The sequence below is a fragment of the Podarcis filfolensis genome (genome assembly GCF_964270895.1).
Source record: "Podarcis filfolensis genome assembly, chromosome: 8".
NCBI classification, from domain to species: domain Eukaryota; kingdom Metazoa; phylum Chordata; class Lepidosauria; order Squamata; family Lacertidae; genus Podarcis; species Podarcis filfolensis.
In genome coordinates this window covers 29,434,249-29,578,427 of record NC_139611.1, presented here as the reverse complement: position 1 = coordinate 29,578,427, position 144,179 = coordinate 29,434,249, and the positions used below count along the sequence as shown (strand labels likewise).

The following is a 144,179-nucleotide window of genomic DNA, read 5'->3' as shown; positions in this document are numbered from 1 at the left end:
TTCGACAACTAAGGCGTTCAACTACCAAGGTACGACTGTAGCCTTGAAGTTCCTCCAATTTCCAAATGGCAATCATAGAATCGTGGAATCATAGAGTTGTCAGGGACCCCAAGATGTCCTGCAGGAATCATAACTAAAGAATCCCTGACAGGTGGCCATCCAAACCTCAAAGAGCATTCTGTTCAGGAGTGAAGCTCCCAGAGGCAATAAGGTCTGTATCCAATATTTACTCAGACTCAGAGCAAACCCATTGAAATGGATGGGTGTGACTAACTTAGGTCCATTCTTTTCAATGTGTCTACTCAGAGTAGAACTTAACCATGACTGCTGGAATTGCATTCAACTCATTGGTCACAAGTGGTGCAGACGAATAGCTGGCAACCCTTAAGGATCTTATCCAGGCGATTTGCTCCAAGGATGCTTCCAGGGTCCCTCACACTTCCCAGGCAGGAATCCATTTGCCCCAACTCTGAAGCCTCAGATCTCCTTTCCTGTTCCTAGCAGACACACACTATCACCACAACCACCAGCCTTGTTCTCTTTTTTTGCTCCTTTGTTTCCAACTGTAAAACTTGCTGTCAGAATTACATCTCGTGACTAATACTGCCCTTATCTCACAGGGAGATACCAATTATTTTGCAAAGCAAACATTCCAAAGGACAATCTTCATAAAGCTCTGATGTTCATGTTGCAATTAAAACTTTGCATTATTGATGAAACATACACACGCGGCTCGGCATCTTTTTCAATGATTCATGAAATCCCATTCGGCCAGGCCTGTTAAAGGGGCTGCTACCCCACAGGCAAGGATGAAATCTCAAGGCAGAAAGGGAGGGAGCTTCAAGCCACAGGAGGGGCTGTGTCAGCCTGTTACGTGGCTTCAAAATGACTCTTGGATTTTATGCATGTAGAGAGATACAGATTCCTAGAACAGTCTTCTCTAAGAAGCAGCCTTTCCATATTTCATAAGAAGAATTAAGTAACCAGAAGTATTGAAAAAATCACCAAATGTGTCTTTACTTCATTTTGTTACATAGTTAGAGAAAACAATTACAAACCTCTAGGAAGGACAAATAGAACAAGAAAAAGGATAATACAATAAAAAACACAAGAGAAAACAACACAGTGGAGCTATAAATACTTAGCTTCACACCTTTGGGGAGAGAGCACTTCAAAGCTAAAATTGTAAAATGCCATACAAATATTATATGAAGTATACAGACCCTTCAGGTGTCCCTATTTTCCAGGGACAGTCCCAGATTTACAGAAGTCATCCTGGTTTCTGATTTGATCCTGGAATGTCCCACTTTTCCTTTCGATGTCCCTATTTTCATCAGAGAAATGTTGGATGGTATGGAGTTAGGCAACCCCGGAGCCAGGGAGATAAGGAACTATATAACCTTTAGAGGATATCTGAAGGCAGCCTTGTATAGATACATTTTTTAATGTTTAATGTTTTATTGTGTTTTTATATATGTTGGAAGCTGTCTAGTGTGGGTGGGGCAACCCAGTCAGTTGGGCAGGGTATAAGTATTATTATTATTATTATTATTATTATTATTATTATTATTACTAAATAGGACGTCCCTATTTTCATCAGAAAAAATGTTGGAGGGTATGGATATATCAAGAATCATGGGCAATTGCTGTCCAAATGAAGAGTCTCCAGAAATTGAGCAGTGAGAGGGGAAGTTGAATGTGTCCTTTGATAGAGTAACAAACACCAGGAGGGGCCAGTAAATTCACTCAAACTCATCAGTCAGGGCTAGTTGCCACACTTTCGCCCAACATCCTTCAAGAGTGATGTGGGAATGGAAACACCACTGTTGGCTAGTTTCTAGCTTAGTGGCAGCTATTTTCTGGGGAAATAGACAATAGGAGAGTATTGACAAATTGGGAGATGTGCAGAGGAGGCAACCAACATGATAAAGGGTCTGGAACCCAAGCTTTAAGAGGAATGGTTGAGAGAGTTGGGTAGGTATAGCCTGGAGAAGAGAAGACTGAGAGGTGACACAATGGCCATCTTCAAATATCTGAATGGCTGTCACATGGAAGATGTACACAGCTCATTTTCTGCTGCTCCAGAGGTTGGGACCTCTGGATTCAAATTACAAGAAAGGAAATTCTGAGTCAACATTAGGAAGAACTTTCTGACGGTGAGAGCTGTCTGAACATGGAACGGACTCCCATGGTGGACTCTCCTTCACTGGAGGCTTTTAAGCAGAAGTTGGGTGGCCATCTGTTGGGGATTCTTCAGTTGTGATTCCTGCATTGCAGGGGGTTGGACTAGATGACTCTTGAGTCCCTTCCAACTCCATAGCGCTATGATTTTGTGAAGTGGTAGACACTAATGCCTCTGCAAATTGTCAGTTGCCTCCATGTCAAATGCCCCTTTCAGCAGGACTCTGGCTGATTTCCCTCCAGGAAATCAAAAGATGTGAAGATATATTGCTTTCCCTTCTTTTTCTCATTTATTCCCAGCCTGCCCGTGTGGAGGCATGACAGAACGTTCACCTTAATGTGTATTTAGTGGGAGAAAACGCAACCTTTGCGAGGACTTGACTTTACAAGATTTCTTGGTAATGACCACAGCCCTGCCAAAGCCTTCCTTACAAACTGATATATGCCACACCACAAGTAATGAGGTTTTTCCACTGTGGAATAGGTCTGCCACTGTTGTTTTTAAATGAGCGTCGAGCAGAGGGTCAACAACAGCACCAAAGGGAGTTGAGTTTTGACACACAGCAGGAGCATAATTTCCATGGATGTATTAATTAGAGCAAACATAGGTAGGGTGAACCTAACCTGCCCAGGAAGGCTAAGCGCAAAGCAGAGGACAATATTTGCTCTAAAAAAAAGCAGCTGAACTTTACCTTGCTGTGCTGAATGTCTTTGTTCCAACATATGTAGCCAATGCATAATCTTGGTTGACGTGCCTGTTAGGATTCAGAGGTGAGCTGTCCTTGACACCATTAAAAATATGAAAGGCTGTCAAGTGACCCTTTTAAAATGCATAATACTGTTTGTAACCCTCTCTTGATTTATGTGCAGTTTGCTGATGGAGAACAGGGCAAGTTCTCCCATGGCATCCTTGAGCATAGTGGGTATGGAGCAGCAACAGCATATCCTGTCTCTCTACCTACACCCCCTTCCAATACTGTCCTCCACTCTCACAAGGCTGAATGGCCGATTATCAGTGCTTGGAAACCAACTTCCAGAATGTATCCTCTACCTCTTTCTTTTGCACCAAAGAGTTGCTTGTGCATTTGTAAGATGAAGACACGGTGACTTTTTAAGGCCATTTGTTCAGTTCCATTTTCACTCCTCGGTGATGGGCTGCTAAAGCAAAGCAATATTAACATTTAAAGATAATGAATAATAAAACGATAGATGGAAGTCTTCGTTATATAAATGAATTCTCCCTTTTAAAAGCTGCCCCTCTTCCCTGCCAAAGGGTATCCTAAAATTCTGGCGTCCGCAAAGTCAAGCCCCACGTATCCCCATTGTTTCAAAATGAAAAGGACCCTCACAAAAAGCATTGCCATTTATTGTGTATACAATGAGGATTCCCAAATATATTAAATATTGAAGCCGAGTGATAATACATAGCAAATAATTTATTCAACAAACTCATCATCGTACTTCAATTCACAACTTGTCTCGGAGAAGCTTACAGTTGCATCGAATGTGCAAACCATGTGATTGTTTTCGACTAGGCTTCCAAGAATAACTCCCAAGCTCTATAAGGTACATGAGCTAACGACTGACAACAAGCGGAATGCCCATTCTTTTGATGGGAAAGAGGGCAAGTATAGTTCCACTGCGTTGGTTTAAACCAGTGTTTTCCAAACTTCGGTCTCCAGTTGGTTTTGGACTACAACTCCCATCATCCCTTGCTAGCAGGACCAGTGGTCAGGGAAGATGGGAATTGTGGTCCAAAAAACAGCTGGAGTCCCACTTTTGGGAAACACTGGTTTAAAGCAAGGGTGGCGGACCTTCTTGTTTTTTTTTTTCAGTCTGAGGGCCACATTTCTACCTGGGCCAAGTTGGAGGAGCTGAATGATTCCAAATACCAGTTGCTAGAAACTGCAAGAGGAAGAGTGCTCTTGCTCTTGGATCCTGCTTGTGGGCTGGCCACTGTGAGAATAGGACACTGGACTAGATGATCTGCATTTACCTTGCATGCCAAAGGTCCCATTCCTTCCTCCATTTTGATTCCTTGAATCTCCAGAGAGGGCAAGGAGAGACCCCTGCCATGAAATCCTAGAGAGACATTGCTGCCAGCCAGTGTAGACAATACTAAGCTAGATGGTCTGGCTCAATCTAAGGCAGTTTCCTGTGTTTCTATGCATTGTCTAGGAACAGCTTTAGTGTCTTCACATGGTTTTATATACATGGAGAACTAGGCTCCCGGGTCAACATTCTGACCTCGGAAGAGCTCATCGTTTTGAAAACAAATTGTCATGATACAGTAAGTAACAGCCTGAGCTGGCTCCACTGTTCGTGTTCATCCTCCCACCGCCATGACAAATGCCCCAGAAGCTGTAGCACTCGTGCACGCTCTGCTTTTGATGCCATGGAATGCTCTTGGGAGTAGGGGCAAAGGGGCACGCTTTGAATCTTCACATGCCAAGACGAGGGTGGAAAATCAATTTCAATGCCCAGAGGAAGAAATTACTGCTGGAGAAGGTCACTCACCACTACAAGTTTGCTCTATTATCATGTCACCTTGGAAAGGATCCTACAAAAAAAATAAAAAAATAGACAAGTCTGGGATATGATCTCGTAAGCTAAAAATAAACTGGGCTCATGCAAAAGACACCCAGATGGACTAAATCATCAATGAGGAACAAATGCATTTATCCGGATAGAGGTGCTTAAAAGGCAGTGTGGGTTTGTGTGCAGCACACCTATACTGGAACCGCAGCCAACGAACCACCTCTTGGGTCTCAATTGTTGCCATAAGCATTGCCTAACACTCTGCAGCGAGCTCTCCAATTCTCCAGGCACTGACCTTTTCTACACATCGCCTTCTGGTACATTATCACATTCTCAGCCAATGGCAAACAGTGGAACAAAAAGAAATTCACATGTGCAGGGGAGGAGGCTAGGGAAATAGTGAACCCAAAGCAAATGCCCAAGCCAACAATGTTTGGAGGCAGCATTGCTTCTGAGTATGAGTTGCTGGAAACGACAGAGGTGAGTGCTCTTGTGCTCAAATCCTTCTTCCTGGGTTCCCATAATGGGCATCCGGTTGGCCGCTGTGAGCACAAAATGCTGGACTAGATGGTCCACTGGCCTGACCCGTCAGGGCTCCTTTTATGTGCTTATGACACTGCATGCAAATTTATCATGAATCAACAGGATCCGTACGATGCAGACAGAAATTATCCATTGAATGGTGTTTTTTAGCAAGGCAGAGTCCAGTATTGACTACACTGATTTGGTACTGGTTCTCCAAGATGTCAGGCAAAGGGTCTTCCCACATCACCTCTTATCCGATCCCTTTAAGCAGAGATATCGAGGACACCAGCCTCCCTTAACATGAAAAGAGCCTGTGGTGCACCTAGTCTAGCATCTTCTTCTCACAGGGGCCAAGCAGATGCCTGTGGGAAACCAGCAAGCAAGACATGAGCAGAGGAGCATTCTCCCTTCCTGTGGCTTCCAGCAACTGGTATTCAGAAATGATCATAGCCATCATGGGTGGTAGCCACCCATAGCCCTCTCTTCCATGAAATTGGCCAATCCTCTTTTAAAGCCATCTAAGTTGGTGGCTGTCCCTGCCTCCTGTGGGTGCAAGTGCCACAGTAACTGTAACCTTGATGTGGTTACAGGGCTTCTTTATCCCTTATCAAATATTAGGTATTTCAGTCACTTTTTTAATGAAAAACAGAAATGATTCATAAACAGGCTACCTATATCTGTGTTTATCTCTGAGTTGGGGGGATGAGTGTTTTCTCATTTACAAGTCTTAAGGAAAGTAATATATATATATATATGTAACTCAATACAACAAAAATAATAAGTAAAGTACATTATAAACTGCAATTACTCCGTCCTGTTTGTTTCCCACTTAAAACGTCGAGCGCAAGGCAGGTATGTCTGTTTGTGTGGAGTGATGGATTCCATTCCTTTAAAGTATATGGAAATTGTATATCTCTGCTCAGTCTACCCTTTGTTTTATGTTCTCCAGGCAACGTGAATTTCTCCACCTGCTAGAAGATTTCAAAGGGGGAAAAGGGATCATGCTGTCTTCCTCCTTCCCTCTTTACACAACCGTGTTGAAACGGGAGAATACAAAAAGTCATAATCTCAGTATTAGCAGCCACTGGCAAAAACCCTCCATTAGTGTCAAAGCGTATGTTTTCCCACTGGGCTGTGACACTTGCTGGACTACGGGGCATAGCGAGGGACACTGATTTAGGGTGATTTATGAAACAAATGTACAGAATTCTAGAGAGCCAGTGGCGGTATAGAATATGGATTCTGTCGCAATGCATTCTGCGCGCGCACCCCATGCCGCTATTGGCAGCCAAAGGAAGTCAAACAGCAGATTCAAGTGGTTTCCAAACAGAAGGGGGTACTATAAGGATGCAGTTGCAAGAAAACAAATAGAGGAGCAGGGAAAGCAGATTGATAATAGGCCTTTCCTCCTCCCCACTGCCTTTAGGATAACTTGGGAATAGTTTCCATCCATGGGAAGCAATGGAGTAATGTGTTTAGTTTGGACCTTTTAGTTTAGAGAAAAGGCAAGTAAGAGGTGACAATGTAGAGCATGGGTAGGCAAACGAAGGCCCAGGGGCTGGATGTGGTCCAACCACCTTCTAAATCTGGCCCACGGACAGTCTGGGAATCAGTGTGTTTTTACATGAGTAGAATGTGTCTTTTTATTTAAAATGCATCTCTGGGTTATTTGTGGGGCATAAGAATTCATTCATTTCCCCCCCCAAAAAATATAGTCCAGCCCCCCACAAGGTCTGAGGGACAGTGGATCAGACTCCTGTTGAAAAAGTTTGCTGACCCCACCCCTGATGTAGAGGTTTACAAAATTATCCATGGTATGGAGAAAGTAGATGGAGGAAAGCTCCCCCCCCCCCTTTCTCATAACACTTGAATTCGTGGACATCAAATGAAGCTCAATGTTGGGATATTCAGGACGGATAAAAGAAAGCATGTTAAATAACTTGCATGGCTTTAATTGAGGATTAGGCACAATCATGGAGGAGAGGGCTATTGATGGCTTTTAGCCATGATGACTCTGCTCTGCCTTTACAGTCAGAGGCAGCAATGCTTCTGAATACCAGTTGCTGGAAACTGCTTGCTGGTTTCCCAGAGGCATCTGGTTGGCCATTGTGAGAACAGGATGTTGGACAAGATGGGCCATTGGTGTGATCCACTGGGCTGATCTTATGCAGACCAAGGTCCCAACTTCTGCTCTCCACAGTAGCTTCAGAAGACTCCTTTAGACAAAGGGCTGTCTTCTGATTGTCCTTCTAATGTCAGTCTGCCCTCTATTGTTTCTTAATTTATTTCCTAAAATCTGATTGTATTTTTTTGAAAAAAGTATCTCAAAAGAAAACGCCATACAATTATCAAAAAGATAAAATAATGACAACAATTTAAACCTTTCAAAAAGTTTAAATAACAATAGACAGAAAACCAGAAAACCATTAACTTTCTAAACATCTGGACAGCTTTGTCTAAACAAGAATGTTTTAAACAGGCGCCTATGAGTACCGTGATGGTAGTATTCAAAGAAGACATTTTGCCTAAATGCATTAGAGTCGTTGATTTGTATGCCGTCTTTCTACAGTTAAAAACCTGCTCAAGGAGGCTTACAAAAAGGAGAGAAAACTGCAAAAAAGTAACAAAAGTAGTCGTAAATAATCAATAAAAGCATACCAAAATGTACGGAGCAAAATTAAACAATTCCCACATAAATAATAAAAATCAAGATACAAAAAGTGAACATCAATCGCAGCAAAATTAACAGAATCAAATCTAAATCCATACTCCTTTTTATTAAAACATTGCACACTCGATCACCAGCTTGTGCTGAATTTCTGCTGCTGCTTCTGTTTCCATGACTCCCCCCCACCCTCCATCCTAGGACACGACGATGCACAATTCATCCTCTCTCCCAAATACAGTGAGCCTGTCAAGTTTTAAAGGCTTGTCCAATAAGGCCTCACAACTGTGTCCTTTTTTCTTTTGCTTTTTTGCCAGACCTTCTCTAATGTTATTTCCCGACTTAATCCTGCGCTTATTTTGATATTTCTCACACGGTGACATGTCAGCTGACACGCCGCGATCTCTGTGGTCTTTAAGTAACAAGCTGTAAAAGGAGCCAGGCTCCTGGATAACGCTGCCAAGTAGATAAACCAGTCATTTAATGCCTGTGTCATGTAATTCCCTCCTAATGCAGTCAAACCCAATTCAAGGAAGTTGAGATCCATAAACCCTCTGGAGACCTATGACACCACTCACTAAGAGCTCTTCACTGACAGTGGCCAAGCCAATCAGGCCCAGCTCTGCCGCTATCTCGGAGAAAATAATAAACAGCTTTGGGGCAGCGCTTAGATGTATACTGAAGGCTTTCTGGAAGGAGGTTGACAAGCACGGTCAGAGGAAAAAACAAGGTTGCTATTAGGCATGTAACAAAAGAGTTCGTAGAATCACAGAATTATAGAGTTGGAGGGATCTCCAAGGGTCATCTAGCCCAACCCACAGCAATGCAGGAATCTCAGCAGAAGCATTCGTGATGGATGGCCTCTGCTTAAAAACCTCCAGCGAAGAAATTCCACCACCTTCTGATCTAATCCGTTCCACTGTCAAGCTGCTCATACCATCAGAAGGTTCTCCCCAGTGCTTTGTCGCAATCTCCTTTATTGTATGTTGAAACCATCGATTTGGGGCCTCCCCTCTGGGGCAGCAGCAAAAAACAATTTGCTCCATCGTCCATGTGACAGCCCTTCAGATATTTGAAGATTGTTCCCCTGTCATCTCTCAGTCTCCTCTTCTCCACGTTTGGTGCTTTGTGTGCTGAGGACCCACATGGAGATAAGAAAGACACAAGGACACATGTATTTTGGGTTAATGGGCTAAATAAGGCCACAACTTTATTGGTTACAGCATGTGAGAGGTATTGGCTTAGGCACTGGATCAAACAAACTATACATGACTCCACCCCGCTCAGCGGGGGGTCAATCGAGGGTTAACAGCCAATGGGAGGAGCTTGTTGATGCAAATACAACTGAAAGCTTCCCCGAACACGCCCCCCTGCTGACACGGGAGCCGGATCCCACACACAACTCCTCCCCTCTGGGAGGAGGAGAGGTCTTATAAAGTTTAACCTATTAAGAAGGCGGCTTTCTTTTTTAAAAAAAACAACAAACAGCATTTTCTTTTTGTATATTATTTTATTAAGATTTCTGTTTTACAATTTAAAATACTCATTTTACATCCTTAAGATATCAATGACTTCCCTTCTTCTCTTTCCATGGTTCATTTTACATACCATAAATCCCTGAACATTTTACAAAAACTATGCCATTCAGTATTCCATTATTGCACCCGTCAAAACTTGTTTACACTGCAGAATTTATCTTAATGCTGCCAGCGTTTTCAGCTTTACACAATTATTTCCCATATATTCAATACACATTTCGCAATCTTATTTAAACTTATGTTCTTCTTGTTCTCTTTTTCTAGATGTTAAGTCTGCAAGCTGTGCATATTCTGTCAACTTAGGTTGCCATTCTTCTTTAGTTGGGACCTCGCTCATTTTCCATTTTGGGGCTAACAAAACACAGGCCGCAGTAGCAGCATACATCAATAACCTTTTTTGACACCTAGGAATTTCAGTCTAAATTATCCCCAACAGAAAGGACTCGGGGGGGGGGGGTTGGAGGAGAGTACTTAAAAAAAAAGTATTTTTTTTTTCAATTCATTATGTATCATTTCCCAATACTCTTCTACCCTTTTACAAATCCACCCAAAAATAAATCAATTTTCTCATTTTATATACAATTCTTAAAAAATGTATACAAAAGAAAACTATATTTCCATCAGCTTCCCTCCTCTCTTTCTGTGGTTATGTATTTTATATCTTTTATCTGCGTATCAAATTTAAGAAGGTGACTTTTTGCAGTAAGAGCTTTTTGATCCAGGAAAATTAGGGTTCTAAAGATGTAGGGAGCCTCCATAGAGGTGGTTGTGGCCTTGGTGATGATGATTTATTACCTGTCCTTCACCATCGCATCTCAAGGCAGGCATGGTGTAATGGTTAGAGCGTTGGACTATGACCTGGGAGACCAGGGTTCAAATCCCCACTCAGCCACGAAGCTCAGTGGGTATGACCTTAGGCCAGCTGCTAAAATTCAATGTTCAAAGCAAATGACAGCCACAAGAATAGGGTGAGTCCTGAACAGGGCAGGAAACAGTAGGCTCTCCACTGCAGCCAGCATGACTAATGGTTAGGGATGATGGGGGTTATAGTACCAACATCTGGAGGGCACCACATATGGCTAGTCCTGCTGTAGTTGCCCCCTGCATTGTAGTTCCTGTGTTTGGACCCAATGACTTTCCCAATGCCTTCCAGCTCTTTGATTCCTTAACTCTACGTGGCCTAATTTTAAGAGCGTTGCCGTCGAGGGGATGGAGGAGGAGGCAGGAGACGCTTTGCCTTCCTTCCAACCCAGCCATTCCACGGTGCTCAGGAAAAACAGAACAATTACAGCCTTGTCATTCATTTCCAACTTCCTGCATTTGGAGGTTTAGGGTTGTATTTATTGAGCTCCTTTCCACAATCACAATGAAATAATGCCCACTGCTGAGTCTCATACAAGGAATGTTGATGCGGCTGAAAATACTGCATCAAGTGTCATCCTTAAGGACTGCGCAAGCTGAAAAAATAAAATAAATCTCAGCCATTTGCTTGGGTCCCTCAGTGGCATCGCTTTTGATTGAAACATCCTTCCCAATGCAGCTATGCCATGAAGTGCTCACAATTGATCATCACCGTAGCGGTAACAAAAGTAGAGACCAGCAAAGCTTTGTTTGCTCAACATCTGTTCATTTCCTACAGACATAAACATGCTACCCTGGAGCCAAATTTCCTGCCTTTGTTGCAAGAAGAGATGGGTGAATTGTAGAGGAGCAAGAAAACACCAAAATGCACCGATCTTTTTAAAAAATAAATTGCAAAATAATATGTTTTTAATATTTTTTTTGTATTTTCTTGATTTTCGCAGAAAAACAAACACAAACAAAGCAAAGTAAAACTTGGAATACAATTCATCGAACACATACAGCAGCATCATACAGGCTACCGCAAAAACATCTCATCCACGAAGTAGAGTTCGCCATAGGAGAACATAGGTGGCTGCAGTAAATATACTCAAGAAACAAAGACCATATCCTCAGAAATTTGTCTTTCTTACTTTGCCCTTATCACTCAGCTGTGCTGAGTCAAACATTCAGATAATGCCATTTCCCATACTCGAGTGAACCGTGATTGCAAAGTAAGACCCACACAAAATAACACTTTTTTAAAAAGGGGGGGATATCCTTCATCAGGCCTCGCACATCCATCAAATGTATTGCACCCAGATATAATGCATACCCTCCAACATTTTGGCAGGGCAAAATGAGAGACACACACCTCTGAACCATCCAGCTGCCCCCATCACCAACCCACTTGCTCACTCGCCTGCCACTGCCACCTGCCACTGCCTCTGCCACTGCCCAATTTATGTTAGCTGCCTTCTCCCAGGGGCTGATGGGAATTGTAGTCCCGGAAGGGTGTCGTGATGCCACCCCAGAATGTTGATGCCACCCCAGAGAATGCTGATGCCACCCCAGGAGCTGCTTCAGCAGTCCCCACCCTGGGCACATCAGGATGAAGGCTGAGCCTGGGGTGTCTTCAAAGAAAGCAGGGCCGTCCCACTTAAAATGGGGCACTTGGCAGGTATGATAAATGGGTGAGACAGGGGCACAGAAGAAATGTGATTCAGTTCCCATTTAAAGGTGAACCTGCCAAATTCGCACTTCCCAAAACAATATGAGATGACAATCCTTGCAGATTTTCTGAATTCTGCAGTGCGGTGTCACTGGCCAACACATACAGACATCATTGATTCATGCTGGGGAGAGGGAATCTACAAGGCCCGCGTGGTGATTTTGCAAACAGAGGAATGAAAATAGGTTTCAAAGCAAAAAAGGGCAGCAGCAGAAGGCAGGGGGAGATTGGAGATGTGGTGGTGAAAAGAAAGTTGAGGAGGACGAGGGAAGTCAGAAGAGGGCAAAACTTGAGCTAAGGAAGAAAAGGAGCATCAGATAAAGAAACTGGAGGGGAGAATTGGGGAAATGAGTAAGATCGACAGTGGTTTTCTGCGGTGCTCAGGCTTCAAAACTGATGGTGTTCCAGAAACGAGCAAGGCAATGAGAGGTGGATTTAACTCTTAGTGAAAGGAACAAGAATACCTGGAGCTCTTGATTTCCCAGTTGCCAAAGAAAGAAAAAATCCCTCGGCTTCTTCCAGCAGCATGACTGCTGATTTGCGCCTCGGCGCTTCATGTCTCTACATGACCAAAAATATCTCCTGCATCTGTGGAATCAATGAGCTCTCCCTAAAGGAGAGGATGTTCAATAGCCATAGATGCAGGAGCTGGAGAAGTTGATGGCCAGTGATATTTCGATGTTGCCCCATGCATGGATTGGTGGAGAGGGGGAGAGGAAAGGAACGATTTCTGGACATGACACTCGCCAAATTGAACGCGAGCTTGAGAAGAAGGTAACCCACTTGCCTTCTGAATAATGAACTTCCTATTGAGAGGGAACGACATTCCTGCTGTAGCTTCATGCTATTCCACCCCCATTACATCACTCTGCCCAAGTAAGGACTACAACTACAACATCTAGTTCAACATTTATCACATCAACACTTTCCAGAGTTTAAGTAGGACATTAGCTGATATTACATCCCTCACAGAAGGAGTTTCAACCGGAAGGTGAAAGGTTTGTTTCTAATAATGGTGATTACAACCGAGGGGTGAACTCCACAACAAAGGAACACAGGGATATTCCTGCCATCATTCCTCTTGGGTTTAAAATAAAAATAAAAAGGAGAGTTAAAAAGCTTGGAAGCTAGAGTCTCATTCGCACATCACAACATCACTTAAAAAGGTAAATAAAACCACACAGAGGTTCCCATCAGTAAAGAAGGGAAAGTTATTTACTTACAGTTTCTGTATACAGTGGTACCTCAGGTTAAGTACTTAATTCATTCTGAAGGTCCGTTCTTCACCTGAAACTGTTCTTAACCTGAAGCACCACTTTAGCTAATGGGGCCTCCCGCTGCCGCCATGCCGCCACTGCACAACTTCTGTTCTCATCCTGAAGCAAAGTTCTTAACCTGAGGTACTATTTCTGGGTTAGCGGAGTCTGTAACCTGAAGCATATGTAACCTGAAGTGTCTGTAACCCGAGGTACCACTGTATATTAAAGGATAGCTTTGGATTGCAAGGCTGCTTATAGCCAGCAGTTCCATGCTGCTTTTTCCTGACCTTGCTATCCTGCTCTGTGTTGTTGCAAGGCCCAACCAGGGTGAAGAAGGTGAGGTCCAGGCTAAACACAAAGTATGAGGTTCAGGGTGAAGGCAGAACTGGCGGCAAGGCAGGGTGAAGGCTGTGCTCTGAGGAACACAGCACTCTGAACTTACTCCAGCAAGGAATGAGCTGGAACTGAGCCCTTTCGTAAGAACCTAAGAAAACCCTGCTGGGTCAGGCCAATGGCCCATCTAGTCCAGCAACCTGTTCTCGCAGTGGCCGACCAGAAGCCTGTGGGAAACTGCCAAGCAAGATTCAAGCTCAGGAGCACTCTCTTCTCCTGCGGGTTCCAGCAACTGATATTCAGAAGCATGCTGCCTCTGACTATGGGGCCATCAATGGTCCTCTCCTCCATGAATTTGTCTGATCCTCTTTCAAAGCCATGTAGATCCGTATCAAGTGCCTTCAGAATGTTTGCTATATGCAGGTCCTTTTGTAGCCTCAAATGCTGCTGATAAGTTTGCCATCCAGCTAAACATGCCCCTTTTCAGGATGCTCCATTACATTCCCCCTCCCACTGGTTTTCTGTGCTTTTGTTTCTCTCAGTCAGCATTCCATGGCCACTGAGCATGCTCAGTCTTTACTGAGTGCTTTTTGGGTTTCCCCGCCCCTTTGATTTTTTTTTCTCCCCTAAAGGCTTTTTGTGGTTCTGCAAACCTTTTGTGATTAGCCTGTGGGCAAAATACAGCCTGCCCACCCGGCCCCCACCTTAATGGAAAGTACCCAGTATATATAAAGTGTTTGTATTAACCAGTGATAAGGACAGTGATCATGAGCTCTCAACCGCAGTAAGAATATATTTTCTTCTTTTTTTAAAAAAAAAAAAGAGCCTCACTCAAATTTTCACTATTTAACACTCATCACTAAAGTTCCCTGAAAGAGACCGAGGGAATCACAGAATGCTTCTATCACAACACCCCATAATAATGCTTCAAGTCTGTGCTTTGCAGTTATGGGTGGGCGGAAAGAAAAGGATACGATCACTATATAAAGGACGCAACTCAAACAGGGTTAGCGGATGAAGGGCGGGATTCATTTTAGCAGAGGGTGGGGGGAACCTAGAAGGACTCACTGGGAAATAAGAGCAATGAGTACATTTTAAAGCAGCATTTCAGACCCACACGTCATGGAAATTAAACTGTCTTTGTTTATTGTGAGATAATGAATTTGAGTGGACAAGGGAGGGTTTGGTTGGGTTTTATTTAACGTGCGTGTTAAGATGGATACATGTAGAGCTGGTGGAAATAACACTGAATTATGTCCTGTCAAGTGAACATGATTCATTCAGCACTACAAATATTGATTTGACAGGTCACCTTCCCCTTCTGTACCTGCTCATTGCTGCTGGAGTATGATGAACTCGATGATATTCCTTTGTTTAAGCCTCCGACTTGAAAAGCGCCTAGTTATATTTAGTTGTCACATAGTTATACATAGTTGTAATTAGCGCACAGTGATTTGGAATTTCAATTTCAGCACGGCATTGTATTTCTAAATTTCCTCCACCTCCTCCCACACCAATTAGTGTCAATCGGGCACGCTAAAATACGAGAACTTGACAGGCCAACTTTGACATAATGCTTGCCCTCCTCTTCCAGACCAAGATATAGTGCCCCACTATTTGTTTTTGATAAATAGCTGCATTTAATAACGTTTGTTTGCATATTTGTTCATCATGCTAATGAGCATAATTACTTTTATTCACGTCATAAAGCTACTATTGCCTTTGATATATACGCACATTGCTTAAATATGTATCATTAGTATTTTGCATGCAGTGGTCAAGTTGAAGTGGCGAAGCTTTTGTAGACAGGCAGTGAAACTTCCTGCCTTCATTTTATCACACCCTTTTGCACTGAGCAATGGGATTAGTTTGCAATAGTATGGGTAGGTTCCCCCTGGTTCAGACTGGTTTGCTCGAATAAACCAAGCTATTGATTTGTTTTGTAAGGAAAATAGCTCAGCTTATTTTGGAGCCAATCCAGATTGATTTCCAAGCCCCACCACTACCCACTAACCAGTTTGCCCCTCTATGTAATGGCAAAGGACCCCTGAACAGTTAAGTCCAGTCAAAGGCGACTATGGGGTTGCAGCGCTCATCTTGCTTTCAGGCCAAGGGAACTAGCATTTGTCGCAGTGGTACCTATTTATCTACTTGCACTGGCGTGCTTTCGAACTGCTAGGTTGGCAGGAGCTGGGACAGAGCAACAGGAGCTCACCCCATCACAGGGATTCAAACTGCTGACCTTCTAATCAGCAAGCCCAAGAGGCTCAGTAGTTTAGACCACAGCACCACCCATGCTTGGCCCTCTGGCTCCCTTTATCCTCCCCTCTCATCCCACCGCCTATCTGTTGGTGGCCTTTCCCCATCCATTCCTGCTATGCAGGACACCAGGTGCAATTAGTCCCTAGGAAATGTAGCTTTCCTAAGATCTATGGCTGAAGAAGGCTCCAGAGATGATAAGGCATGCCTCATATTTGAGGGCAATGCCAGGAGCCCAGAGAGCACGTGTTCCTAAGCCTTTGAGTCCCCGTGACAATTCTGCTTTGCAAAACCTTATTGCATATGATCAAAGGTGTGTGGGACTCAAATGAGTTGGGGAGCCAATCCATTCTCCAGTCCACAGAGCAGATGCCCCTCAGTTGGATGAACAACCATTCACACAAAGTCCTCCTGGTGCAAACAAGTGTTTCACTTCCAGGAGGGGTGGAGAGAAATGTTATATAAACCACTATCAAAGTCCAATTTATCAGTGTGTACCTGCCTCAGCTTCCAAGTGTGGGGAACACTGACTTGCTGCAAGTCTTCCTCAAAGATATTGGGTGGTTTTAAATGGCATGTGAAAAGGTATGCCACCTACCCATTTGTTGCTTCTTGGCTGCTTCTACACAGTTGGTTAGAGCATGGTGTGGATAATGCCAATGTTGCAGGTTCCATCCCCTTATGGGACAGCTGCATATTCCTGCATTGCAGGAAGTTCTCCCCAGACGCTGAGGTCCAGCGCTGAGGGCCTTCTGGCAGTTCCCTCATTACAAGAAGCAAAGCTACAGGGAACCAGGCAGAGGGCCTTCTCGGTAGTGCCGCCCGCCCTGTGGAACGCCCTCCCATCAGATGTCAAAACGATAAACAACTACCTGACATTCAGAAGACATCTTAAGGCAGCCCTGTTCAAGGAAGTTTTTAATGTATGATATTTTAGTGTTTTTTGGTTTCTATGGAAGCCGCCCATAGTGGCTGGGGAAACCCAGCCAGATGGGCGGGGTACAAATAATAAATTATTATTATTATAGATGGTCCTCAGGGTCTCTTCCAACTCTACAACTCTATGATTCTGCTGTGGCTGCAACCCAGGAAGCAGAATAGCAAGGCAGGTAGTTTCAGCACCACCAACAGCTCCTAGAAAAAAAAACTGGCTCCAACAAAGGCTTGAGCAAAATTAGGATGGAGCCAAAACGACTCAGCTTCCTTTGCTTTGCATTAAGAAAGTCACCTTTTTGGAGATTCATCAGCATTCAAAAAATTCACCTATATATTTTATAAGTGCCCTTGCTTGCCCTCACTCTCCATTCCCCTTATTTGTTCTCCAGGACAGTACACACCTAAAACTGATCAACAAGCTATTTGATTGATTGACGTGGTATTGTGGCATCCCCAAGTTTGTTACATGATCACAAATTGGATGTGGTCATCCTCATGACTAACACAAGGAGAAGGAAGAGATGGGAAAATGTTGCCGAAGCACGAGAAACTCAGTGGAATCTTGCTGCTGAATATTTGACCCAGAAGAAGCGATAGTGCTGTGTGTGCTCCTTAAATATAGTTTGAAGGTGAAGAGATGCTGTTATTGCAACTACCACATGGTTAAAACTGTTCACTGAATATTTAAACTGTCTTTATCTCTTATTTATTTCAAATAATTGCAGTTGCACAAAGGGGAATTTTTGTCCAGTCTGGTTGTGTCACAGAGAAACACCAGGCTAGTGCAGGAGAATGCGCTGAAATGGTACCGAACAAATAGACCACCGTGTGTAATGTTATTGCACATTGTGCCTGACAGGTGAGATACGGACAATAATTGTGCCAAAGACCGGATTGGGCAGGGGGACAGCTTGTGTTTTCTGCACAATTATTCATTCCAACATCTTGCACATCACAGGCTGGGATTCAAAATCCCCAACTCAAACCATTGAACACAGGTCCTCATAATACATTGTTTGATGGGATGCCCTGGAAATTCACCCGTTTTGAGTTTGGGCTCACAAATCGTGGTTTCAGCAGGATACAAACCCTATCCCGGTGGTTTCCAAAGTGGGCATTACCACCACCACCACCCCAGGGTGGGGGATGGGATTACTTCGGGGAGGCTCTAAGGGTCACTGGAGTCACTGTAAGGGGCACTGGAGGTGTAAATGGCTACCAGGATTTGAAAATCTGGTGTCATTGGATCAAGTTCATCAGTTTGGTTAACCTAACGAATAGTTTAAATTGGATTTTGAATAAACATGCAACAAATTGTTACTGCTTTGAATTTTTTTTGGTGTTATCATCTTCTTTAGTGGGTCATACAAGCCACTACAGGTGTACCCTGGAACCCTTGTGAGTCGAACGTTTTGGCTCCCGAACGCCACAAACCAGGAAGTGAGTGTTCCAGTTTGTGAATGTCCTTTGGAAGCCAAATGTCCGATGCGGCTTCTGCGACTTCCAGTTGAGTGCAGGAAGCTCCTGCAGCCAATCAGAAGCCGCACCTTGGTTGTTGAACGTTTTTGGAAGTCGAACAGACTTCCAGAATGGATTCTGTTCGACAACCATGGTAAAAGTGTATTCTGAATTATGCTTCTTATAGGGTAGGGGGGCACTGGGGATGATATTGTGGAACCAAGTGGGTGGTGGCCCCCCCAAAAAAGTTTGGGAATCACTACCCTAACTCCTGTCCCTCATATACAGGGGTCACCTCTCCAGGACTCACATCACTCACATCACCAACATTTTTTAGACCTGTGAACACATTTGGATTTCCAAACAATTGCTGTGGGCTACTCCCCTCTGAGACACTTCTCCCTTCCTACTTCGAGATCAGCTGTCCCCTGCAAGAAGATAAAAAGGCAGGCACCTGGGAATGCATCGGCTTCCACTGCATCTTTACATCACAGCTATATTTTAAAATCCTAGATTTTTTTTAATTAAAAAAAACTGCTCAAAGTTCTGAAAGTGTTTTTAAACAAGAAAGGAGGGGGGGGAGAACAATGGGAGCCCAACACTGAATGCAAAGCTTCGCAGGGACAGAAGTTTGCTATCTTATTAAAATGGTGATGGTTCACATAAAGACTCAACCAGGTCACATATTAATAATTATCAGTGACAATCTTGAACATCAGACGAGGCCCACTAGTGAAGCAATATTACATCTCTCTCTCTCATTTATCTTTACTGCTTATGGCCCCTCTGTGGTCAGCATACTGTGAGCACCGCGGACATTTAATTATGAACACATCATAAATGTGGCTGACAAGGCAGAAGCTGGGCCCAGATGCTCCAGGGATCGAGAGCAACGTTGTTGAAACCACTTATACCTGCAGCGCTTCCGACTCCTGCAGGCCGTGCTCTGCGTAACGCCGGGTGCAGGCCTTCTTCTCCCTCCATCTTTCAGGGTTCTCCCTCAGGTAAGTCCCTGGGAAAAAGCAAGCGGACATGCTGCATTCCGTTTACATTAATTGAAAGTATTAATCTTCAGAGCATTATCCAAATCAGTAAGTTATAAATAGGGCTGCCTCTGAAGGAGGTTTGGAAACTCTTCAACTGGTGCAGAATTCAGCAACCAGGCCGAGATGGTTTGAGTGTATTGCAGCCGTCCTGGTATGATAGCACCGGCTGGGCCCAATTCAAAGTGCTGGTTTTGACCTATAAAGCCTTAAATGGCCCAGGACAGCAGTATCTCAAGGACCACCTGTTCCCTGATGAACCATCCCAGACCCTGCAATCATCACCTGAAGCCCTTCTCTGTGTGCCTCCTCTACATGTGGTCCTGAGGTTGGCATCATGATAATGGGCCTTTTCTGCAACGGCTCCCCATTTGTGGAATGCTCTCCTCAGGGAAGCTCATTTGGTGCCTTCATTGCATATATTTAGGTGCCAGGTGAATACATTTCTCTATAACCAGGCCTTTGGCTGATTCGCATTCTATGGCCTTTTCAACGTGTTTGTGGGAAGGGACTTATTGGTTCCTTCCTGTTTGCTCTGCTTTGTCTTGTATTTTTCGTGTTTCCATTTTGTATTTTCATGTTGTGAACCGCCCTGTGATCTTCAGATGATGGGTGGTATACTAATTTTAATAATAATAATAATAATAATAATAATAATAATAATAATAATAATAATAAATCCTTCCTTCTTTCAGTCTTGGATCTGCCAGCATTCATCTTCATTGGATGCCCATGAGTTCTAGTCTACACAGTGAAGCTGAACAGGCTCTCTAAGGCCCAGGAATAAGTTATTGCTTTCCCCCAGCCCTTCAATCCTTTTAAAAAGCAATCACCAGGGACTGAACCCTGGTCCCTTTACATACAAAGTAGGGGTGCTACCATCAAGCTATCATGACCCTTCCTCAATGACCCCATGACTCCACTGTTACTAACGGATTCCACTGAAGCTTCATGCCAGTGAAGAACTACTTAGATTATAGGTTTTAAACTAGCTCTTCAGATGGAAATTAGACAGTATTAATTTAATCCATCAGTGCCTTTTGCCCTTAACCAACCTGTCTGCTCCTGTACAGAAAGTGTGTTTTCGTTGTTGTTGTTGTTTCGGAGAATCCCAGAGGAGCCTCTCATACTCCTTAGGTCTGCTTTCAAAAAGAACGCACTGCTAGACTTTTTAACATATTCCAAACCACTTTATTTCAAAGCCTGTTTTATTTTTGGATGCCACTTTTTCAACATAATCCAGGTAGTGAGGCAAATGCCAAAAAAAAGGTCACTAAAAAGCTGACCTCTGTGATTTGTGTGTGTGTGTGTGTTTGCGCTCACATACATAATGAATATTCATGCCGTTAAAAAGTAATTAACTTATTTATGATGCCATCTATGTGATGCTAATGCCCAGTCGCTGCAGAAACAATGGGTTGGTGGGTGGGTGTGCAAGAGGCTGAATGAGTGCTGTGTTTCAAAACGGTTGTTGTGCTGAGGTACATATTTCTATACCTCCTCAGCTGACTAGCGGGGGGGGGGGGTGGATTGTTACAAGACAAAGCATATAATAAAGGCAAGTGCAATGAAAGAACTCTGAAGAGAGACCTGAAAAGTAGCTATCATGTTGGCAGATAAATTCTTACACACAATTATTCATTCCTAGCCTCTTGACATGTAGATTAATGAGTTTGATAACCCAGGTTTCTAAGAAGTAGATTCAACACTGTTTCAACGGCTTCTCCTTTATTCAACCCCCACCCCTCCCTCCCCCTCCCCCCTGTTAACTACAAACACCGCAGTCTATTGAGGAAAAAACAAATCGATCCATTTGTGCCGGCCATCAACATTTCTGCCGTCAAAGTCCCCATGTCAAAAATATGATCTCAAATATATGTCAGGCCAGGACTCTCTCTCTCTCTCTCAGCAGGGCCTGGCGTGAATTCACAGGGGATCATGTGATCACTGGAGGGAGGAGTCTTGCTTCGGCAAACATATTTTCATGCCAAGTTCAAAGCTAGCCAAGGAAGAAAAGGAGGCTGGAAGAATCCATCAGGCATCCTGCTTGTTCTAATGACCCTGGCCGCATGTTATGTATGTGGAACTCTCCATTTCTGCCCTGGAGGCAAATGACCTTTTTTGTCAACACTTTGCTTAATGCTCAATGATCAAAGTGTGTTTTGAAAAGTAAGTGTTCCATCAGATGCCAGCCACAGCAATTTAAAAGGGGCCAAGCCAGTCTCAAGCTGCTGCAACACCGACTGTTCCCTCCTAGGCTGGTAAACAGATTGATTTGGGTTTAAAGCCAGCATTGCATAGAAGGAACTCTGTCTCTCTCCAGAGTCAGCACTGTTTTGAATGAAAAGTGGGGGTGCCCTTTCAAATCTCTGCAAGCAGGGTGGGCAAAGTTGGTGAGAGAGTCTCTGCAGGTCATAAGGAGACATATTTTTCTGCCCCCCCAAAAAAATTAAGTGTCTTTTACTTAGTTAGTTATAAAAATATTTATGTATCACTATGCCATAATAGGGACGCAGGTGGCACTGTGGGTTAAACCACAGAGCCTAGGACTTGCCGATCAGAAGGTCGGCGGTTCGAATCTCCTGCCAACCTAGCAGTTCGAAAGCACATCGAAGTGCAAGTAGATAAATAGGTACCGCTCCAGTGGGAAGGTAAACAGCGTTTCCGTGTGCTGCTCTGGTTCGCCAGAAGCGGCTTAGTCATGCTGGCCACATGACCCGGAAGGTGTACGCCGGCTCCCTCAGCCAATAAAGCGAGATGAGCGCCGCAACCCCAGAGTCGGCCACGACTGGACCTAATGGTCAGGGGTCCCTTTACCTTTACCTTATGCCATAAAAATATGTATCAAAGCAGTTTACAACAATAAATCATAAAACTGTACAATACAAACCATTAAAAGCAAACATTGATTTTAACTATTGTGGAAGGACGGCTTCTGAATTGCCTGCATAGTCCTGGTGGAATAGAAAAGTTTTCAGCAGGTGTTTAAAAGATGAAACAGAAGGCGATGGCTGAATCTCTAGTGGCAGAGAGTTCCACAGGACTGAGCCGATGACACTAAAGGCTTGGTTTCTTCTTGTTGTCAAATGAGCCTCGCCAGCTTGTGGAACGATGTGATGCTTCTGCACATGATCTCAGTGATTTAGCTGGGATATAAGGGTTCAGGCAGTCCCTGAGGTACCCTGGACCTAAGTTGGGTCAGGGCTTTGTAAATTAATACATGGACCACGATCCTGGCTCATTAGTAGACAGACAACCAATTCAGCTGTTTTAAGAATGGTGTCATGCATCCTTAGGAAGCAGTCTGACCACCACATTCTGCACAAAAATTTGTCATGGTTACCTCAAAATACCCTGCAATAATCTTCTTGTTGTTGTTAATTGCCTTCCCTTCACCCTAGAGTCCCAGGCTGGGTTACAACTTAAAACACAATATTGAAATCCATTTAGAACAACAACTGATTGCAAATGTTATGAGTTCAAAATTTCCTAATCCCCCCATCCAACATGGCCAGTAGTAAGGGATGGCATATAGAGTGGTCACTTGCACACAGCTGTGCAACTAGTTCACTGCAATGCTCAAGAAGTTAGCAAGGGTGCAAGAGATTGTGGAGCCAAACTAAGATCCATCTGCTCTGGTTAGGGATGCTCCTAAAGTTCTCTTCATCCTCCTTTGGGAGTCCCATGTTACCCAGCCCTGGTTCTGAAGCCAAATGGATCCATCAGCAATTCTCCCTTATTGCATGGGTATAGTTGCTTTAATTTCCAAATGTTGCACAGAGCCGTGTGTGTGCGTGTGTGTGTGTGTGTGTTTGCCACAATTTCTTGAATTCATGTGGCTCATCTACCCTCTCTGCATTTCTTATGCACATGTCCACATTGATACTGTTGTTGTTGCTTAGTCATTTAGTCGTGTCTGACTCTTCGTGACACCCCATGGACCAGAGCACGCCAGGCACTCCTGTCTTCCACTGCCTCCCGCAGTTTGGTCAAACTCATGCTGGTAGCTTTGAGAACACTATCCAACCATCTCGTCCTCTGTTGTCCCCTTCTCCTTGTGCCCTCCATCTTTCCCAACATCAGGGTCTTTTCCGGGGAGTCTTCTCTTCTCATGAGGTGGCCAAAGTATTGGAGCCTCAGCTTCACAATCTGTCCTTCCAGTGAGCACTCAGGGCTGATTTCCTTAAGAATGGATAGGTTTTGATCTTCTTGCAGTCCACAGGACTCTCAAGAGTCTCCTCCAGCACCATAATTCGTACTGCAATGCAAAAAGAGAAAGAAATGAATCTACCTTACATCAAGTCAGAGCTTTGTTTCATTGGGCTCTGCACGTATTGGCACTGCAGGTCTTTCCCAGCCCTACCTGTAGATGGGAAAGCAGGAAGCAGTGATGGCCACCAACCTGGGCTTTAAAAGATGATTAGACAAATCCATGTTTGAGAAAGCTATCAACAGCTACTAGCCATGACAGCTATGCTGTTCCTCCACAGTTGGAGGCAGCAATGCTTCTGAATACCAGTTGCTGGGAACTGCAGGTGGAGAGAGTGTTGCTCTTGTACTTGAATCCTGCTTCCGGGTTTCCCACAGGCATCTGGTTGGCCACTGTGGCAACAGGATGCTGGACTAGATGGGCCATTGGCCTAACCCATCAAGCTCTTCTAATATTCTTAGGGGCCTGAAACCTTCTCCATGCAAAGTGATGTTCTTTCACCACCCTCCCCCTAAGCTAGAGATTCAATAATCAGAGAATGGGTAAAAGGAGCAGATTGAAGGATAGCCTCTCATCCTTAGGTCTACTTCCCTGATTTCAGTGACACTTGGAGATGTACAAGCAGAACATCAGGACAACAGGCTCTCGCTCTTGGTCCCACCAGCATCTGGAACTCATGAATAAAACCCCGGGAACCAATCCATTTTGACTGTAAAAACTGACAATTTTTGAAAAATGTGTCGTCTGATTCATATGAACTATTTAGCACTAATTCTGAGTACCCAGCAGAAAAAGTGGTCTAAAATATATGTATAAATAGTTTAGACGCTCTTCATCAGATCATCCTTTTCTATAATTTCTGTGTAGCACAAGAGTGAATCAGTATGATAAGCCTTGTTCGTCAGCATATCAATTTCAGACACTACACTTACCACTAGATGTTGTTGTTTAGTTGTTTAGTCGTGTCCGACTCTTCATGACCCCATGGACCAGAGCACGCAGGCACTCCTGTCTTCCACTGCCTCCCACAGTTTGGTCAGACTCATGCTGGTAGCTTCGAGAACACTGTCCAACCATCTCGTCCTCTGTCGTCCGCTTCTTCTTGTCCCTCCATCTTTCCCAACATCGGGGTCTTTTCCAGGGAGTCTTCTCTTCTCATGAGGTGGCCAAAGTATTGGAGCCTCAGCTTCACGATCTGTCCTTCCAGTGAGCACTCAGGGCTGATTTCCTTAAGAATGGATACGTTTGATCTTCTTGCAGTCCATGGGACTCTCAAGAGTCTCCTCCAGCACCATAATTCAAAAGCATCAATTCTTCAGCGATCAGCCTTCTTTATGGTCCAGCTCTCACTTCCATACATCACTACTGGGAAAACCTGGGAAACCACTTACCACTAGATGTTGGAAATAGAACCAATAGAGGTTAGGGGAAGGGGCAGATGTCTGGACCACAAATGCATCAGGGCTGGCTTACATGGTTTTGAAGTGAAGCAATGCTCAGTACCATCTAAATAGGGGAGAGGGCCATAAAACCATTTGGTCCAGATCATGCACACCTAGGGTTATTCTGTAGGATGCCACGCGCCATGTACTTACAAATGACGGTACAACCTTTCCAGTGTGCTGTGCAAACTGAGCCGATTCTCTGCAATGAGCAGGAATTCCATTGCAAAAGCTCAGGGCAGGGATCCTTTGTTGAACCCCAATTCCCATCAGCCCCGCTCAACATGGTCAACCGTCGGTTGTGATAGGAGCTGTAGTCCAACAACACCTGGAGAGCCACAAGTTCCCCCATCCTCAGTTTAAGGATTCCCTCTGCAAACAAGTCTGTTGAAGAAGCATTATGCGAAGGAAGCTGGTTTTCTTCCACTGTGATTAAGAATAAGCAGTTCTATAAGCAATGCAATGTTTGTTACTCCAAGTTTCAAACATCGAGGCTAATAGCCACACACGCACGCACACATGCTCAGCACCTCTACCATCAAATCTCAGGATTAATACCAAAGTGGCTGGAGGGTGTGTGTCGGGTTTTCTGTTTGATCAGTTCCTGCTTCCAAAACAAGTTCTGATTGGTTGATGCTGAAATTGGGATTCTGGGCAGTGTTTTATAAAAGGATAATGTATCTTTAAGCCTAGGTGCCCTTCAGGGAAATGTATTGGATAAATGTCTTCTGAAAAGCCGGTAAATATTCCATCGCCTCACTGTCATTACTGTCATGAAATGATAATGAAGCATGAAAGAAATATAATTCCATATTCAGATGACAGCATTAGCCTTCATAAGCAAACTGAAATATTTATTAGTAAAATGTTCGGTATCTACGCCTGTAATCTTAAAAAAAAAAAGGACCAAAATGTTTTATAATAAAAAAGAGATTGAATGCAGAGGTAAAATCTGGTTGGCTGATTTTATTGCTTATTATTAAATCCTGGCAAAACAATTATTTTTTTTTTCTTTTCATTAGTAAGGCACCCAAATTAAAACTATGCCCCCAGGCTGTGAGGTTTACAGTAGTGATTAAAAACAAGAAATTGTGATGCATGGGGCTTTTTTTGACAATGGCATAATCAAATTCATTCATAATGTTAAATCTTTCACTGACATATTTTTTTTTTGTACAGTGAAATATACCAGACAAAAGAACCACATGCCACAACTATCAAGACACAGAAATTAGGGGGACCTTGTTTAAACAGCAAACTTCTACAATGTTTTTATTATCTTCAATACAAACATTAAGAGTGTAGTTAATTAGGGTAATTATTGTCTAAATTGTGCCTAATTGTTTTATGCTGAATAGAATCCCATGAATGAAGTCTTCTGTGTTCCTGCAAGAGAGGGGAAGGAAGACAGATCCACTTTTTAGACAACCTTTAATAAGTTTTGATTATGTTTTATGTAAGTTATTGGCTGGGGGGGTGGCAAAGGAACAGTCCTGAAGGAAGGCAAGAGATAAAGATAGACACCAACCTCACATCTTGACCTCTGTTTCACCTTACTGAAGAGGAGGTGTAAAAAGAGTCATTTAGAACATGTGCATCTGCAAGCATCACGTCCTCCAAAGCACATCCGTTAAAGGGGGGGGGGAGAGAGAGAGAGAGGTCTTTGAAGTGGATGAAAAATTAGGAATTCAAGTGACCACAATCAATTCTGAAACACTGCACAAAATTAATTACAGTTTTGCATCAGAAGCAAGAATGTAGATTTCAGACAGTCAGTGTCATTTATCTCACGCCGCACAATATCCAAGGCGATTAAAAAGCCAAATCTATTCCCACCCCCAAGTCTAAGGCCTATCGGAGGCTGTGAAGTACAAATGATTAACTCCAAATTATTCAAGGGATTGTACAGATGCTTCAGCTTGAATGAAATTTGCGGCAAGTCACAGGCGCTGCGGAGGGACAGATTTGCAGTTCTTTATCAAAATCTCGCCTGACTATTGCTGGCAGGATCCAGATGAATTGAATCGCGGTGCAGGCTGGAGCTATGGAGGGCTCGCCACCGGAAGACGAGCCAAAGCTCTAATTTCTATCTATTTTTAATTGCCTTGCCTTAAATTTGCATTTTTATGCAATTGGATTAAAGGATCCAACTCATTTCTCCAGGCGACTCCTCCATTACATCTGATGCTCTGGAAACCTGTGCGAGTGACAGAACCAGCCTCCCCTGTACACATACAAAAGGTACAGAACCACTTACTAAAGAATTTGCCAGAGGGCATTGTTGAAGCATCTTTGAACGATGTCCTACCACCACCAACACCTCAAAAAAAGCACCCAAAAACCACCCAAAATCAGCATGTCAGGCAGAGGCAGTTTTAGGGCAGCATGTGTGATTCTCCTGCACTGGGTGCCAAATGGAGAGGGCAACCAGGAAACACTTGCCCGGCTACAGGAAGGAGGTGTGAGGGCTCATACAGGGTCCTAGAGTCCTCTTGCCTCCTTCCCAAAGCCTTGTTAGCACTTGCTCCTTTGAGAAGGTGGTGGGATGGCTCTGTTGTTGTTTAATTGTTTAGTCGTGTCCAACTCTTCGTGACCCCATGGACCAGAGCACCCCAGGCACTCCTGTCTTCTACTGCCTCCCGCAGTTTGGTCAAACTCATGCTGGTAGCTTTGAAAACACTGTCCAACCATCTCGTCCTCTATCGCCCCCTTCTCCTTGTGCCCTCCATCTTTCCCAACACTATGGTCTTTTCCAGGGAGTCTTCTCTTCTCATGAGGTGGCCAAAGTATTGGGAGGGCTCTAGAACCCTGCAGAAGGTCTTGTGCCTCCTTCCCAAAGCTCAGCACTGCATGAGGCTATGGGGAGGTGCCAAATTTTGGTCCAGCTCAGGGTACCATAGTACCAAAGTCCACCCATGTATCAGAAGATACTGGAAGCACTCTGGCTTCAGTCCAAAAGGTTCCAAAAAGATGGAGGAAATCTAAGCTACAAGAAGACATTTCACAGCGTCGCACTTTAGTGTATCAGGCATTGCCTCCCCAGCCGGAAGCAGCAATGCTTTTGAGTACCAGTTGCTGGAACCCACAGGAAGGGAGAGAGTTCTTCTGCTCAGGTCTTGCTTGTACATCATTAGGACATCTGGTTGGCCACTGTGAGAACAAGATGCTGGACTAGATGGGCCAGTGGCCTGATCCAGCAGGATCTTCTTGTGTTCTTATGTAATAGTAGGGGTGGGGGACATCTTTCAGCCCAAGGGCCACATATCCTTCCAGGGGCCACAGACCAGCAGCAAAAGTCAGACTCTGGAGTGGGTTGGGTTAGGACGGCAGCCTAACTAAGTCAAGATCCAGCCCAGCCTCTTTTTGCAGGCATTGATGCAATGATTTGTTGTTGCTGTTTTCATCATCAGCAGGGCTGGCAACTTGGGAGGTGAACTAGGCACTCACTGGGGCTTTCAGACAGCCCAAACACCACAGTGATAATATATAAGATCAAACTGAACCTGACCCTACTGGTCTTGGAAGCTGAAATGTGCCTTCTGGCCATCAGCAGCTGCTACGGGAGAGAGGACCAGAAATGAGGTTCAAAGGCTGCCCTAGTGATGCAGACAATAAGGTCTCTTCCCTCTCCTGACAACATACACACAAAGAGAACTGTATTCCAGAGTCCAGATTATTCAGGGAAGGGCCACAGGAGTTGCATGCCAGAAGTCTTATATTAAGTCCCTAGTATTTCCTGGGAGGGCTGGGAAACACTCTTCCCTGAAATCCTGGACAGCCATTTCCAGACAGAGGGTGCAATATGGATGAGATGGACCACTGCTGTGGCTTATCATAAGGTAGCTTCCCATGAAGTGGCCAACATTTATTCCATATCATTATTAATAATAACACAGCACCATCAGGACACATATTTCCATTTCTGAAGCATAATAGCTCCGTATCAGTACATCATTTCCAGATGGCTATTGTACATCAGTTGACTAGATTTACTAAGGCACGACTGTCCACGCAATTACATACCTTACGTTTAGAAATAACACTGAGGGGGCTGTAAGGTAAAGGTAAAGGGACCCCTGACCTTTAGGTCCAGTCATGACCAACTCTGGGGTTGCGGCGCTTATCTCACTTTACTGGCCAAGGGAGCCGGCGTACAGCTTCTGGGTCATGTGGCCAGCATGACTAAGTTGCTTCTGATGAACCAGAGCAGCGCACGGAAACGCCGTTTACCTTCCCACTGGAGCAGTACCTATTTATCTACTTGCACTTTGACGTGCTTTTGAACTGCTAGGTTGGCAGGAGCAGGGACCAAGCAATGGGAGCTCACCCCATCGTGGGATTTGAACCGCCGACCTTCTGATCGGCAGGTCCTAGGCTCTGTGGTTTAACCCACAGCACCACCTGCATCCCTGGGGGGGGGTTGTAGGGGTGTTGAATTCAGGATTCAAAGGGGCCATCGACATCTTTGCACACCAGAGCAACATTTGACACAACCCATGCACATCGAAACAGCCCTGGGTAGAAGCACTTTTGATTTTGCACAGAATGTTTAGTCTCTCGGCCTTAACATTTGGGGTTCCTCTCGATAGTCATTTGGTTGGAATGTCCTAAGACAGAGTCCCCAGAAACCTCCTCCTCAGCTTTGAACAATCCAAGAGTGACTGTTTCCAACAAATCCTCTGTGCCTCCCTCTCCCCACACCCCCCCCCCAAAAAAAGAAATCTTTTCAAAGTGCTGTGAGTAAATGTTTCAAAAGAGAAACACAGGCTGGAGAAAGGAAAGTGCATTAAAAACATGTTGTGATAAGGAACAGACAACTTCATTTAATATTTTAGCACACTTTTCTCATGAAACCGCTCTTTTAATATTTATAAACACAAATACAATGTTGATGTTTTGCAAGCTTTCTCTGTGTCATAGCATTGCACTTTCCATCCTGTCTTCAGACTCCAGTGTTTGTGATGTCGGATTCTCCAGCTAAAACTAGGATACCAATAAATGCGCCAGCACAGACTTTTTGACTCAAGTGGGAGGAAGTCAGTGGCTCCTATTTGCCCTAATGGAGCTCCAGATCTATACCACAGGTGCAAAACCCATTGCCGGTGCTGAAGTAAGATTTGGCAATCATGCAAGAAGCTAGGTTAAAAGGAGGCAGATCAATGGTCCACCTAGCTCAGTATTGTCTGCACTGACTGGTAGCTGCTCTTTGGGGTTGAACCTGGGGCCTTCTGCGTGCAAAGCATGTGCTCTAACACTAAGCTACAGCTCTCCCCTGATTGGCTTCTGCAGATCATGGAATGGGTAGATGCCATCTTGGTTTCTCCTAGCTCTCTGCTTGACTGCGGCCTATGGCTCAGCCCTACCTATTTAGGAATGATATGCTTTCACCTTGAAGTGCTATCACATCATGTTTTTGAGGGAACAACATGCAGCCTTTCCATCTACCCTAGAGAAGCAGAGTTGAGAACTCAAGTGGAAAATGAAGGACCCATCAAAAGGATGGACGTCCCTCATCCTAATGTGAATGACCCACAGAGTTCATTCCGTGCCACAACCATCAGCTTTTGAGGATGATTGGACAAATTAATAGAAGATAGATCTCTAGGCAGCTAGGCAACTGGGTCTCACACACACAGAAAGCAGGAATAGACATCCGATTACCAGACATTAGGAGAAAACAACTGGAGATAACCATTTCCAGCATGCCACATTTCGGAGTTGGATGTCCACTGCTGGAGGCAATAGTATACTGGATCAGGGAGCTATCAAAACTATGGCCTTGCCTTCCAAGCAGAAGGTCCCAGCTTGAATCCCAGCATCTCCAGGTAGGGATGGGAGAGCCTGGAGAGCCATTGTCATTGTGGATGATACTGAGCTAGGTGAACCGATGGTCTGACTCACTGTAAGGCAGCTCCCGTCAATCTCCTAATCCCCCTTAATGGCTCATCACCCATAAATTCTAACACTTGCTGGGTCCAAGGATTAGAGGTATCTGGCACGCAGGTTAGCACCCCAAACACATAACAATCTCTATTTATTTATTTATTGCATTTACATTCCAGCTTTTTTTTTAAGGAGCTCAAGGTGCAGCACATGGTTCTCCCCCTACTCATGCAATCACCGCAACGACCCTGGGAGGTAGGTTAGGCCAAGAGGCAGTGACTAGTCCTCAATGTCACCCTCAATGTCACTCTTGCAGGTTCTAGTCCACTGCACCACACCGGCTCTCTTTATAGCTCAGCCCAATTGATGTTGGTCTGATCCAACAAGGCAAATCTTACTTTATTGCCCCAAGGCACAAATGTGAGAGCACAGCTGTAAAAATATGGAAGCAGCATTTTTTTAAAGGGCTCGCGCAAGAAGTCTTAAGTTATTATTCACTGTTGAAATATAATGATCCGCCAAGCTGCTTAGCAATCAAATTTAGAGCACTGCCCACCTGTTTTTATAGATGAAATTAAACCCACTATTCTAAGGTGGAAAGAGGGAGAGCTCTTCCTCCATTAGTTGGAAAAGACACTTGAAACCCCCTTTGGTCTATAATTGGAAACTTCCTGTACATTAAAGATATGTTAACGCACAAGCGTTGGTGGCAAATAACCTAAGCAGGAATCATCCTAATTGGAATCAGGACAAATCTACCTAGGAATTCAAGCTTTCAAGCCTGTGTCGTCCCAGAGAGTGTGACACCTTCAGAGATTACTTATGCAGTACAGACATTTGGATGTGTGTATTTGCATGTTTCAAATGTATATGTTTGTGGTATGACATCAAATCTTAGGGAATGGTTATGAAAATGCAATGGTCTGACCAAAAATAGTCATCTTGAGTCTCCCATGTTGTCCCAATGAATAGATTTTTAAACCAATTACTCCTGTTGAAATTATCACACATTCATCATTTTATTTCCTACTTCTAAATCAGGCTTAAATATTTGCTACCTCCGAATTACAATTGTTGCCCCCAAACACAGCTAATTGGAAAAGCTCCTATTATCAGATTCACCTCTTCTGGAAGTTTCATACAGTGAAGATTAGACGATGCTTAACATACTCAAACATTCTGAAACATACTGAAAATACTTCAGTAAATAGTGAAATTAACAATATAAAATCTTTAGGGTTTGCTTAGAGGATTTGGCTGGGCATTGTTGTTTTTCTTAAAGCCACATAAATTAACACTGTGATTCCCTTATATATCCCACAATGCTCCACATCAAGAAGCAAACAGAAACTGAATGATTACCCCAAAGTGTGCTAGATGAACTGGAAAAAGTCTATTCAAACAAAGCTCATTAGTTTTGATACCTCCAGGGCTATGACAAATTAAGCGGCTGGTGAATATGCTTGCAGACAAAAGGATGATGCAAAAAACCCAGCGCTTGTGCTAGGCACCGTGTCAATAAATTCGCTGGGGGGGGGAGGTTAAAAAAATACTATGTGGTGGGGGCTAAAATGGAATCCATTTAAGGAGCATGGATAAAATAGATCATTCCTTCATTTCCGATAACATTTATGAATGAGGCCGGTTAGCTACTTTGGTGAGCTACTTTGACAGGTGCAGCTTGACCCCATGGAGGAAGCTGAGATCATTTTTAAAAGCCAAGAAGCTAATTGAACAAGAGGTAGTCAAGAGGGCAGCATGAATTAATGGAGGTGGGGGATTCTGCAGAGGGTGTGATGAGTAAGGTTCACTACTAACTTCTAGATAAGAAGTGGGGAACTTCAGGCTTGGAGGCCAAATGCAACCCTCCAAGACTTTCTACATGACCCTTGAGACTGTCCCTCAAGGCACACACTCTCCCCAGCCACACCCCTTGCTGGTTTGTACATTTGTACATTTTTGTCGTGCTAGAATACACCCTTGAACATGGGTATTGCTTCCTTGGATGAATGATAGCAAGATGTGTGTTGGTGCATGCAGAAACTAGCTTACTTTGCAAATGTGCATTCATGGCTCCACCCACTATTCCTCTGGTTCCACACAGGACTGGCATGTGCCCCTGGTGGGTTGCACAGAAGGGAACGTAGCCCTCATATGGAAAAAGTTTCACCGTTCCAGACCATTCTCAAAACTTGGGTCACCAGATATTATTAGACCACAACCTGCATCATCTCTGGTCTGCATGGTTAATGGTCATGAATGAAGGGGGTTGTCCTCCAACCTAAGGTTGCCAAAGGCCACTCTAGACACTGAGGTCCTTTTAACATTGCTTCTCTATGGTTTTTCCATATTGCTGCCATGGGGACATTTGAGATTACAAGCGCTAGAACTCATATGACAGCAATCCTTTTCTCCCCTATGCAACACTCCTGAAAATCATGCTTCAGGAATGTTTCCAATCCCATTTGCAAAGCACATCTAAGACCACCTCAAAAAGTGCCAAAAGTCAAATGACTTTCACTTTTTGTCACATTTCACCCACCTACCCACCATCTTCGTTTTTGTGTTTGTTTCTTTTTTGTTTGTTTTTTAAAGGTCCATTGGAAAGGAGTCTTGAGACAGCCCTAATACATTTTCTAAAATACAATCAAACAAAATATATACCAAGAAATGGCCCCTAGTCTTGCACGAAAGTGTTTAACAGCTGGGTCAAAGCAGTTTGACTCTGGTCAGAGCTTTTTCTGGGTGACCACTCTGCTCATCTTTTCCCAACCAAAAATCTAAGCCTGTAGGAGGAATATGTTGGGAGAAAGGGGAATATCCTAACTATTATCCATTAGACACTGTTGCTGGCTAATCCAGCAACAGGAATATGCACCGAGATTCATGGACATCGGAAGGATAATGAGAAGGCCACAGTTCAGCACTGCGGACAGCTCCTTGGAGACAGGTAGGTTAGCAACAACTAAACCTCTCTCAATTTGAGCATGTCAGTTTCCAACACCTCCCCATAGTGTTGTGGCTGCTTCTTCCTTTTTACAACAGACGGTATCCCAGGTTAATAGATGAGCCAATTCTACTGCATTATAACAAAAGTTTCAAGCATACACACACAGTTTCCGCAACAGAGCAAGATTGGAAATGTTGAGAGAATCTGAAACAGTGTGGCATGCATATTTATGCAATCTCCTCTCTTGGACACATCTGCCTTTGGACAATTGCTGCATGATCTGAACTTGCTCGACAAAGATAAGATGGTGTGTGGAGACTGTGTTAGACATTGCAACTGAAGTTCACCTTCAGAGTGGTGACGTTTCTTTCCCCTTTTTGTCTTTCTAGGGTTTTTTTTTAAGCCACATAAAGATAGTGTCAGTGCCTCTGATACTGCCAAATCAGAAAGTGCCTTGCAGAAAAGATCTACAGAGGAGAGGCCTGTCAGATGGAGGCTGATACTGGTGTTTCTTTCTGTGCATGCGTGCACGCACGCACAAACACACACACAATCTTAACATGAATAAAGATTAACAAGAAAAACAGAGACAGATCTTCAACTTACTTAGGGAAAGAAGAAATTACCGTGTCAGTTGCCTGCATGGAAAAAACAGTGTCAAGATTTGCACGCATGACTCCATGTGACAATTTCACACGCTCCCCATTGTGACACTGCTCCATCATTCCACCAGATGCTTTGAAGAAGCAGGGACCAGTGCACCTCCAGTTGTTTGTAAGTACTGTTGCTGGGCTCCTTAGCACATGCATGCAACCTCAGGTGTATAGCTGTTGCTGGTAGATGTCGTTGAGCATGAGGATTCTGAACAGCACTGGGCTATGCTGATTAAATGCTTCCGGGAAGATTAACAATGTCAAGATGGTTGGTGTTCCTCAAGATGGCTCGAAGGAGGAGACATAGCTCAGTGGTAAAGCACATGTTCTGCATGGAAAATGCAGGGCAGATCACAGCAGCTGATCTGTAGTCCTCTAGATGTTCTAGTGCTAGGACAGAAGGCCCTTCATCTATCCCAGTATAAGTATGCATCCAAAACCCATGTTCACATTTGTAATCCATTTCTGCAAGATTATACCAATTGCACAGTTCTTTGGCACGATGATGATAACAGTATTCAGAGGTCAGTATTTGTTTTGTTTGATTATGTAGAAGCTTTATTGCCCACCCTCTACCATAAGGCACCAGGGCAGATTACAGCAACATAATATCCAATTATAACTGGTTAAAATGGTAAAAACAAAGCAAAAGATTGACACAAAAGATAAGCACCCTATTATAGATAATACAGGATTGGTCAACACACCTAGCTGAGGATTGTCATCCCATAGTAGAGGGAACAGGTGTATGCACTCATCCCAATGTGTGTATAAAGGCAGGGGGTAGCCAACATAGTGCCCTCTGTATGCTACAGTTCCCATCAGCCCCAGCCAGCATTGTCTGCAGCCAGGGATGATGAGAGGTGTGGTACCACAGCATCTTGAAAGCACCACCATGGAGGCTGATTTGCAAAATCATTCTGCAAGTTAAAGAGAGGGAGTAAATCACACAATTCAAGGCAAGGGTCAACCAGGTGTACATGCGACCAGATTCCTTCTGGAGTTATGGAGAGGTAGAGCCCATGGAGAGCTGTTTGCAAAGCTGAAGGCGAGGCACCTGCCTTCATTTTTATTCTGCTTTCACTTTGGTTCTGAAAGTGCTTTGGAGGATGAGGATTTCTTTACGATGCAGTGCTGAGGACTTGGTGGGAGGAAGACTCTAACACAGGCACGTCCAGCTCCCAAGAGACTGCGATCTACTCCCAGTATAAAAAAACTGGCATGGGGTGGGTGGGTGGAAGGGGAGGGTTGCCCAGAGTTGTTGAACTTTTTTTGGGGGGGTGATCTACCAGGAACAGCCAGGGATCTACCGGTAGATCGTGATCTACTGATTGGACATGCCTGACACTTGGGAAATATGGGTGCTAGTGTGAGGAGAGAGACAAGAGAAACTTTTTCAGTCAATAGTTAGACCTCCAGATGAGAGCTAAATTTAAAGGGCAGTGCCTGGACAATGTGCCTTTTGGGTATCCCCATCACCATCTTAGGTTCCCTCCTTAGTACACCGACCAGGCATCCATGAGGGCAGGTGATGGCACACAATTGGGAGAGCAGCCGCAGCTACGACTGTTTCCATTTCCCCATAATATCTCTAAGCCCTAACACAATGGAGCCTAGATGCAATCTTCTTTTAAAAAAGGAAAAGGGATGCTGACAACTGGCATCAACCCAGTGGGCCTTCCCAGAGGCCATAATAATAATAATAATAATAATAATAATAATAATAATAATAATTTATTATTTGTACCCCGTCCATCTGGCTGGGTTTCCCCAGCCATTCTGGGCAGCTTCCAACAAAGATTAAAAATACATTAAAATGTCACACATTAAAAACTTCCCTGAACAGGGCTGCCTTCAGATGTCTTCTAAATGTCAGGTAGTTGTTTATCTCTTTGACATCTGATGGGAGGGCATTCCACAGGGTGGGCGCCACTACCGAGAAGGCCCTCTGGCTGCTTCCCTGTAACTTCATTTCTCGCAGTGAGGGAACTGCCAGAAGGCCCTCGGCGCTGGACCTCAGCATCCGGGCAGAACAATGGGGGTGGAGACATTCCTTCAGATATACTGAGCCGAGGCCGTTAAGGGTTTTAAAAAATTCAACACTTTGAATTGTGCTCAGAAACGTACTGGGAGCCAAAGTAAGTCTTTCAGGACCGGTGTTATGTGGTCTCAGCAGCTGCTCCCAGTCACCAATCTAGCTGCCGCATTCTGGATTAGTTGTAGTTTCCGGGTTACCTTCAAAGGTAGCCCCATGTAGAGCGCATTGCAGTAGTCCATAAGAACATCACAACCTAAGAAGTGCTCTTGCTGGATCAGGCCAAAAGGGGCCCGTCTAGTCCGTCATCCTGTTCTTACAGCAGCCAACTAGATGCCTGTGGGAAGCCCTCAAAAAGAACCTGGTTCCAAGAATACTCTTGTGATTCCCAGCATCTGGCAATGGAGACAGGAGATAGCCGCATTTCTTCATGGGTTTGCTTAGATCCTCTTTCAAAGCCATCCAAGCTGCCTCATGTGAGAATGAATCCCCCCATTTAACTCCACATGGTGTGAATAGTGACATTCTTTTGCCTGCCCTGAATCTTCCCAAATTCTGCTTCAATGGTAATCCCCAGGTTCTAGTATTAAGAGAGAGGCAGGAAACCTTTTCACTAGCCACTTTCTCCATCCTATGCATAATTTTATGCAACTCTTCCATGCCCTGCCTTGCTCACCTTCTTTTCCCCCTAAACAAAACAAAAAAAGCCCCAAATGTTGTAAAATTTCTTCATATGGAAGTGGCTCCATCCCTTTGATTGTGTTGTTTGCTCAGCCTGCTCTGCTGATCACTGACACTCCGGGCTTGTACAAAGGCAATATAATTCTGAATATACCTAGAAACAAAAGAAGGTGAAATCCTGCTGCCCAGCACCCAGAGAAGTATACGACTGACTGTGGATAGCAAGAGAATTCTGAACAAGTTAGAGTTGGTCGTGCAGCCCAAGATAAAATTTCTTGTTTCCTTAGTGCCTGAGCTATCATTTGAATATATATTCCTGACTTGGACTCTCTCCTATAACCAAAATCATGGTTTGCGTTGTATTTCTTTCAGCATGGCACATAATTGCAAAAAGATCCAGGTTTAACACATCCCATTAATGTGTGCTTTGGAAACCTGAAGCCATTTTGTGTGCAAACACTGCAGAAAGTAGAATTTTTTGGTTCACTGGCTCTAATGTCTCACTATTGGTTAAACAGCCAGATTTAAATTATACATGCCCTTTCCTCCATTTCTCCATATACATATTTTAAACACAAAAGAGAAATGATATTGCTTTAAAAGTGTGCGCTCTCTATAAGTCAGCAAAGGGCCACGTAGGTCCGATAACCTGACAAAAATCAGAATGAATTTTTTAAAAAAAAAACAACGCTGGGGGCACAAACCAGCTGAAGGCAGGTATCATTATGTCCCATTCATTTGAATAGGAGAATTGAGCATGTTACTCAAATATCTCTCGTTGGATCCGATTGGGTGTGGAAGTACTTAACTTGGACAAGATCAACACCATCACTAGTGTTGCATTCTGCTGCTCAGACAACTCAAGAAACCGAGTTTTTAAAAGAACATCAATAGGGACAGTCCTATACATGTCTACTCATCAGTAAGTCCCAGTGGGTTCAATTAACTCAGAGGACTGGTGCTAGGAACACAGCGCTCTGGGATTGCCTCAGTGAGAAAGAATCTGAGATTGAGTTCTGTAGAGGAGGAGGAGGAGCATCTTAATCGTTTAACCCTGAAAGGTGCCACTATAATTTAAGAGACCCAGCCCTCTCCAGGTCCTCTCTCTTGCTGTGATGGAGTGAGGGACCCTCTGGTTTCTCTGGTTCTTCTGCAGTGGGGTTCTCCAACGATTGCCAGGCCACATCTTCAGTGGCATAGGTCTAGTAGACTCATCTAAGAGCAGCTTTTCTGGGGCTGGCTTGCAGAGCAGTGTAAATATCAACCCTTCTTCCAAGAGAACTCTGTAAATGGTAGCTCTGTGAGGGGAAGGAGGGAAGCCATGACTATTTAAAGTGGTGTGATACTGCTTTAAGTGTCTCAAAGAGATGGGGCCCCAAGTCACATCTGTTGCTCCATACGCCCCATACGCATGTGGCCCCTGAAAGGTTGTCTATGAGGGAATGTGGCCCCTAGGATGACAAAGGTTCCCTACCCCTGCCAAAGAGGAAAGATGGGTTGTTTCTTAAGCCACTCTGGGAACTGTAGCCCAGAAGGGGTCAAGCTGCAGCAGGTAGTTAGACCCTGGCGTAAAAGAAAATACTTTTGGAACAAAACCTGGGCACATAAAAAGGTTTTAACCTGGTGCCTAAAAGAGAAGGATGAAAGCACCAGGTGAGCCTCTCAACAGGATCCATCAACAAGACACTACAACCAAAAGGAGCCCTGTCACCACCTGTGCGGTGGATGAAGAGGACCTCCCCAGCAAATCTCCATGTCCAGACAAGGACATGTGTAGGAATGCCAGTCGTTTAGGTAACGTGGTCTCATAGGAATGATGGTTTTTGAACAGGCTCCTTCATACTGAATTAATGCACCACAAAATTCTGCACCTGAAATGCAACTCAGTTTTCCAAAGTGGTCTGCCCTGTGCTGGTGAATTCTCAAGCGCAGGAGATCATGGTGACAGCTTCTACAGTCATAACCCCAAAGAGAGTCCAGAAAGGCAGCTTACGCACATTGAGCAGCCATACATGATACCCAGTTTAGTAGGATCAGATGATAAGTCATAGAATGGTGAGCCAGGAAAGGGTAGAGTAGTGGTTATTCACACATCACAATGGTGCTGGAGAAACTTAGGGTCGCATCCCGAATCAACCTTGGATGCATGTGAATCTTGGATGCATGTGAATCCCTTGCTTTAAAATAAAATAAAATCCTGGCTTAGGAAGGTTTAGAATGAGGGTGTAAATCTGTTTCAACCCAAGTACTCAAGACTAGCCAGCTGGAAAGCTGGAAAGGCTTGCTCTGGGTACAGAGAACACTTAACAGATTTTTATAAATGGGGTCAAATAATTAGAGAATTTTATGGGCTGGCTTCCAGTATACTTTTTGATGAAATAAAGTCCTTTGTAATTAGCTCTGTGACACATTGATTTTGCTTATTGGGGAGAGATAGTAAATTGAAAAGTAGAATTTGTTGTAAAGGGAGGGAAAGATTTCTCTTTTCCCCCATCTCAGCCCCTCACTGGAAAGAGCATTTTGCTCTTCGTGGGTGGAAGTAGCTTCAAGGAATCTAGTTTTGAAACCTTTTCCTTTCCTTTCCTTTCCTTTCCTTTCCTTTCTTTTGCAAACATTTCACCATCTTCCCATAAAATGAAATTACCCCACTGTTTCTGCTATATCCTGTACTTACCTTAAACAACAAGATGGTGAGGTTAGTTCTAATGAAGGCAAAAGAGACCTTTTAAAAAAATGATTGCACATTGCAACTGATTATGAACTGAAAGGAACACAATTTTAAGATCCTGCAACTCCAGTGATGATCACTCTAAAATAGATTTACAGCAGAACACAGTTAGATCTTTGGACTTCAGTTATAATTTTCCATTTTGTAATTTAATACTCCTTTAGTTTATATTTGCACATTAAAATATAGCACCTAAAAGTCCATCATTAAATACTTTTAATAAGTGCAATAAATAAGTTTTACAGCGCACATAAATCTAACGCAAAATGCGGCATAAATTGTTAATCTTACACTTTTTTCTCATTAATTGCAATACATAAACATATGTTTTGTGCAAAGATATTTATGGCAAAATAAGTATAATAAATACAGCTTACCGCATGTATTAATCTTAATAGTTACAAGCTGTTAATCTTATATATTAGGTAATAATTTCCAATAAATAATTGTTTATTATCTTGATATTTGCTTGTCTTGGGTTTTAGCAATATGCAATAAAGAAATGCAATTTTGAATAATTTGATTGTGAGACTGCTGGGAAAATACTGTAAGTTCTAATTAGCTGAGGGAGGGTTTTTGTTCAGTAGATAAACTATAGAGATAGAATTCAATAACGAAAACATGCATTATTGCTACCATAAATTATTTAAAAAGTTAACTTTTGAATTCCAGCAATAAGAGGTCTTCGGAACTCAAAAGTGTGAAATTAGTGAAATGCTCTTCAGTGTGTCTCTATCACTGCGAAGTGCGAAAACCTTGGGATGGAAGACAAGAAATATTCCAACTCCTCCACAGAAGCCCTTTGTAACAATCGTACAAATGGAATTTGAGTGTATTCCCCACACCAGAGGAGCGGACAGGCTTGAACAGGGATGTGCACAAGGCAATCAACCAAACCACTTCCTTTCCTGCAAACGTTTTTATACAGATAGCTCCCTTCTTCCATCTTATTTGCTGAACTGCGATTGCTCATTTTTATCTAAAGGGTAGTAACTTCTAGCGAACACTGGCTTAATGCTTCTTTAGCACATGCAATGAAGAAAAGTTGGCATGGTTTCTTAATAAGACTCCTGGGAGCAACGCTTTTCTTCCAGCAAAAAAAGGGTGCTGGCACTCACCATGAAGTTGGTACTGTAAGTGCCACACTTTTAACCCGTGCTTTTCTTCTAGGGGGGAAAAAGGTGCCAAGAGGGGAGGAGGGGCAGGACCCTAAAAAACCTGAACAAGAACTGAAAGATTCTAAAAACGCAAATGGGAAACAGGCACAGCTGAAGGAATGGTTTGCTCCAAGGCACAAGCTGGCATCTAACGAAACTTTATCTGACAAGAAATTACCTTTCAAGCTTTTAAAAACGGCAAGCTTTTTTTTTTTTAACACATAGCAAACCTTCACCTAAATTAGGGGGCGATTTGTTCTTGGCCCTGACTTCTAAAATGGGTCATTTCGAGCGGATTCTCAGCAAAGAGATTGAAGATCTGAATTGGGGAAGCATACATTCACAGCCAAGTTTCGCAATTTGGTTTGGAACGAAAGATGTGCGGAATTCTGTAACGGCAACCCCCACTTTAAATGTTGGAATTCCAAGTCAAAGGAGATGTTTAATTTTCAGTATAGTAAAATCCTTGTGTGAACATGTGTGTGTGCCCTCATGCGCACGCGTGCGTGCACATGCACACAGAAAGAGTATGCAGCGTGTCCATTTGTTCAAGAAACATTTTGGAGGAGCTGGAGTAACAAGGTAGCACTCAGCAGGAAGTCTCAAGAATGAAAAGCATTCTTTAACAATCACCCTTTTTCTTTTTCTTTTTTAAGGCAGTGCATACTACAAATTGAGTGTGTCTGTGTGAAGCCAAAATGGCAACTGCAGATCTAGAGAATTTGGCAATAGCACCCAGAGCAGGATAGATCTTTGGTTTATAGGTAGGTTTGGAAAGGTCTAGGATTTGTAATTATCCCTGCTTTTTCTGGCAAATAACCCCATGTGTTTATAATTAGAGAACAAAGGTAAATCAAGCTTGCATTTTTAGCTCCTCCAAAAATATTAGTCTGTGAAATGGTATCTGCGGTAGACTTTTTGTCATCCTCCTACTGTACAACTGTATTGAAAATACAGGAATCACTCTAGGGCACCCTGAAATATACAGCAGAAGTTAAAAAGTATTCAGTGTGCTATAGAGAGGTCATAATTATAATACTGTAGTATTTCACAATCAATTAGGTTTCAGACAGAGATGCCATTTGCACAAATGTGTGAAATATTTAGAAATTTCCTCTACAATTTGATAGAGTCACTCCCACTATTATTTCCTTTGAGTTTTTATTGCCTTTTATACTTAAAATGGTAAGAATTTTTACCGGGGAATGTCCAGAATTACATCTTCTCCCAATGTGAAAACTGAAATAGTATAATAATATTCTAATAGTTCAATGAGCCATTAGATATTACATTTTGAAATAAAGGTGACCCCCTTATTCTGCTGTCAATTATTTTGAGAGAGAAAATCTTACAAAAGCACTTCTGAATCCTGCAATTATTAAAACAACAAAAATCTTAAATGTTAGATACACCTTTGATTGCAACACCATTGACTGCAACTGCTAGCAATATATATTCTGTGTTCATGCTGTTTTAATTCATAGAACAAATTACTCCTTCCATTCTTCCTTTGCAAGTGAAAGATCACTAAAGTATTCTCAAAATACTTAGAAAACAGATTATATATATATATATATATATATATATATATATATATCAGATTCTGTTGCTGTTTTTGCTCAGTTGCTTTGAAAACACAGCACATACAAGCAATATCAATTTCTGTGAATTAGAAGAGTTGTTTATGTTTTTATTATTTTTACAGTATGAGAATGTTTTCTTTAACCACCGCAGAAAGCAAGCCTTGCTTGTGTCTTTTAGGCAAGCTTTATTGAACATATACCTGTTTGGCGTTATATGAGCATAGCTTCTGTATAAACATAGAGCAAGATAAGAATGATTAGAATTCCTAACCTAACCGCTGAAATAAGTATTGCTATTTAAAAAATAATTGAAAGAGTGGGTATCAATAATGACTCATACCTTGGAAGAGGCACACATTAGGAACTAGATTCCACTTAGTGTTCTGCTAACAGCATTACCCCAAAGGTCCAGGGGAAACAAACCTCCTTTACCCATATATCAGAACTGTGGGATCCGAATCTTGGAAATAACAGGAACCAATCACTGCTGTCCCAGGAAGCCTAGTTAAATTAACATGTGTTCTAACATGCAACAGGAAGGCAGAGGAAGAAGGGGAGGTTGCTGTTGGTTTGCTACGGAAGCTATAAAAAGCCCAGAAATTTGGTTCTCTGATCGTACAGGAACATCTGCAGGAGCTGCAAATGTCTGCGCTTCGAAACCGCTCCTGTGCAGTCCAAAAACCACAGCTAGATGTTATTAGAGGCTTTTTGTTTTGTTTTTTCACAGCAGCAGATTGGGGGTGGGTGAGGCGACTTCCATGTAGCCTAAAGATGTAAAACGCAATCCCAGTTCCTAAGTGGCCCTGGTACAAGTGTGAAAACCATATAGCCAGATGAAGCACATAAATTTCCCATATGAACAATTGTTTTCATTTTCCTCCCATGCCACTGGATATTATAAGTGGAAAGTAAAACACAAGTAAATATGTTCATTCCACTCTTGTGATCAGTGATAAATGAAAGGCTATTCCGCCTGGCAGAGGTCAACGGTGGCCTCATTTAAGCTGGTGGATGATCCGGCTACGTGTGCCGGCACTCCCACCAACAGGCCAAGGGATGTATTGCACCCTGGCGGGGGTTTTCATTCCCTCTGCCCCTCCCCGGGAGTAAGACTGCTACATTGCTCCTGAAACCGGCTTTATAAACTATTGCTGCGCATTTGGCATTGTTTTGTTCTGCCCCAAAGCAAACACAGACGGGGAGGGATGCAGAGGGTTTTTAAAAAAATTATGATGATTATTATTTCAAGGCAGAGAGTTGAGCTTCATTTTAAGAAAGATGAAAAAACCAGTGTGTTTCGCCTTCTTCAATCCTTCCAAATGAGGGTTCTGCCAGGTTTGCAGAGCTGTAAAGCGAGAAGAGAATCCCAGCGTCGAAGGAGCCAGATCTCCCACTTCACCAAATGCGCTTTTTGCCATTTTTAGCCAAGATTATAATAGGCAATAAATGCAGAACAGGAAGCACACACTGCATCGCTTTAGTGATGTGCAAAAGACAAAGAACGTGAATCAGCTTCAGCTTCAGATCAGGGCAGGAAAGAACTTTCTGGGTGCTGCCAATGGCAAGATTTCATTTACATTGGCAGGAGCAATCAGGTGCTCTGAGCAAGGAAACTAAATTGTATGTTAAAGAGAAGAAGGTGGAAAGCCACCATCGTCCACTGAGAAAAGCAAAGCTCAACAGTACCATGATCAGTTATATCAGGGGTGGGGGGTCTCTGAGAGCCCGCCAGATGTTGCTGGGCTCCAGCTTACACCAGCCCCAGCCGGCCAAGGGTTCTAGTCCTGCAGCATCTGGAGAGCCACAGAGGTTTCCCATCCTTGAGTCAGACGGAGGGTGGACAATCTTTTCCAGCCCAAGGACCACATTCTATCATGGGCAACCTTCTGAAGGCCACATACCAGAGGTGGGCGGGTGGAGTAGACAGAGCAACAGATGGGACTCACACTTTTGTCTAGAAGGTTACATTCTCGCCACACAAAATTCAGACAGTTCTATACAAACTCACACCAGGCAATTTTTTGCTTCTTTCTTTCTTTCCTTCTTTCTTTCTTTCTTTCTTTCTCTTCTCAGGCTCTCAGCCCTCCAGAGAACGTTTGGCCATCTCTCCCTGCCCTGCAGCTTCTCTCCCCGTTAAGGCAATGCCACACTTGCAGCTCTTGATTTTAATATTATTTAATATTTAATATTATTTCAACTTTGTCAGCTCAGCTCAGCTTCCTACAGGTGATGACAATAAGATGTCAGTAAATATCAACCAAAACATATAGATATTATTTATATAACCATCTCTATCCCAACTTTCTAGCACCTGTGTACTATAGTTTAGAATCAGAATACAATAGAGCATGTCTGTCTGTTTGTTTGTTTGTCTGTCTGTCTGTCTATCATCTATCTTATCATCTATCTATCTATCTACCTTCCTTGCCTCTTTTTCCTTTTGGGCTGTGTGTTTTTGATTGTAAGCCTACATGCTTGTTTCAGCTGATAGCATGCAAGCCTCTTCTGGGAGCCTTTTTGACTGGACAGTGGACTACAAATGCTCTAAATAAATATCACAGGCAAACAGGACAGAGGATTTTTCAAATACTATTTCATACAGTCCTAAAATATATATTTGAAGGCACATTTGTTTCCCTATTAATTCCTATACTGTCATATTAGAGCAGCCCCTATTTTTCTAGCAGGGTTCATGATCATTTATTCGCCACATGCTAGGCAGAAAATCAACAGGAGCAGCTTCTTTCCCACCTTGAGTTACGGAGATGGAGACATTGCTCCACCTGTTGAATTTATGCATCAAATTCATGTTGGAGGCGCAACAGCCATACTAGGCCAAAAAAAGGTGGCTACTTCACAACATCATCTTTTAGATCAGCCAAAAACATTCTTAGCAGTAATGAGAGTTGTGGAGGTGGTGGTTATTTACATTTGTCAGTCATTTTTTCTCACCAAAGGCAACTCAAAGCAACATACAACCAAACAACAGCAAAACCACAGAGATACAGTAAAATCAGGGGGGAAATACATTAAAAACATCCCACCCACTTCTAAAAGGTCATAGATAGCTAATGGTCAAAGGCATGGTTATAGAAGGAAGTTTTCGCCTGGCACCTAAATATATATAATGATGATTCCAGATGAAGCTTCCTGGGGAGAGCATTCCACAAACAGGGAGCCACCACTGAAAAGACTTTGTTCTTGTGTTGCCACCCTCCAGACCTCAAGTGATGATTGTCGGGTCTGGCTTGGTTCACATAGCACAAGGTGGTCCTTGGGGTACTGGGTCCTGAGCCACACGAGGCTTTATAGGTCAAAACCAGCACTTTGAATTGGGCTCAGAAACATAGCTGTCAACTTTTCCCTTTTCTTGTGAGGAATCCTATTCAGAATAAGGGAATTTCCCTTTAAAAAAGGGAAACATTGACAGCTATGCTCAGAAACTAACTGGTAGTCAGTGCAGTCAGGCCAGGATTAGTATTACAGTGGTACCTCGAGTTACATACGCGTCAGGTTACATACACTTCAGGTTACAGCCTCTGCTAACCCAGAAATAGTACCTCGGGTTAAGAACTTTGCTTCAGGATGAGAAGAGAAATCATACTCCGGCGGTGCAGTGGCAGCGGGAGGCTCCATTAGCTAAAGTGGTGCTTCAGGTTAAGAATGGACCTCCAGAACGAATTAAGTTAATAACCCAAGGTACCACTGTATATGCACAACCCATATTTGCCTTGGTGAGCAACCTGGCTGTTGAATTCTGCACCAGCTGAAGGTTTCAAACCATCTTCGAAGGCAGCCCCATGTATAACGCATGGCAGTAATTCAAAAGCCTCAAACTTCCTTTGCATGAGGTTCAATTCACACATGCAAATTCATCTCCCCTTAACGGCATGCATTTGCAAATGAGCAAGAACAAATCTCATATGCCCACCTTCGTATCAGTCCACGTCATCTCAAAAACTGTGCTTCTCTAGAATCCTAGCTTACAGACTGTTACACAACACTTGGTGTCCCTGCCCTTGGTCCCACTTTCCACATGCATGCCCATCACTTGACGACTGCAACATCAGGTGAATCCTTGTACATGTGTGACAAGGGCCAACACAGGCACAATTTTAACTTAAAATAAAATCCTGACATCAGCTCAGCCACAGTAGCGTTTGGCAGAGCTGGTTTGGGAAACATTAGACTGCAAATCATCAGGAGTGTCATGAAATGTAAAGAACATGTGGCGTATTGGCATGTGTGAACACTCTGCACTCCATTTCACTGGCAGATTATGTAAATAATAAGTCAGTGGTAAAAAAATACCTATGAGGTATTGGGAGACGATATAAACATGTGAGATATTACTAGAGATTCTGAATCCAATGACCATATCACTATGCTAGTTGAAGACCCACCCACCCACCCCTCAAAAAAACTGACCAGAATTAAATTATGATAATTATGATTGATTTGTTAACTACAAATAGGATTTGATGGCAAAACTTTGGGAGCACGTCCCTGACCATCTGAGGAACTTTGGAAGCGCAGAACCTGGAGCACCATGCTAATGTATTAACTTTAAACGTCTGTGGGAAGGGAAAACTAATTTAAGTGACAGACTTTGAAGACAATTGAGCCTATTTATTCATTACTGGAACAGGACAATGCCCACTAGGATGTTGACAAGAACTTAATATTGGCTTTGATCTAATTGCATTTACTGGAACTCAATAATGTCATTTGAAACTTAAGAACCTTGATGTATTATTTGGGATATTTTCCTTTTTTTGATTTAAAATTTATGATAACGTGTTTTTGTTTTAAAATATGGTATGAAGCAGCCTTCCTCAACCTGGGGCCCTCCAAACATTTTGGAATACAACTCCCATCAGCCCCAGCTGGCCAATGGTCAGGGATGATGTGAGTTGTAGTCCAATAACATTTGGATGGCATCTGGTCGAATGTTCTACCTGCCACAAAAGCTGTCACTTGATATTGCAGCGCTGCAATAATCCTGTGGGTGGAATTATTTCTATGGGGTTGCCTTAAAGCAAGGCCTGAGCACAGTCTGGAATTCAACAAAAGAAACATTTCATAATAGTCTAGGAAGAGCCAGTTCAGAGAGAGAGAGATCTGGAACGTACCTGAAACTCTTCAGTTTAGTATGAGGGCTAAAGAAGCAGAACACTAATGAGACAGCAAAAGAAAACCATAGAATTGGAAGGGACACCTGCAATGCAGGAATTAAAGCTCAAGATTCCCTAACAGGTGACTATCCAACCTCTGCTTAAAAACTTCCAATGAAGGGAGAGTCCACTCACTTCCAAGGGAGCCCATACCACAGTCAAACTGATCTTTCTGCCAGAAAGTCCTCCTTAACGCAGAGCTTTCCAAACTGTTTGTCGCGACACGTTAGTGTGTTGGCTGCAATGCGTAGATGTGTCGCGCAAATGCTCCCTACACTCCTCCCGGGGCTGGAAAGAGGTTAGTTTATCCTCCAGTTTGCTAGTAAAACTGAATTACTGTGTCACGAAATGATGCATGTCTAAAAAGTGTGTCACCAACATGAAAAGTCTGGAAAGCTCTGCGCTAACATTTAAGTTGGGATCTACTTTCTTGTGATTTGAATTGGTTCGGGACCTCCCCTCCAGAGCAGCAGAAAAGTAGATTCCCATATCTTCCATGGGACAGAAGGTGGCTCTCATATCACCTCTCAGTCTTCTCTTCTCCAAGCAAAACAGACCCAGCTTCCTCAACTGTTCCTCACATGGCTTGGTTTCCGGAGTCTTTCAGACCCAGATAAAGGAAGGGAAACTCATTGTGTCATGTGAAACCCACAAAGGAAGGAGGTGGTTCAGACATCATCCCCAAAAGTAAAGCAATTGGAGAAGTTTTCCAAGCCTCGTGTTTTTCTCCCTGCCCTTCCCTGCACTACTTTTACACACACACACACACACACACACACACACACACACACAACTGTTTCAACACTACAAGGCCCTCCTTGACACCAGAATCGCTTCTCTTAGCTTTGGCCACCTGCTAAGCTAGAAGCTTAGTTGCCAAACGCTACGCGGCTGCAAATAGCAGCGTACAGTAAGAATCAATGTGCAATCACTGAAAAGCAATAAACTCACAAAATAGCTTCACATCACTCTTAGATTGTCCCCTGGTATGAATACCCCCCAAAAAGCAGGGGTGGGGGAGTGAGAGAGAAAAGGTGGTACATTATTCATGTCACCAGCAAAGAAGGGTCCCTATCCTGCTAGATGATAGATAGATAGATGATAGGTAGATAGATAGATGATAGATAAAATATCCACAACTTAAGAAAAATGGCAGAGAGGTACCATTACAGTGGTACCTCAGGTTAAGTACTTAATTCGTTCCGGAGGTCCGTACTTAACCTGAAACTGTTCTTAACTTGAAGCACCACTTTAACTAATGGGGCCTCCTGCTGCCGCTGCGCCACCCGGAGCCCGATTTCTGTTCTCATCCTGAAGCAAAGTTCTTATTTCTTATTTCTGGGTTAGCGGAGTCTGTAACCTGAAGCGTATGTAACCTGAGGTACCACTGTAATCTAAAATGTAGCACAAATCCAGTGCAATGTTTTTTCTTTGGCTCCTTATACAACTCGAAAAAGCGCAACCCTCTTAAAGTGAATCATTTTTTTATTCCAACATGCCGGGCTAGGTTGTGGGACATGGGAGCCCTATGCCTTTGTCTAAATCAGTGGTTCCCAAAGTGGGCAGTGGGATTGTCTGGGGCGGGGGACTCCTAGAAGTGTATCAGATTGGCTATCAGATTTTGAAAAGCTCATGTCACTGGTTCAGGTTTATCCAGCTTTTTTGAATTAATCAAACTAGGTAGTTTAAACCAGATTTGGAATAAATGTTCAATTAATTGCTTTTGTTTTGAATTGCCCAGTGTTATTATCTCCCTTAGTCGGTCGTGCAAAGTGCTGTTCCGGACAATGTTTTTTATAGGGTAGCAAGCACTGGGGGTGAGTTTATGGAGCTGGAGAGGGTGGTGGCTGGCAAAAGTTCGGGAACCACTGGACTAGAAGCAGCTTATCTATGCCACATTGAACTCCGTGGCTACATAACTTTGAACCAAATAAGCAATGCATTTGGGGCTTTGCTGCTAAGGGAAGGAACGGAGCTCAATGACGGAAAGGGCTCCTCCTGCATGGCTCACTGCATGACGAGAACCGAGCCCCGTAGTTCCCTTATATAATAAACACACACGGACACAAATAATTTAGGTCAGGCTTCCTCACCCTCGGCCCTCCAAATGTTTTTGGCCTACAACTCCCATGATCCCTAGCTAGCAGGACCAGTGGTCAGGGATGATGGGAACTGTAGTCTCGAAACATCTGGAGGGCCGGAGGCGTCACACAACCAGGAATCCCCACGACATGGGTGGCATCCCTCCGCTCCCAAGCTGGGTCACTGGGGGTCCCAGATGCTGGTCCGCAACACCGCCCCCCGCCCCAAGGAAGGGGAGCGGACTTGTAAGAAAGGGGAAAGTGATGCCCCTTTGTGGGGGTGGGAATCCTAATTTCAAATAGGGCAGTGCCACCAAGCAAGTTGGTTGAGAAGTTAGCCTGGACATTCTTTCAACTCATGGGGGACATCATTTGTGTGTTTTTGTTTACTTCATTTATCTCCCATTTTTTCCTTCAAGGAGCTCAAAGGGGGAGACATGGTTCTCTTCCTCCCCCCCCCCTTTAATCCTTGCAACAACCCTGTGAGGTAGGTTAGGCTGAGAGTGAGTGGTTGGTCAACCAGTGAGCTTCAAGGCCAAGTGGGGATTGGAGCCTTGGTCTCTCCCAGGTCCTAGCCTGGCACTCTAACTGATACACCACCACTGGCTCTACATCTGACTCTCCCTTGTATAAATGATGTGTTACCAAGTCCACATCATCCCCCCCCCAATACATCTTCACAGATTCAGCTAGTCAAGGAGCAGAAAAATCCCGAGAGAAGCACAATACATAATAAACAGAAAAACGAATTTATTGAGAGGTGGGCTTTGTTTTCACATTTCTGAGATGACAGTGTAAATGATGATAGCTCAGTTGGTAGAGCATGAGACTCTGAATCTCGGGGTTGTGGGTTTCAGACCCATGTTGGTCAAAAGATCCCTGCATTGCAAGGGGGTCAGATTTAGGTGACCCTTCAGTTCCCTTCATGTTACCATAGAGTTTTTGTTGTGTTATCGTTTTCCCTGCTTCATACTGTATGTCGTTTTCTTGTATTATCTTTCCCTTTAAAAAATTTTTAATTTCATTTGTTTTCTTCTTCTACATTTGTCAAATTGGCAAAAAATTACAAGTTAAAATCCAACACTTGTTGGAGATATAAGAAAGAAACCGGAACAATGTATCATATGTGGTGGGAGTGTGGACTTATCAGACAATTCTGGAATAATATATATGAGGAAATTAAAAAAAAGTTTTGAAAATCCTTTATTAAAAAGCTAGAAGCATTTCTTCTAGGCTTAATTACAAATGATATTCCTGGTGATAAAAAGAAAGTATTCCTATATGCGACAACGGCGGCCAGGATGCTTATAGCTGCAAATTGGGGGGGGGGGGGATTCCATCAGTAAGAGAGTAGCAAATCAAACTATGTGAATACATAGACTTGGCAAGGTTAATGGCAGTCTTAAGAGGACAATCAGACCAAAAATTAATAAAGTATGGGTCTGTGTTAAAGAGTATATGAAAAAACATTGTTCTGGAATAAATATATCGATATGTGATGAATGAAGTTTGCAGGCTTAAGGAAAAGAAAAAATAGTTACGAAAGGCATAAAACCAGAAGTAATAAATGTACATATACATATAACACAATGAAAAAGAAAAATGGAAATTTTGAAGTCGCTAAAGGATGGAAGGAAGTCAGAATGTATGTATGTATGTATGTTTGGTTATGTTTTGTTATAGTCGTTTTTCTTGTTTGCTTTTCTTCTTTTTCTCTTTGTTTTAGTTTTTCTGATTAATCTTTTATCTTATTTGTATCTTATGTTGTAACTTGGAATGGAAAATAAAAAAAAGAGAGAGAGAGAAGCAAGGATGTTTTGATGTTTTGACTACATGTTGTAACGATATGAAATTAATAAGACTAATCATGGTGATACAGAATAATCCAGGTTCTGAAAGTAACTGATGTCCACACACATTTCCCTCTGAAATTCAAGCCCCAAGTTGGGAGCAGGTGAAGTTAGCAGGCATCCAGGCACACACATGAAGATGCATCAAGCAAGGTGCCAACTTGAATAAAATAGGGTAGGCAGGTTAGCCCTGTCCAGCATAATCAATCACACAACCTGGTGCATCCACACCATTTGAATGGCAATGCCCATCAACTTGCGTCCCCCTCAAATATTTTATTGGGGGGACAAAGCCCCCTCGACCCCTAGGAGTTGGCTCCTATGGAATCAAACCATAATAATAATAAATTAATTATGACTATAATAAAAAATAATAATTATGACTACTATAACAAGTATTTCTAACCACTGGCAGCTTATAATGACAAGAAGAAGCTGCAGTGCACAGGCAAATTCACATGGTGTTTTTGTTTTGTTTTTAAGTTAACCAACTAGCAAATTATTTGTAAGCTTGCTGAACTCATTTTAAGCATTTTAGTTTTGCTCTTAGCTAGCACACGGCTTAAGCTTTCCCGCCCACCCATCCTCAACACCATTATTAATAATAATAATATTTATTAGTATGTTTCTTATGTTGTTCTGACCAAAAAAGGGGGGGAAGAAACACTAAGTACAGCTCAGGTATGATACAATAGAAAATTGCTAAACAATAAGATGGATCCCTGGGAAAATTTGATATAGATTTCCTGTAGTTTTCCTGCACTGTTTTCCACCCTTCTCACATGGGATGCAGCAAAATGGCAATGAAAAGTGAATTTCCTGCTGTTACAGCTACTTTGGATGCTCGTGCTTCTGCTCCCGTGGAGCCAGCTTGGATCAATTTGAAGAAAATAGCCTTTATCTACACTTCTGCACAGGGGGAAAAAAACACATTTCTATTTAGAGGCTGTACGTGCGTCTATGTATGTATCCAGCTGGCTGGCTGGTAGGTATATAGCCTAATCGAAAGCTTCAGTCCCTTTACACGCCGCAAACATACAAATGCAACGACAGAATCTGTGTTTGGAAGTAGGCCACTTTCCATCTCCTTCACCACAATGGACACAGGCCTGCCTCAAGCTTGCATGCTGATTGGGTGACTGCAACAAACAAAGGATGGTGTGTGTGTGTGTGTGTGTGTGTGTGTGTGTGTGTGTGTGTGTGTGGATGGAGCCATCCCACATATAAAACACCATAGACCAGGGTAGGAAAACTCAGCCCCAGGAGAGGGGGGGATAAATGTGGCCCTCCATGCCTCTCTGTCTGGCCCTCAGAACTCTTCCCAGGTCACATCCATCACAAGCCTCCTCAAGTCCTTTTGTGTGGCAAGAACTGTGCCCTTGAAGGCTGATTACGTCTCTCATCTGCCAGGATGAAGGATGGGGAGATGTGTTTTTGAAGGTGCATGTAGAAACTTCTTTTGGGTAGCCTACTGTAGGAAGGAAAGCCCCATCTGAACTGTACATTTAAAGCAATCTCATATCACTTTAAACAGTCATAAAAGGTAAAGGTAAAGGGACCCCTGACCATTAGGTCCAGTCGTGACCGACTCTGGGGTTGCAACACTCATCTTGCTTTATTGGCTGAGGGAGCCGGCATACAGCTTCTGGGTCATGTGGTCAGCATGACTAAGCCGCTTCTGGCAAACAGTCATAGCTTCCCAGAGTGGTTTAATCTCTCTTCCCAGAGAACTCTGGGAATTGTAGCTCTGAGAGGGGAATAGGGGGTCTCTTAGCAACTTTTAGCATCTTTAACAAACTACAGCTCCCTGGATTCTTTAGGGGGAATGTATGACTGTTTAAAGAGGGACACGGGTGGTGGTGTGGGTTAAACCACAGAGCCTAGGACTTGCCGATCAGAAGGTCAGTGGTTCGAATCCCCATGACAGGGTGAGCCCCCGTTGCTCGGTCCCAGCTCCTGCCAACCTAGCAATTCGAAAGCACATCAAAGTGCAAGTAGATAAATAGGTACCGCTCCGGTGCAAAGGTAAACGGCGTTTCTGTGCGCTGCTCTGGTTTACCGTAGTATCATAGGACTTTAAAGTTATAGCCTGACTGTGGTCGCTGTAAGGGCAGATTGACAATGGAGAAGGCCGGCCCTATCATTTGACAGAGAGAGGTGGCTGAGTCTGAAACAGACCACATTCACTTTGTACACTGAAAGCACTTTAAGCAGCCATGGCTTCCTGCAAAGAATTCTGCCTGAAGCGTTTAAAAATGCACAACCAAACTGAACCATTTCCACATATATCACAACGAAATGTAAAATAAAAATATAAAGAGCCAACAACAACAACAGCAACAACCTCTTCCCCACGCAACAAGCAAACCCAAACACCCCAGCCCAAGAGTCTGTTCAGAAGCCTCAGATTTCGTAGCTGGATTCAGTCAGGGTCCTTCTCTCCTGAGCCAGGTGGGAAAAGGCCTGTGAGGCAGAGAGCAGAGGACTCACAGCCAAGATGGCCTCTCAGATTTATTCACCCAGACAATGACAACATTCATCCCATTTCCTGGCTTGTCTTCTTACAAGGGGTGTAAACAGCTTCTTGCGCTTCGGAGAATTATTCATTTTTTCCAGATTATTCACACCCTTGTCTCTTATGAATGGGCAGCCTAATATATCACAATCGAAGGTGGGGGAGGCATAGTGGACACCTGTTGTCTTTATGGCAACATAAATGTCACCGTGAACTCTCTAAACCACAATTCAGGATTCTTCCTAGTACTTATCAAGTGCCATATATTGGTTTCCAAGGGGATAGGATTATCTTAGTATTTTAAAACATTCACTTACATTTTCTGTGTCCAAAAACCTTCCCACATCATCCAGTCATCCAGGGCATGGCTAAACATGTTCAACTCAAGAGGATGAACTCTCGAGTATGTGTAGAATCGCAGTCTTAGTTGCATATGAAAAACATACAGCAGTGGTCTCCAAAACCATCTTCTGGAGATGGTTCTCTGAAGCTTATCAAGAGAAGCTCATCAAAAAGGAGATAATTAATGGTAGACTTACTTCTCTGTATCACAGATTCTTGCCAGGGCTGATTCTAGAATCATAGAATCAGCAGGAATCACAGGAATCTAATCTCCTCCTCCAGTGCACAGCCATGGGTGACTGTGGTGGATGTTCTAGGATGTACTGTCAGTCCAAGTGAGGAGACGATGAGGCTCAGTAATCCTGGTCCATGCACCCTACAAGAGATGTGGGGCACCTGTGCCCCTCCAGAGTCTGTTAGGCTATCACTCAGGGCTTTTTTTTCAGCTGGAACTTTCCAGAACTCAGTTCCGGCACCTATCATGTGGGCACCATTGCCATTCTAAGGGGATGAGAAAGGTGTTCATGTTGAGTTCAGGCACCTCTTTTTCTAGAAAAATAGCACTGCTGCCCCTCTCAGCATCCTTCACCACTGGCCATCATGCTGCCTGGGGATAAAAAGAGTCCAACAGTTCTTGGAGGGCCCCCGGTTCTCCCATCTATATCAGGATTCCCCAGACGTCCCCATGGAAAGTGGAGCAATCTAGCAACAGATACTACAAGGGAGTCTGCCAATCACATATCTGGCCTTTTAAGTTTGACTGCTCATTTGCATCTCAAATGATGGCATGCAATGCATGAGACATCCATCCCAAGACAACTGGGATGGTGATTTGATCACCATCTCAAGCACAACAATAAACCTCCAGGGTAGATATTCCCACAAATAAGGAATCAAGTGATGAGTCACATAACATACATGCATGTGAGAATGCGCTGTAACCTGACTGCAGGTTGCCAAAAATTCCTTAAGCAAAGATCAATGGTGCCCTTGCTGTGTATGTTTTCTCCCAATCTCAAGCAAATTTCTCTCCTCCCTGAGCCAACAAAGTGCGCCAGGCACCGTTTCCTATCTACCTATCTCCATAAATCTCCTCCCAGCACACCATTCCAGAAAGCTCCAAATAGCTGCGGATATCATGATAAACATAGGAAAGTTCTGCTTGACCTTTTATTAACATTTTTTTCCCCTCCACCAATATGGTTTCTTTTGCTACATGCACCCCGAGGAATTATGAAAAATACTTTTTTCCGTAGTTTAGCCCATGTACACTTAATAGGCTCACAAATATAATGCCATTATAAAAAAGAAAAACTGCCAACACGGCTAAAAAATTGTCATAACACTAAATTATTATATAAATATAAAAGGAGTATGTCTGTAAAATATTCACTCAATGAGGATCCCAAGGTGATGATTTGGCTATGTTGTTTTTATTCCTGGGAGATCCATAACACATTTGGATATGCCACATGTCACCGCATGAATCAGGCAACTAATGCATGCGCTTTTCAGGAGCAGAGACGTCTTCCCCAACAGAATGTTCTCTCTCTCTCTCTCTTTCTCTCTCTCTCTCTCTATATATATCTGGTTGAGATTCTCTTGCTTTGTCTGATAGGCATAATTTAGTGTCTTGCTCATAATGTTGCATCTTAAGGAAAAATACGCACTGCCCTGTGTCGTTATTTACAGTCTAATACTAAATCTATGCAAATCTATTTCTCTGAGCTCGGTCTTATATAACAAAGGTCAACAACGCCTGAAATATTTTGGGAATGTATTCCCAATATGCCCTTGTCTATAGTGCTAATGTCTAATACGCGCATAGATCTTAATATATTTCTACGGCCAGGTTCCCTTCCCTCTGTGGTTTTACTCTGGCTTTCCATGGACTGCTGATTAAAGAGTGGCATGGGTTCTCATAAAGCTGCCCGTCAACTGCAGGATTTTTGCACCTCCCTCACTCCACCAAAAAAAAATATATGTCAGGTTGTTTTCCAGCAAGCTTAAGCACTTTTAAGATCCACCGACTTCATTACGGGAGCGAAGCACACAGAGGATCCACACAGCATTCAGTGCCAACCTGGGGCGCTGTCATTGCGTAGGCCCCTGAATCAGCTAAATATGTAACTATATTGGAATACCTGCTACAGTCTGCATTTTTGGAAGGATGTTGACAGAGGCAGCCTAGGACCTATGTTTTGGCTGCTTAAGACTGCACTCCTAAACAGACTTACTCAGGGGTAAGCCCCTCTGGATACAGTGTGGTGCTACTTCTGGGTCAAAATGCATAAGATTGAGTGGTAAATCAATCCACAGGACTCAACTGATGCTTAACTTTCACTGAATTGTGTTAACTGCACGCTCATGGCTAATACATCTGTTAGCAAGTCAAAGCGCTAAGCCACTGGTCTTCAACTGGTGGGTCAGGACCCATGAGTGGGTTGTGGCCTAGTCCAAGGTAGGTCGAAACAGGAGCACTACCGTCATGCAACTATATCATAAAGGGTTAAGAAATGGGTCCCCAAATGCATATTTGGGTTAAAGGTGAGCTCTGGGTCTGGAAAGGTTGGAGATACCCGCACTAACACTTGCTCTAAAGTACATGCAAGCTCTTAGTGGGACTACTCCAAAGTATAGATATATAAGTATAGTCATACCGTAAAGAACTACACAGAACACTACTTATTTTCCCTTAAAGATGCAGCAAGATGAGCAACAAACTAAATTATGCTAGTTGTCTAGTATAGGTCAGTCTTTCCCCCAAAACGCCACGTCAAGAAAACAAGACTGTCAACTGGAGAGACGTCTCCTTGGTGGTGGCCCCCCATTTACGGAATTCGCTTCCTAAAGAAGTTCAGCTGGTGCTTTCTCGTGTTCTATGGCTCCCATATCTGCCTGAGGGCTTCCAACAGGGATCTGGCTGCTACTATGAGAACCAGATGCTGGACTTGAAGCACCTTTGATACCATCCGGCAGGGATCACCTTGTGCTTTTTTTTTTTTTTTAGTTCTACCTTTTCAGTCTGCTGGCTTTTCAGTCCTGTTGATTTTACTTTGAGTTGTTTCATTTTACTGTATTGCGCCGTCTTGTACTATGGCTTGAGAACCGCCCTGGCAGCTGTTGGTTTGTAAGGGCAGTCTTGAAATGCTGCAAAGAAGTAAATGAATAAGCAAAGATCTTCTCCATAACTTGCTAGGTTTCCATGGACATGGAGTTTTTGATGTCAGGGAGCATTCAATCATGCAGTTCCTGTACCTGCATTCTGAATAGCTGGATTCACACATGCATGCAGATTCCTAGGCTTGTTAATTCTCAGTTTCTTGGAGATGAATGAGTGAATAGACTCACTGGGAAAGCATTCTTTTCAGAGTGAAGTGATAGGAAATGGAAGTTCTGTTTTACCTGTGGGTGGGCACATTCACACATGCAAGCACCTGATGTCTGGGTCATCCAGCAACAGGAAGGTCAGCATCACACTTCCTTCCTAAATGTAAAAATTGGATGCACTGGTTGTTAAGGGTCCTCTTACTCAGGAGTGGGTAACTTTCATTGAGTGGGGAGGGGAGATAGAAAAGAAAGCAGGTGGGGAGAAATTGGGGTGGGGGAGTGTTGGAGCAATGGTGGCAGCAGGGGGGGGTCCCCCTGCAAGGGATGAGTTCAGCTCTTTGGCTAAGAACAATCTGTCTCTCTGTCTATCATCCCCCTAGGTGAGGAGGAAGAGGGAGGTGTCAGAAATAGAGAAAGAGAAGGGTGGCCTTGCCCAGCAGCAGCAGAAGAGTTTTGGATTTGATATCCCGCTTTATCACTACTCTGAGGAGTCTCAAAGCAGCTAGCAATCTCCTTTCCCTTCCTCCTCCACAACAAACACTCTGTGAGGTGAGTGAGGCTGAGAGACTTCAAAGACGTGTGACTGATCCAAGGTCACCCAGTAGCTGCATGTGGAGGAGCTGGACGGGAACCCGGTTCACCAGATTACGAGACTACCGCTCTTAACCACTACACCACACTGGCAGTAGCTATGCCACACCCACCACCTACATGCAGCTTCTGACGGATTAATCACCAGGAATTGCAGCCCCCCTACCCAAATTAGTGAGTCTGAATCCAAAGAGTGGTTTGTGGGTAGAATTATTTAGGAGCTAGGGTTGCATCTAAAATAAGAAGACTTGTGAGCTCTACGTTAAGATGGGTTTCTGAAACAAGGAGTTACTTCATTTGGGGCATCAATAGGGAAAATTTAAGAAAAAGACTAGGCTGGCTTTCATTAACAAAGTACATGTGCTCCAAAATATCACAATTAAGATTAGATATGTTTTGGCAGACCTGTAACAACCTGGTTCATATTCCAACGCAGCAACCTTTTCCTATATTGTCCTCCTGTAATTCAACCCCTGTTGTAATGGTTAAACCTAACAAAGACTCTACAATCCAGAGGTTATTGCACTCCCCCCAAAAGTGCTTAAATAATAGCCTAAAATCTGAAGAATTACTTTAATACTTCAATAAAAATAACCCAATTCAAAACATTTTCGTGGAAACACAGCTCTTTGCTCTAGGCTACAGAATAATGGCTGAAAGAAAGTATATAGCTTGTCACTTCTGATTAGAGAGCTGTGCCTCTGTGCTTTGAATGAGAGGCATGCTCGGTAATAGGAAGTGCAGATATTAAAGTTAATAAAATAATGCGGAATACAATATATATGAAACTTGACCAAGTATAGCACGGAACAGAACATACATTATCCTGTTCAGTCAGCTACTGTGGCCCGGCATCTAATGACTGACTTAATTTCTATTTTCTAAGGAGCGCACTACCCAAAAATAATAAACAGAGAGAGAGAAAGAGAGAGTTTTCGAATTATCCAAATATTTTATCATGTTGCATCGTAAAGGCAACCTAAACTGCCTGACATAACTACACAAAGCACACGTCTGCAAGAGCAGAACTGAAAATGACTCAGTGCTCTATAGGTTTGTTCAGACCTATAATGCTTGAGGTTGTTATGAATAATTAGCTACAAAAACGCTGGTGCCAAAACATCACACTGTCGTATTTTCTTCTTCCCATCTCTCCCCCTGCCACCCCTTCCGTTTAAAAACCCTTGCTTGGTTTTCTTCTTCCACAGAATGGAGTCATACTGTGTGTTATAGATGGGGTGTCTTATCTCTGATTGCTTCTTTAATCTAACATTTTAAACAACAAGCAATAGTTTTGTTTTTTCCATACATTATGATCCCTGCCCCCTCAGCTTGTGTGTTTGCATTTAGCAATAAGCTGCGTTACCGCTAGATCTTCCCCCATATACCGGTATACACTCACATACCAATATGGAACTGCATTGTCCCCATACCATGACACTCTTTAGGGATTTTAAGGAATAATAATTCAATGAGCTAATCCTAGTAAACCCAGAATTAAAGTTCATGTTTCCATATTTCACTCTCAAAAATATTTAGAACTTTGACATATATGACATTATGTTTTCATTAAAACAGCTGATTTCAAAACGCTGCACTGTGCAAAAACACCATAAACAGTTTATGATGAACTGCCACACTCTTAATTAAAACAATAAATCCAGCCTGCAATATTTGTGCAGCCTCTGGTTTGACCTTTGCCTCCTGCTATCCACTACCAAAGCCGCTGCCTCGTTCTCCGTGCCAGATGTAGACGGTTTTAAAACATGATCTGAAAGGCACTAAAGATAAAATAAGAGAAAATGCGCCATTACTCTTTTGCAGTTATGATTAATTCAGTTCATATTTTACAATCTGGTTATGGAGTAAAAACCACAGACTTTACATCAAGGCTTTGCCTTCCGTGTACCTCCTAAGGGGTAAAAAAGGAAGAAAGAAAAAGACCAGGTATGTTCAAAGATGGGCACAAAGGTAATTCAGAGTCAATACATGAAAATAAAAAAAGCTGAGAGGGGGGGAAGAGTAATGGAAATAATTAGAGAACGATAATGAACATCTCGGTGCAATTTGGTCAGCTAGTGCCTTGGAGATGTTTAGGGGGAACTTAAAGACCGTGAATGCTGAGACTGCGGTGTTGCAGGGTTCTAGAGTAAAAGAGGTCCCCTCTTTGGGGGTATGGTGAGCTCTAGGATTGGCCCATAAAGCATGGCGTAGAGAAAGTGGATAGAGTTTTCTTTCCACTTCCTGACACATGAAGTCATAAAAAGGTAAAGGTAAAGGACCCTTGGACAGTTAAGTCCAGTCAAAGGTGACTATGGGGTTGCGGTGCTCATCTCGCTTTCAGGCCGAGGGAGCCAGCGTTTGTCTACAGACAGCTTTCCGGGTCATGTGGCCAGCTTGACTAAGCCGTTTCTGGTGCAACGGAACACCATGACGGAAACCAGAGTGCATGGGAACGCCGTTTACCTTCCTGCCGCAGTGTTACCTATTTATCTACTTGCACTGGTGTGCTTTCAAATGACTAGGTTTGCAGGAGCTGGGACAGAGCAACGGGAACTCACCCCATCATGGGGATTCAAACCGCCAACCTTCTGATCGGCAAACCCAAGAGGTTTAGTGATTTAGACCACAGCGCCTCCCGTGTTCCATAGACATCCAGTGAAGCTGAATGTTGGAAGATTCAGGATGGATAAAAGAAATAACTTCTTTATGCGTTGCGTAGTTAAAACTATGGAACTCACTCCCACAGGAGACAGTGATGGCCACCAACTTGGGTGCCTTGAAAAGAGGACTAGACAAATTCATGGAGGTAAAGGTTATCAACGGTTACTAGCCAGGATGGCTAGGCTCTGCCGCTACAGTCGGAGGAAGCAATGCATCTGAATAACAGTTGCTGGAAAGTTGTTTTCCATATGTTTGAAGATTAAGAAAAAATAGCAGAACATATTAAGAAACCTAATAAAGAGGATGAAACTGGGGTTGGTGGGATTATAAAATGTAATTGTTTGTAATCTTGAGCATAAACATTGACGGGTGAGCAGGAAGTCATTAGTTTTGCAGAACTGGATATAACTGATGAGTGCCAAAATGTAACTTTTAAGTTTGAAATAAAATATTAATAGCAAAAAGAAAAAAAGGGGGGACATACACGTTTTTAAATAACAGAATACCATCATTGGGTTTGTGCTTAAAAAAAAAAGTTCTCAATGTAATGTACAAAGAGGCAGCTATATAATTATTATTGGCATCTGTCTGTCAACGATACAATTGTTGTTGGCCATCTTCCATTCTGTAGACATGATGAAGCCAGCGTAGACGTCGCTGGGAATGTGGGCTTGGGACAGCACATCTTTGTTTGAGACTCTGTCGTGCTATGTGATGCTCAAAATCTTCCTGGCACAGCATTGAGGCGTCACTCTCAGCAGGTACAAGTTGCCCATAACTCACTTCCATCAAGCAGTCTGCTCAACACACAAACCTGGTAGACTTTCCTCTTGGTATTGGTCGTTAGCATTGCATTCTCCAGTACCCTTTTGGAGTGTGATAAGACAATTTTAGACTTGCATTAATTAGCATTAGTTTTCGTTAATGTGACTGTATTCTAGCAGTTTTCTGTGGAATGGGTTGCTGTTTTAAGTAACTGGGACACCACTGGCCCCCGCCCAGATCCTCTGCAAGATGGGCAAGGACTGCAGTTCAGTAACAGAGCATATGAACATTTTATGTGTAAAATGTCCCAGTTTCAAAATCCTGGCATCTTCAGGTAAGGCTAGGAAAGACCCTTCTCTGAAACCCTAAAGAACTGCTGCTCATCAGTGAAGATAGTACAGTCATACCTCGGGTTGAATGTGCTTCGGGATGAGCGTGTTCGAGTTGCGCTCCGCGGCAACCCGGAAGTAACGGAGCATGTTACTTCTGGGTTTCGCCGCTTGCGCGTGTGTAGATGCTCAAAATGACATCACACGCATGCACAGATGCGCTGAAACATGACCCGCGCACGTGCAGACGCTCAGACACGGGTTACATTTGCTTCTAGATGCGAACGGGGCTCCAGAATGGATCCCGTTCGCATCTAGAGGTACCACTGTACTGTACTAAGTGGAACGTTGATCTGGCTCTGTTCCTATCATAGCTGTCAACTTTTCCCTTTTCTTGCGAGGAATCCTATTTCGAATAAGGGGGTTTCCCTTAAAAAAAGGGAAACGTTGACAACTATGGTTCCTATATATCTTTGGGGATGGGTCACAACATCTGCTGTGCAAGCAGAAGGTCCTAGGTTGAATCCCCAGTGGCATCTCCAGGTAGGGGTGGGAAAGACCATTATCTGAAACCCTGGAGAGATACTGGAATAGGTGCCCCTTTGGGTCCCTTCCAGTTCTACAGTTCTGTGATTTGACCACTGATCAGTGTAGACAGTACTAAGCTAGAGATGGACCAGTGGTTTGACTCTGTACAAGGCAGCTTCCTGGGTTTCTAAAATAGCAAAAACATAGTAGATAAAGATCTAGATAATCATTATCAAAAAAAATTCCTCAGATCATCAACAAATAACTGAAGAGAGGTAAAAGTACAGAGGGAAATAAGACTGTTCCCAACATCCTAACCCGAATCCAACAATTTCCACCCTATTCTGTGTTCGCCACAGTCAGCGCTGCTTCTGTTCCACTGCAGATCAGCTTCTGCTAAAACCTACATGGTTTATCTTGCTATCTGCTATGGCCAAAACTAACACAATTAATGATGCAATTCATTATGTAATTAACTTCAATCCATTGCAAGGGAATATTCAAAAAAACGCCCCCAAAAATAACATAATAACTTATGGAATTTTCACAGACTTAAAAAATCTGATGACAGCAAAAACCACTGAACAAGCTACAGTTCCCAGGATTATTTGGGAGAAGTCATGACAATCTGGCCCAACAAAATTGCTTGATTGTTTTCAAGAAGGCCTGGTTCTGTTTCAGGCTTTCCACTGAAAGCTGATTATTTGTTCCACACTGTGGAAAGAGCGGAGTACAAAAACCATTACAAAGAATAGGTTGTTGACATCTGTGGCATTTTCAAAAGTATAAATCCTCCACTTTAGAGTCATGCAGGAGAGGGACCGTGGAGACAGGCCCAAGTGCAATGGCCGTTGCTGCACCCACATGATGAGATGATGCCCATCCTTTTCCATGGTCATAAAGAACAGATGAGATCGGGGGGGGGGGGGAGAGAGAGTCTTCCAAACATCCTAACAAAAACCCACAGTCAGCACAAAAGTGGCTTGAAGATCCACACGCAGCTGACAGCCCATCTGTTTCCCATGCCTGCTCTATATCTACTGATTAAAAATGAACCTAAGCAAAAGGAAAAGGTTTTGTTCAGATTATACACCAGACTCCAATCAAAATGCATACTGCTAACTTGATATTGCCCAAGGTGTCCATTTAGCATTACTATTACATTTTTACGGCTTTGTGCAAAAGTTATTAACTTCTGTTCCCAGGTTTGGTTATACATAAATAACTCTATTTAATGCTGCCAATTGCACCAAACACCATCATGTGTCGTCATTCCCCCCCTCTCCCGGCACATGCCTTCTGCAGAGTGCTGAGTGCTCTCTTCTGGTCCCTGGGAGCTCCAGCTTGTCACCAGGAAACGCTAAGAGGGCCGTGCGCATTTCCGAGGAAGGATTAGGACTTCCACAATCTAGGCAAAGATCCAGGCTGAACATAACCTGCGCTGCTGCCATCTTCCTATGTGGTCTGTTGGTCAAGCTGCAAGCAATTTGAAGCAGTAGCTCATTTTCAGGTTTAATTAAGTATTGGATATTACAAGAATCAAGCCAAGGTGGATCAAGGAGGAGACGGGGGTGTGGCTAATACAGACTAGTTTTTTGTTTTGATTTGTTTTGTTTTGTTCATTTGTTTATTTATTTCATGGAATTTATACACTGCTTGATTGTAAAAAAAGGGGGGGCTCAAAGTGGTTTATTTTAAAAAAAGGTAAAACAACAAAGTTATACTAAGAATATTTAACAATAATTTGAAACTTTCGCAAAGTTAAAACAACAGTTGACCAAAAACAAATTAAAACTCCCATCAACTTTCTAAATATCTGGGTATGCTTGTCAGAACAAGAATGTTTTTAGCAGGCACTGAGAAGAATACCATGATATCAACAGGCAGGGAGTTCCAAAGTGTAGGTTTGATTGCATTACTGACACAAACATGGCACATTAGTGGTGGATTCCTAGTAGGCCACTTGCCCATCATTTAGCTTTATTCGTTATCTTGCAATGCTTCCCCAGTGTTACTGTATTATTATTCACTGGAGGGGGAGCAGTCTTGTGTTGTAACACAAACTAAGTAGACCAAAGGGGGGAAAGTCTAAGAACATCTGCGGTATGAAAAGCTGCAAATCTGAGCAGCAAACTTCATGGCATGGCCCTGTTGCAAACAAAACATTATGATCGGCTCACAACGGCAATGAGAGTGTGGTCGTGTATAACTACCCCATTCGCATAGGCAAAGTGGTTTGTTGTCCCCACTGAAAGCTAAATTATAAGGGGGTGGGAATGAAGCTGTTTGCAAACTTATCCCCAAGACGGCAGCAGTTTTTTAAACACACAATAAGGGCCCGCTGGCAGGTGATATATAGAGATTCCTTTGCACTTCCTTCCCAGAAAGTTCTGTGAGCCTGCAACTTCCATCTGTTTTCTGTCTGTTATTTAGAGCCACTTGGCCCCCTTAGGAACCAGCCATTCTCTTAGGACCTCTAAGACACAAAGACCAAACAATCCAGAAACCAAATAATCAGCTACAGCAGTTTTTTTGTTTTTCCCACCATCAGAACAAACCAGGCTTGCTACTTTGTTTTTTAAGGAATCATTGGGGTGAGTGATACCCCAGTCTCTATTGCCCCCAACAGAGCCTGCCAACGGGAACCAGGTAACAGGATGCAGAACAAAAGGAAGATCATCTTTCTTTAGAGGAAAGGAGGGCAGCCTGCAGCTATCGGCTTCACTTGAAAAGCACTCTGCAAGGGGTCAGATCTCTGGTCAGAGCACTCCGTCCCTCTCTAGAGTTGGGGGGGGGTTTGAATTGATACAGTTCACATTTAAAATGCCCACTTACCTAATGTGCACTTTTCAAAACAACAAGTGAACCAAAACACAGAGCCAGCCTTTGAAATTTGCATGTCTCTGTATTTTGCAATGCGATTCTCCAGCCAGATAAGGTGGACAAAAATGCATACATTGGGATAAAATGTACATTTAAAAATGTTTGCATTAATGAAAATAACGTGCAGAAATGCATTCTATCAAAGGAAAGTGCCATGTGAAAAAAGTGCATCAGAGACAAAGTAGCCTACAAAATTGTGCCTATCAAAATAAATTCGCACCAAAATGCCAATGAATTTTCAGGAGGAGCTTTTCTATTTAAAAACACCCCCAAAACTCATGATATTTAAGACTGGGAAAATGAGAAGCTGAGAGAAATTGATGTTGACATATTCACCCAACCTTAATGGGGGCAGGATTCTGCCCGATCACTTCCTAAGAAGTGGACTTGCTCCAGTCTTCCTGTGTTCTAGCCACGAACTGCAGTGGTGCTGGGATAACATGCAAGGACTAGGCTCTTGTTCTGAAATGCTAAACAACTGCATTTCATATATTTGTGCTTAATTCAAATATGCAAATATGCAAATACAAATGCATTTTAATATGCTAGGCTACCTGCATTTGCACTCTGCCTCTTCTGTGTTGATCCCCACTCCAACTCACCAACAAACTCTCAGCTTCTTCCCCCACCCCCCAGGGCAAAATTCCTGGCTACAGACCTGTTGGCGGCCCACATGCCCCAAGCCATTTGACTCACCTATGTTTCCAATCCTAATTTCAAAGATCCACCTGGATAGAAATGAGGAGGGGTTGTGCCCTCTGTCTAATCCAGAAGGATTCAACATACCACAGGTGAGGTCAGCTCCATCTTTGAATGGGTCCACTGCCTCCTCCTCACTGCTACCCACACTCAATTTAATAGGGAATAATTGTGCAGGCACCCATGTAGCTATTGCTGCAAACCCTATGGACTGTGGAACTCCACACACAGCAGGCAGTGAAGGCCACCAACCTACATGCCTTTAGATGAGGATTAGACAAATTCATTGAGCAAAGATGTATCAATAACTACTAGCCAGGGTGACTATGCTTTGCAGTTAGGGGCAGCGATGCTTCTGAATACCAGTTGCTAGAAACCACAGGGCTGGGGGAGAGTTACTGTGAGCCACTGTGAGAACAAGATGCTGGACTAGATAGGCCATTGGCCTGATCCAGCAGACTCGACTTATGTTCTTCTGCGGTACAGATTAGGCTAAGAGATGCTTACTAGCCAGTATTTACTATTCAGGAAGGTGGCAGTAAATGCTTCTGAAGATCAGCTGCTGCAAACCACAGGAAGGGACAGTGCTCTTCTGCTCGAATCCTGACTGCAGCTTTCCCATGGAGGCATCCGATTAGCCCCTGTGAGAATAGGATGCTGGACTAGACGGGCCATTCGCTTGCTTTAGCAGGCTCTTCTTATGTTCTTGAAAGAGGTATGAGTAGAGGAGGGCACAATCCCACAACTGTATTCTCTGTTTTATTGCTGTGGCTAGTGGCTGATGCAAATAAAGATTCTTCTGATTCTGATTATACTTGCCTGGTTTTCTGAATGTAGGAATGGGTCCTTAGACGCAGAGGCAACTTCCCACAAGGAAAACAACAGCAGAGAACGTATATTCAATCAATATTTTAAATTCAGCATCCCCTTTTATTTCTTACACGATAGAGCTGTTAAATGAAAACAGACACACGAGCACACGCATACATTCACACATGCCCGTGTAGATGTAGATATTCTGTCTGCATCGGGTTGGAGAGAGGCTTTGACACGGGAGGAGGGGAGTCTGATCATAGCCTTCTCATGAACTGTTCTGAATTCCCTGATCTTGTTATGATTTTTTTTCCCCTCTTCCTCCCACCCCCCACAAGTGCCTGGCTACGGAATGCATGAAAAGTAATTTAATTAAGTATCTATTCTGAGCTGGAAAAGACCATTTTGTTCAAACCAGCCAAGCACTAGTTTAACCCTGGTGCTCAGAATTCCCAAGCAAATCAGCACATTAAAGGCAGCTCTTCAACTTAAGGACAATTACTGTCATTTATCAGCCTGAATAGCAATAATGCCCAAATCGACAGCATTTCGAGAGGCAAAAGAGCAAGCTAGGTGTAATGATATGCAAAGCCACAGCTTTCTGCATTTTGAACTGTCTCCTTCCCATCAATACATCTCCTGATCCCTACAATTTATCAATACAAATGTGGTGCCCATTGAAGGGGGTGTGTGGGAAGATAAATATGAACAGGGCGGAATAAAATGGTTCAAGAATGTTTGAGTTCCATAATGATGAAGACCGCAGCGCCTTCGCACACCTGCTTTGCCACGCAGTGACCTGATCGCATCAAGTTTTATTCGGCAAAAAAGCAGCCTGGATGAGAGATCATCTTTCTTGCAGATGGCTGGAAGTGCCTCCTGTTTCTTTTGTCTTGCCTCCTTTCACTCAATTCTTCCCTGCCCCCACCCCCACCCGCCACCTCCACTTCCAGCATCACCTCCCCATTGCTATTTCAATCATCCAGAAGAGGACCTGTACAGAGGATGTTGCTTATATCCAAGCATAATTATTATATCGGTACTTCTGTAGCTCAGAGATTCGCAATCAAGAGGCAGCCGTCATCATCGCATGAATCTGGAGGACTTAAATGACTGCAAAGCCTTGGTCCGAGACCAGGTCGAAATATAAGCAGAGGAGGCAGAGGAAATGTCAAACTATGGAAGCCTCTCTCCCAGCAGACAGCGATGTCCAGCAGCTTGAAAGGCTTAAAAAAAAAAGAATTAAGACAAATTCATGGAAGTGAGAGCTCTCAATGGCCAATAACCATCATGGTTAGTTATGCTTCTGAATACCAGCTGCTGGAAACCACAGGAGGGGAGAAGGCTCTGGTGCTCGAATCCTGCTTGCTGGTTTCCCACGGGCATCTGCCTGGCCACTGTGAGAACGGGAAGCAGGATGAGATGGGCCATTGGCCTGATCCAGCACGCTCTTCTGATGTTCTCAAATATTGCCACATGGTGGGCCTCGCAAAAATGCTCACCGTCTTTCAGCTGCATTTCCTGTTCCATATCTTGCAAGAATTCAGCTGCGGAGATGAGCAGCCACCTACTGCTGTCACCTGACTACAACTCCCATCACCCTGAGAGCCATGATGCTGGGGCCATTGGGAATAGTAGTCCAAGGGGTACCAGGTTGGGGGAGGCAGGTTGAGCCCAAGAGGGTCTTCCAACCTGTTGCCAGGTGTGCTTTTGGGCAGGGGTAGCCGACAGGGTGCCTGCCCTCCAGATGTTTTGGGGCTGCAACTCCTCTCATTCCTGGCTCTTGACCATGTGGGCAGGGGGACAGGTGGGAGTTCAACAGCATCGGGAGAGCACCTTGTTGACTATCCCTGTGCTGGAGCACTGTAGTAGGCTGGTTGCTCTCCCCTTCCCTGGCCAGCCTCCTTTCTCCTGCACCCATTACCTTGACTGCTCCACTGATCACCCCCACCCCTGCCACCAGTGCTGCCCTTTTTGGTTTTACCTGCTGCCCAGGTGCTTTCGGGGGGCACTGTGTGTGACTGACACACTGCACCAGATAAGGCTCTAGCCCACCCACCCCCACCACCAAGGGAAGGGTCATAAGCTCAGTGGCAGCCGTCTGTTTGGCATGCAGAAGCTTTGCCAGGGAGGGCTGCGAGGGACCCCTACCTAAACCTTGGGGAGTTGCTGCCAGTCAGAGTAGACAATACTGAGCCAGATGGAACAAGGGATGGAACACTTTCCTATGTTCCTAAGGCCCTGGGTTCAATCTCTGGCTTCTCCAAGCAGCGCTGAGAGAGAACCCTGGAGAGCTGTTGCCAGTCAGTGCAGGCACTATTGGGAAAGGTGGGCCAATTTTGTGTACTCAGAATAAGGCAGCTTTCTTTGTTCCTGGGATGAGGCCAGGTGTCTGCATAAAGAGGCAGAGTTGGCAACACGCTTTGGGTGGTGGAACTATGGCATCTTTCATTGCCACGGACTCGGGAACTGAATGTTGATATATTCAAAATCTGCTGCAAGCCAGGGGTGGGGAGGTGGGGTGGGGCGGGGGCTTTTCTCGCTGTCATCTTATTACAGCGCCCAGGCAGAAAACGGACAGTTCAATCACAAAATCATAATGCTTAAGGCAGCATGAAATCATAAAGCTAGCAACAAAACAGGTGAAGCATGCTACACCAATGATTCATGCGCTCCCTTACCCCCTAGCACATCACAGAGGCACTGATAGCCTTGAATGGCTGGTCCCTGACAGGTTTTTTCCCCACCCACGCGCCCATCCGCTGCCCCCCCCACCCAGTACAGGAGGAGCAAGATGCATTATCCATTTGGGTGCACTTCTGTTTCGTTTTCCATTCCATAAAAATGCTCATGAATAGTTAAACTGTTTATCCAACTGTACACACCAGTTGCAAAGTACAATAAATAGGCACGGATATATGGGATGAGGGGAGGTGAGAGACAACAGGATTCCGGTCCTCCCTCCGAGCGCGACTCTGGCCTGCTCAGGTAGAAGCATCTTGAGATGGCCAGGTGGTTTGGACCTTATACGGATGCAGGCAGGTAAAGTACAAAGCTCAGCATTTGGGGCCGTTGCATTCTTGATAGCCTAGCCTCTGTTGTCTGTGCTCTGGTTTGGAAACTTCAGCTGATGCAAAATTCACCGACCAGGATAGTCACCAGGGGAAGGTGGTTTGAACATATAATACCAATCCTGGCCCAACTGCACTGGCTGCCAGTTTCCAGGCCCAATTCAAAAGGCTGGTTTTGACCTATAGTGCCTTAAATGGCTTAGGACCACAGTACCTCAAGGACGGCCTCTCCCAATATGAACTGACTCAGACCCTGCAATCATCATCTGCGGACCTTCTTCATGTGCCCCCTCCATGAGAGGTCTGGTAGGTAGCAATATGAGACGGGGCCTTTTCTGTGGTGGCTCCCCACTTGTGGGATGCTCTCCCCAGGGGGCTCACATGGCACATTCGTTACATATCTTTAGGCACCAAGCAAAGACACTCCTCTTCTCTCAGGCCTTTGGCTCATTAAACAATCTATGGCCTTTTAAACTGGGGTGTGTGGATTGTGTTGTTTGTTATTATGTTGTGTATGTGTTTTTATATATTGTAAACCACTCTTTTTTCATATAAATATCATTTCAGCTTTCTTTTCCATCTGTACTCCAAGAGCATACAATGCCATCGAACTGTGGGCTTACCTTTCTCTCTCTCTCTCTCTCTCTCTCTCTCTCTCTCTCTCTCCCAACCCCCAATTTTTGCAAAATGAAAAAGAAGAAACGGAAAGGGGGGAGAGAGAGAGAGAAATACAAAGCTCAGCATTTTAGGCCATTGCGTTTTTTGAAGCCCACCCCCATGCTGAGCCTAAGGAGAGGAATGCATTATTACACGACAGTCTTAATTGCACCTCTCTCCGTTGGGTTCCATCGGAAACTCCACATGTTGTGTCTTTATAAGAAATATTAGCTTGAGAGATTTTTTTTTATTTTTAAAGGACGCACGGTTGGCTGGTAAACAAATCGCAATTGTGCAAGCACTATCCGTTATGTTTTCCATAATCTGAAGCATTTTCAGGAAATAGTCAGGGTTTCCCCTTCACCCTCCAATGTTAGCTAAGAACGCAAGAACTACGAGAAAAGCCCTGCTGAGGATCAGTCCAAATGTTGCCCATTTAGCCTACCATCCTGTTCTTACAGTGAACAGATGTCCACAAGCACAATCCAAGCCCAAAAGCCCTTTCCCCTCCATTGGTTTCCATAAGAAGAGCCTGATGGATCAGGCCAGTGTCAACAATGTTTAGGCAACACGTTGACCATATACATACGTAATAGACAATCTTGATAGAATTCCTTCAAACAATAACAAGGTCAAAATGAAATCTTAGTCTCAAAGTCTCTGAAAATCTTTAAATGAAGCGAGCTACCAAACTTTGTACGATGAAAGATGAGCTGTGGAGTTTAGGTATTCAGCAAATATAATGTCCAGCACTGAGCAGAGATTCCGGATATTGACTGCTATTTCGTAGATCTTCGTCAGCGTGGTGGGAAATGAGCTCCACATATGTACAGTGGTACCTCGGGTTACATACGCTTCAGGTTACATACACTTCAGGTTACAGACTCCGCTAAACCAGAAATAGTGCTTCAGGTTAAGAACTTTGCTTCAGGATGTGAACAGAAACCGTGCTCCAGTGGCGCAGTGGCAGCAGGAGGCCCCATTAGCTAAAGTGGTGCTTCAGGTTAAGAACAGTTTCAGGTTAAGTACGGACCTCCAGAACGAATAAAGTACTTAACCCGAGGTGCCACTGTATATGGTCACTGTGTTGCCTAAACATTGTTGATGTTCTCTTTTGCAACACAGGGGTTTGTTTGGATCAGGCCAATGGCCAATCTAGCCGAGTTTTCAGAGTCGCCAACCAAAGGGAAGCCCACAGGCAGGATTCGAACACCAGAGCCCTCTCCCCACCAATGATTACCTGCAACAGAGATTCAGAAGCATTGCTGCCTCTGACTGTAGAGGCAGAGCTTAGCCATCTTGGCTAGGTGCCATCAATAGCCCTTTCCTCTGTCAGCCGATTGCTTTGCTTACATATGACATGTAGACCTATGGGCAGGGGTGGTGCTATCGTCTAAATCTCACACATGCCTAATACTGCAGAACGTTGTTGAAGCTGCGGCATATTTTTGGCTTAGTTTTCAGTGCGGTGGACAATCCTGCGCAAGAGGGGACCACACTAGTCTAGAGGAGAGCGGGTGTCACTCTAAACGGCCTCGGTCCAGTATATCTGAAGGAGCGTCTCCACCCCCATCGTTCTACCTGGACACTGAGGTCCAGCACCGAGGGCCTTCTGGCAGTTCCCTCACTGCGAGAAGCCAAGTTACAGGGAACCAGGCAGAGGGCCTTCTCGGTAGTGGCGCCCTCCCTGTGGAACGCCCTCCCACCAGATGTCAAAGAGAACAACAATTACCAGACTTTTAGAAGACATCTGAAGCCAGCCCTGTTTAGGGAAGCTTTTAATGTTTGATGTATCACAGTATTTTAATATTCTTTTGGAAGCCACCCAGAGTGGCTGGGGAAGCCCAGCCAGATGGGCGGGGTATAAATAATAAATTATTATTGTTATTGCATGCTGCTGCAGATCCAAAAATTCCCTGCATGTAGAAAAGCAACAGGAGAGAAGGATCAAGGCTCATTTTTTTTCACCTGACATGCTCGCTTTCTGTATTCAGGGTTCTTTTTCCATGTAATGACATCACAGAAGGTGCTATTTTTATCTTTCTATTTTATGACATTTATATTCCACTTTTCCTCTAAGGAGCTCGAGATGGTATACATGGCTCTCCCTTCCTCATTTAACTCCCCCCATGACAGGTAAGCTGAGAGGTAGTACCTGGCCCAAGGCCACACCTAGTGAGCTTCACGGTTAAGTGAGGATTTTAACCCCGGTCTACCAGTTCCTAGACCGACACTCTAACCACTTCCCCACACTGGCTCTCATAGCATTCTATAAGTCAGGGATGAGGAGCCTGTGTCCCTCCAGATATTGATGGAGTGCAGTTCCCAACACCTCTGGCTAAGCTGGCTGGACTTGATGGGAGTTCTTCCATTTTCATCCACTTGGTGCATGTTCAGGGATGAAAATAATAATATAATAATAAATTTTTATTTATTCCCCGCCCTCCCCAGCTAGAGCCGGGCTCAGGGCGGCTAACACCAGTAAAATTACAATAAAAACATAAGGGGGGGGACCAATTTAAAATACAGGTTAAAAATACAATGTAAAATGCAGCCTCATTTTAATAATAGCCCATAGATCAAAACCATAAGGGGAGGGAAACATAAGGGTCAGACTGAGTCCAAATCAAAGGCCAGGCGGAACAGCTCTGTCTTGCACGCCCTGCGGAAAGATGTCAAGTCCCGCAGGGCCCTAGTCTCTTGTGACAGAGTGTTCCACCAAGTTGGGGCCAGTACTGAAAAGGCCCTGGCCCTAGTTGAGACCAATCTAACCAACTTGCGACTTGGGACCTCCAAAATGTTGTCATTTGTGGACCTTAAGGCGTGGATAACCTAGTCAACGGGAGGGTTTTCAAATAAGAACCCATCTAGATCTAAAGCAGCATGTTGAGGACCAGCAGGGACAATTCCAGATGGAGAAAAACTGCATTTTTGTGCTACCAAAAGGGTTATTGGGTGTGCAGAGTTTGCAGAGTTTCCTACAAACAGAGAGGAGAGACGGAATTGAGCATGGATCACTAACTACCCATCCAGGCCATATACAAATCTGTGCGCCTTCACTTTCCCTTATTATGTGCAGGCCTTACACACACACGCCAATTGAATTGACTCCCCCACCACCCGCACTCTGTTAATGCCATTTCTGATTGGCTATTGAGCGACACTGGTCTTTTTCACGTGCCGTATTTGTGCAGCGACTGTGATATTGATCCGAAGAGCCGCACCAACTCTGCTCTTTTATATATAGATAGATAGATATGTATAATTCAGCAAAACGGGTCTCTTCTGAAATTACTCCTGCTATCAAGGGGAGATTAATTCCGCCTTTGATTCCCCCCTTTCAGCAACTCTCCACTGATTCATTGATATCACAGGACAAATTAGGACTGTACATAACCAAACAGGATGATCTTTCAGTCGGACATCGTGCTGCCTCTGTTATCTGGAAACAAAGTAGCAGATGGCTTTTTCATTTTTTTCCCCCCTCTCTTTTTCCTCTCTCTTCCCCTCTCTCCCCACCCCCCCACCCCACTTTTTTTTATGAAAAGCCTGTTTGGCTTGACTTGAAAGTCAACACAAATCCAAAGCCATCTCTTTGCTGAAATGGTGCACTTAGTTTTATAGCTGGACCAAAGCGAAATATATTTGATGTAACATGATAGTCCTACATGCAAGGCAAGCCGAAGGATTGTAGAGGGCGGGGGGCGGAAACTGTGATCTCTCCCACTAATAGAATTTGTGGTTTTCTCCAGGGCAGTTGTGCTAACTCTTTGGCTCACTGTGCTATGAAGTTAATAGCCGCTCACCCAGATGGATCACATAGCTCAGGGGTAGGCAACGTGGTGCCCTCTGGGTACCATTGGACTACATCGCCCATCGGGCCCCGCCAGCATCCCAAGGAATCATGGGAGTTGCAGTCGAACGACATCTGAAGGTCACCTCACGGGCTACCTCTGGCATAACCTACTAATCCAAGATCTAGGAAAATGCCAGGCACTTTGCACAGGGCCGGCTCTAATATTAGGAAGTGAGATAAGTGACCACTTCAGATGGCAGATGCCTGGAGTGGGGGCAGCAGAGAGGTGTTTTATCGCAGTAACAACAGAGGCAAAGCTTAGCTATTCTGAAGACCTGTCAAACAAACATTCTGTTAAAGGGTCTCTGCTTCACTCACAATGAATCCTAAAAAAGCATTATGTGAATAATGAGTCCCCTTGAAATCATGGCCAAAATGAGCAGCCGAATTCTAACCTTAAGCACACAGGCAGCTCCATCCTATACATATTTACTCAGAAGTAAGCCCCACTGAGTTCAATACGGCTCAAATGGATGCACATAGGACTGCAGATTAGTGGCCTCTGACTGATTTCTGCATAAGCCTGTTTCAGACCAGGGTCTCTCTCTCTCTCTCTCTCTCTCTCTCTCTCTCTCTCTCTCTCTCTCTCTCGCATTCTCTACATCTTTCCAGGCACTGGTGCCTTTAAGCTACCAAAAAGAGACAGAAGGATATCTTGGAGCACAACAGGAGCTGAGAAAAGATGGAGAAAACGCGAGGGACATCCCTATGAATTCGTTGACTTGTATTTGCAAATGAATTCCCATAAACATTGAAACTATCCATCAAGATCAACAGTGCCTTCTGGACATTGCACATCTTGTGCCAAGAATAAATGTACAAACAACAACAAACAAAACCCACCCATCATCTTATTTTCAACCAATAAAATCTGAACATAGAGGAATTAATTTTCCTAATACAGTTACTGGCAATGGTAGAAGGAGTGTTTGTTGTACTCTAAAAGAGTTCCCCTGGAAGAATAATAGGAGAGTAGAGCCTACCATGCCATTTGCTAAGTAAAGCTATTGCCAAAATATTCAGAAGATAGTCTGAATACTGGGTTTCCCCAACCCTCCACAGCAGAGTCAGGAAGGGTGCAGTGGGGAGAGGGGGAGAGTCTAGTTTTTGCAAGTGGAAATATTTACACTAATGGGACACATCAGTTGGATCCAGCCCATCAGCTATACGTATTTTGCTAAAGGATGGAGCAGCTCCTAGCGCCACCCATAATCCATTACTGACGGCTGTCACTGCGTTGCAACTCACCTCTCTGCTGCCTAACAACCTGACCAGGCAGATATCAGCAACTACACTGAACTCAGCAGTTCTGGTCCAACTTGGTTTTGCTGACTCATGATCCAAATGTTGTGTTTGCTACATGGAGCACAGCTGTTTTCTAGAACTGAAAACTTATCATCATCATCATCATCTATATACCACTCTTCATTTTTTTTTAAAAAAAGATCACAGAGTCATTTGCAGAATAAAACCCTAAAATGCAACAACATCTGAACAATATAAACAATGCATGAAAACCCAATGAACCAACCTACCCCCTCCTAAAGAGTGGCGATGGTGATACCTTAGATAGTAGAATTGTAAAGTCATCTAGTCCAGCCCCCTGCAATGCAGGAATCTTTCATAGAATTGTAGAATCTTAGAGCTGGAAGGGGCCCAAGGGAGATCTAGTTCAACCCCCTGCAATGCAGGAATCTCAGCTAAAGCATCCATGGCAGATGGGCATCCAACCTCTGCTTCAAAACCTCCAAGGAAGGAGAGCCCACCACCTCTCGCGGGAGTCTGTTCCAATAAAGGGCTTGAACCCAAAACCCTGACATTAAAATCCTCCTGTTTAACAGACTGAGCTATTGTCCAGCAAGAGCTTTGAGAAGCCCCAAAGGTCCAAAGGAGAAAGTGTGTCTTAGGTAAGGAATGGAACTGGCACCTGACTCGTTTTCCATGGCAGGTAATGTAGACACAGAGAGACGGGGGGGCTGCCACTTACATTCACTTTACTTACACTATCGCAACCTTACGCAGATGTTTGTGACCCCTGTCATTGCTTGTGCGCCATTTATTTATTTTTCACCCCACCAGCGCACCCAGTTGGGTTGTCCTTGCTTACCAGGCTCTGGGAAGGTTGTGGGAGCGTCCAGGATGAGGAACCAGTGGCCCTCCAGATGTTGTGCTCCAGCTTTCATTGCCCTTGGCAACACTGGCTGGGGTTGCTGGGAGGCAGCAGCGGAGCAAGCCGATTGGGCGCCTGGGGTGGCGCGCGTGCCCTACGCCTGGTGGGGGGCAGCCACCAGTGGGGCGGGGGCCAGCCGGGGCAGGACGCTCCTCAGGGCCTCCAAGGAGTCTGCTTGCCTCTTCCCACTCAGTCTCCCTTCAGCTGAGGGGGAGGTGGTGGGAGGACGCGTGGCTCAGGCGCGCTGCAGGCCCCACGGTGAAGAAGAAGTAGAGTTTGGATTTGATATCCTGCTTTATCACTACCCAAAGGAGTCTCAAAGCGGCTCACATTCTCCTTTCCCTTCCTCCCCCACAACAAACACTCTGTGAGGTGAGTGAGGCTGAGAGACTTCAAAGAAGTGTGACTGGCCCAAGGTCACCCAGCAGCTGCATGTGGAGGACCGGGGACGCGAACCCGGTTCACCAGATTACGAGTCTACCACGCTTAACCACTGCACCACACTGGCTCTCCAGTGAGTGCTGCCCGGCATTTTGTCACCCCCCTCAGTGATTACATCCGGGGCAGACTGCCCCCACCACACCCCCTTCCTCCACCCCTGTGTGGGATGTATCCCCACACCCTGCTGGGAGCTGGAGCCTCACAATATCTGGAGAAGCACAGCCTCTCCATTGCCTATTCCATCCCTTTGAGTGAATGAGATGCAATGGAAGCCCATGAGCTGCAATATTGAAACTTGACAAGGGCTGGGGGTGAGAGAAAAGCTTCTCTCCCTCTCTGATAACACTAGAACTCGTTGGCATCCCGTGGCTCTTCTTGCGCTCTTAAGGAAGGTGTCCAATTTTGCATTCCTCCCCCTCCCCCCCAAAAAACCCACACACACCCTGAAAAGGTGTTTGCATGTTCCAATTTATGCATACAAGTGCAAATTTAGAAACAGTTACTATAGAACCTTTCTTCTCAGTAATGACGGGACTCGCAGGTGGAAAGCACTTATTTTTATAAATCTTTATTATTTGTAAAGGGACTCAGTACTTTATTATCCCTATGGAGCTGTGCTGGATCTTTGTGCTTTTGTCTTCCCAGCCGGTGATGCTTTGTGGTTTGCGTTTATTTTTGTTACGTTTGCACTTTTTGTTGCTGTTGTTAATAAATCAATAAAGTTAAAAAAGAGGGGGAAGGAAATAATTACTATAATTTCAATAGACATGTAGGCCCTCTCACCTTCGTGGGGAAGACTGTGATCGGGTGTCTCGCAAGTCTGCTCAAGCTGCTGTCCAGGTGTTAATGGCAGGTAAGGGCAGGTGGAGACTTTCTTCCTCCAACAGGTTTTTGGGAACAGTCTGTTTTTAAAGGAAAAGGCTGGGGCTGTGATGTTTCTGTTGTAAATATATGTGAGTGTGTGTGTGTTTTAATTATTGCTTCTCTCCACACACATACACACAACTCCAATGTTTTTAGCTGTTTTGATATAAACTGTAAGCTGTCTTGAGTCCCTGACAGGGAAAAATGCACAATATAAATAATATTAATATAATAAACAAACAAACAAACAGGTGCCAGGCAAAAACTTTCCTATTTAAGCAGGTCTTTGGCCTCTATCTGTGGCCTCTTAGAGTGGGTGGGGAGTTAAATGTATTTTTAATGTATTGTTTTAATGGCTTTTTATGTATCTATGTGAGATTTTGGTTTGTTGGTTGGCATACCCTCCAACGTTTCTTCGGATTAAAATAGGGACATCCTGTCTAATAATAATAATAATAATAATAATAATAATAATACCCCTGTCCATCTGACTCCAGCCACTCTGGGAGGCTTCCAACATATATAAAAACATAATAAAACATTAAACATTGAAAAAAAATCCCTATACAGGGCTGCCTTCAGATGTCTTCTAAAGGTTGTACAGTTACCTATCTCCTTGGCTCAGGGGTTGCATAACTCCATACCCTCCAACATTTCTCTGATGAAAATAAGGCATCCTAAGGAAAAGCGGGACATTCTTGGATCAAATCAGGAACCATGATGGCTTCTGTAAATGCAGGACTGTCCCTGGAAAATAGGGACACTTGGAGGATCTGGGTTGGTTATAAGTTGCTTTGAGTTGCCGCCAGCAAGAGAAAGTGACCAATAAATTTAATAAATAATAATAAATAATAACAGCTGATGGACAAGCTCAAGGCTACTCCTGCAGATCTAGTCTTCTTGATCTTTAAACAGGACTGGGCGCTGGGGGCACCTTCAAACAGAGTACTGTCCTCTGTTAAGCAAGTCCCCAAGTCACCCTAGCTGGCTGCATCTTGCTGCAAGACGAAAACATCGTGCAGATTCTTAAGGGCTGGAAGAGACCTGTGATGTTTCACTTAGGGGCTAATTACATATGAAGCTAATGACATGATTAGTAATCACATTGTTGTTGTTTTTTTAATTAAATACCAGGCACAGAGGGATGATAGTCATCAGCACCACAGTGCGTGTTGAGGGAAGGTTTAAACCTTCTTCCCCAGCCGCAGTCTCAGTCATAAACGCCTCTCTGCGTGGCTACTAAGGGAGGCAGTGTGGTGCAGTGGTTAGAGTGTGTCAGACTAGGGGCTGGGAGAGGCCAAGGTTCAAATCCCCCCCCACTCGGCCAGGAGGAAGCTCACTGTGTGACTTTGGGGGCCAATCACTGTCTTCTCTCAGCCTGACCTACCTTGCAGGGTTCTTGTGGGGATTAAATGGACAGGGGGAGAAAACCATATATGTCACATTGAAAGCTCCTTGGAGAAAAAGGTGGGCTATAAAGGCAAAAGACAGACAGACAGACAGACAGATATTAACACTGTGGGAGGGAACTACAAACTGCATGGAGAGTGGGTATGCAACATGAGCAGATCCCACCCCTCACCCCCTGTAAGGGGTTTATAACAATTTGGCAGGGATTTCTGAACTGAAAAAAGCCACGGGCAATACACTGATACAGCCACGCACATCCTGTTGCAATAGCCCCAATCCAAAGCATACCAACGAACAGCAGCTTAAAAATAAAAAACAGTGGTACCTCGGGTTACATACGCTCCAGGTTACATACGCTTCGGGTTCCAGACTCCGCTAACCCAGAAGTAGTACCTCAGGTTAAGAACTTTGCTTCAGGATGAGAACAGAAATCGTGCTCCAGCGGCACGGCAGCAGCAGGAGGCCCCATTAACTAAAGTGGTGCTTTAGGTTAAGAACAATTTCAGGTTAAGAACGGACCTCTGGAATGAATTAAGTACTTAACCTGAGGTACCACTGTAAAAGGCAGATCTACATCACACATTTAAAGTGAATTCAGTGCAGATGTAAAACATATGGCTTCCCCCAAAGAAAGCAGGGAACTGTAGTTAGCCCCTCACAGAACTACAATTCCCAAAACCGCAGTGCCCAGAGTATTTTGGTGGGAAGCCGTATGCTTTCAGTGTGTGCTGAATGTGCTTTTAATGTAATCCTGCATTTCAGAGGGGTGGGCTACACGATCCTATGAGTCCCTTCCAACTCTATAATTCTAATATTCTATCGCACAAAATCAAATCATTGGGTGATCCAGTCATGACAGATTTCCCCTGCCTGGTCTGTTTTCTGTCCTCAAGAGTTTAACAGGAATACAGTGGTACCTCAGGTTAAGTACTTAATCCGTTCCGGAGGTCTGTTCTTAACCTGAAACTGTTCTTAACCTGAAGCACCACTTTAGCTAATGGGGCCTCCTGCTGCCACTGCGCCGCCGGAGAACAATTTCTGTTTTCATCTTGAAGCAAAGTTCTTAACCTGAGGTACTATTTCTGGGTTAGCGGAGTCTGTAACCTGAAGCAACTGTAACCTGAGGTACCACTGTACACAAAAAGGAATATATATATATTTCCCCCATGCTTTGTAAAAGTTCAGTCTCCTCAGTATGCCTGAAAGGACTTGAGCCAAACTCTCACAATTTGTCGTTTGATCCAAATTGCTGAATTGTAAAGCAGGATGATGGGCACAATTAATTGTGTGTCCTCCTGACACGTTAATGTCTTGTCAGCAAGAAATTACAACCTCACCTCCCCAGAAAGAAAACCCCTACGGTTTTAAAAAACTGCTTTTTAACGCTATTTAATAGCTACTCTCCATCTTAAATAATTATCTAATTATAATCTGCTAATCCGATAATCATTGACAAGCAAGAAATGCCCAGTAATCAGGACCTGAACCCCACATAAGACTTGATTGCATCAAGCTGGACTTGGAATTTTCTACAGCTGTTTCATTACTGGCAAGCTTTTTTATAATGAATATGCTATTAAAAGTTTTTATTATTATTATTATTAATTTTCACATTAGTCATGTGGTAATTCTTCAATAAATTCCTCTGACTTCTGCATAAATAAGTTTCATTATTCCTCATTATTAAAAGAAACAAACACGTTCTCCTTTGCTGAAAGGAAGTCATATAATTAGATGACCTTCCTGCATATAATCATGAATAAAAAAGAGTCTGACAAGAAACGGGGAAATATTCAATCAGGCATTAGGACATTAACTACAGTTAGTCGAGACACGAGACGTTATTGCGCTATCAAATCCTCCCGGAAAGAATATTTTAGAGGCGCGACTCTCCAAAGGAGACTCTCAGTTTTACTATAGCATTAGACAAGTTCCCAGCTTCCCTGCCATTTATCACTGATTTCTTCATTTAGCTCTTTTAAACATGCTTTTAAAACATAGTTGATAAACTAGTAAAAATTGTATACAATGCAAATGACAGCCCAGATAAGTTTTATTGACTTAATGCTTGGGCCATAAAATGATAACAAACAGGATCGTTTTGATTTAGGGCATTCCCCCCCCCCCCGCGTGCTTTTTTTGTTTTTTTAAAAAACCCTCACATTTCAACGGTAAGGCAGAAGTTGAACGTAGTGTTGCTGCCACCTCAAGGTCTCTGAGGAAAAATGTGACAGTTTATCTCAGTCTGCTTCTATCCGACGGGGCTTTATTGATACGGTGCTCAGTGGTGTAGTGGTAAATTTTGAAGTGCCGGGGGGCTCAGCTGGAGAGTCCCCATAGTTATGCCCCACACAGAAGGGGAGTAAAAAACTACAGGCAGCTGTACTGACTTACACACACAGAACAAAAGAATATCAGAATATAGCAAAACGTCCAATGCCATGGGCAGCTCCCTGTGAGCATGGTAGATTTTTCCAATGGCATACAACTTACAAAGGGCACTGAGCTTTAACATCAGGTCTTCAGTCAGCTGAAATGTGGGTTTTGGCTTTTTATGAGAAACACAAGCTATTTGGGAAGGAAGTGTTCTGTTTAAATTGCTAGTCTGAAGTGGGAACCACGTCAAAGAAAAGGAAAAGTGTACCCGGTCCCTGCTTGGTCTTTTCGCCCTCATTCTCCAACTTCTTGATGCTTTTGCCATCCTAGGCAATAAACAAATTAATAAATTCAAATCCAATTCAATTCGAATTGCTGAATCAGGCCAAGGATGGGCCATCTAGTTCAACATCCTACTCTCACAATGGCCAACCATATGCCTGTGGGAAACCCACGAGCAGGATTCAAGCACATGAGCACTCTTCACTCCTGCTGTTTCCAGCAACTGGTATTCAGAAGCATTACTGCTTGGGAGACAATAGCATGCACCTCCAGGGGTGAAGTCAAACTGCTATGTTAGCAGCACCAAAGTGATCTCCCCAGGGCACAAGCCTGGGCAGTGTGTATGGAGGCCCTAGGCTGCCCAGATGACAAGACCCCACTCTCAGCCTCACTGATGTAGTCCAGAGGAAAGCAGAACAATACATATGGCAGCTGCTTGGTTACAGGAGCCAGAAGGAGGAATACAAGGTGCCACCCAACCGTCTTAGGGCTTCGACTCCAGATTTGTGCAGGGTTTACTCCTTAGCCTTTTCTTCTCCTGGAGATATCCTGTAAGGCAACGAAGGTTTAGGATCAGAGTTTTCCTTCTCCTAGATGGGATACCTTTAGGATCAGAGTTTTCCTTCTCCTAGATGGGATACCTACCTTCCCAGGTTGACAAGCCCCGTCTACCTCCACTTCCATCTACAGCATGTGCAGAAACCAACTTCTTGACTGTTGGACCCACTATTGGGTGGAATCTACACACATTTTTTAAAAAAAAACACTGTGAAAATGTTTTTTTTTAAAAGTTTTGAATAATATATTGAATTTGCCATAGCTCACCATCGCCATCTAGTGTCGCATTTGTATATTGCACTTTACATTTAAAATGTTTAATTTGAAGCTGTATAGCTGAGTCCTTGGTCTAGTCCGCTAAATCCACCAGGGGGAAAGTCTCTAACTCATCAATGGCTTTAGACCTATCGGTTACCCTCAGCTGGTTTAGCCAGCAAGTCGAAGACATTCCCAGGGTGTGGCCCCTGTCACATGCTGGCAGCTTCTAGGAGCCACAGGTGAATGCTGAGTGCAGGTGGGGGCCAAAGGTGGACAAACTATCGCAGAAGGAACACAACATGTTCCCCTCTGCTTTCCTTTGGACCACATCAGCGAGGCCTGGAGGTGGGAGGCTCCATACGCACTGCCCAGGCTTGCACCCCAGGGTGGTAACTTTGGTGTTGCTAATACAGCTGTTTCACTTCACCCTCAGAGACACACTCCATTGCTTCTTGAGACAGAAAGGTGCCACAAAGTGGTGAATTTGTTCTGCTTTATTTGTTGTTCCGCAGTGCTTCCACGATGCTACCACATTGGCCCATAGTACATTTAAAATAATACAGTATTAGTCCACCTTAACCGTCATGGTTTCCCCCAAAGAATCATGGGAAGTGTAGTTTGTTAAGGATGCTGAGAGTTGTAGCTCCTCCCAGATCTACAATTATCAGAGTACTTTAACAATTAATCCCTTTTCCCAGGAAACTCTGGGGACTGTAGCAGAGAATAGGTATCTCCTAACAACTCTCAACACCCATAAGAAACTACCCTTCCCAGGATTCTTTGGGAGAGAATGATGACTGTCAAATTGGTATAGGGCTGCTTTACCTGTATGGTGTAGATGTGTTCTCATCTGCTGTCCAGAGAAGCTACAAAACACAACAAAAGTGTGACACCCACCCAAATGCTGTAAGATTTCAGCAGGAAGTTACAGGTTATGTGCTGATTGGAAATGAAGCAGTGTGAGCACCCCAAAACTTCTGCAGGCGTAAATAGTATTGAAAGCAGGATACCGTACGATCACCCCAAGAGCATCAGGAGCACAAATCATGAAAGTACAATAACATCAGGGTTGTTCTTTTATCAGCATTGTAAAGGCGCTGAGCAACAATTGCATGCAAACTTATTGAATCACAAGGCTGCAAATTAGTTTAAATGAAAATCTGTCAGCTGTACTGGCTGCCAAGTGTTTTTTGCACATATTAAAAAGTAATAATAAGTTGGGTTTTTTAACAACAACAAAATGCTTCACCTGATTATTATTTTTTAATTCAGAAAAATATGCTGATATGAACACATCTGTAAATCTTTCTATAATAGAAGACCATGAAGTGTGCCTTGGTGATAAACAGCGAAATCTTGACCCCTGTTTAGGTCAATTTGAATCCTCAGGGAAGCCAACCTTTATTCCATAACATCTACTCATTCTTTGTGTCCCGGGTTCAAAGCATTTTCCAGTCATTAAGATGAATGGGATGCCTTAATGTTATTAATGAGTTAAGTAGCAGTGAGTTCCTCAAACGTAAGATTAAAGGATGTATTATATTTTATGTGTGCTTTGGGGTCATAAATTTACCTAGCCCAATGCATTTGCTGTACTTGTGAACGGGGAGCACACCGGAATCCCTTCGAACACTTTGTAACAGGCACTTTATTATAAATGTAACACCTAATTGGGGCCCCAACAATCATAAATTTGCTGCACAGAATATTATATGGCATGCCGTCATGATGTGGCTGCAGTTGTTGAGCGCATGGTGCTCAAAACACTTCAGAATCAGTGCTCAACAGAGAGCTCCGAGGATTCGGACACAATTACATTAGAAGGAAACTGCCATCCTGCCTCCTTTGTCCCTACTCTGGTTGTAGGAGTCAGCAAGGATTCATGACAACCAGCCTTTAATTTGAACAGAGCCTGGCACACGAATCTCAAGTCTGGCACCTGTTTTCCATGCCAGCAGGACTTGCAGATCCAGTGACGATCCAGAAATGTGTGATCTTTTGCCTGGCAGAAAGAAGCACAATGGGGGAAGAGCGTAGCATAAGGAAGCCTAACAAAGTTCTGATATTTCCCATTATGACAACTTGGGGGGGCGGGCGGGTTTGGAAACATCAAAACTAATTTCCTTGGCTAGTGCGCAGAACAGTTGCTTCATCTGCCTATTGGGTCACCAAACACGGCTGCAGTTCTAAGGCTTCATTTTTCCAGGTGCAAATCCCTCCGAAGGAAGTTTACCTCTGAGCAGCTTGAATCCAGAGAAGCATCTGCATGTATCCTTGTGGGAACCATCACCAAGGACCATTCAGTGCTTTCCATTCTCTTTGCATAGACACCTTCCTCAGAAGAGAGGGACATTGTTAGAGGGTAGGCGATATAATATTCTGTTTGCATAAACACGTTCTACGTTTTTTGCATAGATGCTTTGTACACATTTGCATATTCTGTGTGCATAGGGGCTTTATTATATATTTATTGTTTGAATAGACGCCATATGCACACACACACACACACACACACACATTTATTCTGATTGCACGGACGAGAGAGAGCGCTTCATGGATGGCGGTGGGACCGGGAGAGGTATCAGCTACTACTTGTGGAAGCCGCAACAACTACAAGCGGGGAAAGTGGGCTGGTCTTTGGGCCCAGCGCGAAGCACCTGAGCGCGAGAAGCCCGTTACGCTTGGTCACCATGGCAACAGGTGGGCGGGCTAGCGCAGGCGGAGGAGGTGAAACTTTCCCTCTCTGGTCACCTGACCGGGCCCCTCGGGCCACGTGATCCCTTTCCCATCGTCGCCATTTTAAAGCGGTGCTCCCTGCAGAGGCAGCAGCAGCGGGAGGGAGGAAAAAAGGAAAAGCAGAGCTCATTGAGGCTCCCCTGGGAAGGTGGGTGCGAAGGGGGGGGGCGGGGAGCGCGTTTTTCGAGGGGGCGTGTATGGGGAGGAGGGGAAAGCATCCCTATGAGCGACCGGGAAAGGGGTTGGGGGTCTCCCTTCCCCAGCCTTTTCTCTCAGCAGGCACCCGATAGGAGGGGGAGAGGGTGGCAGGTTTGTTGGGTGGGAGACGCGTGGTGCTCAGCGCCCAGCACCTGTTAGAGGCGTGGAGCATCTCCCCTCGACCCCGGTGAGGTAGAGCTGCCTTATCTCACACACTCAAAACGAGGTGAGGGGTGGATGTTCAGGCGTTAAAGGAGCTAAGAGCAGCACGACGTCTGGGGGATTTTCCGCCGTCACTTTCCGGAGTTGGGGTATGGCTCCCTCCTTCCTTACGCATAACGGTCTGTGCACCTACTGCATTTATTGATTTATATTGGCCTTCCTCTTCTCTTGGCGCCACCTGGGGATATTGTCATTCACACACACACACACAGAGTTCCCTGTGCCATTCTTTTGGTGATTCCTTTCTGGTGCATTGATGTGTGTGTGCTTTATATGGTTTTACAAACAAATAGGCAGGCTCCCATTCTTCAGTCTAACATTTTTACACACATCCTTTCTTAGCAGTGTTATAGGGGCCCCCCTCCATTGCCTCTATTAGCCACCTCCAAAGCTCAGGAAAGGAGTTTCTTTCTCTCTTTCCCTGATCCACCCTTTTGATGCAGTTGTCCATACACACAATTATTATCCTCAAACTTCCTTTCAGCCAGTGAGTTGAAAGACAATAAGTCTCTTCCTTCATCTTTAAGCTTCAGTTCCTATTTATAATTGCTAGCTATGGACTATAATTTCTGTAGTGTTTTGTAGTCCTTAATCAGATTCTTGCAACAGGTTGCAATGGAGGGAACATAGCTCAAGATTGCCTAGTGGCCAAATGGGAATATTGGAACTCCATAGTCCCAATTCCAATCCTCTAGTCATACCATTGATCTATTCCCATCATTCTCCCTTTAGAGTATCAGTCTTCAGCTTATAGGTTGGGGCCCACGGCTTGCTCACAAGCTGACCTAAGGTAGGTCACAGCCGCAGTACTACCAATATGCAAAAGTATGGCTTTAAAAACCAAGGAGCTGCTCCTCAAATGCATTTTTGGGGTAAAGGTCTGATTTGATTTGATTTGTATGCCACTGTCCATTCAAATGAATCCCAAAGCAGCTTAAAGACAATAACATAATGAAATATCACAGATATAGTGTAAGTCATATTACAGAATTGGCAAATAATCAGTAAAACAATTGTTGTCCATAAAACGCTATTAACAAACCAGAAACTGAAAAAATAATCTGAGCGTCATAGTTATGGCATAAGCAATATTACATGATTAACAGATCATCAACAAAACTTTTCTAATCTATAAAACGATAACTAAAAAATAAGCTAAAGCCGGGTTGTATGTCTAAAAAGCGTGCCAGCCCTTAAGAATGTGCACACACACACATTTTTTTCAAAACCATTGTTTCAAAGTGTCTTGACATGAAGATTGTATTTGTTTTCCTTTCCTGTAATTCTCCAACTTCAGTCTACTTATTTCCCACACCCACCCCACTTAGAATCTCAGCCCTAATGAGCCCTCAAGCTCAGGGTATGATTCTGCTTTCCTACCAGTTTTCCGATCTCCACGAAACTAGTGTGCTGAACCCTACATTTCACTTTTGCTCCTTAATGGTAAAAATTACTTCACTGTTAGTCTCAGGCAAATTGTCACATGTACAGGATTGTGTTTTGTGTATCTCAAAGAAGCTATAGAATGCTAATAGAACTGGAAACCCTATATCTGGTGTTCTGCTTTCAAAAGTGCTGCAGAGGGAACCTGGTTAAAACTTTTCTCGGCTGGAGGTTGCAACAAGCTAACACTTTCTTATCAGTCTCAACCCTTTTGACTGCAGTGTCAATAGCATACTTTTATAGGTTAAACAAAAAGTTTGTTTGTTTTGTGAAAAGTGAAAGACTCCTGCAAGCATAGTGTAAAAAAAAAAAAGTACAGCTTTCTTTTATTTTCCGTTTTAAGCATTAAAAAAGAGTGCCTGATTACTTCTAGATAAAGTAGTATTCAAAATGTAATGTCTGGTAAATAGTTTGGCAGGAATGCTCTTTAATTTGTTGCTATAGCTGCTTTTACTTGCAGGATTTTCCTTTTAGGATGTTCTTGCAGTTATGACGGGATGAGGAAACTCTGGTCTGGTGGCTGCAGGTATAGTGTAATGTGAATTTACCTTTAGCGAAGTCAGACTTTGGGTTCACCTTGCCTTGTGTTGTCTACAGGGAGATTCGGGTTCATCAGATGATGGGGAAGGGGACTCTTTAATTCTTTATTTCTCAGCCATTTATCCAAAATTCCTGCTACCTCCTCTCCCACCCACTGTTTTCTTCTGCTAGATGTAAAGGATATAAGGCCCTAGTATCTTTTATTGTCTCTTTTGCAAAAAACCAGTTCTGGAGAGGTGTGATTCAGAATGACTCAAGAAGAAGGATTTAATCAAATCCCCTCTTCTTCAACCCCCGGTCCGCCACTCACCTTGGTTGCCTTACCTGATTTTTTTAAAAAGCCATTGAGGATAGAAAATAGCAAAAGAGCTACACTTCTGATTATGATTAAAACTTGATTGATTTGTTACCAAAGCAACTCAAAGCGACTTACAATAAATAATCAAACACATATATTGAAACCATCATAAAACAAACATAGGAAAATCTAAAAGAAAATCCTATTCTTATAAGGCAGGATTGAAACATCCCGCCCACTCAAAGAGGCCATTGATTTTTAAGAGCCAAATGCCTGGTAAAAAAGAAATGTTTTTGCATGGCACCTAAAGCTATGTAATGATGGTGCCAGGTGATCTTCCCTGTGGAGAACATTCCACAAGTGGGGAGCCACCACTGAAAGGGCCTGTTCTCATGTTGCTACCCTCCAAACCTCACAAGAAAGGGGCACACGTAGAAGGACCTCAGATGATGATTGCAGAGTCCAAGTTGTTTTATATGGGAAGTGGCGATCCTTGAGGTATTGTGGTCCTGAGCCACATAAGGCTTTGTGGGTTGAAAACAGCCCTTTGAATTGGGTTCAGAAACTAATTAGCAGCCAGTGCAGTTTGGCCAGGATTGTTGTTGCATGCTCAAACTGTCTTGCTCTAGTGAGCAACCTGGCCACTCAATTCTGCACCAGCTGCGGTTTCTGAATTTCCTTCAAATGAGATCATCAGCATTGATCTTACCAACTCTTTTTTAGTTTGGTGAAAACATTCACCAAAGAGTTGCCAAAGAATGGATTGTCTTGATTATTCTTTGCAAGAAAATGCAACATTCTTAAAGACCAAAGTGTTGTGTGGCACTACAGCCTGTATAGGTCTACTCTGAATTAAATCCCACTTGAGTTCAATATGGCTTGGTTCCAGGTAAGTGGGTAAAGGATTGCAACTTACTCTGAAGTAAGTCCCAGTGAGTTCAATGGACTTCTTGTCTGGTAAGTATGTGCAGGATTCTAGTTAGTTACCTTTTGAGTTGTCATTGGCAAAGCTCTGCTTCATCACGTGCCAAAAAAACACCTTAAACTAGGAGGCAGATACTGAAGCTTGAACTCCTCAAACACAGGATAGAATATTTGATCAGTGAAGTATTTGTTGATTTCATTATGAAAATGTTCCTTCTGCTAAGGTGTTTTATTTTTAAAAGAATCCTACTGCTTTCGCTTCCTTTATAGATCCAAATGTTTGTCATTTTTAATCTGCCAGAATATTAAGGAAAGATCTGACAGTTTAATGTCATCTTATTCCCAGGTTGCTATTCTGTTGTCATTGCGATTTTGACTAAGCCAAGGCATACGTAGCTGAAGAAATTTAGTTTTCACACCATTGGTGTGGAATTATTTGAGCTTGTTTCATAGAATAGTGCATGTAGTAAATCATTCTGCAAATGAAAAGCATTCCCTGCCAGTTGAATTGCTTACAGACTTTTCAAAGTGTTAAGTACTCACCAAATTTTATCCAGCTCAGTCTGGAATAGTAAGACTTTTTCAGTCTTGCAGTCATGTTTCTGATCAGTTTTGCTTACTAAATCACATAGCAAGCTTGCATGGGGTTGTTTGGTGATACTTTCACCTTAAAACTGTTTGAAAATGTCATAGTTAAAATGGAAGAATGGCATATGTGGTATTCTTGCAGATTTGATTGATGTTAGTCATTTGTACTGATCTTTAGACCATCTTCTGCTCAAGGGTGCTCATTCTTTAGCGTTCAAGTGCTTAATAACTTCATCCTGTCTCAAATTAACATTCTCTTTTCACAGTTTACTGCCATGAACGTTTTCAATTAGCTATGGAGCGGGAACTCCCAGGGCACTTGCAAGAGATCAACAGACAGATGTTCAGATCAAGGAAACTCTGCATTGGTGCACAGGGATGACTTCATCCCTAATCGCCTCTGCTAATAGAGTGCAAGCACAGCTGAGACAAATGGTGAGGTTGGCAAGGAGGAGGATAAGCTCAGGTCCCTTTTCCTCCTGAACAACTACATTGAACAGTTGGAGGTCCATACTTTGTATGGAATATCACTTATGTGTTAAGATGTAAAGCAGCTTTTAAAAGGGGCTGGATGACTTGTGCATCTGTTTAAGGTGCACGAACTGATTGACTGCAACATTTATGCCATTGTGTTCCGTAAGCTTGATGTTTTGTAACACAGCAATGTACGTTTTAAATTTCAGATATTATGGAAGAAAGCAACAGTATTACAGCAGTAGTCTCAAACATTGGGGAACCGGAAGCTGTACTGATCTCCGAAGCAGTTGTAAGCCCAACTTCAGAAAGTGGTGAAGACCAGAGAAAGTGTAACCCTGACCCACTAATCCAGGTCATCCAAAAGCTAAGCAAGATCGTTGAGAGTGAGAAGTCACAAAAATGCCTTTTAATAGGGAAAAAGCGCTTGCATCCTGATGTGTCCCTGCTGTCACTTGACTCACAGAACCTCCCAGAGATCCCAGGTAAAACCATTGAACTGCCTGCCCTGGGCACGATAAATATAGAAGATTATTATGTGACAGACTGTCCTCCGCAGAATAAAAGGAAGGTGGTTTGCTACCAATGCAGTCTCTGTAAATCTCTATCTCCCACTCTCCCTCTCTTAAAAGAACACGTGAAACAACATGGCCAGCAGAACGAAGTAATACTTATGTGCTCAGTGTGCAATTTTGCCATGAGAAGCCTAGAAGAGTTTGAAGCTCATGTGAGGCATCACCCAGAGAACACCAGCAAAGCACACACTCTTTCAAAGGAGCAGCAGCAATGTGCAAGTTTTCCCAGTACCACTTTGCATGGTCCAGTGGAAGGTTTTGTCAATGCCGGCGCTGATCAGACAGCACAGCTTCAGTCTCCCCGTCCAACGGAGAAGGGGAGGCAAAAATGGTATACATACGAGCAGTACGGCATGTACCGATGCTTAATTTGCAGCTACACTTGTGGTCAGCAAAGAATGTTGAAAACGCATGCCTGGAAGCATGCAGGCGAAGTCGACTGCTCATACCCCATATTTGAGGAAGAAAATGAACAAGCTACGTTGCCGGACCCTGCTGTATCGGGTGTTCCCCGCAACGTGGATGCCGTTGTCCTCGCGCTAGAAAATAATGAACTGGGTCTCTCTGGTGACCAGGCTGTTCAGCTCCACATTTGTAGCTCTGAGCAAATGGTGTACAAAACCTCCTCGACAGAAGAGCCTGCGAAAGAGGAGGCGCTCCTAAGTCAGTCGGCTGCTCTCTCGCCCACAGGCAAAGGAGCAGAAGAGACTCTGTCAGATACCGATCTGGAGCAAGACAACTTGATGACCGACAGCTTGCTTTCCTCCGCCCAAAAAATCATTAGCTGCAGCCCAAATAAAAAAGGCCACGTTAACGTCATAGTTGAACGTTTGCCGAGCGCCGAAGAGCCTGTCTTGCAGAAGCCTTACTCTATGGACACCGACATTGAAGCCGAGAAGAAAATAATCTCTGAGCAAGCTCGTGTGGCACGCGATGGGGACGTTTATCATATGGACAAAAGCTCTGTGGAACTCGAAGAAGTCATAATCGGATGGAGCAGTGCGGAGAAGAAAGATGGCGATTTAAACCCTGGTAGAGCCAAAGCAGCGGATGAAAACGCGCCTCCCACCAGAAGAAGAACAAATTCGGAGTCCTTGAGGCTGCACTCCCTGGCTGCCGAAGCGCTTGTCACGATGCCCATCAGAGCTGCAGAGCTAACCCGGTCAAGCCTCAGAGCTTTCGCCGAGGCGAATTCTATAGGTTCAGAGGCTGGGCAGAGGCCAGCTGACAACAGCTACGTCGCCCATTCTAAGCTGGTGACCTCCCTTAAAACAGAGGAATTGTCAGGCCTGAACCAAACGGACTGTGCTTTCATGGAAATACAGAAGGATAAGCCAGAGCTGGCTGAAGGTCCCATTAAAATGGGCATCAGCATGTCCCTGCTCACCGTCATTGAAAAGCTGAAGGAGAGGACGGACCAGAATGCTTCCGATGACGACATTCTGAAGGAGTTGCAAGACAACGTGCAGTGCCAACCTGCAGCCGACGCCAACGTGCTGGGGAGCAACCTGGTGGAATACATCCCCAATGTGGATCGCCCCTTCCGATGCCGCCTGTGCCACTACAGTAGTGGCAACAAGGGGTACATCAAGCAACACTTGCGGGTGCATCGCCAGAGGCAGCCCTATCAATGTCCTATCTGTGAGTACATAGCAGAAAACAGTAAGGATTTGGAGAACCATATGATCAACCACTGCAAAACCCGAATGTACCAGTGCAAACAGTGCGAAGAATCCTTTCATTATAAGGTGAAGTGTTTTTACTTTTGTGTTTGCTGTTTTTTTTTTACTGTTTCTTGATTGCCCTGAACTACATGAGCCAGAGAAGTTGCAGCTTGTCATGACAGGCTTAACTGGGGCAGTCAATTGCAGTCAATGATGGTTGGTTGCCAGAAAGGTCCCATTGAGATTGCTAGCACTGGAGTGTCTGGTGCTGCTCAGTGCCTGAGTAATGGCCTTGGAATCAACGACTGGATTGTTTGTCAAAACCTGTAAGTCAATTCAGAAGTGGGTCAAGGAAGCATCAGGGTCAGAACTTGATTTCAGCCTCTTCAAAGCTGGAGTTAAGCCTGTAGTAATAAGGCAGGTAGAACTCTGAACTCAGCCAATAGACGCAGCAATTTTGGAAAACCAAAACCATAGCATTAAACCTCCCCCCCCCCTTTCTAAACCAAGGGACCTTTTAACACTTGAGTATCTTAACAATTCCTGTGTCTGAAGAGGAACGTAACAATTCTGATTGTTATATGCCATTTTTCTTAAAGCAGCTTAAGTGCTATACAATAAACTATATAAATAGAAAAATTCCAAAAAGGCCCAAGTTATATCATCAAGTTAAAGCCTAATAATGAAAAGTTAGAGTGCATGACTATTCTACCATGTTGGGGTACAAACCAGGGTCTTCCTGCAGCTCTTGGTGGAGTGGTGGGTGGGTGGAACCTTGTTACCTATTTATTAGACCAAGTAATGGTAATTCTACTTTGTGGTGCTCTTCTAAATCTACGGAGCTCACTCAAATTTGGGCAACTGAAAAGTCTGCTTTCCCATTATCCCTGCTTGAGTTGGAAACTGTGTTTCTCTCCTCACCCCCATGCAGTTGGTTAGTGATCATGTGTCTTGAGCTCCTCTTTAAAAATCTTCTTGATTTGTATTGTCATTTTGTTTGGCTGCCTGACAGATAAGTAATCACAGGCGACGTTTGGCAGGAAAATAACGAGAGTTCAGTATGGAGGTTCAGCCACTCCGTATTTGCACCCTTTTAAAAGACGGTACTCCTGTTTGCTTTGCAGAGTCAGCTTCGAAGCCACGAGAGAGAGCAGCACAGCCTTCCAGACCTCTACTCGATGCCGCCGTCTGACAGCCTAATAACTTGTAGCAAAGTGGATGAAAGAGTCGGTACTGTCTGTCTTTTTCACTTGCTTAGTAATAGCATTGGGCCAGTTTAAAAAGTTGAGCTCAACATGCTGGAGGTTCTTGAGAATCCCTTGGCTGTAGCAGTGACTTTCAACTGTTAAAAGCCAATGCTACGTTCATTTTCCCAGTCGCCCATAGTACCTGAGCAGCAGCACTGCCACTGCCAAGAATATGCAGCATTGGTATGCAGATAATGATATGTGCAACAGATATGGCTAGGGTAGCACCCGCTTCATGGAGAATCAGCAGAGGAAAAAGCTTTTCAGCAGTTGCCACATAGGGCTTTTAATCACTTGATAGTATATCACAGCCTTCTGCAGCCTCCAGCCCTCTGGATGTTTTGGACTACAACTCCCATCATTCCTGGTCATTGGGCATGCTGCCTGGGGCTGATGGGCATTGTAGTCTGAAACATCTGGAGGGCACAAGATTGGGCAAGGCTTTTGTAAGGCCTTCCAACTAGGCAAACGGTATGGAAAGAAGCTTGTTCCTCCCTTTGCTACTGTCCACACCTTTTTAGAGAAGCGTGCCTTTTACCTGAAGAGCCTCTGAATCAGAGGGAAAGGATGCCAATTTTTCTTGATGATGCACCCCTCCAAAATAAACAGCAAACACCTACGCCCTGCCTCAACGCTTAATGCAGGTTTTTATTTTAAAACCTGGGATTTGGAAGTATGACTTGACTGAACATGTTCCCCCTTTTAATAGCATTCATTAAATGAGAATTTAAGCTTTCTAAAGTAGTTTGGAAACTCTTTGCAGTCAAATTATGACACGATTGCAGGAAGGAAGCCCTCTTGTCAAACAGATGTCGTCTCTATAAAACAGCCCAAACCCAAGAAGTTTATGGCACAGCATCTGTTTATGCACGCGTTAATCTGAGCGGGAACATTTGTTTCATGTTTATGAAATCATCAGCGCCCCTGTTCATCGCGGCTGTGCTAGAACGTTAAAGGGATCTTTCTGCATATGATTGAATTCTAAATGTCTAATAATGTAGGGCGATTGTAATAACATGCATTACAGGAACACCTGCTTTTAGTGTTGGGTTGAAACCAGTCAGTTTGTTACACACCACAGGGCTTGGCCTTCCTTCACTTCCTGCCCTCCCTTCCGAGGATAAAAGCAGTTCCCAAACCCATGACTCTAAAGCATGTAGTAAAAGGCAGAGTTGTGTTTTGTAAAACAACAAATCTTCGTGACATAATTGCATATAAAATATGGTGGTTTTAGTGATCATTAGGCAGTATATTTTTATTTGCCTACAAATGTTATTTCCTTCATTGTTATTCAATTTAGATAAGAAATGGCTTAATTATTTACCAGTCTGGTCCAAGGCAACTTAGTGTCCTAAGACACAGCACTGCATGATCCAGGAGCAATTCCCAGGACCCCCTGTAATGAGGATGCTGTGATCCAACAACTAGGATCTTGAGAAGGACCTCTCATATTGTAGGTTTTCTTGGGTGCCCTTAATAATAAGACTACCCTAAGTATCTGCTTGGGTCACTTGTGTGGTTGGCCCAGACCTGATTATTTTAAAAGAAAGTATATACAAAAAAATCCTGAATTAAATACCTTCCAGAACCAAAGCTGCAAGCCAAATCAAATGTGTGAACCAAACTCTACTCAACTGTTAGTATTGGGAGGTTAGAACCTAAGCAGGATCAGATTGTGCTGAAACAAGATCTGTCTTTCTGTTAAGGAAAATGATTTCTAAAAACTGTGTTGTATGTCATTTAGGGGATAGGATTTCAGTCCAGAAACTTTACAGATGCGACATTTGTGATTACACAAGCACAATGTATGTTGGTGTGCGGAATCATAGGCGGATTCACAACTCCGATAAGCCATACAGGTGAGCATATCTCGGGGGTTTTCTGTTACTCAGAGCTGGAATTTTTTTGATGTGTTTTCTTGCAGCTGTCAATTCTAAAGTTAGAACACAGTGGGCGATTTGAAATTGCCTAATTTTGAAGGAGTGTGTCACTTGCTACCAATTTACTCTGACAGTCACTTTAGAATCCAGTGACATCATTACAATAAGGACCTGCAAGTAATACATATTGAAATACCTGGTAAGGAGGTTCCTAAAGCAAGCAACAGCAGAATTGGAGCATGCTTGGGCCACATCCCATCAACCGGAAGACTGCCGGGTTATGCTAGAAGAATGTGGCTTTTTCAACCTGTTTCTTTTAAGCAGCCTAGAAAGGTCTGAAAGGTGGGGTAGAAAATCTTCAAAACAAAACAATAAGCAGATTTATTGACTCTAATGCTTTTTTTAAAAATTCAGCACAGTTGTCCAGGAACCTCTACCATTTGCATGATGCATCTGAAAGTTTGCCATTTTAAACTTTTAGATGGATAGAACCATATTGATTGAACCACATGTTTAAGCAGACAGCTAACACCTCCAGAGGCCCTTAACCAATGACATTTTCATCTGAATAGCAGGCAGCGAACATTTACTTGACTACTGCACCGATGGATTCTAGAATGAATTATAATTGGCCAAACTTCCCTCCTTGTCCTCCCTTCTGCAATGCCCACCTCAGAGATGGTCTTGTCAAGAGGCTGAGGTTGCTGGGAACCAATTGCTTCTTTGTTTTCCTTCAGGTGTCGAATGTGCGACTTTGCCACAACAAATATGAATAGCTTGAAGTGTCATATGAGGCGCCATCCACAGGAGCACCAGGCAGTGCAGCTAATGGAGCAGTTCAAGTAGGTAACTGACTGCTTGGCAAGCCGGTGGCAGCTGTGGCCTTGTTAATATGGATAGTTTGAAGTTAAGATCACCAAATTTTTGCTAGAGATCTCTCACAAATTGCTTCATTAAGGGATCATCTCTGCCTTTGTATCTTGCTGCTGTTAGAGCCTGGTACTATGGAGGCTCCAGGAAACAACAACAACAACCCAGAAGTACCAGAGCTCTGGAAAGCATAGGGGTCTCCCTCAGAATATTTGTAGATACTTAGTAGTGAGAAAAATGTGCTACGTACATGCTTGGCGCACAGAGTTCTGGTACGTGAAATGTTCTGGGCCTGGTTCCAATTTGTTCCAAATTAAATAGGGCTTAGAGAAGAATAGATGGAAGTTGAATTTGATCAATTTTTTTGTAGAAGTTGATGATGACCTCTCATTCCAGGTCAGATTATTTGTCTATCTATCCTGGTATTGTCTAATCACTGATTGGCAATGACTTGCCAGCCGAGGCTTTTCTTCGCTCCTTCTACCTGAACCTTTTTATTTGGAGATGTGAAGGATTGAGTACAAGGCCTTCTGCATGCACAGCATCACTGAGCTGTGGCCCTTTCCTTAGTTCCACAGAGAAATCTGTTTAGCAAGGCCCAGGGCAAATATTGTTTTCATTTAGGCATGATCCAGTGCATCTAACCATATGTTGAATTCTGAGAATACTTGATATACTTCAAATTTCTTTAACGTGTGCAATTTCTCCCTCTAGCTTTTTATTACTTTGGCGTTTATTTTAATACCTATTAATTCTGTTGTTATTGCCTAATGAGACTATGTATTAGTTCACCATGTGACAGACTTTATAGTTTTAGGCATACTTTTTGGGGTAGAAATCTTTAAAATATCACATAAAAATGCAGCGACAGCTAAACTAAACTGGGATAGAAATCAAAGGGTGTGCTGACCTTTTATAATTTTACCACATTTTGGGTAAGACATGTTGATCCCTTCTTCTTTCTCTTAATCTTTTTCCCCCCTTCAGATGTTCGCTTTGTGGGTATGAGTGTAGCCATCCCCCTTCTCTCAAGTCTCATATGTGGAAGCACGCAAGTGACCAAAACTACAACTATGAACAAGTGAACAAGGCTATTAATGATGCAATTTCACAAAGCAGCAGGTGTGTGCGCATTTTAGGGTCACTATTTATACCTGTAATATAGAGCACTATCTTAACAACTTGCATAGCAAGTCAGTTGCTTTAAGCAACATAGTTACTTAAGTTGTTGGAGTCTGGGGGGTATTGTGATTTCCCTGCTGGAAGCTCTTTTGCCAAACCTCCCACTTTCTCTTTACACTTGGGGAAAATGTTATAAGCTGTTTAGAGATTTGCTGCACAGTAGTGAAAGGGAGGGAAAGGGCTGGCGTACAAGTGAGAGATGCCAAAAGCAACTTGTACATACATTGAGCCCTGCAATCAGATCCTTAGACATTCTGTATTGCCATTTTCTTAGAATTTGTATACTAAAAAGTCAACTGCTTTCTTCTTTTCTTAGGTTCCCAGGTCAGCTGACTGGGAAGGTGACCGCTGATGGTTTATTTCCTTTGAAAAGCAACTCGGAGGGCTTGTCCTTTTCAGACTCCTCTAACCAAACTGCTGACAAAACCGTGAATTCTGATGAAAATCAGAATCCTACTTCCTCAACTAATACCTCATGCAATTCAGACAAAACTGCCGGTCTGCCTCACCTTGGCACAGAATACTGCGTCCTGCTCTTCTGCTGTTGCATTTGTGGATTTGAGTCCACCAACAAGGAGAACTTGTTGGACCATATGAAGGAACATGAAGGTGAAATCATAAACATAATTCTGAACAAGGACCACACAGCAACTCAGAGTGTAAGATAGGTGACGCTGCTGCTTTAAAGGGTTTCATAAAGTGCTGTTTTCTTGTGTTCTCTTTACATCACCTGAACTACTTGCTAAAGCGAAAACTGTAAGTAAAAAAATGCAGTGATATTTCTAACGGTCGGAATGTTATTTATGTCAACAAGAAAATGGATTTATTTCACAAGCTCTTGAAGTAACTGAACAGTAAATACTCCATTTAGGGAAAGGTCCGCTGAAACCATTATCCTCTACTGACAGAGCCGTTTTCAATGCCTATTGCTAATCTAAAGCTTAGCCATATAATAGGAATTTCACACTAATGTGTTACCTTAAGGGGTTTAATCTTACTGCCTTGAAACTATCTAAAGGGGGTTAAATTCATTTTAGGTAATTTTTTAAAAACTGACATGACTGACTACATTTATGAAGCAGCATTTCCAGAAAGGGAGAGGGAGACTGAGTAACTGCTTAGGCCTTATGGTTCCTCACTCAATTACTGCTTCTTTTTTTAGAAAAGATAAAAATATCTGTATCTTCCTGCTGATACAGGCATCATAAAAAAGTAGCAAATTGCTTGGCTTAGGTTATTTCTTTCAGTATGAGATGCTGAGAATGTATAATTAAGTCTTGATGGACCTTAATGGTTCACCAGAACTTTCTCATATCTCTCTCTATAAAATCAGGCATTTCAGAATGCTAGAAGTGCCATTACTTGGATCAGAGTGGGTAGGAACAAGTGGTCTTAGCTAAACTTTGAAGGGAGGTTTACCTCTTTATCAAATAATATTTAACACGTCAAAATCCACTACACAGAAATCTGATGAAAACTCAGTGGAAGTTACTAGCTTACCCCATTGTAACATTGTTATAAAATAGCCACTAAAAGGACTTCATTCACACTTGTTTCTCAAAAGGAGCTGTTTTCATGCCTTCTAGAATACCTTGAGTTCTTGTCTGTGGTTTCAAGCTTCAGGTGCTTAACTGCCATTGACTTCAGTGGAAGTTCAGCAGCCTCCAATGTTGTTTTTCTCTTGAAACTAGTGTTATGTTTCATTTGGGTGGAGCCCTCTCCCAGTTCTTGCCATATTGCTGCATTTCCCTTTACTCTGGCAGTTCATTGCTTGTAAGCAGATTTGTACACAGATATGCATTATTTTCAGACGGCTGCAGAACTTTAAAAAATGTATTTATTATACATTAAAAGCTCAGTTTTCATGGTGCTAATTGAGTTTGGGTCACCCCCTGCCCCTCAAAATTTCTGAACTGTGAAGTTGGACCAATGGAAAATATTTTGTGTCATTTTTAAAGAAGCTTTAAATGTTGAATGCAAAAATATTTCAAGGCATTTTGTAGAAAATCCAAACTAGAATCCCTATTATTATTCAATCTGTTACTTGTTTCTAAACTAGGTGCATTTATAAAAAGTGAGTGCATAAATTCACTGTACAACAAACTGTACAACAACCAAGTTTATTTTAAATATGAGATTGAAAATGTGGGTTGTTTTGTGTTCTTGAGAAATATAACAAACAGGGAGAAATTGAGAAGGTGCTATATTTCACTTCCTGCTCTGAGCTCTTTAAGACTGAACAGAATCCAATTGGTCACAAACCTTGATGAAATACTTCTGGCTACTACTGTTACCTTTGTATTCAGTCCTTGCATAAGTATTGTATCCTCAACCTGAAACTTCTGATGTGCTTAGAAACAGGAAATTATTGGGCAACTATTTAATAGCTGAGATCATACAAAGCGTTATCAACATTCCACCTCCTATCTGTCTATTTACTGCAATTAGTTGAAAGCTTGGTAAAAATTACTCGGTTTATTTTAAATGTTTCATTTCAAAACCATGGCGAAGGCTCTTTGTCACAAACCTTTACTTTGTTTTGTTTTTTCCTTAATGGATCATGCCTGTCTGTTACAGTACAAGAAAATTGTGAAACCACGAGCTTATAAAGCTAATTATATTTTTATTGAAGTGAAGTATTGATTTTTAGGCATGTAAAGCTTTTTGCAGGAATACAATATGTGAAGAACAATTGAAATGAATTGGGGAGGCCAGGCAAAGTGCATATGTATTCAGAAGGTTCTTTTCTTACCATTTTGTATATGTAATCTTCCATTACTGTTAAATAGTAAAGGGAAGTATTTTATTTTTATTTTTTTAAGCAAACTAACTATAGTCTCAATACTTAAAAGTTTGACATTACCTTCAATTGCACAAGAAGAGCATCCTTCATACTGACACTTTTTTTTTTCATTTTAAAGCCCACGGGTTACTATCAGTTCACTCTTCAAATTTACACACTTGCCATGTAGCAGACTTGAGGCTGAAACCAGTTTGTTGATCATGTTACCTTGGAGTGTGAGCTGTTTGGATTTAGGGAGTTTTTGTTTAGAGCACTTTTTCAGACATACAGCATGTCTTCCCTCTGTTTTATGATTTTAAAAAGATAAACGCATACTGCTAACTATAGTGTTTTATTTCTTCCCCTTCCCCCATTTAATTTATGGAGAAGCAGATTCAGTGCTCTGTTCTGTTATGGGCGAAAAGCTTCCATTTATACTTCTAGCTGCAATTCCAATATACACTTGCTTGAAAGTAGATTGCATTACACTTGCATTATTCCCATAGAGGTGTGCTGTGGATGACATCCTGTTGTGCTCAATGGGAAAACTCTTTCAATGGATCAGCACTGCACTTGTTTGGGCTGGTTAGGATTAATTTAGCGTGTGATACAGGCTAGTAGTAGGAAGAAGGGCAGGAGGGCAATGGGATCACAGCTACCCCACTTTTAGGCCCACTGGGCATCTAAACATAAAAAGTAATATTTATATAGGACCGGCAAACACACAATTAAATGATTGCAGGTCCAAATTATGATCTTATTATTCTAGGAAATGTTTACCTGTGTGGTTTGGGCCTTCATGTGCTTTGGCACGTGTCCAACTGATGGGCATTTTGGTTGGTGTAGAGGTAAGATTAGTAGACAGGGCATGGGGTGGGATGATTCTCTTCTCTTGTTTCCCATCCCCATAATCTGACCATATTTTATTTTTCTTAACCAGCCCTTTGACTGTAGCATAAGCAACTTATTTGGAAACATGGTGTTGGAATCAATGGAGCTTGCTTCCAATTAACTGTGGCTTCAACAGCTTCACCAATAGAGGCTGTATTCCTTGTTCTTAGCTTGAAAAAACATTGTGGCATTCAGCTAGTTGCTGCATTTTTAAAGCACTTATTTAATCATTTAAAATGAAAATGTACAGTTGGTGCTCAAAGTAATGTTAAAATATATTTAATAGAAATGTGCATTTGATATTCATGGGCATGGGTACATATATTTTTTTAAGAAAAAGGAATTGTAATACTATGGCACTGTTTTTTATAGCCAAAGTATAAAACTTTTAGAAAACTGACATGTAAAAGACTGTAGACCTTGCATTATCTGACTGACAGGATGACTTACTTTATAAGATACTTTCCCGCACATTAAGCTGCATGCCTTAAGTTCTCTCTAGGTTTGTCTTGTTTGGAAACTACGGAAGCAAACTTTGTAGTACAACTTTGACTACCTTCTGAAATACTGTACATTGTTAGAATAATTTATTTTGCTTTACAGAAGTTTTGTCATGTATTGACTAATTGTATTTTGGTAATAAACTCCTTTGTTAAACACATCACTATTGTGCTCTCGATTGCATATGCTTTACTGAACACAAGAAAGTTAGCTTGTAAATATAGCCTTTCTCTTTGTTTAAAAATGAACACATATACCTAAACATGCTAAAAGAGCCAGTGTAGAGTATTGAATAAATACCTGGGCTATGAATCAGTGAACTTACAACTCATAACAGTGCATGAACTCCCTAAGTTTCCTGAATTGCTTATCTAGGTTACCCTAAGCCCCTGTCCCGCCCCCAATATGGGGTGACCTACTTTAGTAGGTGGTTCTAAAGAATGGCTGTGATAATATATATCAAGGCTCTTGAACACCAAAGCACTATATAAATGCTGTTTTGTATCACCTGCATTCCTCCCAAGCCATATACTGACCATGGGTGGTGATGCCTTTGAGGCTTACCGTAATTAAACCACCTGTTTGTGTTGCCTGCCTGGGACAACAAAGGGAGGGCAAGGGGCTTACTGAGGGTGCTCTGTGTTCAATGAGCTGTGCTCAGCTGTGAGCCATAAACTGAGAAAGGGATATGTTTCCTGTTTTTCTCGTGAGCCTAATTTAGCACTTTGCTTTCATGTATGATAGGCATGTAAAAGTTGACTATGAACTGAATTACAGTTGTCATGTTAGGGGATTCTTCAGTTAACTTTTTTAAATTCACAATTACTACATGTGTCAGAGCATTGCAATATATGTAAAAACACATTACTATTGTCTGTGCATACCTTACCACTTATTTGGGACTTTCTTGTGTAAGGCAGTCTCCTGAGACAAACTTGATTGGTCACGGAGAGTAAGAATACAAAGGGAGACGGATCTTCTGATCACCGTTTCCGTGTTCTATGACACAAGCTTTCACAAACTGAACATTTGGCAGAAACATGTGATGCAATTCTATTTAATTTGAAAAAAAAGTATATCTATCTTCAAGATGGCTTATAATTTCCAATTAAAATCACTACAAACAAAAACAAGCAGTTAAAAATCATCAAATATGGTTGAAGTGAATTACTATTTAAAAAAACACTTGAGTGAATGGGACAAGTTTGGCTTGGCATCCCAAAGCTGTTCATGACAGAGCTGGTCTAATCTCCTTGGAGAGCAAATTCCAGAGCCAGGAAGCCTCTTTGAGATAATCCTCTGGTAGCCACCAACTTAATCCCTGAAGAAAAAGAGTATTAGAAAACCAGTAAGTAAAGAATATAAATAAATGTTAAAGCATATCTAGCAATGATGTTCTGCACTATATTCGTGGGCCTAATTCTGCTCTAGTAGTCCCACAATACCAAGTCACAAAGGTTTGAACATTTTCATGAATCATACTTGCCCAAGCAGATATTAGATGCAAGGAACTTTGCTAGATGGGTGTGGCTCATTTCTCTCCTTTAAGAACTGCCCTGCTGGATCAGACCAAAGACCTATCTCATACAACACTTGGTTTTCATTCAATATTTTTGTTTTGCCAGGTGTTCCCAAACTGGTCCATTCAGGTGGCCTGTGGTGTGTATGTGGCTTTGTGGTTGAAGATGGGAGACAGCACATCCTTTTCATTAAATGTTCATAGTGATACTTAATTTTTATTTTATTATTTTATTCCTTACATTTCATTTTAAGGTACTGAAATCTAAATTCTATAGAATCCAAATTGTAATACAATAAACCAACAATATATAGGAATTAAAAGAAGCAATAAAAATAAAAGTAAAAATCATAGCGTCTAGCTCAGTGCATTACAGTTGCTACAAGAGGCAGAAACATTAAGTGCTACACGAAGCCCTCAGCAGTTTTCAAGTGGTTCATGGCAGAAAAAGTTTGGGAACCACAGCCCTAGGAAATAAAATGGGGGCATGAAGAAAACAGCTGTTTGTCCTCCAGTATACTGCCTACTGGAGCCCTTGAGACAAATGGAGATGTGGGGGGATGGAAGGCCTTTAATATGTATTCATTTACTGCATTTATATTCCACATTTTTCTCCATAAAGCTCAAGGTGGCTTATATGGTTATCCCCCTCTTATTACTAGACCTCGGTGGCGGTGGTAGCTAAGGAGCTGGACATCTAGGAACATAGTTTTAATTATTAAAAACTGTGGGGAATGCCAGTACATCCTAGTGGTCTGACATAAGGTTACCAGACATCCCCATTTCCCGGGGACAGTCCCCGGATTTACAAATTGGTCCCCTGACAAAATCCATCTATTTAATAGGAAGTTGAAAAGTGTCCCGGGATTCATTGAAAAAAATCTGGTAACCTTAGTCTAACAGAATATGAGAATGATGGCAGTGGAGACTGCACTGCATCAGCAAAGGATGAACTGATAGATTTAATCGAAGTGGGAAAGGCATCCTCTGAAATGAAAAGTGGGAGAAAAATAACCTGTTTATTCCTGCAGACTTTTCTTTCCTTTTTTTAATACTGTTTTTATTTTCATGGTACTGAAGATAAATTTTGAGAAAACAATTGTTACAACAGTAAACAACAAGTAACTTGTCCTAATGAAATTACAGACTTTATCATGTCATGTGTTATAAGTTTCATTTGGTTACTCTGAGCTGCATAGGGCTGAGCTGCAACAATTGGAAGTGTCTCCAAAATGATCCAGTGAAAACAGAAATTCCATTAGCTTCCATCTTGGTGCAGAGGTAGCACATGTGGTGCCCTCCAGATGTTGTTAGGCTGAAACTCCCATCATCCCACTCTGAATTTCAGAAGAAGGGTCTCTTCCAGCCCTACCTGGAGATACCTTTGGGGATTGAACCTGGGATCTTCTACATGCAAATCTCAACCACTGAGCTACAGCCCTTTAGGGGACATAGTGTAGACTGAGCTTCCTGACTGGCAGCAGCTCTCCAGGGTTTCAGAAGGGGATCTCTCTCCCCAGCAGTACCTGGAGATGCCAGAGATTGAATTTGGCACCTTCTGCATGCAAAGCAGATGCTCTACCACCTGAGCTATGGCCTTTCTCCAAAGACATACAGGAACACAGGAAGCTCCCTTATACAGAGTCCAACCAATAGTCCACCTAGCTCAGTGCTGTCTACACTGACAGGCAACAGGTTTCAGGCTGGGGGGTCTCTTCCCAGACCCTCCCCCTTATCTGGAGATGCCAGGGGGCACTGAACCAAGGACCTTCTGCATGCAAAGCAGGTGCTCTACCAACTGAGCTGAACGACACACGTGCCCTTTATGGCCTCACAGCCCCTCTCCGCCCAACCTACCTCACAGGGTTGTTGTGAAGATCAAATCAAAAGGGGGGGGGGTGTTCGCCACCTTGAGCTCCTTGGAGGAAAATGTGGGTTTTAAATACAAATCATGAGGGACAGAGGGGAGGAGGGGGCGTCGGGAAACCCCTCCCCCTAGAAACTCCCCCCCACAACCCCCCCATTTCCCCATCCTCCTCTTTCGTGGCCACATGCCTCCCCGCCTCAAAGAGCCCCTCTCTCCCCCCCCCCCGCCTCACAAGCGGGAGGCGCCTCGCTCCGCCATCGCCTCCCGCCTCCCTTTCCCTCTCCCGCCTTCGTCCCTCAGGGAGGCTGAGGCGGCGGCAGCTCCATTCCTCCCTCCGTGACACACCGGGGCCGTCACCGCATGTCTGCCCGCCCCCCCGAGTAGGTAAGGGGCTTCGGGTGGGGATGGGGAAAGGGGTCCCCTCAGGGCTGGCGGGGACACGCTTGGACCCGGAGAGCGAGGCCAAAAAATAAAAAAGGACGAGGCCGTGCTGGCGGCTGAGGGGACGACGAGGAGGAGGCCTAGGCCGCCCCGCAACGCCCCCCCCCCCAGCCCCTCGTGGGTGCCTCGCCTGGCCCACCCAGCACACCTTGCGGAGGCTTCTCCCTCCTTCCTCGCTTCTCCGCCTTTCTCCGAAGGACGCCGTTTCTTGGCACAAATCTCAGCCCCTCCCAAGACGGGGGGACGGGAGAGAAGAGGAACGACGCCTATATATACATTGTTCTAATTCTGTCGGTGTTTAATTGTGTTTTTAAAACGGTTTTCCTCCTTCTCTCCCCCGCCCCGCCCCCCGCCTCTATGCTTTGAGCTCTTTCTGTTTTATCTGCAAGCCGCCTGGAGCCCCTGCCAGTGGGGGGGGGGGGAAGAGAGAGAGAGAGAGACTGGTATCGAAATAAATAGGAACAGGAGATGGAGGCTCCCCAGACAGACAAAACAGACACGTGTGCCTGTTTTTATGGAGGGTTTGGGAAAAATAATGCACTGCCGACACTTTTCAGCATGCCACCTGTCTGTTTGTGCATGGCGATATTGGTTTGCAAGAGGGGGGTGGGTATGGGGTCCCACCACCCCAGCTCAGGGGAGAAGCATCTGCTTGGCATACAGAAAGGCCCAGGTTTAGTTCCTCCCCAGAATACTGGAGAGATGCTGCCAGCCAGGGTAGATAGCACTGAAGCAGATGGGTCATTGATCTTGCTCTGTATAAGGCAGCTTCCGATGTTCCAGGTTCAACCTGTGGCATCTCAAGGTAAGCATGGGAGAGATACGCTGTGTGAAACCCCCGGGGAGCCACTGCTAGTCAGTGTAGACCGCACAGAGATAGATGGTGCATTGGTCTGACTGCATAAAGCGGTTTCCTATGATCCTATACAGTGGTACCTCGGGTTACATACTTAATTCGTTCCGGAGGTCTGTTCTTAACCCAAAACTGTTCTTAACCTGAGGCGCACTTTCGCTAATGGGGCCTCCCGCTACCGCCGCGCCATCAGCGCACGATTTTTGTTCTCATCCTGGGACAAAGTTCTCAACCCTAGGTACTACTTCCAGCTTAGCGGAGTTTGTAACCCGAAGCGTTTGTAACCCGAGGTACCACTGTATGTCTTTGGGGTCAATGGAAGAGCATCTGCTTCGCATGCAGGTCACATTGAGTTCAACAGGACTTGTTCCCGTACATGCGTGTATAATTCATGTAATGAATTTTGGAGTCGACCCATTTTTTTGAAAATTCGATAATAGCCGTATTTCCACACACTCCTTTTCCCACTGCTTGATCTGGTGGTCATGTTTATTTGATCACCCAGGCTAACAAATCCACATTTATTCTCTCTCTCTGTGTGTGTGTGTGTTTGTGTTTGTGTTTCCTTTCTGGCAAAACTAGAAAAGGCATGCTGCCTTACCCTGAGTCATAATGTTGGTCCATCTAGTTCAGTATTGTGTACACTGACTGGCAGTGGCTCTCCAGGATTTCAGACAAGAGTCTCTCTTGACTGTACCTGGAGATGCTGCAAATTGAACCAGGGATCTTCTGCATGCTCCACCACTGGTTCACCCTACAACTCAATGGGATTTACTCCCAGGTAAGCATGTATAGTAGGGACGCGGGTGGCGCTGTGGGTAAAACCTCAGTGCCTAGGACTTGCCGATTGTATGGTCGTCGGTTCGAATCCCCGTGGCGGGGTGAGCTCCCGCCATTCAGTCCCAGCTCCTGCCCACCTAGCAGTTCGAAAGCACCCCTAAGTGCAAGTAGATAAATAGGTACCGCTTTATAGCGGGAAGGTAAACGGCGTTTCCGTGCGCTGCGCTGGTGCTGGCTCGCCAGAGCAGCTTTGTCACGCTGGCCACGTGACCCAGAAGTGTCTTCGGACAGCGCTGGCCCCCAGCCTCTTAAGCGAGATGAGCACGCAACCCCAGAGTCGGTCACGACTGGCCCGTACGATCAGGGGTACCTTTACCTTTACCTTTACCTTTAAGCATGTATAGTAGGGCTGATGAACCTTTGCCTCTCCAGGATGAACATTTGCCTTTTTGGATTACAGCTCCCATCAGCCTTGACTATTAAGATTCTGGCTGGGGTTGATAGGAGATGTAGTTCAGCATCCTCTGGAAGGCCAAATGTTGCCTGCCGCTTATGACTAGAATTGTAGCTTTGTTGTGTCAAATGAAGTAGACTCCAGTCCATTAAAGTTTCTGCCGCAATAAATCTGTGGTGCCCTGCACACTATTTTTACTGTGGAGAGATAGAACATATATCTCCTTATATCAAGTTTTTATTCCACTAATATCCGCTCTCCCTCCATGGAGCTTAGGGTAGCAAACGTGGTTCTTCTGCTTCCACAGTCTGGCGGCCCAACAACAACCCTGTAAGTTAAATTAGGCTGAGAGAAAATGATGGGAGGCTGAGGGGAGATGGGACTCCTTGTGCTCATCTGATTTACTTTGGAGCTGCTTGCATGGATGTCACAAGAGAAAATGACTGACCCAAGTTCAGTCCGAGGGGAGACGACTCCTTATGCTCATCTGATTTACATTGGAGCTGCTCACATGGAAGTCGCAAACTGTACCACTTGCCTTTTCATGAGCTTAAAAACTGCCTTAAAAATATTTCTATCTGCTACAGAGACAGGCACATCAGGAGCCCCCTAAAATATTAGGAAATTTGCAAGCATTCATACTTTTGAATGACACTCTTAAACTATTCCAATGGGGAATAAATTAAATGAGCTATGTTTTACTCTGGGTCCTTTGCACTGTTATCTGCATGTTATCTCAAATGGTTCTGTGCATTTGATAATAAAATATTTATTTTGCTAATTTATTTTTGACAAGTTGAAACAATATGATTATTCTAGGATATTTTGCAAAAATAGCAAGACGGTAATTTAAGTGATGATTTCCTGCTATCTGTGAAATATATAGCCATATATTTTTGCATACATTTTAAGGGTGTTAGTAATGATAGAGTGTTAAATGTTTAATTGCTTCCATATTACTTTATGTATGTATATTTAGGAACCAGCACAAAATATAATGTGTGAATATTACTGACATCATGACAGCTGTTAGACAGAGAAAGGGAATAAAAGCCACAGAAGTTCCAGAAGAGAGTGTCATCCATGAGAAGAACTGGAAACTTAATGGGAAAACTCTAGCTGGTAGGTCACAGTTATCCTTGTGCAATGTACTTAAGCTATAACTGCATGTGTAAGTAGAAAGAAAAATGGGGAAACCAAGAATGTTATAATTCCAATGAATTACATGGCTGAGTTTAGCCATTGTTAGGATTCACCCAAATTCATTCTCTATTGGCATTTAAATCTATCTTTGACTTCATGTATTTCCAGGATGCAGTTATATTTAGGGAGCTATGTTTTGATTTCTTTTTGCCTACAAAATATTTCATGCAAATATTTTTTTATTTACAAATAAAGTTCAAGTAGCTTATCACAAACTCTAACTAGTTAGCACATAAAATATAATTTCTACTCAGTAGACCACTAGAAATTAATGGTTCTCTGTTGAGTACGTTCATTAATCTGCTAATAAGTCAGTCACAGTTCTAGTATTTTTAGTTCCACTGAGTTTGATGGGTTTTCTAGAGTTTGGTATTGTGCTGCCCATATATCAAAACTAGAGAAGGTTGGTCTTTGTTTCAAATAACATGATTAATTGGGAAATCTGAGAAGAGGAATTGATTTGAAACCAATATAGTCTACATGGAGGAATAACTAAATGTAGTTATGGGCTGTATTTTCCCTTGGCATCACGTTGTCTGTGGTTTTGCTGCTTTGTTGTCAGCAGGTAAATCACCTGTAATCGTGCAGCATTATCAGGGACTGCTTTGATAAGTGCACATTTAGAGAAGAAGGCACAATTTAGATAACCAAACCTTTAAAGTTAAAACAAGATTTTGGTGTGATTAATAAAGTCACCCTGCTTGTAATTTATTAGAAGCCATGCCACAAAGGATATTTCAAATAATTTCAGAATGAGAGGTGATGATTATCAAGTCTATTTTGAGCTTATAAGCTTTTTACTGAACTCTATTATCGACGAAGGGGCATAACACAAAGCAGATCAGAGCTTTCATAATGAGTACAAGAGCAATTAACTGTTCTTTGCAGAAGACATAGCAAGCTTGAGAGAAAATAGTTAGCTCTGCCCCTTTCAGTGTTCCTGTCCTTCAGATTAACATCACTTAAAAGGGAATTACTTCGATCTAGAGAACCTGTGAATGGAAGGGAAATACCTATTCACTGCTCCACAAATGCTTTCTGAAGAGTTAGAATCATAGAATTGTAGAGTTGGAAGGGACCACGAGGGTCCAACCCCCTGCAATGCAGAATTCCCCCCCCCCCAACATGGGGCTGGAATCCACGACCCTGAGAGTAAGAGTCTCATGCTCTACTGACTGCTACAGTAAACTATTTTGGACCTTAAGCTGCCCTGCATGTTGTGACTGGAACTGGGGGCAAAGTCCACTGCATGTGTATCTCATCGCAGATTCCCAATAAGGCCCAGGAGCAAAATGCTTTATCTATCTAGTGCTTGCCAATACCCCACTGTGTCCTCAGTTGGCTTTGCCTGCCTGGAGTGTGTGTGTGGAAATCTCAACGTGTGTGGCTGGAATGCAGCCTACTTTACAAAAGCAATGGATGTGACTTTTTTACACCAACTCCACCCAGGTTGCCTGTGAGGGAATATGGCCCTTCGAAAAATATTGCCCACTCGTTACAGAAGAAATATGCATATGCCCTAGATTTAAAGTGGAAGAGAAGGATAGAAAAAAATGCATAAATAGCTGCTTCTATATTTCCAGCAGAGGCCAGTAGTAACCGTCTGCACTTACTGCCCATTATGAAGGAAATAGCAAAGTATGGAGTTTTCTCTATCTATCTACTTAGAAGATTGCAGGGTTGTGTGACTTAGCATCCCCACTTCATCCCCTTTCACCCCCATCCACAACCAGAGCCTTTTCTCAATTCACCCACAGATGTTTTGTCTCAATTGTCTCATTTCATTTGCAATTTCCCACAAATAGTTATTTTTTTCCTTACTCTCCTACCTGTTTAAATTATTAAATAAAAAATAACTTTCTCCTCCCTGCTGTTTTCCTTTCACTTTCCACCTCCATTCTGAATTAGGACTGCAATATTTTCTGCCATAGCAACATAACTGGCTGTTGCCCATTTAGCTACCATGAAGAACTAGTGTAATCTTGATTAACATATCAGAGAATGGAGTTTATTCACCCTGTGCAACACTAAGGTTGTTCTGAGTAGAAAGAATGGAATTAACATGACTTCACTTAGGTTTGCTAATTTCAGTGGGATTTACTCATTGAGTAAAAGGATTGAATATAAAACAACCTTTGGTTCTTTTTAACAGCATTATAATAGATAGGTTCAATACATTTCTGCCTATATAACAGTTTGCACAAGTGAGAAGAACATCTTGCGATTTAGCTCAGTTGTCTCACACAGTGCCCTAGCACAATGCCTTCTTTGTGCAAAAGACCCGCTTTTTCTGCATCTTTTGATGCAACCCTTTTAAGAACCAGCTGGGTCAGTTTAGTGCATTTTAGTGTGGATTTTGTTGTTGTTTTATATTCTTTTGTGTACCACCTTGGGTGGATGTTTCTTTTGAAAGATAGGGTATAAATCAAATGAATACATTTTACATGTATTTTCCAGTGCCAGAACAATCCAAGAGAAATCAGTTTTCCCTCAGTTTTCTTTTTGGAAATCTGTTCTCTGTTTATGATACATAAACCGTAGCCAACATCTCGAGTGGATACTACCATCCATTTCAAACATATTGAAGGAGTTGTTTTTGTTTTTCAAAGATAAATATTTATTAGAACTATCTTCTGCAGGTGGAAAATTGTGGAAGAAACTTTCACTCATCGTTGGTGGAATCGTTGGCATATCTCTGGGAATCTTCACTTCTGTTTATGTTGCTACACTACATGAAAATGATCTGTGGTTCTCCAACATCAAGGTAACAGAATGACTCTGATTGCATGATTGGTTTCCTAAGGCATTGTTCACATTGTGGCTTTTCAGACTTTTTTCTGCCGAGCTATACACAGCTACCATAGCATTGCCTTTTTCTACATTGTTGATAATTTTATTCTCTCCCACATCAACCGCTGTTCTTATCAGGTGTGTCTTGAGGACATACTGAGGTAGTAGAAAGCAGATAGCAAGCTGAAAGTAGCAGCTATGTTGATGTGTTTTTTATTTGCTTATAATAAAGCATCCTGGATTGCTCAGACTGAATGGTGGTTGAACCATGAACTGTATATGCACTGTTCTTTTTAATTGGATCTTACATTATTGAGGGAGGAAGGTTAAAGCTTTAATTTCCCTTCAGAGAAGGGCCACTTCAGAAGTTTTTATTTTTCCTGGGTTGCCACGAAATACCACCAGTAAAACAGAAACTGGAATGGACTATTTCACTATACCATATATTAAAATTGTGCCACCCTGTTAGATGTGACTTGGGCTTAAGCAAGGTTCTTAAGCAAGTTTCCAGTAGATTTTCCATTCTGACTACAGCAGGTTAGGATCATATACTGCAGTAGCAGAATTCATCATGTGGTACATTAAAGTAGTTTCATCTAATGATGTCATATTAATAGCACCTATTTTATCTTTGACTCTATTAGGAAAAACTCAATTGCAATTTATTGTCAGCCCCTGCAAAATAAATCAGGGCTGGATGTGATAGAAAATCTGCCAAGAGAAGAATGAAAATTTCAGTCAATAACTTGGTGCTATCAACACAGATTTTTTTCTATGAAGAGAAAATAAATGATTTATACAGGATAGACGGTTTATTAGGAACACACCTTTTGCTTCTTCTGGGTCTTGCAAGTCTGTAACATCTAAATATGAATTTCTTTGAGTCTTGGGCAAAACAAATGTGTGCAATTCATTTAGGTCCTGTTCCCAACGTCCTGGATAGGAAACTGAGGCACAGAAATAATGATTTAGTATAGTCAAGCTGAGAGTTGAACCCAATTTCCCATGCCATGATTCAGCTTTCCAGCAATAGAATTCATTATTTCCATTCCAGCAAAGTCTAATTTCAGTACATGGCTAGCTGTTGTATATAAATCCGTTGCTTTCTTCATTCATCAAAGCTGAATAAACACTCCAATCAGAGCAAATGGGCTTGAGGTTAACCAGCCAAGAGTTCTGTGTGTATTAACTGTGTTTGTTGACGGCATGCTGTGCAACCTTGGTCACGTTAATGCAGTTATCTGTATTGAGCTTTCACTTTTATGCTTAAGAAGATTTGCTACGTAATTAATTGGATTTTATTTTTAAAAGCAATATTCTTTTATTTCTTTTTCTGGTGCAGTTTTGGTTTTTATTAAGCAAGCAAACAAAGAAAGCTGAAATACTTTCTTGAGTGTATTACATTGGGTTCTTTTGAAAGACAGTATCAAGCTTTGTTTGATCTAGTTCCCAAACTCTTCACTGATGTGGGACCCCAGAGGCATTTTGTTGCAGCACAGGATTCAGTTCTTAGCCTTGTTCTCTGATTGGAAAGTCATTGCTTTTCCAAGATTCTCTCATGTGCTTGAATTCCAGACAGTCACCCACAAGGCTTTTGGGCTCCAAAAATCACTGAAAAACCAGAACCTTTTATAGATGTGAATGTGTTGAACATAAATAGAATATTAATTTTGGAAGTATATTTTTACATGACTCTGTTCAAAATACCTTGCAACTGATCATCCTTATCTTCCACATAGAACCAAAGAATTGTAGAGTTGGAAGGGACCCAAAGGGTCATCTGGTTCAGCCCCCTGCAATGCAGGAATAACATGTTTGTGCTGATGTGAGATTGAGTTGTGTTTACAGAGGGAGAAGAGTGCACAATAATGGGAGACGTTTAGCTCCTTGCCAGTTCTCCGGCCTTTTGAAAAAGGTGAATCCCTAGTTGGAGAATATTGTAAAAGAATAAAAAGATACAAGGGACAAGAGCCCCTCATATTATCCTGACAAGGTCTATACAAAGCTTTCGTGTAGCAACAAAGCATTAGAAACAACTAAAATCCCCGACGGCAATCAAAGTGAGATCACTGCAGAAGGGGAAGAAGGGGAAGAGAAGAGAGGAGAGAAAACGTTGGGTGAAATATTTTAAGTCCACTTTTCAGAGATTTCAGCTGAGCTGGGCCTCCCCTCCACAGGGTTCATAGGTCTGCCCTGCCATGTAGCACCATGATGGTGGCAGTGGGAGATGAAGGCAGGTGTCTGAATAATACAGCAAAATGTTTTAAAGTGTTGGTCCTAGTGTGGAAGGGGGCATCAGTCCTTCACTCCAGACAGTAAAATGTCTTGGACTTCTCCAGCTTAAGAACTTCCTGCCCTGAGGGTAGAAGAGAAAAGTCAAAAGAGCCTTTTGGAGGGGCTGGATGGAGGGACAGTATACTCCCCCTCCTCTGCTGGTCTGCTCCACTTCACCAGAGTGCCAGTATATGCTGCTTTTGCAGCTATGCCTTGAAACCTTTCCCCTCTTGCACATAGTCCTGCAGCATTCAAGTTTAGGCTTGGTTGCAAACCTTGCTGCACCCCCAGCCCCCAATTCTCCAGTACAGTGTGGGAAGGAGTTGTTTATCCCCCCCCCACTCTACACACACACACACCATGGTTAGTGGCTATCTCCTCCATCCTACCCCCACTACCACTATTTTTCTGACCCTGAGAGCTAGTTTAGAGGTAAAAGGTATGTTAAGCACACATAACATATTTTCACAGACCCACAAATTGTTTCAGTCATACTCCTGAAAGAAGTATTTCGTAAGATTCCCCCACCACCAACGTTTCTACAAATTTTCCATTTCTGACCCTGGAGTGCAGGGTATTTCCTGTTTACCTCCTTAGGCTTTCACATTGCCACCAATTTTATTTCATACAGATGAGTTCTGTTTCTCAAGCTTTGCTGAGATAGAAACATACGCATGAGGGAACATCAGGGGCAGCTTCTTTACTTGATGAGTGCAATAGCAATCAACATAATTCATGTGCAAAACATCCATCACACATAACACCACAGATAGTATATTCCTATTGATAAAAGGGATTGGCTTGTCACCACCATAGATGATAATAAAATATTCAGTAGGCATTTTGTAGTTTACCTTCTTTTCTTCCGTAATTCCTACAGGGAATAATAATAATGGAGCAAGGCATGACTGCAAATATTTTTGTACTTGCAGCTGATCGGATATCTCTAGAATAATGCAGAATTCACTTTTAATTGCTATATAAGCATCAGGAGTTTCAGCAAAGCACCATGGGGTTCATAGAGTCAAGACTTCATAAAAACAAATTGCATATATATAGAATGTGTATAGTAGTATTATCTAAATATTAGCCTTGAAATTTCAGCCCATAGCTCTTGCCACTTTTATTGACATCTGAGACTCTAGGAAAAGTATGAATCGCTCTAAAATTGGAAATGTGTTGTGAATGAGGAAAGCAGATGTTATCTTCGTATGAAACAGATGTAAAGCAGTAGTGTTTACCTCGTAAAGTATGGCATTTGCTTGAATACAGCTGGTGCCAGGCTTAAAGATTAATCACGTTTGATACAGTCTTGCTAATTAGATCCCTTTCAGTGCCCAGCCCTCCAGAATCAATTCCAAAATGTTTCAGAGCTTTCAAGTTTTAATACTTTCTGTAGTTGTGGGACTACCATAGGAACTTGAATCATATTACTCTGTCATTGTGAACTGATTAAACAGAGGTTGCAACTTTCAGTATTTCAGGTAATTTAGTGAACACCCACTGTTACCCACATCTTTCAGCACACTACATAGCATACCCAGTCATGTAAAGTTGACGTGTATTTAATCTGTCATTTTAGTTCACAAGTGTTGATTTTATTTATATTCTGATTTTTTAAAATTGTTTTGTGACTTTTATTGATAATTTCAATGTATACCTTATATCGCTGTAAACTTCTTCGGGGTTTTAATTAAAATTAAGGGGCACACACACTCTGTTAAATAAAAACAAGGTAAGTAATGTTTAAATGGGTTGCAGTGTGAACCACCTGTCATTTTCTCTTTTTCCATTGGTTTGTCTTGGGATTAATATTGTTTTGGATAATAAGAATATGACTGTGCTTTAATAGTAAGTTAAGACTTTTTCAGCAGGGGGCCAGTCCACTGTCCCTCAGACCTGGTGGGGGGGCCGGACTATATATGTATTTTTGGAGGGGGGCAAATGAACGAATTCCTATGCCCCACAAATAACCCAGAGATGCATTTTAAATAAAAGGACACATTCTACTCATGTAAAAACACACTAATTCCTTTACCGTCCCCCGGGCCTTAGTTTGCCTACCCATGGTTAAGACCATTTCAATCCAGCCTTTCAGTGCAGTAACAGTGATTGGGTTGACTAAGAACAAAGTTTTGAATCTGCAGAATGAGGCATAGAAGCCAACACTATAATTTAACAATAAAAACAATAAAATAGAAACAGGTAAAAAGTGCTTAAAAACAAGGGAAAGCAGTCCATAAAAGCCCCTCAGACTAGGATAACAAATGCTTGCTGGAATAAAAATAGTTTGGCTAGAAAGTGGGAAGTCAAAAATTGGTGATTGAGACAGTTGCTAGCTGCAAAAAAGTATAAATGCATTGAAGACAGTTTTCACAAAGTTTCAGGCCTGTATTTCTTCCTAGATTTGGGTTTTTAAAAGAAAAGAAAAGAAAAAAACCCTGGGAGTTTTAAATTGACCAGTGACAGTTCTAAGAACACATCTGCTCACAGTAAGTCTGTTGGTAAAAATAAAATAAAAAATCCTTGGCAGCTGACCTAGGCTGATACACAGAAGTAATATCTAGGAAATCATGTTACTTCAGTTTTTTCTTGTGATTTTTGCAGATACTTTGGCTATCCAAAATGAAATGGAGGTTTCAGCTGCCTTTCATGTCTTTATTAGTTTACTTTTTGGACTAGAGCCATAGTTTTCTTGTAGATTTGGACCTTAGAGATCTCTGGACTTAAATCTCTGGTGTGCCACCAACTCATCAAAATGTCCTTGACTAATCCCAACCTCACTTCCCTTTTGGTTAATGTAGGAAGGATAGTGATCTATTGCATGGTATTGTTGCACTGAGGAATGAGGTGAGGATTAGAGAGCAGTTTTCCTCTATCTCATAAACTGCTATTGTTGCTGATCTTAACTATGTTACACTAATTTTATTAAACAGGTCAGAGGCAAGCGATAGTAAGACAAGCATCAGGTTAAGTTTATTCTTGATCTTAACTGGCATGTTTCCTTCCAGGAGGTAGAGCGGGAGATTTCATTCAGGACAGAATGTGGCCTGTATTACTCTTATTACAAGCAGATGCTACAAGCTCCATCCATTCAACTAGGTATTGTAACTTTTATTTTCTGAACTGGATAAAGTACAAATGGCTCTCAGAAGCACTACTCTTCTGTGTTTTTAAAGAGAATGCTGGATTATCAACTTCCATCTTCTGTTTGTCGGTGGCTTTTTATATAAATCCCAGGAACACAAACCAATTGTTAGTGGCAGAAGTGCTTGTCATACCTGGAGGTGCCTATTGTTGCTAGATAGCATAGAATTTTAGGTATTACCTATATCAATGGAAGCATTACTTTTATCTTAAACTATATGGTTCAGATGATACTGATTTCTAAAAAGTAGACTCAGAGCCCCAGAGCACTCCATTTGCAATAAAAGCAGCACTATTTATTAGATTACTTTCCATGAATCTACTCCTGGACACACTTAAGTGGTAAGCTCCATTGAACACAGTAGAACCTACTTCTTGGGATACACTGTCATATGTGGCTCCTAAAGAGGGGGTATTCTAACTCAAAAATAAGTGATGCAAATTGACTTACTTTCCTTAGACTTTCTCAAAGCATGTGCATTTTGACTGGTATCACCCACCAACCAGATCTAGTTCCTTGTAAGAAGCCAAATGACTTTAACAGTAGCAGAGCATATTTAATGAGTAGCATTCTAGTTTCTAACTTTAAATTCTCTTGCAGAAGACGTTTACATTTTAATGGCTTTTAAATGCAGGTGTGCCTTCATTTTATTTTCTTCTTTCTACAGGTTTACATCGCTTGATGTTTGACAATAAAACTGAGTCCATGAGGACAATTAACATACTTGAAAGAATGAATGTTTACCAAGAAGTCTTTCTCAGCATTCTGTATAGGGTTTTTCATATGAATGTGAGTGTTTAATTATAAGTCCCTGATAAATGCACAAGCATCTTGCCCAAGTCAGTACAGTGACAAGTTTTGTGGAAATTCGTCTTTACCCAGCATTAAGTCCCATTAAGTTTAATGCGATTTACTCTAGGAATTGTGTGTAAGGACCTAAGAAAAGCCCTGCTGGGGCAGGCCAAAGCACCTTGTTCTCACTGTGCCAAACAGATTCCTGTAGAAAACCAGCAAGCTGATCATGATCACAGCAGCTCTCTCCCACTCATGATCCTGAGCAACTGGTATTCAAAGGCATACTGCCTATGACCCTGACAGAAATGGATGCCATCATGGCTAGTCCTAGTCAGAACAGGCCCACTCAAATTAATAAACCCAATTTACAGACATTCAATGGATCTTCTCTGAGCAGGATTGTATTGGCTACCACCCTAAAAGTGAAACTGTGTTGTGCAAAGAAGTTTTATAGTAGAATCCTATATAGGTCCTATATGTTAATGGTACCTACTTCCTGAGAGCCAGTGTGGTGTAGTGGTTAAGAGCGGTAGACTCGTAATCTGGTGAACAGGGTTCGCATCTCTGCTCCTCCACATGCAGCTGCTGGGTGACCTTGGGTTAGTCACACTTCTTTGAAGCCTCTCAGCCCCACTCACTTCACGGAGTGTTTGTTGTGGGGGAGGAAGGGAAAGGAGAATGTTAGCCACTTGAGACTCCCTTCGGGTAGTGATAAAGCGGGATATCAAAGCCAAACTCTTCTTCTTCTTCTTCTTCTAAGTATGCATAAGATTGCAATCTTACTTTACAAACATTCTTATGATCGGAATTGTTGGTTTCATGCTAAGACAAGTACTATTTGTTTAATGGTTTCCTGTGTTCTTCCTTCACAGAATTTTTTTGAACCTGTTTATTTTTACATCTACACATTGTTTAGCCTTCAGGCAGTCTATGTTGCTGCTCTGTATGTGACCAGCTGGCTTCTCAGTGGAACTTGGCTTTCAGGTGTATTAGCAGCCTTCTGGTATATCACAAACAGGTGAGAATACTTCAGCAAATCCTCCTCTGAAATATTCCAGTATTTGCCATGCTATAGAAAAGAATATATTCATTTCTTCAAGTTAGATTGCTATATATTTTGGAAAGTGGTTTGCCTTCTCGCTGTGCATTTAGACACCTCTTAGGACATCATAACCAAGTTTCACATGATGGCTCCTGAGATCAAGGAGCAGGTTTTTTTGTCTGTGCTTCGATGGACTATATTTTGAATCAAGATAGTAGACTAAGCCTTTCAAAACAGATTTTTTCCTTTTTTGTTTAGAATTCCCGAGCAACACAGCTGCTAGTTTTTTATGGGCAGATAAGTGTTGCGCTAGCAAAGGCATGTTGGTTTTAGCTCAAGACTTTCCTGTGTATGTGAATCTATTCCAGGGTGCCTCAGAATGGGACACATAATTTAGAAAAGATATGAGGGAGGGAGAATACATGGAAATAGAATGAGGTAGGTAGCCAAAACATAGTACAGAAAGGATTTGAAGCTCTGGAGGCTCTGTATAAAAAAGAGCCTTTTCTAGTTTAGAATAACCCTAAGGGGAAAAACTTCCTTTTGTGTAGAAATGTTGAAAACTGGGCTGTCGGCCACTTATAGGTGCTTTAGTGCTGCTAAACATTTATTTTGTGCCATTAGTGTCTAGACAGTGTATGGAGCACAACATGACACAGTCAATAAGCTGTCAATTAACTGGTTTTTAATATATTAATAAAAATAATTGCTGCAATATTTCACTGCAGAACATACTTCGAAGATGGTCAATGAAGCTGGCTGTATTTCCTTGACTAAACAGTGTGTGCCAATAATTCTTTTTTCTTTTTTTAATTTTACAAGTCTTTGGCATTTGCACATTGTTGCTCTAGATTTAGGTGATCTATAACAACACATCCTGTTAACAGGGTCCCTCTCTGGTTGAAATCAATTTGATCAGTTTACTTGTAAAGCACTAATTGAATTAGTCCGAATGCTTTCTGCCGTATTTGAAAATAGTGAAGTAATAGTCGATGTCTATTTTCAATGTTGAGATTTGCATCTTTGTAGAGGACTTGACCATTGTTGCTTATATGAACCTTTTGCTTTTGTTTTCTGCAGAACAGATACCACCCGGGTGGAATTCACCATTCCGTTAAGAGAGAACTGGGCACTGCCATTCTTTGCTGTTCAGATAGCAGCAATTACATTCCTCTTCAGATCTCATCTGCGACCCACTCATGAAGTGAGCCTTTTTTAAAAGCACAAAAAAGTTTTCTCTTTAAAATGTAATGATAAATGTTTCTAGAATAGCCAAAGTAATGCTGGCAGAAAATATATACCAGAAAATAATGATTGCTGTTCTTCCATAGTTAAATGTCAAATCTTTGATTGAATGCAGATGCTCCAATCCAGCTCAGAGCCACATTACTCACAGAAACAGGCTTCTATGTTGTATCCTTAGTTGCGTGGGGAATTGCATGTGAAAATGCCTCCTGAACACCCTATTCCACAACCTGATGCTGTAGGCATAGAGACCTTATAAAAAAAGCAGCAGCCTTGTTGGCTAGGTTATTCGGGAGAAAAAAGGCGGTTTGGATTCTATCCTCCCACTCCCCTTTCTCACTAGGATGATGATGGTGGTGGTGATCTTTTTTGTTAAAAAAAGGGTTTATTGCTGCATGTGTGCTCTGTTGGTTCAGAGCCAGAGAGTGTACTTTGAGATATGTCTACTTTGGAGTAGGGTTCTAAGAAGGCGTCATTTTCCATTCTGCCCCTGTATTCTTCACATGCAGCACTATTTCCCGTTGCAGTTTGTCTTTCGCCCAAATCTATGTCATTCATTTAGCTCTGTGGCAAAATTACATAATTTGCGTAATTAAATAAATAAACTATGGAAATTACGTTGTCATGATGCTATTCCAACCCATTCATTTCACTGCAAAGGTAATTCAGGGTAAAGGAGGGGGACGTAATATCATTTGCAGACTGAAAGCAACTGAATGAACTGATTTTTATTCTGGACATGGGACAAATAAGTGACCGCCAACAATTTCCATTCCTGTTTCTGTTTTTGTCAGAATGCTGCAACATCCTTATGTTTGTAAATAGATGAATGGTATTTTGAAATTATATATGCATGATGTATTTTATTTATTTTGTAACAGTCTGATTTTGGGGAATAGTTTTTGTTTAAAGCTGTTTGATACATTGAAATGCCCAGTAATCGCTTTTCCACTACGATCTTTCCTCATGTATCTCATTTAGCTTATGTTTTTGTTTTTCCAGAAGCTGACACTTCTGGCAGTATTTATTTCAACCTTCCTCTTCAGCTTGGCTTGGCAGTTTAATCAGTTTATGTTGTTGATCCAGGCATTGGTTTTGTTCACACTTGACTGTCTTGACTTGCTTCCTAGAGGAAAGGTAAGCTAATTGCTTAATGTTCCGCCATTGAAATAATGGAAAACAGTCACGTTTAGGTGTGCTTGATGGTATGCAGTGTTGCGGCCACTGTGTGTGATTGCAAAGTTTGGAAGGCTGTCTTCATTATGAGGAACTCCGATGAAATAATACTGCGCTTGATGCAAAGCAAACTTGGTTATGTATGTATGTTTAGGATGGAATGTCTTGTTTTTCATATTTTTCAACTGAATACTGGAATCTTGACTTTCAAAGTGCCATAAAAATCTTAACTTGGCATTGAGATATGGGAGTAGTAGAACTGTGTATCTTAAAGTACTTAACAACAATGTAAATCAGTGTCATGCTTTTTGGGTTGTTTTATTTAATTTTTAACAAACAACCCCACAAAGATCTGCAGGCAAGCTCAGTTTTCTTGGTGGGTATTCTGCCCTCTCTGTCTTCTGGTGCCATTTTCTTCATTACAGGAGGGACTGGTGTGAGCATTGTGCAAGTTAGATAATTCAAAAAAATGAAGCCCTGGCATGAACAATTTCTTATCATTACGTTTGTAGGTGACCTGGATCTACATAATACAGGTGGCTAGTTTGCTGCTTGTTTGCCTCCTACAGTTCTTTAATTCCATGATAGTGGGATCATTACTTATAAGCTTTAATTTGTCCACCTTGTTAGCAAGAAAACTCCAGGTATGTATTTATCATGGTTTAGTTTATTTTGTTAAAATAACAATTAAATAGGGTAAGCTGAAAAGTTGTCTGCTTTGCTACTTGGGTAATCTTCATAAAATTACACATGGTTAAATGCCTGCCACCTTTGATTAGCTGTGTTAGATGTTAGGGACCATGACTCATAAAGAGCAAGTCATGATCTCCACATCATTATAGGGAAATAGCCATGGTCAGTTTGAAAGCAGAGTTGCTGATCAAACAGTATTGGGACTGGAACTCCTTAGTCCTGCTGTCTTCATGCATAATGAGCCCATGATAATTATTATTATTTATTGTTATTTTAAATGAGATTCCCTCTTCCATCCTACTTACAATCTTGCTCAATAAGAACTGTTCTTACAGCAGAATATCTTCAAGTTTTCTGTTGCTTTTTTTCCACTGCTGCCACTGCCTATCATAGTCATTTTTACAATCATTTTTTTCATTTGCTGTTGGAGACTCGGTGCTTTGAAAACCCTATTGGCTTCTCTCTTCAAAGATTTAATCCTATCCTGAAAGGAAACCTGAAACTACCTTGATGCACTAGCATCAGTACAACAGTAGTTTTTAAATTAAAATTAGATGGACAAGTAGTGCTCAGTAGCATAGTGTGTTGTTTGATAGATACATCGTTTACAAAAAAGAAGGGGAGAAGGAGAAATAGTTTCTTTCTTCTGTCATGTCCTCTTATTTTTCGTGTTCCCTCGTTCATTCCTACTGGCAAGGAAAAAGCTGCAAAGAAGAAAATTCAGCCTGTGAAGGTCATTAAAAGATGCTAGCATCTGGCACTGGAAAGCCTCCTGCTTTGGATTTCCACCATGCTCCTGTTTCTTCTTACCCAGAATGCTGAGTGAGCCCCTCCTTTCAGCAACTGCTGAAAGCTGATGGCGCTCAAGGAGCTCCTCCCCACCAGCGACTGCTGTTTTGAAAGTATCCAGAAAGACCAACACCAAACTCCCAAATAAATCTAGTCTCTACCAGTGCCAGAGGGTGAAAGCAGTACTTTTTTAGGGGGAAGCCTCCAGAGGGGACCACCTCTAAAGGGGCTTCAGTCTAAACCTTGTTCAGCCTCAAGGGTGGTACCTTTCCCCCTTTCATCTTGGAGTGGTTCATTCCAAATGGGTCAGTCTATGTCAAAGTAACAGAGCCATCAAACTGGCCAAACAGCACAATGTTTTCTCACAGTTCAGCCTATGGAAATGTTAAAAGTTCCTACAGTGAATGCCCCAGTGGTGGCTCTCCTATCAGGCATAGTATTATCTAAGGACATGTCTCTTTAGGACATAGTGAAAAGACCAAAGGGGCACTTAATGGGTCCCATGAGGCCTCTGCACTGGTTCTCTAGGCTGCTTCCACTGGTGCTCCTTTTCCCAGGCCTCCCTCCCAAGGCTGGAAGAATTAATGCAAAACAAAGAGCTTAATGTCAGAACCTTACATAGGCTGCTAGGAGGAGATCTCTGCTCACGTGGAAATCTTCATCTATATTCACAAGGCACTATGAAGTAGACATCTTCACCTCTTCAAGGAGAGCTTTTGTCAGGAGTGGGCTTCAGCATGTCCTCCCACAGAAATTTCAGCTATAAGCACCGTGATTGGATTTACCTGACAGTTAGGTTAGCTAGGACATTATCACGTCAGTAATGGATGCTTCTTTTACACCAAGTTTTATGTACTCACTGTGGATTTTCTTTTTGGCTTGGAGTGAACGAGGCATCTGCGCCACAGCCTGGTGAGTTAGTGCACATTCATACAAACCATGCAGGATAGGACTTCCTTGAAGACCTTAAAATGCAAGTCCCCTGTCTTTTCTGGAGGGATTAGCCCCTTAGTAATCAATGCCTCATACACCCCAAACCGGAAAGAACATTCACTGTGAGTGCCCAGTGTTCCTTTGCAAACACTAAAATACCATTGCTTACATTTTCCAGAATAACCTGAAAACTGGTGGCTTCTTTAGCAGGCTTGGGAAGCTCTTCCTTCACGTACTCTTAGTGCTGTGCTTGACATTTCTTGTAAATAATTTTATTAAGGTGAGTAAATCTTTTTTTTCTTTTTCCAATTGAATCTTTATAGTATCTTGTTCAATATGTATAACAGATTTACAGTGCAATACTATGTTTGTTCGCATATTATATGCATTGGTTTGTAACCTTAAATGGCTTTATGTGCAAATTCATAGTGAGTTTGTAAAGAAATGTTGTTTCTTATTTGTCTGTACAACAGACAAAATTGAATTTAGCATTCCAAATGTGTTCTGCTTTTGCTAATGCTTTGCCTTTCCCTAACATTGTATAGCTACACACACAAATGGAATATGTAGCTTTACATTTGGGATGCCTAAATATACAATGAACTTCAACTACATGCCCATGTTCTGCTTTCTTCTTTTCACATCCTTTCTCAGTCAGTTTAAACCAGGGGTGGGATACTAGATCCAGCCAGAGGATGGATCTCGAACTTGCCCCCTCTCTGCACACCTACCTGTCAGTCACCTGATCTAATATGATGATGGGCTATTTAAATTTCAACTCACAGGAACAATCACAGATTTAAACCACCTAACAAACAACGTTTAAACCAGCAGTGGGGAACCTCTGGCCCACTGGTACTACAACATTAAGACTGGAGATGTGTCTCTGCTGCTGCCTTTTTCTATCAGGGATCAAGTAGAGGCTTATAGCTTATCTCAGTGCTGTGGAATACAATTTTAAGAAAAATCAAAGTAAAAAAAAGTGGTGCTTGTGAAATGTTGTGATGATGATGGCAGAGTTGTCTTCACAACTAAAAGAAAGTAATAACTTTTATTTTCTCTCTTCACAGAAAGTTCTTAATCTGGAGTCTGATGAGCATATATTTAAATTTCTGAAGGCGAAGTTTGGATTTGGAGCAACAAGGTATGGTATTGTTCAGAGTTCAAAACAAAATTGTTTTCCTCTAGTTTTTTGGCATGGCAGGGACCCAAGTTTCTATTAGAGTATGTTTCCCTTTACTAGCCAACCTGTGCCGTAAGACCGGCAGTGGAGGCTCTTCAGGTTGTCCCATTGGCAGGTATGGTGAGACAGAATAGGGTTTTCTTTGTGATGCTGCCCAGCGATGATAATAATAATAATAATAATAATAATAATAATAATAATAATAATAATTTTTATTTATACCCCGTCCTCCCCAGCCAAGCCGGGCTCAGAGCGGCTTACAAGCAATAATAAAAACAAGTTAAATGATTACAACTTAAAAACAAAATTAAAAAATACAACATTAAAATATTGAAACATTAAAATATTAAAATGTAGCCTCATCGCAGAAGGAGAAGGAAAAGAAAAAAGAAAGAGAGGGAGGGAATCAAATTGGCTCCAAGCCAAAGGCCAGGTGGAACAACTCTGTCTTACAGGCCCTGCGGAAAGAAATCAGATCCTGCAGGGCCCTGGTCTCGTGAGGCAGAGCGTTCCACCAGACCGGAGCCAGAGTTGAAAAGGCCCTGGCTCTGGTTGAAGCCAATCTAATTTCCTTAGGGCCTGGGACCACAAGGGTGTTGCTATTTATGGACCTTGAGGCTCTCCGTGGGGCATACCGGGAGAGGCGGTCCCGTAGGTACGAGGGTCCTAGGCCGTGAAGGGCTTTAAAGGTCAAAAGCAGCACCTTAAATCTGATCCTGTACTCCACCGGGAGCCAGTGCAGCTTGAAAAGCACTGGATGAATATGCTCCCATGGCAGAGACCCTGTGAGGAGTCTCGCTGCAGCATTCTGCACCCGCTGGAGTTTCTGGAACAGCTTCAAGGGCAGCCCCGCGTAGAGTGAATTACAGTAGTCAAGCCTGGAGATGACCGTCGCATGGATCACTGTGGCCAGGTCGGGGCGGGAAAGGTAAGGAACCAACTGCTTGATGCGGCGAAGGTGGAAAAATGTCGCCTTGGCTGTTGCTGTAACTTGCGCCTCCATGGAAAGGGAGGCGTCAAGGATTACACCCAAACTCTTAACGGAAGGCAATGGCACTAATTGGGCCCCCGCAAGAGAAGGGAGATAGAATACCCCATCCCTAAAGGTTGGTTACCCTCTATGTTGATGGACTTCCAGCACAAAATACTTGTTCTATTTCACTTTTGGTGGTACTGAAACCAGGGTTTCAGAATTTGGGGGGCATTACGTCCACTGCTGTAGTTTAATCTGATTTATTGCTTTGTTTGAAAAACCCAGAGATTTGTTTGAATGAAGGGCAAGTTAGAAATGCAACAAATAGCAATAAGGCAGCATGTGCTCTTGCTTGTAAATTCTGAGTTGTAGTTACTGATCTTGCTTGAGCACTTTCTAACATGCAACTTTAGGACTAATTTTCTTAGATTTTTAAAAACGCACACATTATGCCAATAACTTTGCAATGTTGACTTGTCTTCCTTTTCTTTAGAGATTTTGATGCTAACCTGTACCTGTGTGAGGAAGCTTTTGGTCTCTTGCCTTTTAATACTTTCACAAGACTTTCGGGCACTTTAGTTTTCTATGCCTATATATTTGTGCTCTTGGTGATGACCATAACATCTGCTGTGGTTGCTTTTCAAAATCTCAGGTATGTCTGTTTCTATATTGCAGGGTTATGTTTTCAGTGCAGGGGGTCTTTTTCCTTTCTTGTTGATGAGAAGAGGAAGACATGAACAGAGTCATAGTTCAGCATCAGGGCATGCTTGCCTCAGATTTGAGCCAATTATCTAAGAGAGAATTGGTTTTCTGAACCTAAGATATATAATTCTGGCAGTGGCAGCCACAGTTTTTAAAATGATGTGTATATTGGCTAGTTCACTTGCTGAAGCATGTCACTGTAGCAAGGTTTGGTTACTGATGCATTTCAGGCCAGTAGTCAGCACAGTCCAGAAACCACAACAAATTTAATGTTGCTCAAGTAGAGTTAATAAGGCTTAGTTTCCAGTGAGGCAGTAAACTTGTGTCTTTGCTATACTACTTAAGCCAACAGATGCCCATCACATAACAAAATATTCCTCCATACACACACACACATCCTTCCAATGAAACATTGCATGTTAGAGAGAACATAGCCTTATACAGTGGTACCTCGGGTTAAGTACTTAATTCGTTCCGGAGGTCCGTACTTAACCTGAAACTGTTCTTAACCTGAAGCACCACTTTACCAAATGGGGCCTCCTGCTGCCGCCGCGCCGCCGGAACATGATTTCTGTTCTCATCCTGAAGCAAAGTTCTTAACCTGAAGCACTATTTCTGGGTTAGCGGAGTCTGTAACCTGAAGCGTATGTATCCTGAGGTACCACTGTACTGAGCTAGACCATTGGTCCATCAAACTCGTTGTTGCCTCTCCCCTGACTGGCAGCAGCTCTCGGTGGAATTTATGCTCACAGCAAACAACAACTTTAATTACCAGGAAAAATAGATCATTTTTGCTCCCAACCTCATAGGCCACTTTTGGATATTTTGCAATGGTATGCAGAATTGTTGGTTATTTTCTGTGGATTTATTCATTTGACTTTTGTTGCAAAAGTGATTCACTTGGGCAGGGGAAAATCTACTGGAACCCAAGTAAAAATGACCAAGTAAATGTAGATAGATAGATGATAGATAGATAGATAGATAGATAGATAGATAGATAGATAGATAGATGATAGATAGATGATAGATAGATGATAGATAGATGATAGATAGATAGATAGATAGAAAGATAGATAGATATTGTAGAGAAGGTGGCTCTGTAGAACTGGATTCTCATCTGGGAAACTTTTGTCAGCTTTATCCCAACATTTGCTAATTCCTAGTAGCAGCTGAGACCAGTATTTTGTGTAAAACCAGGGGAGTACTCCTAACTGCAAATTTGGTATTAGCTGTCAACCGTCTGTTTCCACACACCCCTCCCTGAACATTTATGTTTCATTTGTAGTATTATGATGTGCAAATAAAATTATTTGTTTTTCATATTTATTTCACTCATGTTCCACCGTTTGCCAGTCCAGCTTGAAAGCAGAAAATCTTGCACAGGGGAATATTTAAAGCACTCGGCAAGCATGAAAAATCTATTAGTATTGCCTTAGAATGTTTTATTTTCCCTGGAACCGGGAGGTTCCTTTGAACTGCATACAAATGTCCTGTTTTAAAATAACGTATTGCTAATGTAGCCCTGCTCCTTTTCTTTTGTTTCCCTCTCACTCAGTGGCTCTGTGAACAACAAACCTGCGGATAAACTGCAAAAGTGCATAACTCTGGTGAAACCAGGTGTTGCTTACAATTTAGTGCACACCATTCTCTTTGGATTGCTGGCTTTGAGCACAATGAGGTATCCTATCTGACACGTCATACATATTGGGCACTGGATATTACATGTGGAGTATAAAGTAGCATATAAAATAGACTATAAATTCCTATTTGGTCTGTTTACCTGACTTTCCCCCCATAACATATGTCCCAGTTATGAAATAAAATTGCCCTATGGAAACTGCACTCAAACTAGGATACAGAGGGATTTTACTTCCAGCTCTATTTGATGAGCTGCCAGAACTGATTTTCAAAAAAATTATCTTTGTAGGTGCTTTAAGGTACTGAATATTCTGGAAGTAAAATAAAGTTATTTTTTTAGTATGTATGCTATTATAGATTACATTATCTATATACTATTACTGTTCAACTTGCCTCCACATACTGCATTTTCTTTCTTTCTTTTCATCTTGCAGGATGAAATATCTTTGGACTTCCCACATATGTGTGTTTGCAGCTTCTGGTCTGTGCAGTAGTGACATGTGGGGGCTGATCTTGAGATTTGTCCATCTTTACACACCACAAAGGGTTAGTTAGAGCTGTTCTGTGCTATTGCTTTGCTTGTTTTCATTGATGTGTGAAAAATCCAGTTCTTTCAGGGGTAGCCTGAGGTGAACCACCACACGCTTAAAACAGATTTGCAGTATGCTGGAGGGAAAGTGTTTAGATTTATATACGGTTTAATCTGGAATCCAGGGTGCATTTTGGGAGTGTAACATATTAAAGGAATTCTATTTAAGTCCACTAGATGGTGATGTTGCAGAAGCTATGGAATGCATTTTTTTAAAAATAACACTTTTCATGAAAAACCAAAGTGACAACAGTATATAATTTTTCACATATAGCCCAATACAATATTTTGTGCTTCACAGAAGCTAAATTAATACACAGTATTTTGTTAAAGTTCTTAATGGAATTACTTTTAGAGACGGAAATTGCTAACACAAAGAGGCTCTTCGACCTAAAAATGCAATTTGTGAAGCAGCTCCTGTTGTCTTTGTTTTCAAAATTTGTTGATCATTCATTGACGGTGTTTTATTTCAGTAAATGTAATTGTTGTTGTTTTCTGCCTAGGTATCTGTGATTAGATATCTGACACCAGTACTCATATTACTGTATCTTTGTTACAAGGTAGGGTTCTTTGTTAGTCTGTATCTTTCTTTTAAGAAAAATTACTTTTAGAAAATAAGGAAAATTCCTCAGCCACTAAGGGCCATTTCTCCCTGTTACATTTGTCCATGAGAGATATACTGCCATGCGGAGAAAGGTCACAGTCAACCAATGGTATGCACAGAAGTAGATTCCTTGATCATGGCTGCACCAGAGACGGCTGCCAGATTGCCATGTGTACCACACCCTGCTCACATTAACTTTCCTTCACACTGTCAAGTATAGGCTAGTTTCCCACAGGCATCTGGTTGGCCACTGTGAGAACAGGATGCTGGATTAGGTGGACCATTGGTCTGATCCAGCAGGCTACTCTTACGTTCTTACCTATGTACATGAGAAAATCATTTATGTGAATTATGTTACACTAGGAATATTTTCCACTCATCTCATATATCAGGAAATCAAACCACCCGTCAGCTCCCTGATTTCTTTGCTGAGGTTTTTTTAAATATATGAAGTCACACTTCCTTATACAATAATTTCTGTCAATGAAGACATAACCTGAAAAAGAGCTGTGAAAATAATAGTATTCATAACCAACCTGACTCTCTAGCTGAATGGCATTTTCTTTATGCCTGTGGAAGGAGACCTGTGATAATATATTCTGTATAGTTGGTCCAGTTAAACCCTGTTACCTCCTTTGAACAGTACATTTTTGCAGATCTGGCATTTACAAGTTACACTTTCATAAAAGTGAAACTGAAAACCACATTCTGTTGACATCATAAAATGGGGCACCTTTATTAGCTTTGTCTGGGCCCAGAGACTGGTCCCAAGGACCTGCACTCTGGCTTACTGCGAAGAACCATCAGATTGCCAGGTACCATGGATAGGCCTTTTCAGTGGTGGACCCACATCTTTGCAAGTTCCCTCCCACACAAGGTTCATTTAGAGCCTCATTGGTGGCTTTTAAGTACCACTTTTTAAAAACTCAGCCTTTTATCCTTATTTGACATTGTTTCAGTTGCTCCTGTTTTAGTTGTTTGATATGTTGTATTTATTAATTGCTGTAAGCCACCTTGTGAAGGTTTTGCCCTAAAGACAACTTTTCCAGTCAGACTGCCCTCTTTCCTAACTCCAGGCCACCTTTACATTTTATGTCATTTATTAGTTTTAGTATTTTAAAATGGTAAATCTCCTTGTGTGCTTTGGTGGGAAGGTGGTATATAAATGATATATAAAAGTTGGGTTAGCGGAGTCTGTAACCTGAAGCGTATGTAACCTGAGGTACTACTGTACTCAGTTGAAAGGCTCGTTGCAAATATACTCTGTTTGCTACGTATGAGCCATTTTTAAAGCAACAAATGTTCACTGTAGTACTCTTTACTGATTGGTGTTTTACTTCACTACACTTTTAAAAATAGAAACTGCTGCAAGATGTGTCTTTTTTATTTTTAGCTCTCGCTTGAAAGCAAATGGTGGCAGATACCAACTTTTATGCATAGATCTCTAAAGATTATGTCATGCAGCACCAGGCTTCATACTGGCTGATGAGTGCAAAGGTTGCCCTCTCTCTTCTCAATAAGCAAACCAACTAGTGCTGTCAGCTCTGACAGCCTTAATCAGCTCTGCTGGGGGAGACAGAAGGGTATGCCTCAATTTAGTCCTACCCAGACCCCTTCCAACTGGTGATCAAATCTGACCAGCTCAGTCATCTTTTTATGCACATCAAAGCAACGTGCGTAGAACCTGGGGCACTGGGTGCCCTTTCTGTCACCTGCCTGTGGGTTCCCCTCTGCATCACCTTCCCATTGAGGCAGAGGCAGAAGACCGCTCAAATCATCAAAACCTCTCTCTACACTCCCTGAATCCCCTCCAGTTTTTGCACAAGCAGTTCCAGTTAGCTATGTCCTGAAACTTTTTGTAAGTAGCATCTTGTTTTCAGTAACTAGGTTGAACTATCTTCTGTGGATACATTTTTTTCCCAAGCAAAATATGCATTAGCTTCCCTCCTCCCAAACGTGTGGTGGTTTTGGGGGGAGATTATAACCTAATCTCGAATAAGCTAATGAAAGCTTCTTTAGAGACATGTGGTTGCTGTAAGTCCAGATACATTGCTTGAAATATTTATTTGTTCAACTTCCACTGTGGCTGTTTGTTTAACCCTTTCCCTGCTCCCTGTTTTCCTGCTGCCATACAAACACACATTCCAACCATCTCCTTTCTCTATGTGACATTCTGGACATGCTTTTGCCCTTGCAAACGCACACCTGGAACCTCACGGGGAGAAACATGGCTTCTGAGGGTGAAAAGCGAGGGGCAAGGAAGTGGGTGAAACATCCCCCACTGACCTCCCTCTTGCCACCATGCTTTCCGTAAACAAAGCAGCCAGTGAGGAGGGGGAAGGTTTCAAAATTAGTTCATTTTTTGGGGTGGGAGGAGGGGTTGTCCTGTCACTTGCTGTAATGGAAAATCACTTTTCCTTCAAGTGGCTGGTGATTTGTGACATCTGTTTTTGGACACAATGAATAGAACATCATCTTCACCTGCAGTACATCTTGCTGCAGCCTCCCAGCTTACTGTTCTATGTGTAGGCCTGCTTTAGTCCATACCGTTCCCATTTGTAATGTTTTAAAACACAAGGCAGCTGCTGCTGAGCAGAGCAAAAGACCTGCTTCTTCCTGTGACTGGGACATCAGTCAGGTTTTCCCACTCATTCTCTAAAAGCAGCCATTTCTAACTGCTAAAGAATTGAGCTCCATCCCAGTATTTGACATGTGGATTATTCTCTGTACCCCCCCCCCCCCGTGTGGTTTTTCTTCTAGTTCTGGCCTGGTGTGATGGCTGAGCTGTCGGAGCTGAGGGAATTCTATGACCCAGACACAGTGGAGCTGATGAACTGGATTAAGTAAGAGGATTTTTACTTTATTTAAATTAGACGCTCTTTAGAGTTAGCTGATGTTCTTAGTGTTGCTGCTCTCTGGTTCCATCAGTGACCTATATTGACCAGTTCCAGAAAGCAGGCAACGTAGCTTTTGGCCTGTGGTTAGTGATTTCGTTGCAATCTCTGCACAATTCCTCTTGACTGCAGCAACTTCTTACAGTTTTTGGCTAGAACGTTGATGGCCAGCTTCATCATCATGGGTGGCTGGAATCTCCCAGGCAAGGTGTTTGGAGGCTTGAGCCTACACACTCCACTGCATGGTAGCAGCTGTCTCAAGAACCTTCCCAGATGGGTCAAGCGCTACTTATCTCTTGCCCTCCACAACTAAACAACATGGTAGGCACCACTTCCAGTACAAAGAAAAGATACTGCAGAGGATTTTCACAGGTGCTTAAGTGATGTGTCCTCATTTTCTGAAATGAGACCTCTGGAGTCCTCTCACTGCGTGCTGGGAGGAAGTACCTAACATGTTATTCAGATTGGGTGGGCTGGGGAGCTGTACCCATTCCAGCAAGGCTTCCTGGAGTTGATGCCATTATGAAGCATCAGAAGGGGGGGGCCTTCAGCCCACCTGCACCTTGGCTTGGAGAGTCCAGTCCTTCCCCCACCCCAACTGCTATGTTAGAAATGGCCCCCAACCTGGCACCAGAGAGGCATTTGGAGACCACAAGACATGACTGGATGTGACCTGTGGGCCCCCTGTTTCGTTTATCCTTGACCTGTAGTTTCCTCTATAAAAAGTGGTGCTGCAGGGGTGGAAGACTTTGTCAGTTAGCGGGATATGTTTGCCTCTTGCAGCACTGCATTGCTGCTTCTTTTTTTACCTTTTCCCCCTCTTTTTTGGGGGGGTAGGGTTAACAGACAGTGTAATTATTCATGAGTAAATAGGTAATATAAATCTTCACCACCATTGTGAATGCAGACCAAAGTCATCTCCATCCCTTTGCTACCATATTGACATGTTCTCATGACTAATGTTCACCAGCCAGGGGTCTTTAGTACCACTTCTGTATTAAGAGATGCTAAATGTTTGATAGCCCTAGTCTCTGGAGTACAATATGCAGTGTTTTATATATAGATTTATACATAAAATATACATGGGGCTTTGGTTTCAGCCACAAACTGGATTTGACTGGTTGCAATGAGAGCAATTTTTCACACAAGCCCAGAGCAGAGAATACTAAACTGCTGCTTATCCTCTTTTCCTTTTAAATCATGACAGACACTTTTTTTGTTGTTTGCTACTTGGAATTTATTGTGTCAAAGAGCGAATGTTATGCACGTAAGGAGAAGTTAATTACTTTTGCATTAACAGCAGTCGACAACCAATTTATGCCTTGCACCTGAAACTGGGACTGATATGTTCTTGCCTTGTAAGCTCCCGGTGTCAGAAATGATTCAGTCATTATTCATTTGGCCCCTTTAAAAGTTCAGCTGAACTTCATCTCATTCAGGGTTTTCTGCATAGGATAACTTTTTTTTGTTTTGTTTTCGCTTGCAGTTTTCTACCTCAGAAAGGTTTTGAAAGCCAAATTTATCATTACGGACCATCAGGCTTTCTTAAGAAGGTGTTTATCAGAAAGGGGGCGCACTATTCAGTATACAGTGAATTGTGCTGCATGCTGTACATCATGTTTTATTCCCGTTCTTGTACAGTAGTGGACTGGAGCCTAAGGACCCTTGACCACCTTGCTTCCATATTCCTATCTCCTTTACCTCCCAGTTCATGTTGTAACTGTCAGTTCCTCTCTCTCTCTCTCTCTCTCTCTCTCTCTCTCTCTCTCTCTCTGTGTGTGTGTGTGTGTAATGTATTATGGAGGTTTTGCACAACACTGCTCTTGCACAAAAGCTCTGAATTAAAAACTTAAATAAAACAATTAAAAGATTGATTTATGATCTGCAAATGTACCTCCATTCCCAATTCGTGTTTGGCTGTGGATTACTGTTTGTATTTTTAAATTATTGTTTTTATACAGAGGTTTTGTGCAAGAGCAGTCTTGCCAAACCTTCATATTAAAAAACAAACACAAAAAAGAGGTTGATTTATGTTCTGCAAACGTGCCCCCAGTGTGCAGCAATTGGAAATAAGCATCATTTTGTCCAGTGAAGGAACAAATGCCTTCTGTATCTGCTGGTTCTTCCTGAGGGGACAGTTTTATTTTTAATACAACTGTTTTGTGCAAGAGCAGTTTTGCACAAAACAGCTGCTTTTTTAAAAAAAGGGAAATATAGCATAAAGGTGCCTTCAGCATCAACCAGAAGAAGCAGGTGTATGCTGCATCCTTTCGTTTGGGCTAATGGAACTAAAATTGATAGGTTATGCTCTGATGAGGAACAAAGTAGGGGTGTGTGGCTGGGCAGCACTCAGTCAAACCTCTAACCCCCATAAAAATTGGCTTTTCTAAAAAGTGCTTCCTGTTCTTTGTTACTTTACTCCTTGAAGCTGCATCAGCGGCCATCCTAATTCTCTAGAAGTCTCAAAGTTCTGACATTTCTAATATTGCATTTAGAAGTGTCTTGTAGATACATTATTTGCAGCACTAAGCTCTAAAGTGGAGGAGCTCAAAATGTGCATAAAATGTTCATAATTTATCTCTTCTGATTTGACCATCAAATAAATCTTCCTCTTTAAGCATGGCTTTTTGCTTTGAATTTTCCTAGAATCTTAAGCAGGGTTCTTTCCACCCACCTTCCTCCAAAATCGTACATGGAGCCCTGTAATTCCCATTAAAGCTTTCTGTTGTAAATGAGTTATTTTGTAGTAATCCTATAATTCTTAAAAGTGTAGATAAAGCAGAGGTTCCCATTTTGTATTATAGTGCTCAGTTTACCCCATTAGTTCAGCAGTAATTAACTTGTTGAAGCTTAGAGCTTCAAAAATAAATGAGATTATTTGTTCAAAATGCCATCAGGTCCGCTTGGAATGACATTTAAATTACATAATGTAAATCAGTTTGACCTGTAAGTCCTTGTCATTATTTAGTGACATTTCTTGCAGAATAAATTGTTTGCAGGTTGGGCAGCCTGGTTATGGAGCTTGGCAGAAACCTATAAAAACAAATTATCCTTTCATTTTATACATCATTTGTTCAGACATTTGTAAAAATTGCTTCGTTTTTCCATAATGGAAAAGTGTCATTTGGGCCTTTGAAGACATTAGCTGTGTAAGATTCAGGCTGAGTTTTTTAGCAGCTGCATTGGGCAATAAGAGCAGAGGAATTCGGTGTTCCTCTTTGCAATGTGCCTAAGACCATGCTGGCTAATTGTCCCCCTCTTGTGGTCATTCCCTGGGAGAATTACTCTACATTTCTGCCACTTATTTGTAGTAAATAACCATTAAAGAGATCCAAGGGAAGAAGCACAGGTGAATCCTGGCTCCTCTTTTCTTCCTTCTACTGAAGCACCCCAGTTGAATTTGTAGACCTCATCTCATTTTCAAAATGCTGGTGAAATCGCCACCAGTGGAGCCATGGCAGAATCTGACAAGTCAGGAAGAATGTGCCCGGCTCTGGATAGAACTAGGCAAAACCTGACAGGGGTCGTGGTTGATGACTGGCAGAGTCAGAAGTCAGCTGGGTTTTCAGCTCCAAGTGCTGGTTCCCACATAGAATTGACTTTTACTGCTTGGACCAGTAAAACACTGGCTGTTTGGTGATCCTGATTGCTTAGGTCATCAGCCAAGGTCCTGCTCTGGGTGTCTCTGCCTTCAGAGGTTAGGCCTTCTCAGTGGTGATGCCTATTCACTGGTGACCCTGTCTGATCTCATCACTGTTAACCTTGTTACGCATCAAATTGTTGCTGTTTTCCTGGGGCTTATCTTGAACGATGCCCATCTTTTGCTATTTATTGCTGCTGGCTATTTAATTTGATTATGCTTAGTTTTGTGATTCAGTTTCATTATTTCTGGCATTAAGAGATCTTTAAGCAGGGTGGAAAGATTATAAATTAAATAATTAAATGATTTTTTAAAAGTCCCAGAATACTTACCATGCATGAGGTCCCAGATCTCTCATATTGCAAGAGACATAGGAAGTGCATGGGTCGACCTAAGGGTCCTCTTTCAATCTGACTTTTCAACGGTGCTGCATTGGCCCTTGGCAGAGTTTCTTCCAGCTCAGATGGTTGAGGTCTCAGCTTGAGACCTGTCTGGAATTCATCTCCCAACTTGGGCTAATGGAGAGAGATGATTACGCACACGCATCACATTAAGTTCTTCTGCCGATTCATATGCTGAGACCACCTCGCTTCGTGGTATTTGTGACTTTGAATATTTTAAATGTAATTATAAAATATTAAACCGGAGCAAAGAGATTTTTCAAAAGAAGCTGGCTTTAGAAGTCAAAGAGAAACTGACAGTTTTCTTTTTTCATCAAAAGTTTAAATGGCTTGCTAAAAAATATTAACTCTGCTGTCTGTATATGAGATTTGCTTGGCCTTGTAAGAAGTTTTAAAGCAGCCCTGTGGTATGTCTTGCATCGTTGCTACAAGTTTTCTCCTTTGGGGATATAGCAAACATTTATGGTTGTCTCTTAACATATTCAAAGTTTGATCAGAGAATTTAATGGAAAATTAAGTGAGAGCTTAAATAATGTGCAATAACTTCGGCAGGTACACATAGTTAAGTGTAGAGAAATGTACATGTTGGCAGCTTTCCAGCTTTCTTGAAATGATCTCTTCTCTTTGTTTGTTAAAGTGTATAGCTTCAAAGAGGTAGCAATAACAACATGGGCATCTGATTTCTCTTATTACCTATGATTACAGTACAGCCAGCCTGGGATTGTATTACTTCAGGATGAGTGTTTTAAAGGCCTTTTCCCTACAAACTAGCTTTTCATAAGCAAGATGCTTTTGACCTTCTGAATTGCATGGCTGCAATCTGAAGTGGGCTTTTACTAGGATGGTTGACCTAATTCTTACCTGCATCGACTGTTGCCTTAATTCTTAAGCCTATCCTAAAACCCCAAAATGAGGGCTGGTCAAAAGACATGGGGCTTGAGGGAGTTGCAGGTGTGTGTGTAGAGCTGGTCCCCTCTAGAGCCCCACAAGGCCTAAGTCTGCCTCCAATGGGGACAAAATCTGCAACTTTGGGTATGTAATTGCCAACTCTCAGTCCTTGACTGCTTCTTCATCTTTCACTCCAGTTGCAAAGAGAGTTGCCAGATAAAACACACTAAAGTGATATTCCTTCCATCAGTCTCGGGGGCACTTGCTTGAGAAAGCTGTTCAGGTCCTTTTGAAAAGGACTGGGGGTTTTACATCCCTTGTCTCTTTCTTTAACTAGATCAGCACACAGACACACACACATAAATCACATTGTCTAAGAACTAATTAATTTAAAACAAAATTCTGGCAACCAAATGTAGCTGTTTTGCAAGCAGATGTGAGAATATAGGAATTTCTCTTGCCTATATTACGAAGTATACAGTTTAACCTTTAGCTGTACAGTTATACACATATGATAGTAAAGTTGTTCTTAATATTTGCCCAGGTCTAACACCCCCAAGAAGTCAGTGATTGCTGGAAGCATGCAGCTCTTAGCAGGCGTCAAGCTGTGTACAGGAAGGATTTTAACAAATCACCCCCACTATGAGGACAAGAGCCTGAGAGAAAGAACAAAACAGGTAAGGGAGACCTTCTCAGCAGGTCCTTACAGCTGAGCCATTGGTCAGGCCTGGCATAAAGTTATTAATGGGTGTAGCTAAAGGAAGCTCCATTATCTCCCACCAACACCTGGCCCAAGTCAAACATTCATTGCAAGGCACTCAGCAGTGATTAAAACGAAATCAGTATTACCAAAACTGTTCTCTGAGGGAACAGATGCACTGTTTGGAGGTTCTCCTTGATCCACCATTGTCACATAAGGCCCAACTTGTAATCAACACACCAACAGCAACTGCACCTGGACCTAACATAATCTGGTATTGAGAACCTCAAGACTTAATTACTGAGTGCGCTCTATGCAGTGCTGCCATTAGGTCTGGTCCGGAAGCCATAGCTGGTGCTAGAAGGCTAAGTTTGACATCCCATCCCAAACACAAACTTGATGCTGAGCCAGATTTAAGGTACTGCTGGTAACTTAGGTAGCAATCTTGTAGAGAGTATTCCCTTCCTTTATATTTCAGAAGTTGTGCATTCAGATACTTTGGTCTTTTTCTTGTACCCATTTCTTATCCATATCTCTATTTTAGTCAATGCAAAAGAGCCACACTAAGCCAGACAAAAGATCTATCTTGCCCAGTGTCTTATTTCCCACAATAATTAGCAGGGTGCTCCCAGGAAGTCCACAAGCAGCCATCAAGGCTGCAAGCCAGTTCCTGCTGTTACCTGCCATCAAGTCGTATTCCATGGTATACTTTCACTGAATACAGAGGGCCCCATCATGACTAATTGACAGACTTCTTCACGAATTCGTCTTTTAAAGCTATCTAAGCCAGTGACTGTTACCATATCTTGGCACAGTGAATTTCATACTTCAATTTTGTGTTGCGTGTGTTCTTCCTTTTGTGTGTTCTGAAATATACCTCCATCCAATTTCAGTGGATGACCCTGAATTCTAGTATTATGGGACAGGTGCAGGGGACTGTCAAATTTCTCCACGTTATTTCATAAATCTCTGTCTTATGCTCCTCTTGAGTTGTCTTTTTTTCCCCCAACTTCAAGCAATAAAGAAATGGCGGAAATGGGCGTGGGAATCACAATTCTAATTAAATTACACTGTTTCTAGGTTTATCAGGTGTATGCAAAAAGATCTCCTGAAGAAGTCCACAGGATCCTCAGATCTTTTGGGACTGACTTTGTGATCCTGGAGGACAGTATTTGTTATGAAAGAAGACACAGCAGGGGCTGTCGGCTGCGTGATCTTCTGGACATAGCAAATGGCCACGTAAGTACCGGAGCCTGCCTTCCTGTTTGCATTACAGTATTTGCAGGAACTCTGGCACAGGATCATCTCTCCCTGTAACACCCTGTGGCTTTGTAGCCAACACGGTGCACTCCAGATGTTGTTAGACTCCAACTCCCATCAGCCACAAAACAGCCTGGCAAATGGTTAGGGATGATGGGAATTGTACCAACAGTAACTGGATGGTGTCTTGATTGGCTGTCTTGCCTTAAATACACAGCAAACATAGTGTGAAATGTACTATGAACCAGATAGCAGGGCTATTATGTCACTGGGAAGTCTAGCATTTATGTTCTGTTTGGAGTTTATAAAGAAGGCTGCAATTCTAATCCAACTTGTCTGTGAGTAAGCCCCATTGAATTCTGCTGGACTAACTTCTGAGTAGACATAGTTAGAATTGTGCTGTAATCTGTGGTCAGGTGTTAGGATTGCCCATGTGAATTAATATAGGATTGAATCAAGTAAAGTACAACAGTAAAGTACAACGTGCCATACACTGAAAGCACATTTTTCCTCCAAAGAATCTAGGGAACTCTAGTTTGCCTCTCACACAGCCACAATTCCCAGCACCCTTAACAAACTGCAGTTTGTAACAAACTACAGGATTCTTTGCTGGGTGTGTGAGGTGAGTGTGCTTTTTAGGTATATGGTGTGTAGGCACCTGTGGGCTTTTCTCTGATTATACAATGGCACCTGGTGCTTGTACAGCTTAGTGTGTTTCCTTTGTATTGCATTAAGAGATCAGCTCATTGTTTTAGAATGTGGCAACAAGAAGATGTTTGAACAACCTTGTAATTTCTGTTACAGACCATGGATGGTCCTGGGGAGAATGATCCTGATTTAAAACATTCGCCACATCCTCGCTTCTGTGAGGAAATCAAACGAGACCTGCCTTCATACACAATGTATTTTGCTAAAGTATTTCAGAACAAAACGTTCCATGTTTACAAGCTCGCTAGACATAAAAAGACTACGTAGCTTTGCTGTGACCGCAGCAGCTCATGCCAAGAGTTTACAGAAACGGTTCATGGGGCGGGGTGGAATCATTGTACACTGGGTTAAGTGTTTTACCTTTTAATTACTGTGATCATTAGAAAGGGTTTGTGCTGATAATGTTTTTATGTGTCCAGAAAGCTTTTCTAGACTACAGAAGGCTGGTTCAGAAAGGGCTGTGGTGCAGACGCTGTACAAGTGGTGTGGTGCAAGCTCCACCCTGACGTCATGTGGGAGTGACTCTTTTGTGAAGCACGATGGCACATCCCCCATGAAAACAATGCTCAACATACAGAGAAGGGGGGTGGAGTCTGAGACTTAGTCTCACCTGCATTGCACTCAAAGCATACTTACCCAGGACCTCTGTGGACCAGCTGTTGTGTCTTTCCATCTACTGCTAATCTAGGGGAGTCTGCTCAGGGTTCTGGCTTGCTAACATGATCCTGTTGGTACCATTAGTGTCTTGTTGCTGCTTCTTCAGTTATTTTCCTTAGGGTGCTTGGGAACACCAATCCAAAAACATTTACTTGGGAGTAGTTTCTCCAGATTTTTCTTGGTGCTTTTTCCATAGTTGCTTAAGCATCAAGGACTAATCTTCTGATGTCTCAGCCCTCAACCCGGATCCCAGAGCTTTGCTGCCAAAGTGCTTAGGGTGTATATACCAGTGACCTTTTCCTTTTCTAATGCTAGGACCCAGATGTGAGCTTTGTAATAGCCATCAGCAATGCAATGCTTTTGGTAACCTTCCCTTCACACGCACTCCCTGCTCTCCCTTGCTTCTCTCTCAGACAGCACAGCTCTGAGGATACTTGGCCCTCTGCTGACAAGGATGGAGCTGCCAGTCTCTTAGCAGCCACTGTGCAGCTAAGGGCAAAGTAACCCAAGAACATCCCTGCGTACAGTTTTGCTCTTAGCAGGGACTAAAAAGTGAGGGTTTTCCCCAGCAGGGACAGCTATGCTGTTCTTGCCACAGCATTGTCTTTGTGCCATTGCTCATCCAACACCGGGTCCTTAATTTTTGCTGCAGGTTGATCTGCCCCAAAGCAAAGCTCTGGGCTTTGTGTGAGTGCTGTTGCTGAAGACCATAGTCCAGCAAAAGGCTTGCGTCCGTCATTTGAACATTGCTCCCCTTCCTCGTTGTATGGTACTTCTCAAGCTCTCTTGACTTTCAAACACTTGTTGCTCAGCATTCCATTTGTAATGTTTGGTGGCTGCTTGTTTTACCTGTGGTTCCACACTTGATGACTGATTTTTGTGTGTGGTTTTCAAACTTCGAAGACTGGAGCATGTTGGGTTTCTTCGTTTTTCTTTTGATAATGTAGCATGTTGTGGCGTCCTTCCAGAGGAGCTTTTACAAACAAGCAAAATGCCCCCCCCGTGTCCCCTCCTGCATATTACAATGTTCAATTACTGTATTCTGTTCTCCCACCCCCCTTCTAAGTGTGTCTTTTTAAGTAAGAATACCAAACCCAAGAGAAACACTGTCATGAGCTTCGTTATTAAAAGTGGTAGGATATATTGTGCTTTAAGGGAGATTTTTGCTTTATTGTATGTGACAAGTACTTACACGAACCGTTTCCTCTCAAAGATCCTCCCTCCCCCTTCAATGTTTTTCCCCTCCTTACTTGGACAAAAAACAACAACCCCATGAATCATGTTCCTTATGTTGAAGCAAATAGATTTCACATTTTTGTACTTTTATGAAGACTATCAACTTTATAATGCTGTGCTTTTTTTATTAAAAAAAGTCACTGTGATGTTTTTAAAGCTAATTTTAACATTTTTATATGAGACTTAACGGCAGGGTTGGTTTGGAAGTAGAACTTTCCCAGTCATTAACAAGTAACTTGGCAGCTGTAGGCACAATCTTTATTAACTTCAAAGTCCCATTCAAATGAATGGGAGTTGGGCAAGGCCACAATCCATCTCCCGTTAACTTCATTTTTTCCCTGGTGTAATAATGGCCAGTGTTCACTTCTGGTGCAAAATTTGATGGTAATCAAGTGCCTCTGGAAAAACATCAATAGGAAGCATATTTGGCCTGCTCAAATAGTTCACGTAAGAAAATTGTTGCAATTAATCCCTAACGATGAGAAACTTGCAGAGCTTCAGCTAGCCTCCCCCACATTTAATTAAATCAAGATGTGTAATGAGATTAAAGTTCCCCAACTGAGCTATGTTCCAGTTCCCAATGATTTAAACACTTTTCCCCTCTGCAGTTGTTCCTTGGTAAATTACTGCAGGGCTAGATACGGTTCTGTCACCCTCACACAAAATAATTTTACATTTAGGCGCAAGTATTCATTAAATAACACACAGGATCCTTCTGCGCTTTCATCCCACCACCACCAAAAGGAAAGCAGACTTTAATCAGCTCACACTTAAATCAAACCTGGAGGTGAGCCATGCAGGATTTTTTATTTATTTTTTATTATTTTTTTTAGTGAGGAAGCAAAGCCCCTGAATAATTCCTACTCTGTTTCCCTTAATGAGGTTGGAGCCCACTGCCGCTTCAACATAATACAATAATAAAACATTCTAATAAGTAGTAAAACTTTAATTAAGCCTGTAGTGATGTGTGCCTGATCTTGCTGGGAGCCTGGGTCAGCAGATTCCTCGCTGGTAATGCTGCATGCTAATTCAGGATAAGCACATCCCAGGCACGGTGGAGTGAGATAAGGTTGCCCTGTCCTTTAGAGGCAGTGGGCATAATCAGCTGAGGATGCAGGCGCTCAGGGCCACTTTGCCCAGAACATTATGCACCTGTCTCCCAAGCAGCCCACACAGCCACAGTATATCAGGCCTCATGTTATTTTAAGCCTTAAGCTCGGCCAGTGTGGAGGAGCAGGCAGAGATATGACAGCCGGCATGTGGTTCTGAGGTCTTATTGCGGCTGCTGCAGACGCCACTGTCATGGTATATGCAAAACGGGGGCATGGCCAGGTGGGCACTTGAGGTGCTGGCAGCTCACCACTCTAGTACCTGCTGCTTAATTTCAGCTTCCCCAGCAAGATTTCCGATGGCACTGCTATCTTTTTTAAAAAAGAAGAACACTGGCCCATGCACTGTTTCAGTATTTTCGCGTCACATTTTTTATTACCAAATATGTATGATCAAATATTGCCATCTTAGAAATGCAAGCTTTTTTTATAAAAAAAACTGGAGCTGTCAGTTGTCCCACCCCACCCCACCCCACCCCCCGACCAAGCCAAATCTGACCTTGACTATAACAAAACAGTGTGAGAAGGCAATCTTTTTTATTGGGCCAACTAAAATACTGGATGCAAGTTTTTGGGTTGCACAGAACTCTCTGGTGGGCTTAGTGTGACCTTAAGAGGGACATGGTCAGTGGAGAAGGAGAGAGAGAGAGAGAGAGAGAGCTGCTACTTGGGTCATTGGAATGATGGAGCTGCATTAAGGGTGTTAAAAGGGAAATTTCCTTTTCTTTGTAATGTGCCTGATACCTGCAAAGCAATTTCAGGGGTCTGGGTGGCTTGGTTTTGTGGGAATGTTGTAGGCATCAGGAATAGCCTCTGAGATGCTTGGTGCCAAATGGTTTTTGTT

The 144,179-nt window shown here is 42.8% G+C and overlaps 2 protein-coding genes and 1 long non-coding RNA gene across 12 annotated transcripts; 2 read left to right on the top strand and 1 right to left on the bottom strand.

Moving 5' to 3' along the window:
- Positions 1-86,186: 86,186 nt before the first annotated feature.
- ZNF507 (zinc finger protein 507) lies at positions 86,187-102,311 on the top strand (the record flags this gene model as incomplete). Of its 4 annotated transcripts, XM_083625886.1 has the most annotated exons (7): positions 86,187-91,044; positions 91,192-92,882; positions 93,923-94,028; positions 95,790-95,904; positions 96,663-96,767; positions 97,783-97,917; positions 98,294-102,311. In XM_083625886.1, the coding sequence occupies 7 exons, from the start codon at positions 90,774-90,776 to the stop codon at positions 98,643-98,645; spliced, it is 2,775 nt and encodes a 924-aa protein (XP_083482012.1). In that variant the 3' UTR covers positions 98,646-102,311. The 4 variants fall into 4 exon arrangements, with proteins under 4 accessions (XP_083482012.1, XP_083482013.1, XP_083482010.1 ...); XM_083625887.1 differs by lacking the exon at positions 96,663-96,767; XM_083625884.1 differs by having other exon boundaries at positions 90,774-92,882.
- On the bottom strand, positions 98,632-105,645 carry LOC310768161. 2 transcript variants are annotated; one of them, XR_014551188.1, is made up of 3 exons: positions 105,528-105,645; positions 103,041-104,657; positions 98,632-98,731 (listed from the first exon to the last, which is right to left on the bottom strand). It is a non-coding gene; the product is annotated as an uncharacterized lncRNA (long non-coding RNA). The 2 variants fall into 2 exon arrangements; XR_014551189.1 differs by having other exon boundaries at positions 98,642-98,731; positions 103,036-104,657.
- Positions 105,646-105,795: 150 nt separating this feature from the next.
- DPY19L3 (dpy-19 like C-mannosyltransferase 3) lies at positions 105,796-143,760 on the top strand. Of its 6 annotated transcripts, XM_083625890.1 has the most exons (20): positions 106,096-107,625; positions 108,016-108,491; positions 109,045-109,187; positions 111,908-112,032; positions 117,344-117,434; positions 118,148-118,269; positions 119,148-119,293; positions 120,398-120,521; positions 121,565-121,699; positions 122,251-122,382; positions 124,332-124,433; positions 125,224-125,297; positions 126,803-126,961; positions 128,567-128,689; positions 129,084-129,195; positions 129,742-129,798; positions 132,603-132,685; positions 138,210-138,342; positions 139,446-139,604; positions 140,430-143,760. In XM_083625890.1, exons 3-20 carry the CDS (start codon positions 109,085-109,087, stop codon positions 140,598-140,600), a joined length of 2,151 nt encoding a protein of 716 aa, XP_083482016.1. In that variant the 5' UTR covers positions 106,096-107,625; positions 108,016-108,491; positions 109,045-109,084; the 3' UTR covers positions 140,601-143,760. The 6 variants fall into 6 exon arrangements, with proteins under 6 accessions (XP_083482014.1, XP_083482019.1, XP_083482015.1 ...); XM_083625888.1 differs by lacking the exons at positions 106,096-107,625; positions 108,016-108,491 and adding an exon at positions 105,796-105,921; XM_083625889.1 differs by lacking the exons at positions 106,096-107,625; positions 108,016-108,491 and adding an exon at positions 105,802-105,917.
- The last annotated feature ends 419 nt before the right edge of the window (positions 143,761-144,179 follow it).

Excerpts from the sequence above, each read along its gene's own strand:
- DPY19L3 (XM_083625888.1), top strand. The coding sequence starts at position 109,085 with ATGACAGCTGTTAGACAGAGAAAGGGAATAAAAGCCACAGAAGTTCCA. Across the intron at positions 125,298-126,802 it reads TTTGGATTTGGAGCAACAAG|AGATTTTGATGCTAACCTGT; the intron begins GTATGGTATTGT and ends CCTTTTCTTTAG. Across the intron at positions 139,605-140,429 it reads TGGACATAGCAAATGGCCAC|ACCATGGATGGTCCTGGGGA; the intron begins GTAAGTACCGGA and ends TTTCTGTTACAG.